Source organism: Lissotriton vulgaris, chromosome 5, assembly GCF_964263255.1.
Source record: "Lissotriton vulgaris chromosome 5, aLisVul1.2, whole genome shotgun sequence".
Taxonomy (NCBI): Eukaryota; Metazoa; Chordata; class Amphibia; order Caudata; family Salamandridae; genus Lissotriton; species Lissotriton vulgaris.
This window is the reverse complement of record NC_141693.1, coordinates 1,681,657,630-1,681,801,808: the sequence shown is the minus strand read 5'-3', so window position 1 is coordinate 1,681,801,808 and position 144,179 is coordinate 1,681,657,630.

Genomic DNA, 144,179 nt, shown 5'->3' with positions numbered 1-144,179 from the left:
TTTTGCACTCCACACCACCCTGGGTTAGACACTGGCTATATGCAATTCAGCTCTGACCCTGTGCCTCATGGGAACAGTCCAGTCCGAACTACCAAGCCATGTCTTTCCCAGACCGGAATCAAGCACCCAAGGACCGGTTTCTGGCTATGAGCCTTCATCAGCCTGGATAGCTTGACTCCAGTGGTGTGGAGAGCCTGGGACTCACGTCTGAGAATAACCAGCACACTCGGGGTGAAAATTGCAAAAAACACAGTTGATGGACAGAATGTAGAACAATGTCATACATTCACCCCAGTACAGTGATCTGGGCCTAAATCCGTCGTTTTTTTGCACTCCACACCACCCTGGGTTAGACACTGGCTATATGCAAATCAGCTCTGACCCTGTGCCTCATGGGAACAGTCCAGTCCGAACTACCAAGCCATGTCTTTCCCAGACCGGAATCAAGCATCCAAGGACCGGTTTCTGGCTATCAGCCTTCATCAGCCTGGATAGCTTGACTCCAGTGGTGTGGAGAGCCTGGGACTCACGTCTGAGTATACCCAGCACACTCGGGGTGAAAATTGCAAAAAACAGTTGATGGACAGAATGTAGAACAATGTCATACATTCACCCAGTACAATGATCTGGGCCTAAATCCATCGTTTTTTTGCACTTCACACCACCCTGGGTTAGACACTGGCTATATGCAAATCAGCTCTGACCCTGTGCCTCATGGGAACAGTCCAGTCCGAACTACCAAGCCATATCTTTCCCAGACCGGAATCAAGCACCCAAGGACCGGTTTCTGGCTATCAGCCTTCATCAGCCTGGATAGCTTGACTCCAGTGGTGTGGAGAGCCTGGGACTCACGTCTGAGTATAACCAGCACACTCGGGGTGAAAATTGCAAAAAACGCAGTTGATGGACAGAATGTAGAACAATGTCATACATTCACCCCAGTACAATGATCTGGGCCTAAATCCATCGTATTTTTGCACTCAACACCACCCTGGGTTAGACACTGGCTCTATGCAAATCAGCTCTGACCCTGTGCCTCATGGGAACAGTCCAGTCCGAACTACCAAGCCATGTCTTTCCCAGACCGAAATCAAGCATCCAAGGACCGGTTTCTGGCTATCAGCCTTCATCAGCCTGGATAGCTTGACTCCAGTGGTGTGGAGAGCCTGGGACTCACATCTGAGTATACCCAGCACACTCGGGGTGAAAATTGCAAAAAACACAGTTGATGGACAGAATGTACAACAATGTCATACATTCACCCCAGTACAATGATCTGGGCCTAAATCCATCGTTTTTTTGCACTCCACACCACCCTGGGTTAGACACTGGCTATATGCAAATCAGCTCTGACCCTGTGCCTCATGGGAACAGTCCAGTCCGAACTACCAAGCCATGTCTTTCCCAGACCGGAATCAAGCATCCAAGGACCGGTTTCCCGCTATCAGCCTTCATCAGCCTGGATAGCTTGACTCCAGTGGTGTGGAGAGCCTGGGACTCACGTCTGAGAATACCCAGCACACTCGGGGTGAAAATTGCAAAAAACACAGTTGATGGACAGAATGTAGAACAATGTCATACATTCACCCCAGTAAAATGATCGTGGCCTAAATCCATCGTTTTTTTGCACTCCACACCACCCTGGGTTAGACACTGGCTATATGCAAATCAGCACTGACCCTGTGCCTCATGGGAACAGTCCAGTCCGAAGTACCAAGCCATATCTTTCCCAGACCGGAATCAAGCATCCAAGGACCGGTTTCTGGCTATCAGCCTTCATCAGCCTGGATATCTTGACTCCAGTGGTGTGGAGAGCCTGGGACTCACGTCTGAGTATACCCAGCACACTCGGGGTGAAAATTGCAAAAAACACAGTTGATGGACAGAATGTAGAACAATGTCATACATTCACCCCAGTACAATGATCTGGGCCTAAATCCATCGTTTTTTTTGCACTCCACACCACCCTGGGTTAGACACTGGCTATATGCAAATCAGCTCTGACCCTGTGCCTCATGGGAACAGTCCAGTCCGAACTACCAAGCCATGTCTTTCCCAGACCGGAATCAAGCATCCAAGGACCGGTTTCTGGCTATCAGCCTTCATCAGCCTGGATAACTTGACTCCAGTGGTGTGGACAGCCTGGGACTCATGTCTGAGTATACCCAGCACACTCGGGGTGAAAATTGCAAAAAACACAGTTGATGGACAGAATGTAGATCACTGTCATACATTCACCCCAGTACAATGATCTGGGCCTAAATCCATCGTTTCTTTGCACTCCACACCACCCTGAGTTAGACACTGGCTATATGCAAATCAGCTCTGACCCTGTGCCTCATGGGAACAGTCCAGTCCGAACTACCAAGCCATGTCTTTCCCAGACCGGAATCAAGCATCCAAGGACGGTTTCTGGCTATCAGCCTTCATCAGCCTGGATAGCTAGACTCCAGTGGTGTGGAGAGCCTGGGACTCACGTCTGAGTATACCCAGCACACTCGGGGTGAAAATTGCAAAAAACAGTTGATGGACAGAATGTAGAACAATGTCATACATTCACCCCAGTACAATGATCTGGGCCTAAATCCATCGTTTTTTTGCACTCCACACCACCCTGGGTTAGACACTGGCTATATGCAATTCAGCTCTGACCCTGTGCCTCATGGGAACAGTCCAGTCCGAACTACCAAGCCATGTCTTTCCCAGACCGGAATCAAGCACCCAAGGACCGGTTTCTGGCTATGAGCCTTCATCAGCCTGGATAGCTTGACTCCAGTGGTGTGGAGAGCCTGGGACTCACGTCTGAGAATAACCAGCACACTCGGGGTGAAAATTGCAAAAAACACAGTTGATGGACAGAATGTAGAACAATGTCATACATTCACCCCAGTACAGTGATCTGGGCCTAAATCCGTCGTTTTTTTGCACTCCACACCACCCTGGGTTAGACACTGGCTATATGCAAATCAGCTCTGACCCTGTGCCTCATGGGAACAGTCCAGTCCGAACTACCAAGCCATGTCTTTCCCAGACCGGAATCAAGCATCCAAGGACCGGTTTCTGGCTATCAGCCTTCATCAGCCTGGATAGCTTGACTCCAGTGGTGTGGAGAGCCTGGGACTCACGTCTGAGTATACCCAGCACACTCGGGGTGAAAATTGCAAAAAACAGTTGATGGACAGAATGTAGAACAATGTCATACATTCACCCAGTACAATGATCTGGGCCTAAATCCATCGTTTTTTTGCACTTCACACCACCCTGGGTTAGACACTGGCTATATGCAAATCAGCTCTGACCCTGTGCCTCATGGGAACAGTCCAGTCCGAACTACCAAGCCATATCTTTCCCAGACCGGAATCAAGCACCCAAGGACCGGTTTCTGGCTATCAGCCTTCATCAGCCTGGATAGCTTGACTCCAGTGGTGTGGAGAGCCTGGGACTCACGTCTGAGTATAACCAGCACACTCGGGGTGAAAATTGCAAAAAACGCAGTTGATGGACAGAATGTAGAACAATGTCATACATTCACCCCAGTACAATGATCTGGGCCTAAATCCATCGTATTTTTGCACTCAACACCACCCTGGGTTAGACACTGGCTCTATGCAAATCAGCTCTGACCCTGTGCCTCATGGGAACAGTCCAGTCCGAACTACCAAGCCATGTCTTTCCCAGACCGAAATCAAGCATCCAAGGACCGGTTTCTGGCTATCAGCCTTCATCAGCCTGGATAGCTTGACTCCAGTGGTGTGGAGAGCCTGGGACTCACATCTGAGTATACCCAGCACACTCGGGGTGAAAATTGCAAAAAACACAGTTGATGGACAGAATGTACAACAATGTCATACATTCACCCCAGTACAATGATCTGGGCCTAAATCCATCGTTTTTTTGCACTCCACACCACCCTGGGTTAGACACTGGCTATATGCAAATCAGCTCTGACCCTGTGCCTCATGGGAACAGTCCAGTCCGAACTACCAAGCCATGTCTTTCCCAGACCGGAATCAAGCATCCAAGGACCGGTTTCCCGCTATCAGCCTTCATCAGCCTGGATAGCTTGACTCCAGTGGTGTGGAGAGCCTGGGACTCACGTCTGAGAATACCCAGCACACTCGGGGTGAAAATTGCAAAAAACACAGTTGATGGACAGAATGTAGAACAATGTCATACATTCACCCCAGTAAAATGATCGTGGCCTAAATCCATCGTTTTTTTGCACTCCACACCACCCTGGGTTAGACACTGGCTATATGCAAATCAGCACTGACCCTGTGCCTCATGGGAACAGTCCAGTCCGAAGTACCAAGCCATATCTTTCCCAGACCGGAATCAAGCATCCAAGGACCGGTTTCTGGCTATCAGCCTTCATCAGCCTGGATATCTTGACTCCAGTGGTGTGGAGAGCCTGGGACTCACGTCTGAGTATACCCAGCACACTCGGGGTGAAAATTGCAAAAAACACAGTTGATGGACAGAATGTAGAACAATGTCATACATTCACCCCAGTACAATGATCTGGGCCTAAATCCATCGTTTTTTTTGCACTCCACACCACCCTGGGTTAGACACTGGCTATATGCAAATCAGCTCTGACCCTGTGCCTCATGGGAACAGTCCAGTCCGAACTACCAAGCCATGTCTTTCCCAGACCGGAATCAAGCATCCAAGGACCGGTTTCTGGCTATCAGCCTTCATCAGCTTGGATAGCTTGACTCCAGTGGTGTGGAGAGCCTGGGACTCACGTCTGAGTATACCCAGCACACTCGGGGTGAAAATTGCAAAAAACACAGTTGATGGACAGAATGTAGAACAATGTCATACATTCACCCCAGTACAATGATCTGGGCCTAAATCCATCGTCTTTTTGCACTCCACACCACCCTGGGTTAGACACTGGCTATATGCAAATCAGCTCTGACCCTGTGCCTCATGGGAACAGTCCAGTCCGAACTACCAAGCCATGTCTTTCCCAGACCGGAATCAAGCATCCAAGGACCGGTTTCTGGCTATCAGCCTTCATCAGCCTGGATAACTTGACTCCAGTGGTGTGGACAGCCTGGGACTCATGTCTGAGTATACCCAGCACACTCGGGGTGAAAATTGCAAAAAACACAGTTGATGGACAGAATGTAGATCAATGTCATACATTCACCCCAGTACAATGATCTGGGCCTAAATCCATCGTTTTTTTGCACTCCACACCACCCTGGGTTAGACACTGGCTATATGCAAATCAGCTCTTACCCTGTGCCTCATGGGAACAGTCCAGTCCGAACTACCAAGCCATGTCTTTCCCAGACCGGAATCAAGCATCCAAGGACGGCTTCTGGCTATCAGCCTTCATCAGCCTGGATAGCTAGACTACAGTGGTGTGGAGAGCCTGGGACTCACGTCTGAGTATACCCAGCACACTCGGGGTGAAAATTGCAAAAAACAGTTGATGGACAGAATGTAGAACAATGTCATACATTCACCCCAGTACAATGATCTGGGCCTAAATCCATTGTTTTTTTGCACTCCACACCACCCTGGGTTAGACACTGTCTATATGCAAATCAGCTCTGACCCTGTGCCTCATGGGAACAGTCCAGTCCGAACTACCAAGCCATGTCTTTCCCAGACCGGAATCAAGCATCCAAGGACCGGTTTCTGGCTATCAGCCTTCATCAGCCTGGATAGCTTGACTCCAGTGGTGTGGAGAGCCTGGGACTCACGTCTGAGTATACCCAGCACACTCGGGGTGAAAATTGCAAAAAACACAGTTGATGGACAGAATGTAGAACAATGTCATACATTCACCCCAGTAAAATGATCTGGGCCTAAATCCATCGTTTTTTTGCACTCCACACCACCCTGGGTTAGACACTGGCTATATGCAAATCAGCACTGACCCTGTGCCTCATGGGAACAGTCCAGTCCGAAGTACCAAGCCATATCTTTCCCAGGACCGGAATCAAGCATCCAAGGACCGGTTTCTGGCTATCAGCCTTCATCAGCCTGGATATCTTGACTCCAGTGGTGTGGAGAGCCTGGGACTCACGTCTGAGTATACCCAGCACACTCGGGGTGAAAATTGCAAAAAACACAGTTGATGGACAGAATGTAGAACAATGTCATACATTCACCCCAGTACAATGATCTGGGCATAAATCCATCGTTTTTTTGCACTCCACACCACCCTGGGTTAGACACTGGCTATATGTAAATCAGCTCTGACCCTGTGCCTCATGGGAACAGTCCAGTCCGAACTACCAAGCCATGTCTTTCCCAGACCGGAATCAAGCATCCAAGGACCGGTTTCTGGCTATCAGCCTTCATCAGCCTGGATAGCTTGACTCCAGTGATGTGGAGAGCCTGGGACTCACGTCTGAGTATACCCAGCACACTCGGGGTGAAAATTGCAAAAAACACAGTTGATGGACAGAATGTAGAACAATGTCATACATTCGCCCCAGTACAATGATCTGGGCCTAAATCCATCGTTTTTTTTGCACTCCACACCACCCTGGGTTAGACACTGGCTATATGCAAATCAGCTCTGACCCTGTGCCTCATGGGAACAGTCCAGTCCGAACTACCAAGCCATGTCTTTCCCAGACCGGAATCAAGCATCCAAGGACCGGTTTCTGGCTATCAGCCTTCATCAGCTTGGATAGCTTGACTCCAGTGGTGTGGAGAGCCTGGGACTCACGTCTGAGTATACCCAGCACACTCGGGGTGAAAATTGCAAAAAACACAGTTGATGGACAGAATGTAGAACAATGTCATACATTCACCCCAGTACAATGATCTGGGCCTAAATCCATCGTCTTTTTGCACTCCACACCACCCTGGGTTAGACACTGGCTATATGCAAATCAGCTCTGACCCTGTGCCTCATGGGAACAGTCCAGTCCGAACTACCAAGCCATGTCTTTCCCAGACCGGAATCAAGCATCCAAGGACCAGTTTCTGGCTATCAGCCTTCATCAGCCTGGATAGCTTGACTCCAGTGGTGTGGACAGCCTGGGACCCATGTCTGAGTATACCCAGCACACTCGGGGTGAAAATTGCAAAAAACACAGTTGATGGACAGAATGTAGAACAATGTCATACATTCACCCCAGTACAATGATCTGGGCCTAAATCCATCATTTTTTTGCACTCCACACCACCCTGGGTTAGACACTGGCTATATGCAAATCAGCTCTGACCCTGTGCCTCATGGGAACAGTCCAGTCCGAACTACCAAGCCATGTCTTTCCCAGACCGGAATCAAGCATCCAAGGACCGGTTTCTGGCTATCAGCCTTCATCAGCCTGGATAGCTAGACTCCAGTGGTGTGGAGAGCCTGGGACTCACGTCTGAGTATACCCAGCACACTCGGGGTGAAAATTGCAAAAAACACAGTTGATGGACAGAATGTAGAACAATGTCATACATTCACCCCAGTACAATGATCTGGGCCTAAATCCATTGTTTTTTTGCATTCCACACCACCCTGGGTTAGACACTGGCTATATGCAAATCAGCTCTGACCCTGTGCCTCATGGGAACAGTCCAGTCCAAACTACCAAGCCATGTCTTTCCCAGACCGGAATCAAGCATCCAAGGACCGGTTTCTGGCTATCAGCCTTCATCAGCCTGGATAACTTGACTCCAGTGGTGTGGACAGCCTGGGACTCATGTCTGAGTATACCCAGCACACTCGGGGTGAAAATTGCAAAAAACACAGTTGATGGACAGAATGTAGATCAATGTCATACATTCACCCCAGTACAATGATCTGGGCCTAAATCCATCGTTTTTTTGCACTCCACACCACCCTGGGTTAGACACTGGCTATATGCAAATCAGCTCTTACCCTGTGCCTCATGGGAACAGTCCAGTCCGAACTACCAAGCCATGTCTTTCCCAGACCGGAATCAAGCATCCAAGGACGGCTTCTGGCTATCAGCCTTCATCAGCCTGGATAGCTAGACTACAGTGGTGTGGAGAGCCTGGGACTCACGTCTGAGTATACCCAGCACACTCGGGGTGAAAATTGCAAAAAACAGTTGATGGACAGAATGTAGAACAATGTCATACATTCACCCCAGTACAATGATCTGGGCCTAAATCCATTGTTTTTTTGCACTCCACACCACCCTGGGTTAGACACTGTCTATATGCAAATCAGCTCTGACCCTGTGCCTCATGGGAACAGTCCAGTCCGAACTACCAAGCCATGTCTTTCCCAGACCGGAATCAAGCATCCAAGGACCGGTTTCTGGCTATCAGCCTTCATCAGCCTGGATAGCTTGACTCCAGTGGTGTGGAGAGCCTGGGACTCACGTCTGAGTATACCCAGCACACTCGGGGTGAAAATTGCAAAAAACACAGTTGATGGACAGAATGTAGAACAATGTCATACATTCACCCCAGTAAAATGATCTGGGCCTAAATCCATCGTTTTTTTGCACTCCACACCACCCTGGGTTAGACACTGGCTATATGCAAATCAGCACTGACCCTGTGCCTCATGGGAACAGTCCAGTCCGAAGTACCAAGCCATATCTTTCCCAGGACCGGAATCAAGCATCCAAGGACCGGTTTCTGGCTATCAGCCTTCATCAGCCTGGATATCTTGACTCCAGTGGTGTGGAGAGCCTGGGACTCACGTCTGAGTATACCCAGCACACTCGGGGTGAAAATTGCAAAAAACACAGTTGATGGACAGAATGTAGAACAATGTCATACATTCACCCCAGTACAATGATCTGGGCATAAATCCATCGTTTTTTTGCACTCCACACCACCCTGGGTTAGACACTGGCTATATGTAAATCAGCTCTGACCCTGTGCCTCATGGGAACAGTCCAGTCCGAACTACCAAGCCATGTCTTTCCCAGACCGGAATCAAGCATCCAAGGACCGGTTTCTGGCTATCAGCCTTCATCAGCCTGGATAGCTTGACTCCAGTGATGTGGAGAGCCTGGGACTCACGTCTGAGTATACCCAGCACACTCGGGGTGAAAATTGCAAAAAACACAGTTGATGGACAGAATGTAGAACAATGTCATACATTCGCCCCAGTACAATGATCTGGGCCTAAATCCATCGTTTTTTTGCACTCCACACCACCCTGGGTTAGACACTGGCTATATGCAAATCAGCTCTGACCCTGTGCCTCATGGGAACAGTCCAGTCCGAACTACCAAGCCATGTCTTTCCCAGACCGGAATCAAGCATCCAAGGACCGGTTTCTGGCTATCAGCCTTCATCAGCTTGGATAGCTTGACTCCAGTGGTGTGGAGAGCCTGGGACTCACGTCTGAGTATACCCAGCACACTCGGGGTGAAAATTGCAAAAAACACAGTTGATGGACAGAATGTAGAACAATGTCATACATTCACCCCAGTACAATGATCTGGGCCTAAATCCATCATTTTTTTTGCACTCCACACCACCCTGGGTTAGACACTGGCTATATGCAAATCAGCTCTGACCCTGTGCCTCATGGGAACAGTCCAGTCCGAACTACCAAGCCATGTCTTTCCCAGACCGGAATCAAGCATCCAAGGACCAGTTTCTGGCTATCAGCCTTCATCAGCCTGGATAGCTAGACTCCAGTGGTGTGGAGAGCCTGGGACTCACGTCTGAGTATACCCAGCACACTCGGGGTGAAAATTGCAAAAAACACAGTTGATGGACAGAATGTAGAACAATGTCATACATTCACCCCAGTACAATGATCTGGGCCTAAATCCATTGTTTCTTTGCATTCCACACCACCCTGGGTTAGACACTGGCTATATGCAAATCAGCTCTGACCCTGTGCCTCATGGGAACAGTCCAGTCCAAACTACCAAGCCATGTCTTTCCCAGACCGGAATCAAGCATCCAAGGACCGGTTTCTGGCTATCAGCCTTCATCAGCTTGGATAGCTTGACTCCAGTGGTGTGGAGAGCCTGGGACTCACGTCTGAGTATACCCAGCACACTCGGGGTGAAAATTGCAAAAAACACAGTTGATGGACAGAATGTAGAACAATGTCATACATTCACCCCAGTACAATGATCTGGGCCTAAATCCATCATTTTTTTTGCACTCCACACCACCCTGGGTTAGACACTGGCTATATGCAAATCAGCTCTGACCCTGTGCCTCATGGGAACAGTCCAGTCCGAACTACCAAGCCATGTCTTTCCCAGACCGGAATCAAGCATCCAAGGACCGGTTTCTGGCTATCAGCCTTCATCAGCCTGGATAACTTGACTCCAGTGGTGTGGACAGCCTGGGACTCATGTCTGAGTATACCCAGCACACTCGGGGTGAAAATTGCAAAAAACACAGTTGATGGACAGAATGTAGATCACTGTCATACATTCACCCCAGTACAATGATCTGGGCCTAAATCCATCGTTTCTTTGCACTCCACACCACCCTGAGTTAGACACTGGCTATATGCAAATCAGCTCTGACCCTGTGCCTCATGGGAACAGTCCAGTCCGAACTACCAAGCCATGTCTTTCCCAGACCGGAATCAAGCATCCAAGGACGGTTTCTGGCTATCAGCCTTCATCAGCCTGGATAGCTAGACTCCAGTGGTGTGGAGAGCCTGGGACTCACGTCTGAGTATACCCAGCACACTCGGGGTGAAAATTGCAAAAAACAGTTGATGGACAGAATGTAGAACAATGTCATACATTCACCCCAGTACAATGATCTGGGCCTAAATCCATCGTTTTTTTGCACTCCACACCACCCTGGGTTAGACACTGGCTATATGCAATTCAGCTCTGACCCTGTGCCTCATGGGAACAGTCCAGTCCGAACTACCAAGCCATGTCTTTCCCAGACCGGAATCAAGCACCCAAGGACCGGTTTCTGGCTATCAGCCTTCATCAGCCTGGATAGCTTGACTCCAGTGGTGTGGAGAGCCTGGGACTCACGTCTGAGAATAACCAGCACACTCGGGGTGAAAATTGCAAAAAACACAGTTGATGGACAGAATGTAGAACAATGTCATACATTCACCCCAGTACAATGATCTGGGCCTAAATCCGTCGTTTTTTTGCACTCCACACCACCCTGGGTTAGACACTGGCTATATGCAAATCAGCTCTGACCCTGTGCCTCATGGGAACAGTCCAGTCCGAACTACCAAGCCATGTCTTTCCCAGACCGGAATCAAGCATCCAAGGACCGGTTTCTGGCTATCAGCCTTCATCAGCCTGGATAGCTTGACTCCAGTGGTGTGGAGAGCCTGGGACTCACGTCTGAGTATACCCAGCACACTCGGGGTGAAAATTGCAAAAAACAGTTGATGGACAGAATGTAGAACAATGTCATACATTCACCCAGTACAATGATCTGGGCCTAAATCCATCGTTTTTTTGCACTTCACACCACCCTGGGTTAGACACTGGCTATATGCAAATCAGCTCTGACCCTGTGCCTCATGGGAACAGTCCAGTCCGAACTACCAAGCCATATCTTTCCCAGACCGGAATCAAGCACCCAAGGACCGGTTTCTGGCTATCAGCCTTCATCAGCCTGGATAGCTTGACTCCAGTGGTGTGGAGAGCCTGGGACTCACGTCTGAGTATAACCAGCACACTCGGGGTGAAAATTGCAAAAAACACAGTTGATGGACAGAATGTAGAACAATGTCATACATTCACCCCAGTACAATGATCTGGGCCTAAATCCATCGTATTTTTGCACTCAACACCACCCTGGGTTAGACACTGGCTCTATGCAAATCAGCTCTGACCCTGTGCCTCATGGGAACAGTCCAGTCCGAACTACCAAGCCATGTCTTTCCCAGACCGAAATCAAGCATCCAAGGACCGGTTTCTGGCTATCAGCCTTCATCAGCCTGGATAGCTTGACTCCAGTGGTGTGGAGAGCCTGGGACTCACATCTGAGTATACCCAGCACACTCGGGGTGAAAATTGCAAAAAACACAGTTGATGGACAGAATGTAGAACAATGTCATACATTCACCCCAGTACAATGATCTGGGCCTAAATCCATCGTTTTTTTGCACTCCACACCACCCTGTGTTAGACACTGGCTATATGCAAATCAGCTCTGACCCTGTGCCTCATGGGAACAGTCCAGTCCGAACTACCAAGCCATGTCTTTCCCAGACCGGAATCAAGCATCCAAGGACCGGTTTCCCGCTATCAGCCTTCATCAGCCTGGATAGCTTGACTCCAGTGGTGTGGAGAGCCTGGGACTCACGTCTGAGAATACCCAGCACACTCGGGGTGAAAATTGCAAAAAACACAGTTGATGGACAGAATGTAGAACAATGTCATACATTCACCCCAGTAAAATGATCGTGGCCTAAATCCATCGTTTTTTTGCACTCCACACCACCCTGGGTTAGACACTGGCTATATGCAAATCAGCTCTGACCCTGTGCCTCATGGGAACAGTCCAGTCCGAACTACCAAGCCATGTCTTTCCCAGACCGGAATCAAGCATCCAAGGACCGGTTTCTGGCTATCAGCCTTCTTCAGCCTGGATATCTTGACTCCAGTGGTGTGGAGAGCCTGGGTCTCACGTCTGAGTATACCCAGCACACTCGGGGTGAAAATTGCAAAAAACACAGTTGATGGACAGAATGTAGAACAATGTCATACATTCACCCCAGTACAATGATCTGGGCCTAAATCCATCGTTTTTTTGCACTCCACACCACCCTGGGTTAGACACTGGCTATATGAAAATCAGCTCTGACCCTGTGCCTCATGGGAACAGTCCAGTCCGAACTACCAAGCCATGTCTTTCCCAGACCGGAATCAAGCATCCAAGGACCGGTTTCTGGCTATCAGCCTTCATCAGCCTGGATAGCTTGACTCCAGCGGTGTGGAGAGCCTGGGACTCACGTCTGAGTATACCCAGCACCCTCGGGGTGAAAGTTGCAAAAACACAGTTGATGGACAGAATGTAGAACAATGTCATACATTCACCCCAGTACAATGATCTGGGCCTAAATCCATCGTTTTTTTGCACTCCACACCACCCTGGGTTAGACACTGGCTATATGAAAATCAGCTCTGACCCTGTGCCTCATGGGAACAGTCCAGTCCGAACTACCAAGCCATGTCTTTCCCAGACCGGAATCAAGCATCCAAGGACCGGTTTCTGGCTATCAGCCTTCATCAGCCTGGATAGCTTGACTCCAGCGGTGTGGAGAGCCTGGGACTCACGTCTGAGTATACCCAGCACCCTCGGGGTGAAAGTTGCAAAAAACACAGTTGATGGACAGAATGTAGAACAATGTCATACATTCACCCCAGTACAATGATCTGGGCCTAAATCCATCGTTTTTTTGCACTCCACACCACCCTGGGTTAGACACTGGCTATATGCAAATCAGCTCTGACCCTGTGCCTCATGGGAACAGTCCAGTCCGAACTACCAAGCCATGTCTTTCCCAGACCGGATTCAAGCATCCAAGGACCGGTTTCTGGCTATCAGCCTTCATCAGCCTGGATAGCTTGACTCCAGTGATGTGGAGAGCCTGGGACTCACGTCTGAGTATACCCAGCACACTCGGGGTGAAAATTGCAAAAAACACAGTTGATGGACAGAATGTAGAACAATGTCATATATTCGCCCCAGTACAATGATCTGGGCCTAAATCCATCGTTTTTTTGCACTCCACACCACCCTGGGTTAGACACTGGCTATATGCAAATCAGCTCTGACCCTGTGCCTCATGGGAACAGTCCAGTCCGACCTACCAAGCCATGTCTTTCCCAGACCGGAATCAAGCATCAAAGGACCGGTTTCTGGCTATCAGCCTTCATCAGCCTGGATAACTTGACTCCAGTGGTGTGGACAGCCTGGGACTCATGTCTGAGTATACCCAGCACACTCGGGGTGAAAATTGCAAAAAACACAGTTGATGGACAGAATGTAGATCAATGTCATACATTCACCCCAGTACAATGATCTGGGCCTAAATCCATCGTTTTTTTGCACTCCATACCACCCTGGGTTAGACACTGGCAATATGCAAATCAGCTCTGACCCTGTGCCTCATGGGAACAGTCCAGTCCGAACTACCAAGCCATGTCTTTCCCAGACCGGAATCAAGCATCCAAGGACGGTTTCTGGCTATCAGCCTTCACCAGCCTGGATAGCTAGACTCCAGTGGTGTGGAGAGCCTGGGACTCACGTCTGAGTATACCCAGCACATTCGGGGTGAAAATTGCAAAAAACAGTTGATGGACAGAATGTAGAACAATGTCATACATTCACCCCAGTACAATGATCTGGGCCTAAATCCATTGTTTTTTTGCACTCCACACCACCCTGGGTTAGACACTGGCTATATGCAAATCAGCTCTGACCCTGTGCCTCATGGGAACAGTCCAGTCCGAACTACCAAGCCATGTCTTTCCCAGACCGGAATCAAGCATCCAAGGACCGGTTTCTGGCTATCAGCCTTCATCAGCCTGGATAGCTTGACTCCAGTGGTGTGGAGAGCCTGGGACTCACGTCTGAGTATACCCAGCACACTCGGGGTGAAAATTGCAAAAAACACAGTTGATGGACAGAATGTAGAACAATGTCATACATTCACCCCAGTACAATGATCTGGGCCTAAATCCATCGTTTTTTTGCACTCCACACCACCCTGGGTTAGACACTGGCTATATGCAATTCAGCTCTGACCCTGTGCCTCATGGGAACAGTCCAGTCCGAACTACCAAGCCATGTCTTTCCCAGACCGGAATCAAGCACCCAAGGACCGTTTTCTGGCTATCAGCCTTCATCAGCCTGGATAGCTTGACTCCAGTGGTGTGGAGAGCCTGGGACTCACGTCTGAGTATAACCAGCACACTCGGGGTGAAAATTGCAAAAAACACAGTTGATGGACAGAATGTAGAACAATGTCATACATTCACCCCAGAACAATGATCTGGGCCTAAATCCATTGTTTTTTTGCACTCCACACCACCCTGGGTTAGACACTGGCTATATGCAAATCAGCTCTGACCCTGTGCCTCATGGGAACAGTCCAGCCCGAACTACCAAGCCATGTCTTTCCCAGACCGGAATCAAGCATCCAAGGACCGGTTTCTGGCTATCAGCCTTCATCAGCCTGGATAGCTTGACTCCAGTGGTGTGGAGAGCCTGTGACTCACGTCTGAGTATACCCAGCACACTCGGGGTGAAAATTGCAAAAAACACAGTTGATGGACAGAATGTAGAACAATGTCATACATTCACCCCAGTACAATGATCTGGGCCTAAATCCATCGTTTTTTTGCACTCCACACCACCCTGGGTTAGACACTGGCTATATGCAAATCAGCTCTGACCCTGTGCCTCATGCGAACAGTCCAGTCCGAACTACCAAGCCATGTCTTTCCCAGACCGGAATCAAGCATCCAAGGACCGGTTTCTGGCTATCAGCCTTCATCAGCCTGGATAGCTTGACTCCAGTGATGTGGAGAGCCTGGGACTCACGTCTGAGTATACCCAGCACACTCGGGGTGAAAATTGCAAAAAACACAGTTGATGGACAGAATGTAGAACAATGTCATATATTCGCCCCAGTACAATGATGTGGGCCTAAATCCATCGTTTTTTTGCACTCCACACCACCCTGGGTTAGACACTGGCTATATGCAAATCAGCTCTGACCCTGTGCCTCATGGGAACAGTCCAGTCCGACCTACCAAGCCATGTCTTTCCCAGACCGGAATCCAGCATCCAAGGACCGGTTTCTGGCTATCAGCCTTCATCAGCCTGGATAACTTGACTCCAGTGGTGTGGACAGCCTGGGACTCATGTCTGAGTATACCCAGCACACTCGGGGTGAAAATTGCAAAAAACACAGTTGATGGACAGAATGTAGATCAATGTTATACATTCACCCCAGTACAATGATCTGGGCCTAAATCCATCGTTTTTTTGCACTCCACACCACCCTGGGTTAGACACTGGCTATATGCAAATCAGCTCTTACCCTGTGCCTCATGGGAACAGTCCAGTCCGAACTACCAAGCCATGTCTTTCCCAGACCGGAATCAAGCATCCAAGGACGGTTTCTGGCTATCAGCCTTCATCAGCCTGGATAGCTAGACTACAGTGGTGTGGAGAGCCTGGGACTCACGTCTGAGTATACCCAGCACACTCGGGGTGAAAATTGCAAAAAACAGTTGATGGACAGAATGTAGAACAATGTCATACATTCACCCCAGTACAATGATCTGGGCCTAAATCCATTGTTTTTTTGCACTCCACACCACCCTGGGTTAGACACTGTCTATATGCAAATCAGCTCTGACCCTGTGCCTCATGGGAACAGTCCAGTCCGAGCTACCAAGCCATGTCTTTCCCAGACCGGAATCAAGCATCCAAGGACCGGTTTCTGGCTATCAGCCTTCATCAGCCTGGATAGCTTGACTCCAGTGGTGTGGAGAGCCTGGGACTCACGTCTGAGTATACCCAGCACACTCAGGGTGAAAATTGCAAAAAACACAGTTGATGGACAGAATGTAGAACAATGTCATACATTCACCCCAGTAAAATGATCTGGGCCTAAATCCATCGTTTTTTTGCACTCCACACCACCCTGGGTTAGACACTGGCTATATGCAAATCAGCACTGACCCTGTGCCTCATGGGAACAGTCCAGTCCGAAGTACCAAGCCATATCTTTCCCAGACCGGAATCAAGCATCCAAGGACCGGTTTCTGGCTATCAGCCTTCATCAGCCTGGATATCTTGACTCCAGTGGTGTGGAGAGCCTGGGACTCACGTCTGAGTATACCCAGCACACTCGGGGTGAAAATTGCAAAAAACACAGTTGATGGACAGAATGTAGAACAATGTCATACATTCACCCCAGTACAATGATCTGGGCATAAATCCATCTTTTTTTGCACTCCACACCACCCTGGGTTAGACACTGGCTATATGTAAATCAGCTCTGACCCTGTGCCTCATGGGAACAGTCCAGTCCGAACTACCAAGCCATGTCTTTCCCAGACCGGAATCAAGCATCCAAGGACCGGTTTCTGGCTATCAGCCTTCATCAGCCTGGATAGCTTGACTCCAGTGATGTGGAGAGCCTGGGACTCACGTCTGAGTATACCCAGCACACTCGGGGTGAAAATTGCAAAAAACACAGTTGATGGACAGAATGTAGAACAATGTCATACATTCGCCCCAGTACAATGATCTGGGCCTAAATCCATCGGTTTTTTTGCACTCCACACCACCCTGGGTTAGACACTGGCTATATGCAAATCAGCTCTGACCCTGTGCCTCATGGGAACAGTCCAGTCCGAACTACCAAGCCATGTCTTTCCCAGACCGGAATCAAGCACCCAAGGACCGTTTTCTGGCTATCAGCCTTCATCAGCTTGGATAGCTTGACTCCAGTGGTGTGGAGAGCCTGGGACTCACGTCTGAGTATACCCAGCACACTCGGGGTGAAAATTGCAAAAAACACAGTTGATGGACAGAATGTAGAACAATGTCATACATTCACCCCAGTACAATGATCTGGGCCTAAATCCATCGTTTTTTTGCACTCCACACCACCCTGGGTTAGACACTGGCTATATGCAAATCAGCTCTGACCCTGTGCCTCATGGGAACAGTCCAGTCCGAACTACCAAGCCATGTCTTTCCCAGACCGGAATCAAGCATCCAAGGACCGGTTTCTGGCTATCAGCCTTCATCAGCCTGGATAGCTAGACTCCAGTGGTGTGGAGAGCCTGGGACTCACGTCTGAGTATACCCAGCACACTCGGGGTGAAAATTGCAAAAAACACAGTTGATGGACAGAATGTAGAACAATGTCATACATTCACCCCAGTACAATGATCTGGGCCTAAATCCATTGTTTTTTTGCATTCCACACCACCCTGGGTTAGACACTGGCTATATGCAAATCAGCTCTGACCCTGTGCCTCATGGGAACAGTCCAGTCCAAACTACCAAGCCATGTCTTTCCCAGACCGGAATCAAGCATCCAAGGACCGGTTTCTGGCTATCAGCCTTCATCAGCCTGGATAACTTGACTCCAGTGGTGTGGACAGCCTGGGACTCATGTCTGAGTATACCCAGCACACTCGGGGTGAAAATTGCAAAAAACACAGTTGATGGACAGAATGTAGATCAATGTCATATATTCACCCCAGTACAATGATCTGGGCCTAAATCCATCGTTTCTTTGCACTCCACACCACCCTGAGTTAGACACTGGCTATATGCAAATCAGCTCTGACCCTGTGCCTCATGGGAACAGTCCAGTCCGAACTACCAAGCCATGTCTTTCCCAGACCGGAATCAAGCATCCAAGGACGGTTTCTGGCTATCAGCCTTCATCAGCCTGGATAGCTAGACTCCAGTGGTGTGGAGAGCCTGGGACTCACATCTGAGTATACCCAGCACACTCGGGGTGAAAATTGCAAAAAACAGTTGATGGACAGAATGTAGAACAATGTCATACATTCACCCCAGTACAATGATCTGGGCCTAAATCCATCGTTTTTTTGCACTCCACACCACCCTGGGTTAGACACTGGCTATATGTAAATCAGCTCTGACCCTGTGCCTCATGGGAACAGTCCAGTCCGAACTACCAAGCCATGTCTTTCCCAGACCGGAATCAAGCATCCAAGGACCGGTTTCTGGCTATCAGCCTTCATCAGCCTGGATAGCTTGACTCCAGTGATGTGGAGAGCCTGGGACTCACGTCTGAGTATACCCAGCACACTCGGGGTGAAAATTGCAAAAAACACAGTTGATGGACAGAATGTAGAACAATGTCATACATTCGCCCCAGTACAATGATCTGGGCCTAAATCCATCGTTTTTTTTGCACTCCACACCACCCTGGGTTAGACACTGGCTATATGCAAATCAGCTCTGACCCTGTGCCTCATGGGAACAGTCCAGCCCGAACTACCAAGCCATGTCTTTCCCAGACCGGAATCAAGCATCCAAGGACCGGTTTCTGGCTATCAGCCTTCATCAGCCTGGATAGCTTGACTCCAGTGGTGTAGAGAGCCTGTGACTCACGTCTGAGTATACCCAGCACACTCGGGGTCAAAATTGCAAAAAACACAGTTGATGGACAGAATGTAGAACAATGTCATACATTCACCCCAGTACAATGATCTGGGCCTAAATCCATCGTTTTTTTGCACTCCACACCACCCTGGGTTAGACACTGGCTATATGCAAATCAGCTCTGACCCTGTGCCTCATGCGAACAGTCCAGTCCGAACTACCAAGCCATGTCTTTCCCAGACCGGAATCAAGCATCCAAGGACCGGTTTCTGGCTATCAGCCTTCATCAGCCTGGATAGCTTGACTCCAGTGATGTGGAGAGCCTGGGACTCACGTCTGAGTATACCCAGCACACTCGGGGTGAAAATTGCAAAAAACACAGTTGATGGACAGAATGTAGAACAATGTCATATATTCGCCCCAGTACAATGATCTGGGCCTAAATCCATCGTTTTTTTGCACTCCACACCACCCTGGGTTAGACACTGGCTATATGCAAATCAGCTCTGACCCTGTGCCTCATGGGAACAGTCCAGTCCGACCTACCAAGCCATGTCTTTCCCAGACCGGAATCCAGCATCCAAGGACCGGTTTCTGGCTATCAGCCTTCATCAGCCTGGATAACTTGACTCCAGTGGTGTGGACAGCCTGGGACTCATGTCTGAGTATACCCAGCACACTCGGGGTGAAAATTGCAAAAAACACAGTTGATGGACAGAATGTAGATCAATGTTATACATTCACCCCAGTACAATGATCTGGGCCTAAATCCATCGTTTTTTTGCACTCCACACCACCCTGGGTTAGACACTGGCTATATGCAAATCAGCTCTTACCCTGTGCCTCATGGGAACAGTCCAGTCCGAACTACCAAGCCATGTCTTTCCCAGACCGGAATCAAGCATCCAAGGACGGTTTCTGGCTATCAGCCTTCATCAGCCTGGATAGCTAGACTACAGTGGTGTGGAGAGCCTGGGACTCACGTCTGAGTATACCCAGCACACTCGGGGTGAAAATTGCAAAAAACAGTTGATGGACAGAATGTAGAACAATGTCATACATTCACCCCAGTACAATGATCTGGGCCTAAATCCATTGTTTTTTTGCACTCCACACCACCCTGGGTTAGACACTGTCTATATGCAAATCAGCTCTGACCCTGTGCCTCATGGGAACAGTCCAGTCCGAGCTACCAAGCCATGTCTTTCCCAGACCGGAATCAAGCATCCAAGGACCGGTTTCTGGCTATCAGCCTTCATCAGCCTGGATATCTTGACTCCAGTGGTGTGGAGAGCCTGGGACTCACGTCTGAGTATACCCAGCACACTCGGGGTGAAAATTGCAAAAAACACAGTTGATGGACAGAATGTAGAACAATGTCATACATTCACCCCAGTACAATGATCTGGGCATAAATCCATCTTTTTTTGCACTCCACACCACCCTGGGTTAGACACTGGCTATATGTAAATCAGCTCTGACCCTGTGCCTCATGGGAACAGTCCAGTCCGAACTACCAAGCCATGTCTTTCCCAGACCGGAATCAAGCATCCAAGGACCGGTTTCTGGCTATCAGCCTTCATCAGCCTGGATAGCTTGACTCCAGTGATGTGGAGAGCCTGGGACTCACGTCTGAGTATACCCAGCACACTCGGGGTGAAAATTGCAAAAAACACAGTTGATGGACAGAATGTAGAACAATGTCATACATTCGCCCCAGTACAATGATCTGGGCCTAAATCCATCGTTTTTTTTGCACTCCACACCACCCTGGGTTAGACACTGGCTATATGCAAATCAGCTCTGACCCTGTGCCTCATGGGAACAGTCCAGTCCGAACTACCAAGCCATGTCTTTCCCAGACCGGAATCAAGCACCCAAGGACCGTTTTCTGGCTATCAGCCTTCATCAGCTTGGATAGCTTGACTCCAGTGGTGTGGAGAGCCTGGGACTCACGTCTGAGTATACCCAGCACACTCGGGGTGAAAATTGCAAAAAACACAGTTGATGGACAGAATGTAGAACAATGTCATACATTCACCCCAGTACTATGATCTGGGCCTAAATCCATCGTCTTTTTGCACTCCACACCACCCTGGGTTAGACACTGGCTATATGCAAATCAGCTCTGACCCTGTGCCTCATGGGAACAGTCCAGTCCGAACTACCAAGCCATGTCTTTCCCAGACCGGAATCAAGCATCCAAGGACCGGTTTCTGGCTATCAGCCTTCATCAGCCTGGATAGCTAGACTCCAGTGGTGTGGAGAGCCTGGGACTCACGTCTGAGTATACCCAGCACACTCGGGGTGAAAATTGCAAAAAACACAGTTGATGGACAGAATGTAGAACAATGTCATACATTCACCCCAGTACAATGATCTGGGCCTAAATCCATTGTTTTTTTGCATTCCACACCACCCTGGGTTAGACACTGGCTATATGCAAATCAGCTCTGACCCTGTGCCTCATGGGAACAGTCCAGTCCAAACTACCAAGCCATGTCTTTCCCAGACCGGAATCAAGCATCCAAGGACCGGTTTCTGGCTATCAGCCTTCATCAGCCTGGATAACTTGACTCCAGTGGTGTGGACAGCCTGGGACTCATGTCTGAGTATACCCAGCACACTCGGGGTGAAAATTGCAAAAAACACAGTTGATGGACAGAATGTAGATCAATGTCATATATTCACCCCAGTACAATTATCTGGGCCTAAATCCATCGTTTCTTTGCACTCCACACCACCCTGAGTTAGACACTGGCTATATGCAAATCAGCTCTGACCCTGTGCCTCATGGGAACAGTCCAGTCCGAACTACCAAGCCATGTCTTTCCCAGACCGGAATCAAGCATCCAAGGACGGTTTCTGGCTATCAGCCTTCATCAGCCTGGATAGCTAGACTCCAGTGGTGTGGAGAGCCTGGGACTCACATCTGAGTATACCCAGCACACTCGGGGTGAAAATTGCAAAAAACAGTTGATGGACAGAATGTAGAACAATGTCATACATTCACCCCAGTACAATGATCTGGGCCTAAATCCATCCTTTTTTTGCACTCCACACCACCCTGGGTTAGACACTGGCTATATGCAAATCAGCTCTGACCCTGTGCCTCATGGGAACAGTCCAGTCCGAACTACCAAGCCATGTCTTTCCCAGACTGGAATCAAGCATCCAAGGACCGGTTTCTGGCTATCAGCCTTCATCAGCCTGGATAGCTTGACTCCAGTGGTGTGGAGAGCCTGGGACTCAAGTCTGAGTATACCCAGCACACTCGGGGTGAAAATTGCAAAAAACACAGTTGCTGGACAGAATGTAGAACAATGTCATACATTCACCCCAGTACAATGATCTGGGCCTAAATCCATAGTTTTTTTGCACTCCACACCACCCTGGGTTAGACACTGGCTATATGCAATTCAGCTCTGACCCTGTGCCTCATGGGAACAGTCCAGTCCGAACTACCAAGCCATGTCTTTCCCAGACCGGAATCAAGCACCCAAGGACCGGTTTCTGGCTATCAGCCTTCATCAGCCTGGATAGCTTGACTCCAGTGGTGTGGAGAGCCTGGGACTCACGTCTGAGAATAACCAGCACACTCGGGGTGAAAATTGCAAAAAACACAGTTGATGGACAGAATGTAGAACAATGTCATACATTCACCCCAGTACATTGATCTGGGCCTAAATCCATCGTTTTTTTGCACTCCACACCACCCTGGGTTAGACACTGGCTATATGCAAATCAGCTCTGACCCTGTGCCTCATGGGAACAGTCCAGTCCGAACTACTAAGCCATGTATTTCCCAGACCGGAATCAAGCATCCAAGGACCGGTTTCTGGCTATCAGCCTTCATCAGCCTGGATAGCTTGACTCCAGTGGTGTGGAGAGCCTGGGAATCACGTCTGAGTATACCCAGCACACTCGGGGTGAAAATTGCAAAAAACACAGTTGATGGACAGAATGTAGAACAATGTCATACATTCACCCCAGTACAATGATCTGGGCCTAAATCCGTCGTTTTTTTGCACTCCACACCACCCTGGGTTAGACACTGGCTATATGCAAATCAGCTCTGACCCTGTGCCTCATGGGAACAGTCCAGTCCGAACTACCAAGCCATGTCTTTCCCAGACCGGAATCAAGCATCCAAGGACCGGTTTCTGGCTATCAGCCTTCATCAGCCTGGATAGCTTGACTCCAGTGGTGTGGAGAGCCTGGGACTCACGTCTGAGTATACCCAGCACACTCGGGGTGAAAATTGCAAAAAACAGTTGATGGACAGAATGTAGAACAATGTCATACATTCACCCAGTACAATGATCTGGGCCTAAATCCATCGTTTTTTTGCACTTCACACCACCCTGGGTTAGACACTGGCTATATGCAAATCAGCTCTGACCCTGTGCCTCATGGGAACAGTCCAGCCCGAACTACCAAGCCATGTCTTTCCCAGACCGGAATCAAGCATCCAAGGACCGGTTTCTGGCTATCAGCCTTCATCAGCCTGGATAGCTTGACTCCAGTGGTGTGGAGAGCCTGTGACTCACGTCTGAGTATACCCAGCACACTCGGGGTGAAAATTGCAAAAAACACAGTTCATGGACAGAATGTAGAACAATGTCATACATTCACCCCAGTACAATGATCTGGGCCTAAATCCATCGTTTTTTTGCACTCCACACCACCCTGGGTTAGACACTGGCTATATGCAAATCAGCTCTGACCCTGTGCCTCATGGGAACAGTCCAGTCCGAACTACCAAGCCATGTCTTTCCCAGACCGGAATCAAGCATCCAAGGACCGGTTTCTGGCTATCAGCCTTCATCAGCCTGGATAGCTTGACTCCAGCGGTGTGGAGAGCCTGGGACTCACGTCTGAGTATACCCAGCACCCTCGGGGTGAAAGTTGCAAAAAACACAGTTGATGGACAGAATGTAGAACAATGTCATACATGCACCCCAGTACAATGATCTGGGCCTAAATCCATCGTTTTTTTGCACTCCACACCACCCTGGGTTAGACACTGGCTATATGCAAATCAGCTCTGACCCTGTGCCTCATGCGAACAGTCCAGTCCGAACTACCAAGCCATGTCTTTCCCAGACCGGAATCAAGCATCCAAGGACCGGTTTCTGGCTATCAGCCTTCATCAGCCTGGATAGCTTGACCCCAGTGATGTGGAGAGCCTGGGACTCACGTCTGAGTATACCCAGCACACTCGGGGTGAAAATTGCAAAAAACACAGTTGATGGACAGAATGTAGAACAATGTCATATATTCGCCCCAGTACAATGATCTGGGCCTAAATCCATCGTTTTTTTGCACTCCACACCACCCTGGGTTAGACACTGGCTATATGCAAATCAGCTCTGACCCTGTGCCTCATGGGAACAGTCCAGTCCGACCTACCAAGCCATGTCTTTCCCAGACCGGAATCCAGCATCCAAGGACCGGTTTCTGGCTATCAGCCTTCATCAGCCTGGATAACTTGACTCCAGTGGTGTGGACAGCCTGGGACTCATGTCTGAGTATACCCAGCACACTCGGGGTGAAAATTGCAAAAAACACAGTTGATGGACAGAATGTAGATCAATGTCATACATTCACCCCAGTACAATGATCTGGGCCTAAATCCATCGTTTTTTTGCACTCCACACCACCCTGGGTTAGACACTGGCTATATGCAAATCAGCTCTTACCCTGTGCCTCATGGGAACAGTCCAGTCCGAACTACCAAGCCATGTCTTTCCCAGACCGGAATCAAGCATCCAAGGACGGTTTCTGGCTATCAGCCTTCATCAGCCTGGATAGCTAGACTACAGTGGTGTGGAGAGCCTGGGACTCACGTCTGAGTATACCCAGCACACTCAGGGGTGAAAATTGCAAAAAACAGTTGATGGACAGAATGTAGAACAATGTCATACATTCACCCCAGTACAATGATCTGGGCCTAAATCCATTGTTTTTTTGCACTCCACACCACCCTGGGTTAGACACTGTCTATATGCAAATCAGCTCTGACCCTGTGCCTCATGGGAACAGTCCAGTCCGAACTACCAAGCCATGTCTTTCCCAGACCGGAATCAAGCATCCAAGGACCGGTTTCTGGCTATCAGCCTTCATCAGCCTGGATAGCTTGACTCCAGTGGTGTGGAGAGCCTGGGACTCACGTCTGAGTATACCCAGCACACTCGGGGTGAAAATTGCAAAAAACACAGTTGATGGACAGAATGTAGAACAATGTCATACATTCACCCCAGTACAATGATCTGGGCATAAATCCATCATTTTTTTGCACTCCACACCACCCTGGGTTAGACACTGGCTATATGTAAATCAGCTCTGACCCTGTGCCTCATGGGAACAGTCCAGTCCGAACTACCAAGCCATGTCTTTCCCAGACCGGAATCAAGCACCCAAGGACCGTTTTCTGGCTATCAGCCTTCATCAGCTTGGATAACTTGACTCCAGTGGTGTGGACAGCCTGGGACTCATGTCTGAGTATACCCAGCACACTCGGGGTGAAAATTGCAAAAAACACAGTTGATGGACAGAATGTAGATCACTGTCATACATTCACCCCAGTACAATGATCTGGGCCTAAATCCATCGTTTCTTTGCACTCCACACCACCCTGAGTTAGACACTGGCTATATGCAAATCAGCTCTGACCCTGTGCCTCATGGGAACAGTCCAGTCCGAACTACCAAGCCATGTCTTTCCCAGACCGGAATCAAGCATCCAAGGACGGTTTCTGGCTATCAGCCTTCATCAGCCTGGATAGCTAGACTCCAGTGGTGTGGAGAGCCTGGGACTCACGTCTGAGTATACCCAGCACACTCGGGGTGAAAATTGCAAAAAACAGTTGATGGACAGAATGTAGAACAATGTCATACATTCACCCCAGTACAATGATCTGGGCCTAAATCCTTCTTTTTTTTGCACTCCACACCACCCTGGGTTAGACACTGGCTATATGCAAATCAGCTCTGACCCTGTGCCTCATGGGAACAGTCCAGTCCGAACTACCAAGCCATGTCTTTCCCAGACTGGAATCAAGCATCCAAGGACCGGTTTCTGGCTATCAGCCTTCATCAGCCTGGATAGCTTGACTCCAGTGGTGTGGAGAGCCTGGGACTCAAGTCTGAGTATACCCAGCACACTCGGGGTGAAAATTGCAAAAAACACAGTTGATGGACAGAATGTAGAACAATGTCATACATTCACCCCAGTACAATGATCTGGGCCTAAATCCATCGTTTTTTTGCACTCCACACCACCCTGGGTTAGACACTGGCTATATGCAATTCAGCTCTGACCCTGTGCCTCATGGGAACAGTCCAGTCCGAACTACCAAGCCATGTCTTTCCCAGACCGGAATCAAGCACCCAAGGACCGGTTTCTGGCTATCAGCCTTCATCAGCCTGGATAGCTTGACTCCAGTGGTGTGGAGAGCCTGGGACTCACGTCTGAGAATAACCAGCACACTCGGGGTGAAAATTGCAAAAAACACAGTTGATGGACAGAATGTAGAACAATGTCATACATTCACCCCAGTACAATGATCTGGGCCTAAATCCGTCGTTTTTTTGCACTCCACACCACCCTGGGTTAGACACTGGCTATATGCAAATCAGCTCTGACCCTGTGCCTCATGGGAACAGTCCAGTCCGAACTACCAAGCCATGTCTTTCCCAGACCGGAATCAAGCATCCAAGGACCGGTTTCTGGCTATCAGCCTTCATCAGCCTGGATAGCTTGACTCCAGTGGTGTGGAGAGCCTGGGACTCACGTCTGAGTATACCCAGCACACTCGGGGTGAAAATTGCAAAAAACAGTTGATGGACAGAATGTAGAACAATGTCATACATTCACCCAGTACAATGATCTGGGCCTAAATCCATCGTTTTTTTGCACTTCACACCACCCTGGGTTAGACACTGGCTATATGCAAATCAGCTCTGACCCTGTGCCTCATGGGAACAGTCCAGTCCGAACTACCAAGCCATATCTTTCCCAGACCGGAATCAAGCACCCAAGGACCGGTTTCTGGCTATCAGCCTTCATCAGCCTGGATAGCTTGACTCCAGTGGTGTGGAGAGCCTGGGACTCACGTCTGAGTATAACCAGCACACTCGGGGTGAAAATTGCAAAAAACACAGTTGATGGACAGAATGTAGAACAATGTCATACATTCACCCCAGTACAATGATCTGGGCCTAAATCCATCGTATTTTTGCACTCAACACCACCCTGGGTTAGACACTGGCTCTATGCAAATCAGCTCTGACCCTGTGCCTCATGGGAACAGTCCAGTCCGAACTACCAAGCCATGTCTTTCCCAGACCGAAATCAAGCATCCAAGGACCGGTTTCTGGCTATCAGCCTTCATCAGCCTGGATAGCTTGACTCCAGTGGTGTGGAGAGCCTGGGACTCACATCTGAGTATACCCAGCACACTCGGGGTGAAAATTGCAAAAAACACAGTTGATGGACAGAATGTAGAACAATGTCATACATTCACCCCAGTACAATGATCTGGGCCTAAATCCATCGTTTTTTTGCACTCCACACCACCCTGGGTTAGACACTGGCTATATGCAAATCAGCTCTGACCCTGTGCCTCATGGGAACAGTCCAGTCCGAACTACCAAGCCATGTCTTTCCCAGACCGGAATCAAGCATCCAAGGACCGGTTTCCCGCTATAAGCCTTCATCAGCCTGGATAGCTTGACTCCAGTGGTGTGGAGAGCCTGGGACTCACGTCTGAGAATACCCAGCACACTCGGGGTGAAAATTGCAAAAAACACAGTTGATGGACAGAATGTAGAACAATGTCATACATTCACCCCAGTAAAATGATCGTGGCCTAAATCCATCGTTTTTTTGCACTCCACACCACCCTGGGTTAGACACTGGCTATATGCAAATCAGCTCTGACCCTGTGCCTCATGGGAACAGTCCAGTCCGAACTACCAAGCCATATCTTTCCCAGACCGGAATCAAGCACCCAAGGACCGGTTTCTGGCTATCAGCCTTCATCAGCCTGGCTAGCTTGACTCCAGTGGTGTGGAGAGCCTGGGACTCACGTCTGAGTATAACCAGCACACTCGGGGTGAAAATTGCAAAAAACACAGTTGATGGACAGAATGTAGAACAATGTCATACATTCACCCCAGTACAATGATCTGGGCCTAAATCCATCGTATTTTTGCACTCAACACCACCCTGGGTTAGACACTGGCTCTATGCAAATCAGCTCTGACCCTGTGCCTCATGGGAACAGTCCAGTCCGAACTACCAAGCCATGTCTTTCCCAGACCGAAATCAAGCATCCAAGGACCGGTTTCTGGCTATCAGCCTTCATCAGCCTGGATAGCTTGACTCCAGTGGTGTGGAGAGCCTGGGACTCACATCTGAGTATACCCAGCACACTCGGGGTGAAAATTGCAAAAAACACAGTTGATGGACAGAATGTAGAACAATGTCATACATTCACCCCAGTACAATGATCTGGGCCTAAATCCATCGTTTTTTTGCACTCCACACCACCCTGGGTTAGACACTGGCTATATGCAAATCAGCTCTGACCCTGTGCCTCATGGGAACAGTCCAGTCCGAACTACCAAGCCATGTCTTTCCCAGACCGGAATCAAGCATCCAAGGACCGGTTTCCCGCTATCAGCCTTCATCAGCCTGGATAGCTTGACTCCAGTGGTGTGGAGAGCCTGGGACTCACGTCTGAGAATACCCAGCACACTCGGGGTGAAAATTGCAAAAAACACAGTTGATGGACAGAATGTAGAACAATGTCATACATTCACCCCAGTAAAATGATCGTGGCCTAAATCCATCGTTTTTTTGCACTCCACACCACCCTGGGTTAGACACTGGCTATATGCAAATCAGCTCTGACCCTGTGCCTCATGGGAACAGTCCAGTCCGAACTACCAAGCCATGTCTTTCCCAGACCGGAATCAAGCATCCAAGGACCGGTTTCTGGCTATCAGCCTTCTTCAGCCTGGATATCTTGACTCCAGTGGTGTGGAGAGCCTGGGTCTCACGTCTGAGTATACCCAGCACACTCGGGGTGAAAATTGCAAAAAACACAGTTGATGGACAGAATGTAGAACAATGTCATACATTCACCCCAGTACAATGATCTGGGCCTAAATCCATCGTTTTTTTGCACTCCACACCACCCTGGGTTAGACACTGGCTATATGAAAATCAGCTCTGACCCTGTGCCTCATGGGAACAGTCCAGTCCGAACTACCAAGCCATGTCTTTCCCAGACCGGAATCAAGCATCCAAGGACCGGTTTCTGGCTATCAGCCTTCATCAGCCTGGATAGCTTGACTCCAGCGGTGTGGAGAGCCTGGGACTCACGTCTGAGTATACCCAGCACCCTCGGGGTGAAAGTTGCAAAAAACACAGTTGATGGACAGAATGTAGAACAATGTCATACATTCACCCCAGTACAATGATCTGGGCCTAAATCCATCGTTTTTTTGCACTCCACACCACCCTGGGTTAGACACTGGCTATATGCAAATCAGCTCTGACCCTGTGCCTCATGGGAACAGTCCAGTCCGAACTACCAAGCCATGTCTTTCCCAGACCGGATTCAAGCATCCAAGGACCGGTTTCTGGCTATCAGCCTTCATCAGCCTGGATAGCTTGACTCCAGTGATGTGGAGAGCCTGGGACTCACGTCTGAGTATACCCAGCACACTCGGGGTGAAAATTGCAAAAAACACAGTTGATGGACAGAATGTAGAACAATGTCATACATTCACCCCAGTACAATGATCTGGGCCTAAATCCATCGTTTTTTTGCACTCCACACCACCCTGGGTTAGACACTGGCTATATGCAAATCAGCTCTGACCCTGTGCCTCATGGGAACAGTCCAGTCCGAACTACCAAGCCATGTCTTTCCCAGACCGGAATCAAGCATCCAAGGACCAGTTTCTGGCTATCAGCCTTCATCAGCCTGGATAGCTTGACTCCAGTGGTGTGGACAGCCTGGGACTCATGTCTGAGTATACCCAGCACACTCGGGGTGAAAATTGCAAAAAACACAGTTGATGGACAGAATGTAGAACAATGTCATACATTCACCCCAGTACAATGATCTGGGCCTAAATCCATCATTTTTTTGCACTCCACACCACCCTGGGTTAGACACTGGCTATATGCAATTCAGCTCTGACCCTGTGCCTCATGGGAACAGTCCAGTCCGAACTACCAAGCCATGTCTTTCCCAGACCGGAATCAAGCACCCAAGGACCGGTTTCTGGCTATCAGCCTTCATCAGCCTGGATAGCTTGACTCCAGTGGTGTGGAGAGCCTGGGACTCACGTCTGAGAATAACCAGCACACTCGGGGTGAAAATTGCAAAAAACACAGTTGATGGACAGAATGTAGAACAATGTCATACATTCACCCCAGTACATTGATCTGGGCCTAAATCCATCGTTTTTTTGCACTCCACACCACCCTGGGTTAGACACTGGCTATATGCAAATCAGCTCTGACCCTGTGCCTCATGGGAACAGTCCAGTCCGAACTACTAAGCCATGTATTTCCCAGACCGGAATCAAGCATCCAAGGACCGGTTTCTGGCTATCAGCCTTCATCAGCCTGGATAGCTTGACTCCAGTGGTGTGGAGAGCCTGGGAATCACGTCTGAGTATACCCAGCACACTCGGGGTGAAAATTGCAAAAAACACAGTTGATGGACAGAATGTAGAACAATGTCATACATTCACCCCAGTACAATGATCTGGGCCTAAATCCGTCGTTTTTTTGCACTCCACACCACCCTGGGTTAGACACTGGCTATATGCAAATCAGCTCTGACCCTGTGCCTCATGGGAACAGTCCAGTCCGAACTACCAAGCCATGTCTTTCCCAGACCGGAATCAAGCATCCAAGGACCGGTTTCTGGCTATCAGCCTTCATCAGCCTGGATAGCTTGACTCCAGTGGTGTGGAGAGCCTGGGACTCACGTCTGAGTATACCCAGCACACTCGGAATGAAAGTTGCAAAAAACAGTTGATGGACAGAATGTAGAACAATGTCATACATTCACCCAGTACAATGATCTGGGCCTAAATCCATCGTTTTTTTGCACTTCACACCACCCTGGGTTAGACACTGGCTATATGCAAATCAGCTCTGACCCTGTGCCTCATGGGAACAGTCCAGCCCGAACTACCAAGCCATGTCTTTCCCAGACCGGAATCAAGCATCCAAGGACCGGTTTCTGGCTATCAGCCTTCATCAGCCTGGATAGCTTGACTCCAGTGGTGTGGAGAGCCTGTGACTCACGTCTGAGTATACCCAGCACACTCGGGGTGAAAATTGCAAAAAACACAGTTGATGGACAGAATGTAGAACAATGTCATACATTCACCCCAGTACAATGATCTGGGCCTAAATCCATCGTTTTTTTGCACTCCACACCACCCTGGGTTAGACACTGGCTATATGCAAATCAGCTCTGACCCTGTGCCTCATGGGAACAGTCCAGTCCGAACTACCAAGCCATGTCTTTCCCAGACCGGAATCAAGCATCCAAGGACCGGTTTCTGGCTATCAGCCTTCATCAGCCTGGATAGCTTGACTCCAGCGGTGTGGAGAGCCTGGGACTCACGTCTGAGTATACCCAGCACCCTCGGGGTGAAAGTTGCAAAAAACACAGTTGATGGACAGAATGTAGAACAATGTCATACATGCACCCCAGTACAATGATCTGGGCCTAAATCCATCGTTTTTTTGCACTCCACACCACCCTGGGTTAGACACTGGCTATATGCAAATCAGCTCTGACCCTGTGCCTCATGGGAACAGTCCAGTCCGAACTACCAAGCCATGTCTTTCCCAGACCGGAATCAAGCATCCAAGGACCGGTTTCTGGCTATCAGCCTTCATCAGCCTGGATAGCTTGACTCCAGTGGTGTGGAGAGCCTGGGACTCACGTCTGAGTATACCCAGCACACTCGGGGTGAAAATTGCAAAAAACACAGTTGATGGACAGAATGTAGAACAATGTCATACATTCACCCCAGTACAATGATCTGGGCATAAATCCATCAGTTTTTTGCACTCCACACCACCCTGGGTTAGACACTGGCTATATGTAAATCAGCTCTGACCCTGTGCCTCATGGGAACAGTCCAGTCCGAACTACCAAGCCATGTCTTTCCCAGACCGGAATCAAGCATCCAAGGACTGGTTTCTGGCTATCAGCCTTCATCAGCCTGGATAGCTTGACTCCAGTGATGTGGAGAGCCTGGGACTCACGTCTGAGTATACCCAGCACACTCGGGGTGAAAATTGCAAAAAACACAGTTGATGGACAGAATGTAGAACAATGTCATACATTCGCCCCAGTACAATGATCTGGGCCTAAATCCATCGTTTTTTTTGCACTCCACACCACCCTGGGTTAGACACTGGCTATATGCAAATCAGCTCTGACCCTGTGCCTCATGGGAACAGTCCAGTCCGAACTACCAAGCCATGTCTTTCCCAGACCGGAATCAAGCACCCAAGGACCGTTTTCTGGCTATCAGCCTTCATCAGCTTGGATAACTTGACTCCAGTGGTGTGGACAGCCTGGGACTCATGTCTGAGTATACCCAGCACACTCGGGGTGAAAATTGCAAAAAACACAGTTGATGGACAGAATGTAGATCACTGTCATACATTCACCCCAGTACAATGATCTGGGCCTAAATCCATCGTTTCTTTGCACTCCACACCACCCTGAGTTAGACACTGGCTATATGCAAATCAGCTCTGACCCTGTGCCTCATGGGAACAGTCCAGTCCGAACTACCAAGCCATGTCTTTCCCAGACCGGAATCAAGCATCCAAGGATGGTTTCTGGCTATCAGCCTTCATCAGCCTGGATAGCTAGACTCCAGTGGTGTGGAGAGCCTGGGACTCACGTCTGAGTATACCCAGCACACTCGGGGTGAAAATTGCAAAAAACAGTTGATGGACAGAATGTAGAACAATGTCATACATTCACCCCAGTACAATGATCTGGGCCTAAATCCTTCGTTTTTTTGCACTCCACACCACCCTGGGTTAGACACTGGCTATATGCAAATCAGCTCTGACCCTGTGCCTCATGGGAACAGTCCAGTCCGAACTACCAAGCCATGTCTTTCCCAGACTGGAATCAAGCATCCAAGGACCGGTTTCTGGCTATCAGCCTTCATCAGCCTGGATAGCTTGACTCCAGTGGTGTGGAGAGCCTGGGACTCAAGTCTGAGTATACCCAGCACACTCGGGGTGAAAATTGCAAAAAACACAGTTGATGGACAGAATGTAGAACAATGTCATACATTCACCCCAGTACAATGATCTGGGCCTAAATCCATCGTTTTTTTGCACTCCACACCACCCTGGGTTAGACACTGGCTATATGCAATTCAGCTCTGACCCTGTGCCTCATGGGAACAGTCCAGTCCGAACTACCAAGCCATGTCTTTCCCAGACCGGAATCAAGCACCCAAGGACCGGTTTCTGGCTATCAGCCTTCATCAGCCTGGATAGCTTGACTCCAGTGGTGTGGAGAGCCTGGGACTCACGTCTGAGTATACCCAGCACACTCGGGGTGAAAATTGCAAAAAACATTTGATGGACAGAATGTAGAACAATGTCATACATTCACCCAGTACAATGATCTGGGCCTAAATCCATCGTTTTTTTGCACTTCACACCACCCTGGGTTAGACACTGGCTATATGCAAATCAGCTCTGACCCTGTGCCTCATGGGAACAGTCCAGTCCGAACTACCAAGCCATATCTTTCCCAGACCGGAATCAAGCACCCAAGGACCGGTTTCTGGCTATCAGCCTTCATCAGCCTGGATAGCTTGACTCCAGTGGTGTGGAGAGCCTGGGACTCACGTCTGAGTATAACCAGCACACTCGGGGTGAAAATTGCAAAAAACACAGTTGATGGACAGAATGTAGAACAATGTCATACATTCACCCCAGTACAATGATCTGGGCCTAAATCCATCGTATTTTTGCACTCAACACCACCCTGGGTTAGACACTGGCTCTATGCAAATCAGCTCTGACCCTGTGCCTCATGGGAACAGTCCAGTCCGAACTACCAAGCCATGTCTTTCCCAGACCGAAATCAAGCATCCAAGGACCGGTTTCTGGCTATCAGCCTTCATCAGCCTGGATAGCTTGACTCCAGTGGTGTGGAGAGCCTGGGACTCACATCTGAGTATACCCAGCACACTCGGGGTGAAAATTGCAAAAAACACAGTTGATGGACAGAATGTAGAACAATGTCATACATTCACCCCAGTACAATGATCTGGGCCTAAATCCATCGTTTTTTTGCACTCCACACCACCCTGGGTTAGACACTGGCTATATGCAAATCAGCTCTGACCCTGTGCCTCATGGGAACAGTCCAGTCCGAACTACCAAGCCATGCCTTTTCCAGACCGGAATCAAGCATCCAAGGACCGGTTTCCCGCTATCAGCCTTCATCAGCCTGGATAGCTTGACTCCAGTGGTGTGGAGAGCCTGGGACTCACGTCTGAGAATACCCAGCACACTCGGGGTGAAAATTGCAAAAAACACAGTTGATGGACAGAATGTAGAACAATGTCATACATTCACCCCAGTAAAATGATCGTGGCCTAAATCCATCGTTTTTTTGCACTCCACACCACCCTGGGTTAGACACTGGCTATATGCAAATCAGCTCTGACCCTGTGCCTCATGGGAACAGTCCAGTCCGAACTACCAAGCCATGTCTTTCCCAGACCGGAATCAAGCATCCAAGGACCGGTTTCTGGCTATCAGCCTTCTTCAGCCTGGATATCTTGACTCCAGTGGTGTGGAGAGCCTGGGTCTCACGTCTGAGTATACCCAGCACACTCGGGGTGAAAATTGCAAAAAACACAGTTGATGGACAGAATGTAGAACAATGTCATACATTCACCCCAGTACAATGATCTGGGCCTAAATCCATCGTTTTTTTGCACTCCACACCACCCTGGGTTAGACACTGGCTATATGAAAATCAGCTCTGACCCTGTGCCTCATGGGAACAGTCCAGTCCGAACTACCAAGCCATGTCTTTCCCAGACCGGAATCAAGCATCCAAGGACCGGTTTCTGGCTATCAGCCTTCATCAGCCTGGATAGCTTGACTCCAGCGGTGTGGAGAGCCTGGGACTCACGTCTGAGTATACCCAGCACCCTCGGGGTGAAAGTTGCAAAAAACACAGTTGATGGACAGAATGTAGAACAATGTCATACATTCACCCCAGTACAATGATCTGGGCCTAAATCCATCGTTTTTTTGCACTCCACACCACCCTGGGTTAGACACTGGCTATATGCAAATCAGCTCTGACCCTGTGCCTCATGGGAACAGTCCAGTCCGAACTACCAAGCCATGTCTTTCCCAGACCGGATTCAAGCATCCAAGGACCGGTTTCTGGCTATCAGCCTTCATCAGCCTGGATAGCTTGACTCCAGTGATGTGGAGAGCCTGGGACTCACGTCTGAGTATACCCAGCACACTCGGGGTGAAAATTGCAAAAAACACAGTTGATGGACAGAATGTAGAACAATGTCATATATTCGCCCCAGTACAATGATCTGGGCCTAAATCCATCGTTTTTTTGCACTCCACACCACCCTGGGTTAGACACTGGCTATATGCAAATCAGCTCTGACCCTGTGCCTCATGGGAACAGTCCAGTCCGAACTACCAAGCCATATCTTTCCCAGACCGGAATCAAGCACCCAAGGACCGGTTTCTGGCTATCAGCCTTCATCAGCCTGGATAGCTTGACTCCAGTGGTGTGGAGAGCCTGGGACTCACGTCTGAGTATAACCAGCACACTCGGGGTGAAAATTGCAAAAAACACAGTTGATGGACAGAATGTAGAACAATGTCATACATTCACCCCAGTACAATGATCTGGGCCTAAATCCATCGAATTTTTGCACTCAACACCACCCTGGGTTAGACACTGGCTCTATGCAAATCAGCTCTGACCCTGTGCCTCATGGGAACAGTCCAGTCCGAACTACCAAGCCATGTCTTTCCCAGACCGAAATCAAGCATCCAAGGACCGGTTTCTGGCTATCAGCCTTCATCAGCCTGGATAGCTTGACTCCAGTGGTGTGGAGAGCCTGGGACTCACATCTGAGTATACCCAGCACACTCGGGGTGAAAATTGCAAAAAACACAGTTGATGGACAGAATGTAGAACAATGTCATACATTCACCCCAGTACAATGATCTGGGCCTAAATCCATCGTTTTTTTGCACTCCACACCACCCTGGGTTAGACACTGGCTATATGCAAATCAGCTCTGACCCTGTGCCTCATGGGAACAGTCCAGTCCGAACTACCAAGCCATGTCTTTCCCAGACCGGAATCAAGCATCCAAGGACCGGTTTCTGGCTATCAGCCTTCTTCAGCCTGGATATCTTGACTCCAGTGGTGTGGAGAGCCTGGGTCTCACGTCTGAGTATACCCAGCACACTCGGGGTGAAAATTGCAAAAAACACAGTTGATGGACAGAATGTAGAACAATGTCATACATTCACCCCAGTACAATGATCTGGGCCTAAATCCATCGTTTTTTTGCACTCCACACCACCCTGGGTTAGACACTGGCTATATGAAAATCAGCTCTGACCCTGTGCCTCATGGGAACAGTCCAGTCCGAACTACCAAGCCATGTCTTTCCCAGACCGGAATCAAGCATCCAAGGACCGGTTTCTGGCTATCAGCCTTCATCAGCCTGGATAGCTTGACTCCAGCGGTGTGGAGAGCCTGGGACTCACGTCTGAGTATACCCAGCACCCTCGGGGTGAAAGTTGCAAAAAACACAGTTGATGGACAGAATGTAGAACAATGTCATACATTCACCCCAGTACAATGATCTGGGCCTAAATCCATCGTTTTTTTGCACTCCACACCACCCTGGGTTAGACACTGGCTATATGCAAATCAGCTCTGACCCTGTGCCTCATGGGAACAGTCCAGTCCGAACTACCAAGCCATGTCTTTCCCAGACCGGATTCAAGCATCCAAGGACCGGTTTCTGGCTATCAGCCTTCATCAGCCTGGATAGCTTGACTCCAGTGATGTGGAGAGCCTGGGACTCACGTCTGAGTATACCCAGCACACTCGGGGTGAAAATTGCAAAAAACACAGTTGATGGACAGAATGTAGAACAATGTCATATATTCGCCCCAGTACAATGATCTGGGCCTAAATCCATCGTTTTTTTGCACTCCACACCACCCTGGGTTAGACACTGGCTATATGCAAATCAGCTCTGACCCTGTGCCTCATGGGAACAGTCCAGTCCGACCTACCAAGCCATGTCTTTCCCAGACCGGAATCAAGCATCAAAGGACCGGTTTCTGGCTATCAGCCTTCATCAGCCTGGATAACTTGACTCCAGTGGTGTGGACAGCCTGGGACTCATGTCTGAGTATACCCAGCACACTCGGGGTGAAAATTGCAAAAAACACAGTTGATGGACAGAATGTAGATCAATGTCATACATTCACCCCAGTACAATGATCTGGGCCTAAATCCATCGTTTTTTTGCACTCCACACCACCCTGGGTTAGACACTGGCTATATGCAAATCAGCTCTGACCCTGTGCCTCAAGGGAACAGTCCAGTCCGAACTACCAAGCCATGTCTTTCCCAGACCGGAATCAAGCATCCAAGGACGGTTTCTGGCTATCAGCCTTCACCAGCCTGGATAGCTAGACTCCAGTGGTGTGGAGAGCCTGGGACTCACGTCTGAGTATACCCAGCACATTCGGGGTGAAAATTGCAAAAAACAGTTGATGGACAGAATGTAGAACAATGTCATACATTCACCCCAGTACAATGATCTGGGCCTAAATCCATTGTTTTTTTGCACTCCACACCACCCTGGGTTAGACACTGGCTATATGCAAATCAGCTCTGACCCTGTGCCTCATGGGAACAGTCCAGTCCGAACTACCAAGCCATGTCTTTCCCAGACCGGAATCAAGCATCCAAGGACCGGTTTCTGGCTATCAGCCTTCATCAGCCTGGATAGCTTGACTCCAGTGGTGTGGAGAGCCTGGGACTCACGTCTGAGTATACCCAGCACACTCGGGGTGAAAATTGCAAAAAACACAGTTGATGGACAGAATGTAGAACAATGTCATACATTCACCCCAGTACAATGATCTGGGCCTAAATCCATCGTTTTTTTGCACTCCACACCACCCTGGGTTAGACACTGGCTATATGCAATTCAGCTCTGACCCTGTGCCTCATGGGAACAGTCCAGTCCGAACTACCAAGCCATGTCTTTCCCAGACCGGAATGAAGCACCCAAGGACCGTTTTCTGGCTATCAGCCTTCATCAGCCTGGATAGCTTGACTCCAGTGGTGTGGAGAGCCTGGGACTCAAGTCTGAGTATAACCAGCACACTCGGGGTGAAAATTGCAAAAAACACAGTTGATGGACAGAATGTAGAACAATGTCATACATTCACCCCAGAACAATGATCTGGGCCTAAATCCATTGTTTTTTTGCACTCCACACCACCCTGGGTTAGACACTGGCTATATGCAAATCAGCTCTGACCCTGTGCCTCATGGGAACAGTCCAGCCCGAACTACCAAGCCATGTCTTTCCCAGACCGGAATCAAGCATCCAAGGACCGGTTTCTGGCTATCAGCCTTCATCAGCCTGGATAGCTTGACTCCAGTGGTGTGGAGAGCCTGTGACTCACGTCTGAGTATACCCAGCACACTCGGGGTGAAAATTGCAAAAAACACAGTTGATGGACAGAATGTAGAACAATGTCATACATTCACCCCAGTACAATGATCTGGGCCTAAATCCATCGTTTTTTTGCACTCCACACCACCCTGGGTTAGACACTGGCTATATGCAAATCAGCTCTGACCCTGTGCCTCATGCGAACAGTCCAGTCCGAACTACCAAGCCATGTCTTTCCCAGACCGGAATCAAGCATCCAAGGACCGGTTTCTGGCTATCAGCCTTCATCAGCCTGGATAGCTTGACTCCAGTGATGTGGAGAGCCTGGGACTCACGTCTGAGTATACCCAGCACACTCGGGGTGAAAATTGCAAAAAACACAGTTGATGGACAGAATGTAGAACAATGTCATATATTCGCCCCAGTACAATGATCTGGGCCTAAATCCATCGTTTTTTTGCACTCCACACCACCCTGGGTTAGACACTGGCTATATGCAAATCAGCTCTGACCCTGTGCCTCATGGGAACAGTCCAGTCCGACCTACCAAGCCATGTCTTTCCCAGACCGGAATCCAGCATCCAAGGACCGGTTTCTGGCTATCAGCCTTCATCAGCCTGGATAACTTGACTCCAGTGGTGTGGACAGCCTGGGACTCATGTCTGAGTATACCCAGCACACTCGGGGTGAAAATTGCAAAAAACACAGTTGATGGACAGAATGTAGATCAATGTCATACATTCACCCCAGTACAATGATCTGGGCCTAAATCCATCGTTTTTTTGCACTCCACACCACCCTGGGTTAGACACTGGCTATATGCAAATCAGCTCTTACCCTGTGCCTCATGGGAACAGTCCAGTCCGAACTACCAAGCCATGTCTTTCCCAGACCGGAATCAAGCATCCAAGGACGGTTTCTGGCTATCAGCCTTCATCAGCCTGGATAGCTAGACTACAGTGGTGTGGAGAGCCTGGGACTCACGTCTGAGTATACCCAGCACACTCGGGGTGAAAATTGCAAAAAACAGTTGATGGACAGAATGTAGAACAATGTCATACATTCACCCCAGTACAATGATCTGGGCCTAAATCCATTGTTTTTTTGCACTCCACACCACCCTGGGTTAGACACTGTCTATATGCAAATCAGCTCTGACCCTGTGCCTCATGGGAACAGTCCAGTCCGAACTACCAAGCCATGTCTTTCCCAGACCGGAATCAAGCATCCAAGGACCGGTTTCTGGCTATCAGCCTTCATCAGCCTGGATAGCTTGACTCCAGTGGTGTGGAGAGCCTGGGACTCACGTCTGAGTATACCCAGCACACTCGGGGTGAAAATTGCAAAAAACACAGTTGATGGACAGAATGTAGAACAATGTCATACATTCACCCCAGTAAAATGATCTGGGCCTAAATCCATCGTTTTTTTGCACTCCACACCACCCTGGGTTAGACACTGGCTATATGCAAATCAGCACTGACCCTGTGCCTCATGGGAACAGTCCAGTCCGAAGTACCAAGCCATATCTTTCCCAGACCGGAATCAAGCATCCAAGGACCGGTTTCTGGCTATCAGCCTTCATCAGCCTGGATATCTTGACTCCAGTGGTGTGGAGAGCCTGGGACTCACGTCTGAGTATACCCAGCACACTCGGGGTGAAAATTGCAAAAAACACAGTTGATGGACAGAATGTAGAACAATGTCATACATTCACCCCAGTACAATGATCTGGGCATAAATCCATCTTTTTTTGCACTCCACACCACCCTGGGTTAGACACTGGCTATATGTAAATCAGCTCTGACCCTGTGCCTCATGGGAACAGTCCAGTCCGAACTACCAAGCCATGTCTTTCCCAGACCGGAATCAAGCATCCAAGGACCGGTTTCTGGCTATCAGCCTTCATCAGCCTGGATAGCTTGACTCCAGTGATGTGGAGAGCCTGGGACTCACGTCTGAGTATACCCAATACACTCGGGGTGAAAATTGCAAAAAACACAGTTGATGGACAGAATGTAGAACAATGTCATACATTCGCCCCAGTACAATGATCTGGGCCTAAATCCATCGTTTTTTTTGCACTCCACACCACCCTGGGTTAGACACTGGCTATATGCAAATCAGCTCTGACCCTGTGCCTCATGGGAACAGTCCAGTCCGAACTACCAAGCCATGTCTTTCCCAGACCGGAATCAAGCATCCAAGGACCGGTTTCTGGCTATCAGCCTTCATCAGCTTGGATAGCTTGACTCCAGTGGTGTGGAGAGCCTGGGACTCACGTCTGAGTATACCCAGCACACTCGGGGTGAAAATTGCAAAAAACACAGTTGATGGACAGAATGTAGAACAATGTCATACATTCACCCCAGTACAATGATCTGGGCCTAAATCCATCGTCTTTTTGCACTCCACACCACCCTGGGTTAGACACTGGCTATATGCAAATCAGCTCTGACCCTGTGCCTCATGGGAACAGTCCAGTCCGAACTACCAAGCCATGTCTTTCCCAGACCGGAATCAAGCATCCAAGGACCAGTTTCTGGCTATCAGCCTTCATCAGCCTGGATAGCTTGACTCCAGTGGTCTGGACAGCCTGGGACTCATGTCTGAGTATACCCAGCACACTCGGGGTGAAAATTGCAAAAAACACAGTTGATGGACAGAATGTAGAACAATGTCATACATTCACCCCAGTACAATGATCTGGGCCTAAATCCATCATTTTTTTGCACTCCACACCACCCTGGGTTAGACACTGGCTATATGCAAATGAGCTCTGACCCTGTGCCTCATGGGAACAGTCCAGTCCGAACTACCAAGCCATGTCTTTCCCAGACCGGAATCAAGCATCCAAGGACCGGTTTCTGGCTATCAGCCTTCATCAGCCTGGATAGCTAGACTCCAGTGGTGTGGAGAGCCTGGGACTCACGTCTGAGTATACCCAGCACACTCGGGGTGAAAATTGCAAAAAACACAGTTGATGGACAGAATGTAGAACAATGTCATACATTCACCCCAGTACAATGATCTGGGCCTAAATCCATTGTTTTTTTGCATTCCACACCACCCTGGGTTAGACACTGGCTATATGCAAATCAGCTCTGACCCTGTGCCTCATGGGAACAGTCCAGTCCAAACTACCAAGCCATGTCTTTCCCAGACCGGAATCAAGCATCCAAGGACCGGTTTCTGGCTATCAGCCTTCATCAGCCTGGATAACTTGACTCCAGTGGTGTGGACAGCCTGGGACTCATGTCTGAGTATACCCAGCACACTCGGGGTGAAAATTGCAAAAAACACAGTTGATGGACAGAATGTAGATCAATGTCATATATTCACCCCAGTACAATGATCTGGGCCTAAATCCATCGTTTCTTTGCACTCCACACCACCCTGAGTTAGACACTGGCTATATGCAAATCAGCTCTGACCCTGTGCCTCATGGGAACAGTCCAGTCCGAACTACCAAGCCATGTCTTTCCCAGACCGGAATCAAGCATCCAAGGACGGTTTCTGGCTATCAGCCTTCATCAGCCTGGATAGCTAGACTCCAGTGGTGTGGAGAGCCTGGGACTCACATCTGAGTATACCCAGCACACTCGGGGTGAAAATTGCAAAAAACAGTTGATGGACAGAATGTAGAACAATGTCATACATTCACCCCAGTACAATGATCTGGGCCTAAATCCATCGTTTTTTTGCACTCCACACCACCCTGGGTTAGACACTGGCTATATGCAAATCAGCTCTGACCCTGTGCCTCATGGGAACAGTCCAGTCCGAACTACCAAGCCATGTCTTTCCCAGACTGGAATCAAGCATCCAAGGACCGGTTTCTGGCTATCAGCCTTCATCAGCTTGGATAGCTTGACTCCAGTGGTGTGGAGAGCCTGGGACTCAAGTCTGAGTATACCCAGCACACTCGGGGTGAAAATTGCAAAAAACACAGTTGCTGGACAGAATGTAGAACAATGTCATACATTCACCCCAGTACAATGATCTGGGCCTAAATCCATAGTTTTTTTGCACTCCACACCACCCTGGGTTAGACACTGGCTATATGCAATTCAGCTCTGACCCTGTGCCTCATGGGAACAGTCCAGTCCGAACTACCAAGCCATGTCTTTCCCAGACCGGAATCAAGCACCCAAGGACCGGTTTCTGGCTATCAGCCTTCATCAGCCTGGATAGCTTGACTCCAGTGGTGTGGAGAGCCTGGGAATCACGTCTGAGTATACCCAGCACACTCGGGGTGAAAATTGCAAAAAACACAGTTGATGGACAGAATGTAGAACAATGTCATACATTCACCCCAGTACAATGATCTGGGCCTAAATCCGTCGTTTTTTTGCACTCCACACCACCCTGGGTTAGACACTGGCTATATGCAAATCAGCTCTGACCCTGTGCCTCATGGGAACAGTCCAGTCCGAACTACCAAGCCATGTCTTTCCCAGACCGGAATCAAGCATCCAAGGACCGGTTTCTGGCTATCAGCCTTCATCAGCCTGGATAGCTTGACTCCAGTGGTGTGGAGAGCCTGGGACTCACGTCTGAGTATACCCAGCACACTCGGGGTGAAAATTGCAAAAAACAGTTGATGGACAGAATGTAGAACAATGTCATACATTCACCCAGTACAATGATCTGGGCCTAAATCCATCGTTTTTTTGCACTTCACACCACCCTGGGTTAGACACTGGCTATATGCAAATCAGCTCTGACCCTGTGCCTCATGGGAACAGTCCAGCCCGAACTACCAAGCCATGTCTTTCCCAGACCGGAATCAAGCATCCAAGGACCGGTTTCTGGCTATCAGCCTTCATCAGCCTGGATAGCTTGACTCCAGTGGTGTGGAGAGCCTGTGACTCACGTCTGAGTATACCCAGCACACTCGGGGTGAAAATTGCAAAAAACACAGTTGATGGACAGAATGTAGAACAATGTCATACATTCACCCCAGTACAATGATCTGGGCCTAAATCCATCGTTTTTTTGCACTCCACACCACCCTGGGTTAGACACTGGCTATATGCAAATCAGCTCTGACCCTGTGCCTCATGGGAACAGTCCAGTCCGAACTACCAAGCCATGTCTTTCCCAGACCGGAATCAAGCATCCAAGGACCGGTTTCTGGCTATCAGCCTTCATCAGCCTGGATAGCTTGACTCCAGCGGTGTGGAGAGCCTGGGACTCACGTCTGAGTATACCCAGCACCCTCGGGGTGAAAGTTGCAAAAAACACAGTTGATGGACAGAATGTAGAACAATGTCATACATGCACCCCAGTAGAATGATCTGGGCCTAAATCCATCGTTTTTTTGCACTCCACACCACCCTGGGTTAGACACTGGCTATATGCAAATCAGCTCTGACCCTGTGCCTCATGCGAACAGTCCAGTCCGAACTACCAAGCCATGTCTTTCCCAGACCGGAATCAAGCATCCAAGGACCGGTTTCTGGCTATCAGCCTTCATCAGCCTGGATAGCTTGACTCCAGTGATGTGGAGAGCCTGGGACTCACGTCTGAGTATACCCAGCACACTCGGGGTGAAAATTGCAAAAAACACAGTTGATGGACAGAATGTAGAACAATGTCATATATTCGCCCCAGTACAATGATCTGGGCCTAAATCCATCGTTTTTTTGCACTCCACACCACCCTGGGTTAGACACTGGCTATATGCAAATCAGCTCTGACCCTGTGCCTCATGGGAACAGTCCAGTCCGTCCTACCAAGCCATGTCTTTCCCAGACCGGAATCCAGCATCCAAGGACCGGTTTCTGGCTATCAGCCTTCATCAGCCTGGATAACTTGACTCCAGTGGTGTGGACAGCCTGGGACTCATGTCTGAGTATACCCAGCACACTCGGGGTGAAAATTGCAAAAAACACAGTTGATGGACAGAATGTAGATCAATGTCATACATTCACCCCAGTACAATGATCTGGGCCTAAATCCATCGTTTTTTTGCACTCCACACCACCCTGGGTTAGACACTGGCTATATGCAAATCAGCTCTTACCCTGTGCCTCATGGGAACAGTCCAGTCCGAACTACCAAGCCATGTCTTTCCCAGACCGGAATCAAGCATCCAAGGACGGTTTCTGGCTATCAGCCTTCATCAGCCTGGATAGCTAGACTACAGTGGTGTGGAGAGCCTGGGACTCACGTCTGAGTATACCCAGCACACTCGGGGTGAAAATTGCAAAAAACAGTTGATGGACAGAATGTAGAACAATGTCATACATTCACCCAGTACAATGATCTGGGCCTAAATCCATCGTTTTTTTGCACTTCACACCACCCTGGGTTAGACACTGGCTATATGCAAATCAGCTCTGACCCTGTGCCTCATGGGAACAGTCCAGCCCGAACTACCAAGCCATGTCTTTCCCAGACCGGAATCAAGCATCCAAGGACCGGTTTCTGGCTATCAGCCTTCATCAGCCTGGATAGCTTGACTCCAGTGGTGTGGAGAGCCTGTGACTCACGTCTGAGTATACCCAGCACACTCGGGGTGAAAATTGCAAAAAACACAGTTGATGGACAGAATGTAGAACAATGTCATACATTCACCCCAGTACAATGATCTGGGCCTAAATCCATCTTTTTTTTGCACTCCACACCACCCTGGGTTAGACACTGGCTATATGCAAATCAGCTCTGACCCTGTGCCTCATGGGAACAGTCCAGTCCGAACTACCAAGCCATGTCTTTCCCAGACCGGAATCAAGCATCCAAGGACCGGTTTCTGGCTATCAGCCTTCATCAGCCTGGATAGCTTGACTCCAGCGGTGTGGAGAGCCTGGGACTCACGTCTGAGTATACCCAGCACCCTCGGGGTGAAAGTTGCAAAAAACACAGTTGATGGACAGAATGTAGAACAATGTCATACATGCACCCCAGTAGAATGATCTGGGCCTAAATCCATCGTTTTTTTGCACTCCACACCACCCTGGGTTAGACACTGGCTATATGCAAATCAGCTCTGACCCTGTGCCTCATGCGAACAGTCCAGTCCGAACTACCAAGCCATGTCTTTCCCAGACCGGAATCAAGCATCCAAGGACCGGTTTCTGGCTATCAGCCTTCATCAGCCTGGATAGCTTGACTCCAGTGATGTGGAGAGCCTGGGACTCACGTCTGAGTATACCCAGCACACTCGGGGTGAAAATTGCAAAAAACACAGTTGATGGACAGAATGTAGAACAATGTCATATATTCGCCCCAGTACAATGATCTGGGCCTAAATCCATCGTTTTTTTGCACTCCACACCACCCTGGGTTAGACACTGGCTATATGCAAATCAGCTCTGACCCTGTGCCTCATGGGAACAGTCCAGTCCGTCCTACCAAGCCATGTCTTTCCCAGACCGGAATCCAGCATCCAAGGACCGGTTTCTGGCTATCAGCCTTCATCAGCCTGGATAACTTGACTCCAGTGGTGTGGACAGCCTGGGACTCATGTCTGAGTATACCCAGCACACTCGGGGTGAAAATTGCAAAAAACACAGTTGATGGACAGAATGTAGATCAATGTCATACATTCACCCCAGTACAATGATCTGGGCCTAAATCCATCGTTTTTTTGCACTCCACACCACCCTGGGTTAGACACTGGCTATATGCAAATCAGCTCTTACCCTGTGCCTCATGGGAACAGTCCAGTCCGAACTACCAAGCCATGTCTTTCCCAGACCGGAATCAAGCATCCAAGGACGGTTTCTGGCTATCAGCCTTCATCAGCCTGGATAGCTAGACTACAGTGGTGTGGAGAGCCTGGGACTCACGTCTGAGTATACCCAGCACACTCAGGGGTGAAAATTGCAAAAAACAGTTGATGGACAGAATGTAGAACAATGTCATACATTCACCCCAGTACAATGATCTGGGCCTAAATCCATTGTTTTTTTGCACTCCACACCACCCTGGGTTAGACACTGTCTATATGCAAATCAGCTCTGACCCTGTGCCTCATGGGAACAGTCCAGTCCGAACTACCAAGCCATGTCTTTCCCAGACCGGAATCAAGCATCCAAGGACCGGTTTCTGGCTATCAGCCTTCATCAGCCTGGATAGCTTGACTCCAGTGATGTGGAGAGCCTGGGACTCACGTCTGAGTATACCCAGCACACTCGGGGTGAAAATTGCAAAAAACACAGTTGATGGACAGAATGTAGAACAATGTCATATATTCGACCCAGAACAATGATCTGGGCCTAAATCCATCGTTTTTTTGCACTCCACACCACCCTGGGTTAGACACTGGCTATATGTAAATCAGCTCTGACCCTGTGCCTCATGGGAACAGTCCAGTCCGAACTACCAAGCCATGTCTTTCCCAGACCGGAATCAAGCATCCAAGGACCGGTTTCTGGCTATCAGCCTTCATCAGCCTGGATAGCTTGACTCCAGTGATGTGGAGAGCCTGGGACTCACGTCTGAGTATACCCAGCACACTCGGGGTGAAAATTGCAAAAAACACAGTTGATGGACAGAATGTAGAACAATGTCATACATTCGCCCCAGTACAATGATCTGGGCCTAAATCCATCGTTTTTTTTGCACTCCACACCACCCTGGGTTAGACACTGGCTATATGCAAATCAGCTCTGACCCTGTGCCTCATGGGAACAGTCCAGTCCGAACTACCAAGCCATGTCTTTCCCAGACCGGAATCAAGCATCCAAGGACCGGTTTCTGGCTATCAGCCTTCATCAGCTTGGATAGCTTGACTCCAGTGGTGTGGAGAGCCTGGGACTCACGTCTGAGTATACCCAGCACACTCGGGGTGAAAATTGCAAAAAACACAGTTGATGGACAGAATGTAGAACAATGTCATACATTCACCCCAGTACAATGATCTGGGCCTAAATCCATCGTCTTTTTGCACTCCACACCACCCTGGGTTAGACACTGGCTATATGCAAATCAGCTCTGACCCTGTGCCTCATGCGAACAGTCCAGTCCGAACTACCAAGCCATATCTTTCCCAGACCGGAATCAAGCATCCAAGGACCGGTTTCTGGCTATCAGCCTTCATCAGCCTGGATAGCTTGACTCCAGTGATGTGGAGAGCCTGGGACTCACGTCTGAGTATACCCAGCACACTCGGGGTGAAAATTGCAAAAAACACAGTTGATGGACAGAATGTAGAACAATGTCATATATTCGCCCCAGTACAATGATCTGGGCCTAAATCCATCGTTTTTTTGCACTCCACACCACCCTGGGTTAGACACTGGCTATATGCAAATCAGCTCTGACCCTGTGCCTCATGGGAACAGTCCAGTCCGACCTACCAAGCCATGTCTTTCCCAGACCGGAATCAAGCATCCAAGGACGGTTTCTGGCTATCAGCCTTCATCAGCCTGGATAGCTAGACTACAGTGGTGTGGAGAGCCTGGGACTCACGTCTGAGTATACCCAGCACACTCGGGGTGAAAATTGCAAAAAACAGTTGATGGACAGAATGTAGAACAATGTCATACATTCACCCCAGTACAATGATCTGGGCCTAAATCCATTGTTTTTTTGCACTCCACACCACCCTGGGTTAGACACTGTCTATATGCAAATCAGCTCTGACCCTGTGCCTCATGGGAACAGTCCAGTCCGAACTACCAAGCCATGTCTTTCCCAGACCGGAATCAAGCATCCAAGGACCGGTTTCTGGCTATCAGCCTTCTTCAGCCTGGATAGCTTGACTCCAGTGGTGTGGAGAGCCTGGGACTCACGTCTGAGTATACCCAGCACACTCGGGGTGAAAATTGCAAAAAACACAGTTGATGGACAGAATGTAGAACAATGTCATACATTCACCCCAGTAAAATGATCTGGGCCTAAATCCATCGTTTTTTTGCACTCCACACCACCCTGGGTTAGACACTGGCTATATGCAAATCAGCACTGACCCTGTGCCTCATGGGAACAGTCCAGTCCGAAGTACCAAGCCATATCTTTCCCAGACCGGAATCAAGCATCCAAGGACCGGTTTCTGGCTATCAGCCTTCATCAGCCTGGATATCTTGACTCCAGTGGTGTGGAGAGCCTGGGACTCACGTCTGAGTATACCCAGCACACTCGGGGTGAAAATTGCAAAAAACACAGTTGATGGACAGAATGTAGAACAATGTCATACATTCACCCCAGTACAATGATCTGGGCCTAAATCCGTCGTTTTTTTGCACTCCACACCACCCTGGGTTAGACACTGGCTATATGCAAATCAGCTCTGACCCTGTGCCTCATGGGAACAGTCCAGTCCGAACTACCAAGCCATGTCTTTCCCAGACCGGAATCAAGCATCCAAGGACCGGTTTCTGGCTATCAGCCTTCATCAGCCTGGATAGCTTGACTCCAGTGGTGTGGAGAGCCTGGGACTCACGTCTGAGTATACCCAGCACACTCGGGGTGAAAATTGCAAAAAACAGTTGATGGACAGAATGTAGAACAATGTCATACATTCACCCAGTACAATGATCTGGGCCTAAATCCATCGTTTTTTTGCACTTCACACCACCCTGGGTTAGACACTGGCTATATGCAAATCAGCTCTGACCCTGTGCCTCATGGGAACAGTCCAGCCCGAACTACCAAGCCATGTCTTTCCCAGACCGGAATCAAGCATCCAAGGACCGGTTTCTGGCTATCAGCCTTCATCAGCCTGGATAGCTTGACTCCAGTGGTGTGGAGAGCCTGTGACTCACGTCTGAGTATACCCAGCACACTCGGGGTGAAAATTGCAAAAAACACAGTTGATGGACAGAATGTAGAACAATGTCATACATTCACCCCAGTACAATGATCTGGGCCTAAATCCATCGTTTTTTTGCACTCCACACCACCCTGGGTTAGACACTGGCTATATGCAAATCAGCTCTGACCCTGTGCCTCATGGGAACAGTCCAGTCCGAACTACCAAGCCATGTCTTTCCCAGACCGGAATCAAGCATCCAAGGACCGGTTTCTGGCTATCAGCCTTCATCAGCCTGGATAGCTTGACTCCAGCGGTGTGGAGAGCCTGGGACTCACGTCTGAGTATACCCAGCACCCTCGGGGTGAAAGTTGCAAAAAACACAGTTGATGGACAGAATGTAGAACAATGTCATACATGCACCCCAGTACAATGATCTGGGCCTAAATCCATCGTTTTTTTGCACTCCACACCACCCTGGGTTAGACACTGGCTATATGCAAATCAGCTCTGACCCTGTGCCTCATGCGAACAGTCCAGTCCGAACTACCAAGCCATGTCTTTCCCAGACCGGAATCAAGCATCCAAGGACCGGTTTCTGGCTATCAGCCTTCATCAGCCTGGATAGCTTGACTCCAGTGATGTGGAGAGCCTGGGACTCACGTCTGAGTATACCCAGCACACTCGGGGTGAAAATTGCAAAAAACACAGTTGATGGACAGAATGTAGAACAATGTCATATATTCGCCCCAGTACAATGATCTGGGCCTAAATCCATCGTTTTTTTGCACTCCACACCACCCTGGGTTAGACACTGGCTATATGCAAATCAGCTCTGACCCTGTGCCTCATGGGAACAGTCCAGTCCGTCCTACCAAGCCATGTCTTTCCCAGACCGGAATCCAGCATCCAAGGACCGGTTTCTGGCTATCAGCCTTCATCAGCCTGGATAACTTGACTCCAGTGGTGTGGACAGCCTGGGACTCATGTCTGAGTATACCCAGCACACTCGGGGTGAAAATTGCAAAAAACACAGTTGATGGACAGAATGTAGATCAATGTCATACATTCACCCCAGTACAATGATCTGGGCCTAAATCCATCGTTTTTTTGCACTCCACACCACCCTGGGTTAGACACTGGCTATATGCAAATCAGCTCTTACCCTGTGCCTCATGGGAACAGTCCAGTCCGAACTACCAAGCCATGTCTTTCCCAGACCGGAATCAAGCATCCAAGGACGGTTTCTGGCTATCAGCCTTCATCAGCCTGGATAGCTAGACTACAGTGGTGTGGAGAGCCTGGGACTCACGTCTGAGTATACCCAGCACACTCAGGGGTGAAAATTGCAAAAAACAGTTGATGGACAGAATGTAGAACAATGTCATACATTCACCCCAGTACAATGATCTGGGCCTAAATCCATTGTTTTTTTGCACTCCACACCACCCTGGGTTAGACACTGTCTATATGCAAATCAGCTCTGACCCTGTGCCTCATGGGAACAGTCCAGTCCGAACTACCAAGCCATGTCTTTCCCAGACCGGAATCAAGCATCCAAGGACCGGTTTCTGGCTATCAGCCTTCATCAGCCTGGATAGCTTGACTCCAGTGATGTGGAGAGCCTGGGACTCACGTCTGAGTATACCCAGCACACTCGGGGTGAAAATTGCAAAAAACACAGTTGATGGACAGAATGTAGAACAATGTCATATATTCGACCCAGAACAATGATCTGGGCCTAAATCCATCGTTTTTTTGCACTCCACACCACCCTGGGTTAGACACTGGCTATATGTAAATCAGCTCTGACCCTGTGCCTCATGGGAACAGTCCAGTCCGAACTACCAAGCCATGTCTTTCCCAGACCGGAATCAAGCATCCAAGGACCGGTTTCTGGCTATCAGCCTTCATCAGCCTGGATAGCTTGACTCCAGTGATGTGGAGAGCCTGGGACTCACGTCTGAGTATACCCAGCACACTCGGGGTGAAAATTGCAAAAAACACAGTTGATGGACAGAATGTAGAACAATGTCATACATTCGCCCCAGTACAATGATCTGGGCCTAAATCCATCGTTTTTTTTGCACTCCACACCACCCTGGGTTAGACACTGGCTATATGCAAATCAGCTCTGACCCTGTGCCTCATGGGAACAGTCCAGTCCGAACTACCAAGCCATGTCTTTCCCAGACCGGAATCAAGCATCCAAGGACCGGTTTCTGGCTATCAGCCTTCATCAGCTTGGATAGCTTGACTCCAGTGGTGTGGAGAGCCTGGGACTCACGTCTGAGTATACCCAGCACACTCGGGGTGAAAATTGCAAAAAACACAGTTGATGGACAGAATGTAGAACAATGTCATACATTCACCCCAGTACAATGATCTGGGCCTAAATCCATCGTCTTTTTGCACTCCACACCACCCTGGGTTAGACACTGGCTATATGCAAATCAGCTCTGACCCTGTGCCTCATGCGAACAGTCCAGTCCGAACTACCAAGCCATGTCTTTCCCAGACCGGAATCAAGCATCCAAGGACCGGTTTCTGGCTATCAGCCTTCATCAGCCTGGATAGCTTGACTCCAGTGATGTGGAGAGCCTGGGACTCACGTCTGAGTATACCCAGCACACTCGGGGTGAAAATTGCAAAAAACACAGTTGATGGACAGAATGTAGAACAATGTCATATATTCGCCCCAGTACAATGATCTGGGCCTAAATCCATCGTTTTTTTGCACTCCACACCACCCTGGGTTAGACACTGGCTATATGCAAATCAGCTCTGACCCTGTGCCTCATGGGAACAGTCCAGTCCGACCTACCAAGCCATGTCTTTCCCAGACCGGAATCAAGCATCCAAGGACGGTTTCTGGCTATCAGCCTTCATCAGCCTGGATAGCTAGACTACAGTGGTGTGGAGAGCCTGGGACTCACGTCTGAGTATACCCAGCACACTCGGGGTGAAAATTGCAAAAAACAGTTGATGGACAGAATGTAGAACAATGTCATACATTCACCCCAGTACAATGATCTGGGCCTAAATCCATTGTTTTTTTGCACTCCACACCACCCTGGGTTAGACACTGTCTATATGCAAATCAGCTCTGACCCTGTGCCTCATGGGAACAGTCCAGTCCGAACTACCAAGCCATGTCTTTCCCAGACCGGAATCAAGCATCCAAGGACCGGTTTCTGGCTATCAGCCTTCTTCAGCCTGGATAGCTTGACTCCAGTGGTGTGGAGAGCCTGGGACTCACGTCTGAGTATACCCAGCACACTCGGGGTGAAAATTGCAAAAAACACAGTTGATGGACAGAATGTAGAACAATGTCATACATTCACCCCAGTAAAATGATCTGGGCCTAAATCCATCGTTTTTTTGCACTCCACACCACCCTGGGTTAGACACTGGCTATATGCAAATCAGCACTGACCCTGTGCCTCATGGGAACAGTCCAGTCCGAAGTACCAAGCCATATCTTTCCCAGACCGGAATCAAGCATCCAAGGACCGGTTTCTGGCTATCAGCCTTCATCAGCCTGGATATCTTGACTCCAGTGGTGTGGAGAGCCTGGGACTCACGTCTGAGTATACCCAGCACACTCGGGGTGAAAATTGCAAAAAACACAGTTGATGGACAGAATGTAGAACAATGTCATACATTCACCCCAGTACAATGATCTGGGCATAAATCCATCTTTTTTTGCACTCCACACCACCCTGGGTTAGACACTGGCTATATGTAAATCAGCTCTGACCCTGTGCCTCATGGGAACAGTCCAGTCCGAACTACCAAGCCATGTCTTTCCCAGACCGGAATCAAGCATCCAAGGACCGGTTTCTGGCTATCAGCCTTCATCAGCCTGGATAGCTTGACTCCAGTGATGTGGAGAGCCTGGGACTCACGTCTGAGTATACCCAGCACACTCGGGGTGAAAATTGCAAAAAACACAGTTGATGGACAGAATGTAGAACAATGTCATACATTCGCCCCAGTACAATGATCTGGGCCTAAATCCATCGTTTTTTTTGCACTCCACACCACCCTGGGTTAGACACTGGCTATATGCAAATCAGCTCTGACCCTGTGCCTCATGGGAACAGTCCAGTCCGAACTACCAAGCCATGTCTTTCCCAGACCGGAATCAAGCATCCAAGGACCGGTTTCTGGCTATCAGCCTTCATCAGCTTGGATAGCTTGACTCCAGTGGTGTGGAGAGCCTGGGACTCACGTCTGAGTATACCCAGCACACTCGGGGTGAAAATTGCAAAAAACACAGTTGATGGACAGAATGTAGAACAATGTCATACATTCACCCCAGTACAATGATCTGGGCCTAAATCCATCGTCTTTTTGCACTCCACACCACCCTGGGTTAGACACTGGCTATATGCAAATCAGCTCTGACCCTGTGCCTCATGGGAACAGTCCAGTCCGAACTACCAAGCCATGTCTTTCCCAGACCGGAATCAAGCATCCAAGGACCAGTTTCTGGCTATCAGCCTTCATCAGCCTGGATAGCTTGACTCCAGTGGTGTGGACAGCCTGGGACTCATGTCTGAGTATACCCAGCACACTCGGGGTGAAAATTGCAAAAAACACAGTTGATGGACAGAATGTAGAACAATGTCATACATTCACCCCAGTACAATGATCTGGGCCTAAATCCATCATTTTTTTGCACTCCACACCACCCTGGGTTAGACACTGGCTATATGCAAATCAGCTCTGACCCTGTGCCTCATGGGAACAGTCCAGTCCGAACTACCAAGCCATGTCTTTCCCAGACCGGAATCAAGCATCCAAGGACCGGTTTCTGGCTATCAGCCTTCATCAGCCTGGATAGCTAGACTCCAGTGGTGTGGAGAGCCTGGGACTCACGTCTGAGTATACCCAGCACACTCGGGGTGAAAATTGCAAAAAACACAGTTGATGGACAGAATGTAGAACAATGTCATATATTCACCCCAGTACAATGATCTGGGCCTAAATCCATTGTTTTTTTGCATTCCACACCACCCTGGGTTAGACACTGGCTATATGCAAATCAGCTCTGACCCTGTGCCTCATGGGAACAGTCCAGTCCAAACTACCAAGCCATGTCTTTCCCAGACCGGAATCAAGCATCCAAGGACGGCTTCTGGCTATCAGCCTTCATCAGCCTGGATAGCTAGACTACAGTGGTGTGGAGAGCCTGGGACTCACGTCTGAGTATACCCAGCACACTCGGGGTGAAAATTGCAAAAAACAGTTGATGGACAGAATGTAGAACAATGTCATACATTCACCCCAGTACAATGATCTGGGCCTAAATCCATTGTTTTTTTGCACTCCACACCACCCTGGGTTAGACACTGTCTATATGCAAATCAGCTCTGACCCTGTGCCTCATGGGAACAGTCCAGTCCGAACTACCAAGCCATGTCTTTCCCAGACCGGAATCAAGCATCCAAGGACCGGTTTCTGGCTATCAGCCTTCATCAGCCTGGATAGCTTGACTCCAGTGGTGTGGAGAGCCTGGGACTCACGTCTGAGTATAGCCAGCACACTCGGGGTGAAAATTGCAAAAAACACAGTTGATGGACAGAATGTAGAACAATGTCATACATTCACCCCAGTAAAATGATCTGGGCCTAAATCCATCGTTTTTTTGCACTCCACACCACCCTGGGTTAGACACTGGCTATATGCAAATCAGCACTGACCCTGTGCCTCATGGGAACAGTCCAGTCCGAAGTACCAAGCCATATCTTTCCCAGGACCGGAATCAAGCATCCAAGGACCGGTTTCTGGCTATCAGCCTTCATCAGCCTGGATATCTTGACTCCAGTGGTGTGGAGAGCCTGGGACTCACGTCTGAGTATACCCAGCACACTCGGGGTGAAAATTGCAAAAAACACAGTTGATGGACAGAATGTAGAACAATGTCATACATTCACCCCAGTACAATGATCTGGGCATAAATCCATCGTTTTTTTGCACTCCACACCACCCTGGGTTAGACACTGGCTATATGTAAATCAGCTCTGACCCTGTGCCTCATGGGAACAGTCCAGTCCGAACTACCAAGCCATGTCTTTCCCAGACCGGAATCAAGCATCCAAGGACCGGTTTCTGGCTATCAGCCTTCATCAGCCTGGATAGCTTGACTCCAGTGATGTGGAGAGCCTGGGACTCACGTCTGAGTATACCCAGCACACTCGGGGTGAAAATTGCAAAAAACACAGTTGATGGACAGAATGTAGAACAATGTCATACATTCGCCCCAGTACAATGATCTGGGCCTAAATCCATCGTTTTTTTTGCACTCCACACCACCCTGGGTTAGACACTGGCTATATGCAAATCAGCTCTGACCCTGTGCCTCATGGGAACAGTCCAGTCCGAACTACCAAGCCATGTCTTTCCCCGACCGGAATCAAGCATCCAAGGACCGGTTTCTGGCTATCAGCCTTCATCAGCTTGGATAGCTTGACTCCAGTGGTGTGGAGAGCCTGGGACTCACGTCTGAGTATACCCAGCACACTCGGGGTGAAAATTGCAAAAAACACAGTTGATGGACAGAATGTAGAACAATGTCATACATTCACCCCAGTACAATGATCTGGGCCTAAATCCATCATTTTTTTTGCACTCCACACCACCCTGGGTTAGACACTGGCTATATGCAAATCAGCTCTGACCCTGTGCCTCATGGGAACAGTCCAGTCCGAACTACCAAGCCATGTCTTTCCCAGACCGGAATCAAGCATCCAAGGACCGGTTTCTGGCTATCAGCCTTCATCAGCCTGGATAGCTAGACTCCAGTGGTGTGGAGAGCCTGGGACTCACGTCTGAGTATACCCAGCACACTCGGGGTGAAAATTGCAAAAAACACAGTTGATGGACAGAATGTAGAACAATGTCATACATTCACCCCAGTACAATGATCTGGGCCTAAATCCATTGTTTCTTTGCATTCCACACCACCCTGGGTTAGACACTGGCTATATGCAAATCAGCTCTGACCCTGTGCCTCATGGGAACAGTCCAGTCCAAACTACCAAGCCATGTCTTTCCCAGACCGGAATCAAGCATCCAAGGACCGGTTTCTGGCTATCAGCCTTCATCAGCCTGGATAACTTGACTCCAGTGGTGTGGACAGCCTGGGACTCATGTCTGAGTATACCCAGCACACTCGGGGTGAAAATTGCAAAAAACACAGTTGATGGACAGAATGTAGATCACTGTCATACATTCACCCCAGTACAATGATCTGGGCCTAAATCCATCGTTTCTTTGCACTCCACACCACCCTGAGTTAGACACTGGCTATATGCAAATCAGCTCTGACCCTGTGCCTCATGGGAACAGTCCAGTCCGAACTACCAAGCCATGTCTTTCCCAGACCGGAATCAAGCATCCAAGGACGGTTTCTGGCTATCAGCCTTCATCAGCCTGGATAGCTAGACTCCAGTGGTGTGGAGAGCCTGGGACTCACGTCTGAGTATACCCAGCACACTCGGGGTGAAAATTGCAAAAAACAGTTGATGGACAGAATGTAGAACAATGTCATACATTCACCCCAGTACAATGATCTGGGCCTAAATCCTTCGTTTTTTTGCACTCCACACCACCCTGGGTTAGACACTGGCTATATGCAAATCAGCTCTGACCCTGTGCCTCATGGGAACAGTCCAGTCCGAACTACCAAGCCATGTCTTTCCCAGACTGGAATCAAGCATCCAAGGACCGGTTTCTGGCTATCAGCCTTCATCAGCCTGGATAGCTTGACTCCAGTGGTGTGGAGAGCCTGGGACTCACGTCTGAGAATAACCAGCACACTCGGGGTGAAAATTGCAAAAAACACAGTTGATGGACAGAATGTAGAACAATGTCATACATTCACCCCAGTACATTGATATGGGCCTAAATCCATCGTTTTTTTGCACTCCACACCACCCTGGGTTAGACACTGGCTATATGCAAATCAGCTCTGACCCTGTGCCTCATGGGAACAGTCCAGTCCGAACTACTAAGCCATGTATTTCCCAGACCGGAATCAAGCATCCAAGGACCGGTTTCTGGCTATCAGCCTTCATCAGCCTGGATAGCTTGACTCCAGTGGTGTGGAGAGCCTGGGAATCACGTCTGAGTATACCCAGCACACTCGGGGTGAAAATTGCAAAAAACACAGTTGATGGACAGAATGTAGAACAATGTCATACATTCACCCCAGTACAATGATCTGGGCCTAAATCCGTCGTTTTTTTGCACTCTACACCACCCTGGGTTAGACACTGGCTATATGCAAATCAGCTCTGACCCTGTGCCTCATGGGAACAGTCCAGTCCGAACTACCAAGCCATGTCTTTCCCAGACCGGAATCAAGCATCCAAGGACCGGTTTCTGGCTATCAGCCTTCATCAGCCTGGATAGCTTGACTCCAGTGGTGTGGAGAGCCTGGGACTCACGTCTGAGTATACCCAGCACACTCGGGGTGAAAATTGCAAAAAACAGTTGATGGACAGAATGTAGAACAATGTCATACATTCACCCAGTACAATGATCTGGGCCTAAATCCATCGTTTTTTTGCACTTCACACCACCCTGGGTTAGACACTGGCTATATGCAAATCAGCTCTGACCCTGTGCCTCATGGGAACAGTCCAGTCCGAACTACCAAGCCATATCTTTCCCAGACCGGAATCAAGCACCCAAGGACCGGTTTCTGGCTATCAGCCTTCATCAGCCTGGATAGCTTGACTCCAGTGGTGTGGAGAGCCTGGGACTCACGTCTGAGTATAACCAGCACACTCGGGGTGAAAATTGCAAAAAACACAGTTGATGGACAGAATGTAGAACAATGTCATACATTCACCCCAGTACAATGATCTGGGCCTAAATCCATCGTATTTTTGCACTCAACACCACCCTGGGTTAGACACTGGCTCTATGCAAATCAGCTCTGACCCTGTGCCTCATGGGAACAGTCCAGTCCGAACTACCAAGCCATGTCTTTCCCAGACCGAAATCAAGCATCCAAGGACCGGTTTCTGGCTATCAGCCTTCATCAGCCTGGATAGCTTGACTCCAGTGGTGTGGAGAGCCTGGGACTCACATCTGAGTATACCCAGCACACTCGGGGTGAAAATTGCAAAAAACACAGTTGATGGACAGAATGTAGAACAATGTCATACATTCACCCCAGTACAATGATCTGGGCCTAAATCCATCGTTTTTTTGCACTCCACACCACCCTGGGTTAGACACTGGCTATATGCAAATCAGCTCTGACCCTGTGCCTCATGGGAACAGTCCAGTCCGAACTACCAAGCCATGTCTTTCCCAGACCGGAATCAAGCATCCAAGGACCGGTTTCCCGCTATCAGCCTTCATCAGCCTGGATAGCTTGACTCCAGTGGTGTGGAGAGCCTGGGACTCACGTCTGAGAATACCCAGCACACTCGGGGTGAAAATTGCAAAAAACACAGTTGATGGACAGAATGTAGAACAATGTCATACATTCACCCCAGTAAAATGATCGTGGCCTAAATCCATCGTTTTTTTGCACTCCACACCACCCTGGGTTAGACACTGGCTATATGCAAATCAGCTCTGACCCTGTGCCTCATGGGAACAGTCCAGTCCGAACTACCAAGCCATGTCTTTCCCAGACCGGAATCAAGCATCCAAGGACCGGTTTCTGGCTATCAGCCTTCTTCAGCCTGGATATCTTGACTCCAGTGGTGTGGAGAGCCTGGGTCTCACGTCTGAGTATACCCAGCACACTCGGGGTGAAAATTGCAAAAAACACAGTTGATGGACAGAATGTAGAACAATGTCATACATTCACCCCAGTACAATGATCTGGGCCTAAATCCATCGTTTTTTTGCACTCCACACCACCCTGGGTTAGACACTGGCTATATGAAAATCAGCTCTGACCCTGTGCCTCATGGGAACAGTCCAGTCCGAACTACCAAGCCATGTCTTTCCCAGACCGGAATCAAGCATCCAAGGACCGGTTTCTGGCTATCAGCCTTCATCAGCCTGGATAGCTTGACTCCAGCGGTGTGGAGAGCCTGGGACTCACGTCTGAGTATACCCAGCACCCTCGGGGTGAAAGTTGCAAAAAACACAGTTGATGGACAGAATGTAGAACAATGTCATACATTCACCCCAGTACAATGATCTGGGCCTAAATCCATCGTTTTTTTGCACTCCACACCACCCTGGGTTAGACACTGGCTATATGCAAATCAGCTCTGACCCTGTGCCTCATGGGAACAGTCCAGTCCGAACTACCAAGCCATGTCTTTCCCAGACCGGATTCAAGCATCCAAGGACCGGTTTCTGGCTATCAGCCTTCATCAGCCTGGATAGCTTGACTCCAGTGATGTGGAGAGCCTGGGACTCACGTCTGAGTATACCCAGCACACTCGGGGTGAAAATTGCAAAAAACACAGTTGATGGACAGAATGTAGAACAATGTCATATATTCGCCCCAGTACAATGATCTGGGCCTAAATCCATCGTTTTTTTGCACTCCACACCACCCTGGGTTAGACACTGGCTATATGCAAATCAGCTCTGACCCTGTGCCTCATGGGAACAGTCCAGTCCGACCTACCAAGCCATGTCTTTCCCAGACCGGAATCAAGCATCAAAGGACCGGTTTCTGGCTATCAGCCTTCATCAGCCTGGATAACTTGACTCCAGTGGTGTGGACAGCCTGGGACTCATGTCTGAGTATACCCAGCACACTCGGGGTGAAAATTGCAAAAAACACAGTTGATGGACAGAATGTAGATCAATGTCATACATTCACCCCAGTACAATGATCTGGGCCTAAATCCATCGTTTTTTTTGCACTCCACACCACCCTGGGTTAGACACTGGCTATATGCAAATCAGCTCTGACCCTGTGCCTCATGGGAACAGTCCAGTCCGAACTACCAAGCCATGTCTTTGCCAGACCGGAATCAAGCATCCAAGGACGGTTTCTGGCTATCAGCCTTCACCAGCCTGGATAGCTAGACTCCAGTGGTGTGGAGAGCCTGGGACTCACGTCTGAGTATACCCAGCACATTCGGGGTGAAAATTGCAAAAAACAGTTGATGGACAGAATGTAGAACAATGTCATACATTCACCCCAGTACAATGATCTGGGCCTAAATCCATTGTTTTTTTGCACTCCACACCACCCTGGGTTAGACACTGGCTATATGCAAATCAGCTCTGACCCTGTGCCTCATGGGAACAGTCCAGTCCGAACTACCAAGCCATGTCTTTCCCAGACCGGAATCAAGCATCCAAGGACCGGTTTCTGGCTATCAGCCTTCATCAGCCTGGATAGCTTGACTCCAGTGGTGTGGAGAGCCTGGGACTCACGTCTGAGTATACCCAGCACACTCGGGGTGAAAATTGCAAAAAACACAGTTGATGGACAGAATGTAGAACAATGTCATACATTCACCCCAGTACAATGATCTGGGCCTAAATCCATCGTTTTTTTGCACTCCACACCACCCTGGGTTAGACACTGGCTATATGCAATTCAGCTCTGACCCTGTGCCTCATGGGAACAGTCCAGTCCGAACTACCAAGCCATGTCTTTCCCAGACCGGAATCAAGCACCCAAGGACCGTTTTCTGGCTATCAGCCTTCATCAGCCTGGATAGCTTGACTCCAGTGGTGTGGAGAGCCTGGGACTCACGTCTGAGTATAACCAGCACACTCGGGGTGAAAATTGCAAAAAACACAGTTGATGGACAGAATGTAGAACAATGTCATACATTCACCCCAGAACAATGATCTGGGCCTAAATCCATTGTTTTTTTGCACTCCACACCACCCTGGGTTAGACACTGGCTATATGCAAATCAGCTCTGACCCTGTGCCTCATGGGAACAGTCCAGCCCGAACTACCAAGCCATGTCTTTCCCAGACCGGAATCAAGCATCCAAGGACCGGTTTCTGGCTATCAGCCTTCATCAGCCTGGATAGCTTGACTCCAGTGGTGTGGAGAGCCTGTGACTCACGTCTGAGTATACCCAGCACACTCGGGGTGAAAATTGCAAAAAACACAGTTGATGGACAGAATGTAGAACAATGTCATACATTCACCCCAGTACAATGATCTGGGCCTAAATCCATCGTTTTTTTGCACTCCACACCACCCTGGTTTAGACACTGGCTATATGCAAATCAGCTCTGACCCTGTGCCTCATGCGAACAGTCCAGTCCGAACTACCAAGCCATGTCTTTCCCAGACCGGAATCAAGCATCCAAGGACCGGTTTCTGGCTATCAGCCTTCATCAGCCTGGATAGCTTGACTCCAGTGATGTGGAGAGCCTGGGACTCACGTCTGAGTATACCCAGCACACTCGGGGTGAAAATTGCAAAAAACACAGTTGATGGACAGAATGTAGAACAATGTCATATATTCGCCCCAGTACAATGATCTGGGCCTAAATCCATCGTTTTTTTGCACTCCACACCACCCTGGGTTAGACACTGGCTATATGCAAATCATCTCTGACCCTGTGCCTCATGGGAACAGTCCAGTCCGACCTACCAAGCCATGTCTTTCCCAGACCGGAATCCAGCATCCAAGGACCGGTTTCTGGCTATCAGCCTTCATCAGCCTGGATAACTTGACTCCAGTGGTGTGGACAGCCTGGGACTCATGTCTGAGTATACCCAGCACACTCGGGGTGAAAATTGCAAAAAACACAGTTGATGGACAGAATGTAGATCAATGTCATACATTCACCCCAGTACAATGATCTGGGCCTAAATCCATCGTTTTTTTGCACTCCACACCACCCTGGGTTAGACACTGGCTATATGCAAATCAGCTCTTACCCTGTGCCTCATGGGAACAGTCCAGTCCGAACTACCAAGCCATGTCTTTCCCAGACCGGAATCAAGCATCCAAGGACGGTTTCTGGCTATCAGCCTTCATCAGCCTGGATAGCTAGACTACAGTGGTGTGGAGAGCCTGGGACTCACGTCTGAGTATACCCAGCACACTCGGGGTGAAAATTGCAAAAAACAGTTGATGGACAGAATGTAGAACAATGTCATACATTCACCCCAGTACAATGATCTGGGCCTAAATCCATTGTTTTTTTGCACTCCACACCACCCTGGGTTAGACACTGTCTATATGCAAATCAGCTCTGACCCTGTGCCTCATGGGAACAGTCCAGTCCGAACTACCAAGCCATGTCTTTCCCAGACCGGAATCAAGCATCCAAGGACCGGTTTCTGGCTATCAGCCTTCATCAGCCTGGATAGCTTGACTCCAGTGGTGTGGAGAGCCTGGGACTCACGTCTGAGTATACCCAGCACACTCGGGGTGAAAATTGCAAAAAACACAGTTGATGGACAGAATGTAGAACAATGTCATACATTCACCCCAGTACAATGATCTGGGCATAAATCCATCTTTTTTTGCACTCCACACCACCCTGGGTTAGACACTGGCTATATGTAAATCAGCTCTGACCCTGTGCCTCATGGGAACAGTCCAGTCCGAACTACCAAGCCATGTCTTTCCCAGACCGGAATCAAGCATCCAAGGACCGGTTTCTGGCTATCAGCCTTCATCAGCCTGGATAGCTTGACTCCAGTGATGTGGAGAGCCTGGGACTCACGTCTGAGTATACCCAGCACACTCGGGGTGAAAATTGCAAAAAACACAGTTGATGGACAGAATGTAGAACAATGTCATACATTTGCCCCAGTACAATGATCTGGGCCTAAATCCATCGTTTTTTTGCACTCCACACCACCCTGGGTTAGACACTGGCTATATGCAAATCAGCTCTGACCCTGTGCCTCATGGGAACAGTCCAGTCCGAACTACCAAGCCATGTCTTTCCCAGACCGGAATCAAGCATCCAAGGACCGGTTTCTGGCTATCAGCCTTCATCAGCTTGGATAGCTTGACTCCAGTGGTGTGGAGAGCCTGGGACTCACGTCTGAGTATACCCAGCACACTCGGGGTGAAAATTGCAAAAAACACAGTTGATGGACAGAATGTAGAACAATGTCATACATTCACCCCATTACAATGATCTGGGCCTAAATCCATCGTCTTTTTGCACTCCACACCACCCTGGGTTAGACACTGGCTATATGCAAATCAGCTCTGACCCTGTGCCTCATGGGAACAGTCTAGTCCGAACTACCAAGCCATGTCTTTCCCAGACCGGAATCAAGCATCCAAGGACCAGTTTCTGGCTATCAGCCTTCATCAGCCTGGATAGCTTGACTCCAGTGGTGTGGACAGCCTGGGACTCATGTCTGAGTATACCCAGCACACTCGGGGTGAAAATTGCAAAAAACACAGTTGATGGACAGAATTTAGAACAATGTCATACATTCACCCCAGTACAATGATCTGGGCCTAAATCCATCATTTTTTTGCACTCCACACCACCCTGGGTTAGACACTGGCTATATGCAAATGAGCTCTGACCCTGTGCCTCATGGGAACAGTCCAGTCCGAACTACCAAGCCATGTCTTTCCCAGACCGGAATCAAGCATCCAAGGACCGGTTTCTGGCTATCAGCCTTCATCAGCCTGGATAGCTAGACTCCAGTGGTGTGGAGAGCCTGGGACTCACGTCTGAGTATACCCAGCACACTCGGGGTGAAAATTGCAAAAAACACAGTTGATGGACAGAATGTAGAACAATGTCATACATTCACCCCAGTACAATGATCTGGGCCTAAATCCATTGTTTTTTTGCATTCCACACCACCCTGGGTTAGACACTGGCTATATGCAAATCAGCTCTGACCCTGTGCCTCATGGGAACAGTCCAGTCCAAACTACCTAGCCATGTCTTTCCCAGACCGGAATCAAGCATCGAAGGACCGGTTTCTGGCTATCAGCCTTCATCAGCCTGGATAACTTGACTCCAGTGGTGTGGACAGCCTGGGACTCATGTCTGAGTATACCCAGCACACTCGGGGTGAAAATTGCAAAAAACACAGTTGATGGACAGAATGTAGATCAATGTCATATATTCACCCCAGTACAATGATCTGGGCCTAAATCCATCGTTTCTTTGCACTCCACACCACCCTGAGTTAGACACTGGCTATATGCAAATCAGCTCTGACCCTGTGCCTCATGGGAACAGTCCAGTCCGAACTACCAAGCCATGTCTTTCCCAGACCGGAATCAAGCATCCAAGGACGGTTTCTGGCTATCAGCCTTCATCAGCCTGGATAGCTTGACTCCAGTGGTGTGGAGAGCCTGGGACTCAAGTCTGAGTATACCCAGCACACTCGGGGTGAAAATTGCAAAAAACACAGTTGCTGGACAGAATGTAGAACAATGTCATACATTCACCCCAGTACAATGATCTGGGCCTAAATCCATAGTTTTTTTGCACTCCACACCACCCTGGGTTAGACACTGGCTATATGCAATTCAGCTCTGACCCTGTGCCTCATGGGAACAGTCCAGTCCGAACTACCAAGCCATGTCTTTCCCAGACCGGAATCAAGCACCCATGGACCGGTTTCTGGCTATCAGCCTTCATCAGCCTGGATAGCTTGACTCCAGTGGTGTGGAGAGCCTGTGACTCACGTCTGAGTATACCCAGCACACTCGGGGTGAAAATTGCAAAAAACACAGTTGATGGACAGAATGTAGAACAATGTCATATATTCGCCCCAGTACAATGATCTGGGCCTAAATCCATCGTTTTTTTGCACTCCACACCACCCTGGGTTAGACACTGGCTATATGCAAATCAGCTCTGACCCTGTGCCTCATGGGAACAGTCCAGTCCGACCTACCAAGCCATGTCTTTCCCAGACCGGAATCCAGCATCCAAGGACCGGTTTCTGGCTATCAGCCTTCATCAGCCTGGATAACTTGACTCCAGTGGTGTGGACAGCCTGGGACTCATGTCTGAGTATACCAAGCACACTCGGGGTGAAAATTGCAAAAAAAACAGTTGATGGACAGAATGTAGATCAATGTCATACATTCACCCCAGTACAATGATCTGGGCCTAAATCCATCGTTTTTTTGCACTCCACACCACCCTGGGTTAGACACTGGCTATATTCAAATCAGCTCTTACCCTGTGCCTCATGGGAACAGTCCAGTCCGAACTACCAAGCCATGTCTTTCCCAGACCGGAATCAAGCATCCAAGGACGGTTTCTGGCTATCAGCCTTCATCAGCCTGGATAGCTAGACTACAGTGGTGTGGAGAGCCTGGGACTCACGTCTGAGTATACCCAGCACACTCGGGGTGAAAATTGCAAAAAACAGTTGATGGACAGAATGTAGAACAATGTCATACATTCACCCCAGTACAATGATCTGGGCCTAAATCCATTGTTTTTTTTGCACGCCACACCACCCTGGGTTAGACACTGTCTATATGCAAATCAGCTCTGACCCTGTGCCTCATGGGAACAGTCCAGTCCGAACTACCAAGCCATGTCTTTCCCAGACCGGAATCAAGCATCCAAGGACCGGTTTCTGGCTATCAGCCTTCATCAGCCTGGATAGCTTGACTCCAGTGGTGTGGAGAGCCTGGGACTCACGTCTGAGTATACCCAGCACACTCGGGGTGAAAATTGCAAAAAACACAGTTGATGGACAGAATGTAGAACAATGTCATACATTCACCCCAGTACAATGATCTGGGCATAAATCCATCGTTTTTTTGCACTCCACACCACCCTGGGTTAGACACTGGCTATATGTAAATCAGCTCTGACCCTGTGCCTCATGGGAACAGTCCAGTCCGAACTACCAAGCCATGTCTTTCCCAGACCGGAATCAAGCATCCAAGGACCGGTTTCTGGCTATCAGCCTTCATCAGCCTGGATATCTTGACTCCAGTGGTGTGGAGAGCCTGGGACTCACGTCTGAGTATACCCAGCACACTCGGGGTGAAAATTGCAAAAAACACAGTTGATGGACAGAATGTAGAACAATGTCATACATTCACCCCAGTACAATGATCTGGGCATAAATCCATCTTTTTTTGCACTCCACACCACCCTGGGTTAGACACTGGCTATATGTAAATCAGCTCTGACCCTGTGCCTCATGGGAACAGTCCAGTCCGAACTACCAAGCCATGTCTTTCCCAGACCGGAATCAAGCATCCAAGGACCGGTTTCTGGCTATCAGCCTTCATCAGCCTGGATAGCTTGACTCCAGTGATGTGGAGAGCCTGGGACTCACGTCTGAGTATACCCAGCACACTCGGGGTGAAAATTGCAAAAAACACAGTTGATGGACAGAATGTAGAACAATGTCATACATTCGCCCCAGTACAATGATCTGGGCCTAAATCCATCGTTTTTTTGCACTCCACACCACCCTGGGTTAGACACTGGCTATATGCAAATCAGCTCTGACCCTGTGCCTCATGGGAACAGTCCAGTCCGAACTACCAAGCCATGTCTTTCCCAGACCGGAATCAAGCATCCAAGGACCGGTTTCTGGCTATCAGCCTTCATCAGCTTGGATAGCTTGACTCCAGTGGTGTGGAGAGCCTGGGACTCACGTCTGAGTATACCCAGCACACTCGGGGTGAAAATTGCAAAAAACACAGTTGATGGACAGAATGTAGAACAATGTCATACATTCACCCCAGTACAATGATCTGGGCGTAAATCCATCGTCTTTTTGCACTCCACACCACCCTGGGTTAGACACTGGCTATATGCAAATCAGCTCTGACCCTGTGCCTCATGGGAACAGTCCAGTCCGAACTACCAAGCCATGTCTTTCCCAGACCGGAATCAAGCATCCAAGGACCAGTTTCTGGCTATCAGCCTTCATCAGCCTGGATAGCTTGACTCCAGTGGTGTGGACAGCCTGGGACTCATGTCTGAGTATACCCAGCACACTCGGGGTGAAAATTGCAAAAAACACAGTTGATGGACAGAATGTAGAACAATGTCATACATTCACCCCAGTACAATGATCTGGGCCTAAATCCATCATTTTTTTGCACTCCACACCACCCTGGGTTAGACACTGGCTATATGCAAATGAGCTCTGACCCTGTGCCTCATGGGAACAGTCCAGTCCGAACTACCAAGCCATGTCTTTCCCAGACCGGAATCAAGCATCCAAGGACCGGTTTCTGGCTATCAGCCTTCATCAGCCTGGATAGCTAGACTCCAGTGGTGTGGAGAGCCTGGGACTCACGTCTGAGTATACCCAGCACACTCGGGGTGAAAATTGCAAAAAACACAGTTGATGGACAGAATGTAGAACAATGTCATACATTCACCCCAGTACAATGATCTGGGCCTAAATCCATTGTTTTTTTGCATTCCACACCACCCTGGGTTAGACACTGGCTATATGCAAATCAGCTCTGACCCTGTGCCTCATGGGAACAGTCCAGTCCAAACTACCAAGCCATGTCTTTCCCAGACCGGAATCAAGCATCCAAGGACCGGTTTCTGGCTATCAGCCTTCATCAGCCTGGATAACTTGACTCCAGTGGTGTGGACAGCCTGGGACTCATGTCTGAGTATACCCAGCACACTCGGGGTGAAAATTGCAAAAAACACAGTTGATGGACAGAATGTAGATCAATGTCATATATTCACCCCAGTACAATGATCTGGGCCTAAATCCATCGTTTCTTTGCACTCCACCATACCCTGAGTTAGACACTGACTATATGCAAATCAGCTCTGACCCTGTGCCTCATGGGAACAGTCCAGTCCGAACTACCAAGCCATGTCTTTCCCAGACCGGAATCAAGCATCCAAGGACGGTTTCTGGCTATCAGCCTTCATCAGCCTGGATAGCTAGACTCCAGTGGTGTGGAGAGCCTGGGACTCACATCTGAGTATACCCAGCACACTCGGGGTGAAAATTGCAAAAAACAGTTGATGGACAGAATGTAGAACAATGTCATACATTCACCCCAGTACAATGATCTGGGCCTAAATCCATCGTTTTTTTGCACTCCACACCACCCTGGGTTAGACACTGGCTATATGCAAATCAGCTCTGACCCTGTGCCTCATGGGAACAGTCCAGTCCGAACTACCAAGCCATGTGTTTCCCAGACTGGAATCAAGCATCCAAGGACCGGTTTCTGGCTATCAGCCTTCATCAGCCTGGATAGCTTGACTCCAGTGGTGTGGAGAGCCTGGGACTCAAGTCTGAGTATACCCAGCACACTCGGGGTGAAAATTGCAAAAAACACAGTTGCTGGACAGAATGTAGAACAATGTCATACATTCACCCCAGTACAATGATCTGGGCCTAAATCCATAGTTTTTTTGCACTCCACACCACCCTGGGTTAGACACTGGCTATATGCAATTCAGCTCTGACCCTGTGCCTCATGGGAACAGTCCAGTCCGAACTACCAAGCCATGTCTTTCCCAGACCGGAATCAAGCACCCAAGGACCGGTTTCTGGCTATCAGCCTTCATCAGCCTGGATAGCTTGACTCCAGTGGTGTGGAGAGCCTGGGACTCACGTCTGAGAATAACCAGCACACTCGGGGTGAAAATTGCAAAAAACACAGTTGATGGACAGAATGTAGAACAATGTCATACATTCACCCCAGTACATTGATCTGGGCCTAAATCCATCGTTTTTTTGCACTCCACACCACCCTGGGTTAGACACTGGCTATATGCAAATCAGCTCTGACCCTGTGCCTCATGGGAACAGTCCAGTCCGAACTACTAAGCCATGTATTTCCCAGACCGGAATCAAGCATCCAAGGACCGGTTTCTGGCTATCAGCCTTCATCAGCCTGGATAGCTTGACTCCAGTGGTGTGGAGAGCCTGGGAATCACGTCTGAGTATACCCAGCACACTCGGGGTGAAAATTGCAAAAAACACAGTTGATGGACAGAATGTAGAACAATGTCATACATTCACCCCAGTACAATGATCTGGGCCTAAATCCGTCGTTTTTTTGCACTCCACACCACCCTGGGTTAGACACTGGCTATATGCAAATCAGCTCTGACCCTGTGCCTCATGGGAACAGTCCAGTCCGAACTACCAAGCCATGTCTTTCCCAGACCGGAATCAAGCATCCAAGGACCGGTTTCTGGCTATCAGCCTTCATCAGCCTGGATAGCTTGACTCCAGTGGTGTGGAGAGCCTGGGACTCACGTCTGAGTATACCCAGCACACTCGGGGTGAAAATTGCAAAAAACAGTTGATGGACAGAATGTAGAACAATGTCATACATTCACCCAGTACAATGATCTGGGTCTAAATCCATCGTTTTTTTGCACTTCACACCACCCTGGGTTAGACACTGGCTATATGCAAATCAGCTCTGACCCTGTGCCTCATGGGAACAGTCCAGCCCGAACTACCAAGCCATGTCTTTCCCAGACCGGAATCAAGCATCCAAGGACCGGTTTCTGGCTATCAGCCTTCATCAGCCTGGATAGCTTGACTCCAGTGGTGTGGAGAGCCTGTGACTCACCTCTGAGTATACCCAGCACACTCGGGGTGAAAATTGCAAAAAACACAGTTGATGGACAGAATGTAGAACAATGTCATACATTCACCCCAGTACAATGATCTGGGCCTAAATCCATCGTTTTTTTGCACTCCACACCACCCTGGGTTAGACACTGGCTATATGCAAATCAGCTCTGACCCTGTGCCTCATGGGAACAGTCCAGTCCGAACTACCAAGCCATGTCTTTCCCAGACCGGAATCAAGCATCCAAGGACCGGTTTCTGGCTATCAGCCTTCATCAGCCTGGATAGCTTGACTCCAGCGGTGTGGAGAGCCTGGGACTCACGTCTGAGTATACCCAGCACCCTCGGGGTGAAAGTTGCAAAAAACACAGTTGATGGACAGAATGTAGAACAATGTCATACATGCACCCCAGTACAATGATCTGGGCCTAAATCCATCGTTTTTTTGCACTCCACACCACCCTGGGTTAGACACTGGCTATATGCAAATCAGCTCTGACCCTGTGCCTCATGCGAACAGTCCAGTCCGAACTACCAAGCCATGTCTTTCCCAGACCGGAATCAAGCATCCAAGGACCGGTTTCTGGCTATCAGCCTTCATCAGCCTGGATAGCTTGACTCCAGTGATGTGGAGAGCCTGGGACTCACGTCTGAGTATACCCAGCACACTCGGGGTGAAAATTGCAAAAAACACAGTTGATGGACAGAATGTAGAACAATGTCATATATTCGCCCCAGTACAATGATCTGGGCCTAAATCCATCGTTTTTTTGCACTCCACACCACCCTGGGTTAGACACTGGCTATATGCAAATCAGCTCTGACCCTGTGCCTCATGGGAACAGTCCAGTCCGACCTACCAAGCCATGTCTTTCCCAGACCGGAATCCAGCATCCAAGGACCGGTTTCTGGCTATCAGCCTTCATCAGCCTGGATAACTTGACTCCAGTGGTGTGGACAGCCTGGGACTCATGTCTGAGTATACCCAGCACACTCGGGGTGAAAATTGCAAAAAACACAGTTGATGGACAGAATGTAGATCAATGTCATACATTCACCCCAGTACAATGATCTGGGCCTAAATCCATCGTTTTTTTGCACTCCACACCACCCTGGGTTAGACACTGGCTATATTCAAATCAGCTCTTACCCTGTGCCTCATGGGAACAGTCCAGTCCGAACTACCAAGCCATGTCTTTCCCAGACCGGAATCAAGCATCCAAGGACGGTTTCTGGCTATCAGCCTTCATCAGCCTGGATAGCTAGACTACAGTGGTGTGGAGAGCCTGGGACTCACGTCTGAGTATACCCAGCACACTCAGGGGTGAAAATTGCAAAAAACAGTTGATGGACAGAATGTAGAACAATGTCATACATTCACCCCAGTACAATGATCTGGGCCTAAATCCATTGTTTTTTTGCACTCCACACCACCCTGGGTTAGACACTGTCTATATGCAAATCAGCTCTGACCCTGTGCCTCATGGGAACAGTCCAGTCCGAACTACCAAGCCATGTCTTTCCCAGACCGGAATCAAGCATCCAAGGACCGGTTTCTGGCTATCAGCCTTCATCAGCCTGGATAGCTTGACTCCAGTGGTGTGGAGAGCCTGGGACTCACGTCTGAGTATACCCAGCACACTCGGGGTGAAAATTGCAAAAAACACAGTTGATGGACAGAATGTAGAACAATGTCATACATTCACCCCAGTACAATGATCTGGGCATAAATCCATCGTTTTTTTGCACTCCACACCACCCTGGGTTAGACACTGGCTATATGTAAATCAGCTCTGACCCTGTGCCTCATGGGAACAGTCCAGTCCGAACTACCAAGCCACGTCTTTCCCAGACCGGAATCAAGCATCCAAGGACCGGTTTCTGGCTATCAGCCTTCATCAGCCTGGATAGCTTGACTCCAGTGGTGTGGAGAGCCTGGGACTCACGTCTGAGTATACCCAGCACACTCGGGGTGAAAATTGCAAAAAACAGTTGATGGACAGAATGTAGAACAATGTCATACATTCACCCAGTACAATGATCTGGGCCTAAATCCATCGTTTTTTTGCACTTCACACCACCCTGGGTTAGACACTGGCTATATGCAAATCAGCTCTGACCCTGTGCCTCATGGGAACAGTCCAGCCCGAACTACCAAGCCATGTCTTTCCCAGACCGGAATCAAGCATCCAAGGACCGGTTTCTGGCTATCAGCCTTCATCAGCCTGGATAGCTTGACTCCAGTGGTGTGGAGAGCCTGTGACTCACGTCTGAGTATACCCAGCACACTCGGGGTGAAAATTGCAAAAAACACAGTTGATGGACAGAATGTAGAACAATGTCATACATTCACCCCAGTACAATGATCTGGGCCTAAATCCATCGTTTTTTTGCACTCCACACCACCCTGGGTTAGACACTGGCTATATGCAAATCAGCTCTGACCCTGTGCCTCATGGGAACAGTCCAGTCCGAACTACCAAGCCATGTCTTTCCCAGACCGGAATCAAGCATCCAAGGACCGGTTTCTGGCTATCAGCCTTCATCAGCCTGGATAGCTTGACTCCAGTGGTGTGGAGAGCCTGTGACTCACGTCTGAGTATACCCAGCACACTCGGGGTGAAAATTGCAAAAAACACAGTTGATGGACAGAATGTAGAACAATGTCATATATTCGCCCCAGTACAATGATCTGGGCCTAAATCCATCGTTTTTTTGCACTCCACACCACCCTGGGTTAGACACTGGCTATATGCAAATCAGCTCTGACCCTGTGCCTCATGGGAACAGTCCAGTCCGACCTACCAAGCCATGTCTTTCCCAGACCGGAATCCAGCATCCAAGGACCGGTTTCTGGCTATCAGCCTTCATCAGCCTGGATAGCTTGACTCCAGTGGTGTGGACAGCCTGGGACTCATGTCTGAGTATACCCAGCACACTCGGGGTGAAAATTGCAAAAAACACAGTTGATGGACAGAATGTAGATCAATGTCATACATTCACCCCAGTACAATGATCTGGGCCTAAATCCATCGTCTTTTTGCACTCCACACCACCCTGGGTTAGACACTGGCTATATGCAAATCAGCTCTTACCCTGTGCCTCATGGGAACAGTCCAGTCCGAACTACCAAGCCATGTCTTTCCCAGACCGGAATCAAGCATCCAAGGACCGGTTTCTGGCTATCAGCCTTCATCAGCCTGGATAGCTAGACTACAGTGGTGTGGAGAGCCTGGGACTCACGTCTGAGTATACCCAGCACACTCGGGGTGAAAATTGCAAAAAACAGTTGATGGACAGAATGTAGAACAATGTCATACATTCACCCCAGTACAATGATCTGGGCCTAAATCCATTGTTTTTTTGCACTCCACACCACCCTGGGTTAGACACTGTCTATATGCAAATCAGCTCTGACCCTGTGCCTCATGGGAACAGTCCAGTCCGAACTACCAAGCCATGTCTTTCCCAGACCGGAATCAAGCATCCAAGGACCGGTTTCTGGCTATCAGCCTTCATCAGCCTGGATAGCTTGACTTCAGTGGTGTGGAGAGCCTGGGACTCACGTCTGAGTATACCCAGCACACTCGGGGTGAAAATTGCAAAAAACACAGTTGATGGACAGAATGTAGAACAATGTCATACATTCACCCCAGTAAAATGATCTGGGCCTAAATCCATCGTTTTTTTGCACTCCACACCACCCTGGGTTAGACACTGGCTATATGCAAATCAGCACTGACCCTGTGCCTCATGGGAACAGTCCAGTCCGAAGTACCAAGCCATATCTTTCCCAGACCGGAATCAAGCATCCAAGGACCGGTTTCTGGCTATCAGCCTTCATCAGCCTGGATATCTTGACTCCAGTGGTGTGGAGAGCCTGGGACTCACGTCTGAGTATACCCAGCACACTCGGGGTGAAAATTGCAAAAAACACAGTTGATGGACAGAATGTAGAACAATGTCATACATTCACCCCAGTACAATGATCTGGGCATAAATCCATCGTTTTTTTGCACTCCACACCACCTTGGGTTAGACACTGGCTATATGTAAATCAGCTCTGACCCTGTGCCTCATGGGAACAGTCCAGTCCGAACTACCAAGCCATGTCTTTCCCAGACCGGAATCAAGCATCCAAGGACCGGTTTCTGGCTATCAGCCTTCATCAGCCTGGATAGCTTGACTCCAGTGATGTGGAGAGCCTGGGACTCACGTCTGAGTATACCCAGCACACTCGGGGTGAAAATTGCAAAAAACACAGTTGATGGACAGAATGTAGAACAATGTCATACATTCGCCCCAGTACAATGATCTGGGCCTAAATCCATCGTTTTTTTTGCACTCCACACCACCCTGGGTTAGACACTGGCTATATGCAAATCAGCTCTGACCCTGTGCCTCATGGGAACAGTCCAGTCCGAACTACCAAGCCATGTCTTTCCCAGACCGGAATCAAGCATCCAAGGACCGGTTTCTGGCTATCAGCCTTCATCAGCTTGGATAGCTTGACTCCAGTGGTGTGGAGAGCCTGGGACTCACGTCTGAGTATACCCAGCACACTCGGGGTGAAAATTGCAAAAAACACAGTTGATGGACAGAATGTAGAACAATGTCATACATTCACCCCAGTACAATGATCTGGGCCTAAATCCATCGTCTTTTTGCACTCCACACCACCCTGGGTTAGACACTGGCTATATGCAAATCAGCTCTTACCCTGTGCCTCATGGGAACAGTCCAGTCCGAACTACCAAGCCATGTCTTTCCCAGACCGGAATCAAGCATCCAAGGACCAGTTTCTGGCTATCAGCCTTCATCAGCCTGGATAGCTTGACTCCAGTGGTGTGGACAGCCTGGGACTCATGTCTGAGTATACCCAGCACACTCGGGGTGAAAATTGCAAAAAACACAGTTGATGGACAGAATGTAGAACAATGTCATACATTCACCCCAGTACAATGATCTGGGCCTAAATCCATCATTTTTTTTGCACTCCACACCACCCTGGGTTAGACACTGGCTATATGCAAATCAGCTCTGACCCTGTGCCTCATGGGAACAGTCCAGTCCGAACTACCAAGCCATGTCTTTCCCAGACCGGAATCAAGCATCCAAGGACCGGTTTCTGGCTATCAGCCTTCATCAGCCTGGATAGCTAGACTCCAGTGGTGTGGAGAGCCTGGGACTCACGTCTGAGTATACCCAGCACACTTGGGGTGAAAATTGCAAAAAACACAGTTGATGGACAGAATGTAGAACAATGTCATACATTCACCCCAGTACAATGATCTGGGCCTAAATCCATTGTTTCTTTGCATTCCACACCACCCTGGGTTAGACACTGGCTATATGCAAATCAGCTCTGACCCTGTGCCTCATGGGAACAGTCCAGTCCAAACTACCAAGCCATGTCTTTCCCAGACCGGAATCAAGCATCCAAGGACCGGTTTCTGGCTATCAGCCTTCATCAGCCTGGATAACTTGACTCCAGTGGTGTGGACAGCCTGGGACTCATGTCTGAGTATACCCAGCACACTCGGGGTGAAAATTGCAAAAAACACAGTTGATGGACAGAATGTAGATCAATGTCATACATTCACCCCAGTACAATGATCTGGGCCTAAATCCATCGTTTCTTTGCACTCCACACCACCCTGAGTTAGACACTGGCTATATGCAAATCAGCTCTGACCCTGTGCCTCATGGGAACAGTCCAGTCCGAACTACCAAGCCATGTCTTTCCCAGACCGGAATCAAGCATCCAAGGACGGTTTCTGGCTATCAGCCTTCATCAGCCTGGATAGCTAGACTCCAGTGGTGTGGAGAGCCTGGGACTCACGTCTGAGTATACCCAGCACACTCGGGGTGAAAATTGCAAAAAACAGTTGATGGACAGAATGTAGAACAATGTCATACATTCACCCCAGTACAATGATCTGGGCCTAAATCCATCGTTTTTTTGCACTCCACACCACCCTGGGTTAGACACTGGCTATATGCAAATCAGCTCTGACCCTGTGCCTCATGGGAACAGTCCAGTCCGAACTACCAAGCCATGTCTTTCCCAGACTGGAATCAAGCATCCAAGGACCGGTTTCTGGCTATCAGCCTTCATCAGCCTGGATAGCTTGACTCCAGTGGTGTGGAGAGCCTGGGACTCAAGTCTGAGTATACCCAGCACACTCGGGGTGAAAATTGCAAAAAACACAGTTGATGGACAGAATGTAGAACAATGTCATTCATTCACCCCAGTACAATGATCTGGGCCTAAATCCATCGTTTTTTTGCACTCCACACCACCCTGGGTTAGACACTGGCTATATGCAATTCAGCTCTGACCCTGTGCCTCATGGGAACAGTCCAGTCCGAACTACCAAGCCATGTCTTTCCCAGACCGGAATCAAGCACCCAAGGACCGGTTTCTGGCTATCAGCCTTCATCAGCCTGGATAGCTTGACTCCAGTGGTGTGGAGAGCCTGGGACTCACGTCTGAGAATAACCAGCACACTCGGGGTGAAAATTGCAAAAAACACAGTTGATGGACAGAATGTAGAACAATGTCATACATTCACCCCAGTACATTGATATGGGCCTAAATCCATCGTTTTTTTGCACTCCACACCACCCTGGGTTAGACACTGGCTATATGCAAATCAGCTCTGACCCTGTGCCTCATGGGAACAGTCCAGTCCGAACTACTAAGCCATGTATTTCCCAGACCGGAATCAAGCATCCAAGGACCGGTTTCTGGCTATCAGCCTTCATCAGCCTGGATAGCTTGACTCCAGTGGTGTGGAGAGCCTGGGAATTACGTCTGAGTATACCCAGCACACTCGGGGTGAAAATTGCAAAAAACACAGTTGATGGACAGAATGTAGAACAATGTCATACATTCACCCCAGTACAATGATCTGGGCCTAAATCCGTCGTTTTTTTGCACTCCACACCACCCTGGGTTAGACACTCGCTATATGCAAATCAGCTCTGACCCTGTGCCTCATGGGAACAGTCCAGTCCGAACTACCAAGCCATGTCTTTCCCAGACCGGAATCAAGCATCCAAGGACCGGTTTCTGGCTATCAGCCTTCATCAGCCTGGATAGCTTGACTCCAGTGGTGTGGAGAGCCTGGGACTCACGTCTGAGTATACCCAGCACACTCGGGGTGAAAATTGCAAAAAACAGTTGATGGACAGAATGTAGAACAATGTCATACATTCACCCAGTACAATGATCTGGGCCTAAATCCATCGTTTTTTTGCACTTCACACCACCCTGGGTTAGACACTGGCTCTATGCAAATCAGCTCTGACCCTGTGCCTCATGGGAACAGTCCAGTCCGAACTACCAAGCCATGTCTTTCCCAGACCGAAATCAAGCATCCAAGGACCGGTTTCTGGCTATCAGCCTTCATCAGCCTGGATAGCTTGACTCCAGTGGTGTGGAGAGCCTGGGACTCACATCTGAGTATACCCAGCACACTCGGGGTGAAAATTGCAAAAAACACAGTTGATGGACAGAATGTAGAACAATGTCATACATTCACCCCAGTACAATGATCTGGGCCTAAATCCATCGTTTTTTTGCACTCCACACCACCCTGGGTTAGACACTGGCTATATGCAAATCAGCTCTGACCCTGTGCCTCATGGGAACAGTCCAGTCCGAACTACCAAGCCATGTCTTTCCCAGACCGGAATCAAGCATCCAAGGACCGGTTTCCCGCTATCAGCCTTCATCAGCCTGGATAGCTTGACTCCAGTGGTGTGGAGAGCCTGGGACTCACGTCTGAGAATACCCAGCACACTCGGGGTGAAAATTGCAAAAAACACAGTTGATGGACAGAATGTAGAACAATGTCATACATTCACCCCAGTAAAATGATCGTGGCCTAAATCCATCGTATTTTTGCACTCCACACCACCCTGGGTTAGACACTGGCTATATGCAAATCAGCTCTGACCCTGTGCCTCATGGGAACAGTCCAGTCCGAACTACCAAGCCATGTCTTTCCCAGACCGGAATCAAGCATCCAAGGACCGGTTTCTGGCTATCAGCCTTCTTCAGCCTGGATATCTTGACTCCAGTGGTGTGGAGAGCCTGGGTCTCACGTCTGAGTATACCCAGCACACTCTGGGTGAAAATTGCAAAAAACACAGTTGATGGACAGAATGTAGAACAATGTCATACATTCACCCCAGTACAATGATCTGGGCCTAAATCCATCGTTTTTTTGCACTCCACACCACCCTGGGTTAGACACTGGCTATATGCAAATCAGCTCTGACCCTGTGCCTCATGGGAACAGTCCAGTCCGAACTACCAAGCCATGTCTTTCCCAGACCGGAATCAAGCATCCAAGGACCGGTTTCTGGCTATCAGCCTTCATCAGCCTGGATAGCTTGACTCCAGTGGTGTGGAGAGCCTGGGACTCACGTCTGAGTATACCCAGCACACTCGGGGTGAAAATTGCAAAAAACAGTTGATGGACAGAATGTAGAACAATGTCATACATTCACCCAGTACAATGATCTGGGCCTAAATCCATCGTTTTTTTGCACTTCACACCACCCTGGGTTAGACACTGGCTATATGCAAATCAGCTCTGACCCTGTGCCTCATGGGAACAGTCCAGTCCGAACTACCAAGCCATGTCTTTCCCAGACCGGAATCAAGCACCCAAGGACCGGTTTCTGGCTATCAGCCTTCATCAGCCTGGATAGCTTGACTCCAGTGGTGTGGAGAGCCTGGGACTCACGTCTGAGTATAACCAGCACACTCGGGGTGAAAATTGCAAAAAACACAGTTGATGGACAGAATGTAGAACAATGTCATACATTCACCCCAGTACAATGATCTGGGCCTAAATCCATCGTATTTTTGCACTCAACACCACCCTGGGTTAGACACTGGCTCTATGCAAATCAGCTCTGACCCTGTGCCTCATGGGAACAGTCCAGTCCGAACTACCAAGCCATGTCTTTCCCAGACCGAAATCAAGCATCCAAGGACCGGTTTCTGGCTATCAGCCTTCATCAGCCTGGATAGCTTGACTCCAGTGGTGTGGAGAGCCTGGGACTCACATCTGAGTATACCCAGCACACTCGGGGTGAAAATTGCAAAAAACACAGTTGATGGACAGAATGTAGAACAATGTCATACATTCACCCCAGTACAATGATCTGGGCCTAAATCCATCGTTTTTTTGCACTCCACACCACCCTGGGTTAGACACTGGCTATATGCAAATCAGCTCTGACCCTGTGCCTCATGGGAACAGTCCAGTCCGAACTACCAAGCCATGTCTTTCCCAGACCGGAATCAAGCATCCAAGGACCGGTTTCCCGCTATCAGCCTTCATCAGCCTGGATAGCTTGACTCCAGTGGTGTGGAGAGCCTGGGACTCACGTCTGAGAATACCCAGCACACTCGGGGTGAAAATTGCAAAAAACACAGTTGATGGACAGAATGTAGAACAATGTCATACATTCACCCCAGTAAAATGATCGTGGCCTAAATCCATCGTATTTTTGCACTCCACACCACCCTGGGTTAGACACTGGCTATATGCAAATCAGCTCTGACCCTGTGCCTCATGGGAACAGTCCAGTCCGAACTACCAAGCCATGTCTTTCCCAGACCGGAATCAAGCATCCAAGGACCGGTTTCTGGCTATCAGCCTTCTTCAGCCTGGATATCTTGACTCCAGTGGTGTGGAGAGCCTGGGTCTCACGTCTGAGTATACCCAGCACACTCTGGGTGAAAATTGCAAAAAACACAGTTGATGGACAGAATGTAGAACAATGTCATACATTCACCCCAGTACAATGATCTGGGCCTAAATCCATCGTTTTTTTGCACTCCACACCACCCTGGGTTAGACACTGGCTATATGAAAATCAGCTCTGACCCTGTGCCTCATGGGAACAGTCCAGTCCGAACTACCAAGCCATGTCTTTCCCAGACCGGAATCAAGCATCCAAGGACCGGTTTCTGGCTATCAGCCTTCATCAGCCTGGATAGCTTGACTCCAGCGGTGTGGAGAGCCTGGGACTCACGTCTGAGTATACCCAGCACCCTCGGGGTGAAAGTTGCAAAAAACACAGTTGATGGACAGAATGTAGAACAATGTCATACATTCACCCCAGTACAATGATCTGGGCCTAAATCCATCGTTTTTTTGCACTCCACGCCACCCTGGGTTAGACACTGGCTATATGCAAATCAGCTCTGACCCTGTGCCTCATGGGAACAGTCCAGTCCGAACTACCAAGCCATGTCTTTCCCAGACCGGAATCAAGCATCCAAGGACCGGTTTCTGGCTATCAGCCTTCATCAGCCTGGATAGCTTGACTCCAGTGATGTGGAGAGCCTGGGACTCACGTCTGAGTATACCCAGCACACTCGGGGTGAAAATTGCAAAAAACACAGTTGATGGACAGAATGTAGAACAATGTCATATATTCGCCCCATTACAATGATCTGGGCCTAAATCCATCGTTTTTTTGCACTCCACACCACCCTGGGTTAGACACTGGCTATATGCAAATCAGCTCTGACCCTGTGCCTCATGGGAACAGTCCAGTCCGAACTACCAAGCCATGTCTTTCCCAGACCGGAATCAAGCATCCAAGGACCGGTTTCTGGCTATCAGCCTTCATCAGCCTGGATAGCTTGACTCCAGTGGTGTGGAGAGCCTGGGACTCACGTCTGAGTATACCCAGCACATTCGGGGTGAAAATTGCAAAAAACACAGTTGATGAACAGAATGTAGAACAATGTCATACATTCACCCCAGTACAATGATCTGGGCCTAAATCCATAGTTTTTTTGCACTCCACACCACCCTGGGTTAGACACTGGCTATATGCAAATCAGCTCTGACCCTGTGCCTCATGGTAACAGTCCAGTCCGAACTACCAAGCCATGTCTTTCCCAGACCGGAATCAAGCATCCAAGGACGGTTTCTGGCTATCAGCCTTCATCAGCCTGGATAGCTAGACTCCAGTGGTGTGGAGAGCCTGGGACTCACGTCTGAGTATACCCAGCACACTCGGGGTGAAAATTGCAAAAAACAGTTGATGGACAGAATGTAGAACAATGTCATACATTCACCCCAGTACAATGATCTGGGCCTAAATCCATCGTTTTTTTGCACTCCACACCACCCTGGGTTAGACACTGGCTATATGCAAATCAGCTCTGACCCTGTGCCTCATGGGAACAGTCCAGTCCGAACTACCAAGCCATGTCTTTCCCAGACTGGAATCAAGCATCCAAGGACCGGTTTCTGGCTATCAGCCTTCATCAGCCTGGATAGCTTGACTCCAGTGGTGTGGAGAGCCTGGGACTCACGTCTGAGTATACCCAGCACACTCGGGGTGAAAATTGCAAAAAACACAGTTGATGGACAGAATGTAGAACAATGTCATACATTCACCCCAGTACAATGATCTGGGCCTAAATCCATCGTTTTTTTGCACTCCACACCACCCTGGGTTAGACACTGGCTATATGCAATTCAGCTCTGACCCTGTGCCTCATGGGAACAGTCCAGTCCGAACTACTAAGCCATGTCTTTCCCAGACCGGAATCAAGCACCCAAGGACCGTTTTCTGGCTATCAGCCTTCATCAGCCTGGATAGCTTGACTCCAGTGGTGTGGAGAGCCTGGGACTCACGTCTGAGTATAACCAGCACACTCGGGGTGAAAATTGCAAAAAACACAGTTGATGGACAGAATGTAGAACAATGTCATACATTCACCCCAGTACAATGATCTGGGCCTAAATCCATTGTTTTTTTGCACTCCACACCACCCTGGGTTAGACACTGGCTATATGCAAATCAGCTCTGACCCTGTGCCTCATGGGAACAGTCCAGCCCGAACTACCAAGCCATGTCTTTCCCAGACCGGAATCAAGCATCCAAGGACCGGTTTCTGGCTATCAGCCTTCATCAGCCTGGATAGCTTGACTCCAGCGGTGTGGAGAGCCTGGGACTCACGTCTGAGTATACCCAGCACCCTCGGGGTGAAAGTTGCAAAAAACACAGTTGATGAACAGAATGTAGAACAATGTCATACATTCACCCCAGTACAATGATCTGGGCCTAAATCCATCGTTTTTTTGCACTCCACACCACCCTGGGTTAGACACTGGCTATATGCAAATCAGCTCTGACCCTGTGCCTCATGGGAACAGTCCAGTCCGAACTACCAAGCCATGTCTTTCCCAGACCGGAATCAAGCATCCAAGGACCGGTTTCTGGCTATCAGCCTTCATCAGCCTGGATAGCTTGACTCCAGTGATGTGGAGAGCCTGGGACTCACGTCTGAGTATACCCAGCACACTCGGGGTGAAAATTGCAAAAAGCACAGTTGATGGACAGAATGTAGAACAATGTCATATATTCGCCCCAGTACAATGATCTGGGCCTAAATCCATCGTTTTTTTGCACTCCACACCACCCTGGGTTAGACACTGGCTATATGCAAATCAGCTCTGACCCTGTGCCTCATGGGAACAGTCCAGTCCGAACTACCAAGCCATGTCTTTCCCAGACCGGAATCAAGCATCCAAGGACCGGTTTCTGGCTATCAGGCTTCATCAGCCTGGATAGCTTGACTCCAGTGGTGTGGAGAGCCTGGGACTCACGTCTGAGTATACCCAGCACATTCGGGGTGAAAATTGCAAAAAACACAGTTGATGAACAGAATGTAGAACAATGTCATACATTCACCCCAGTACAATGATCTGGGCCTAAATCCATCGTTTTTTTGCACTCCACACCACCCTGGGTTAGACACTGGCTATATGCAAATCAGCTCTGACCCTGTGCCTCATGGGAACAGTCCAGTCCGACCTACCAAGCCATGTCTTTCCCAGACCGGAATCAAGCATCCAAGGACCGGTTTCTGGCTATCAGCCTTCATCAGCCTGGATAACTTGACTCCAGTGGTGTGGACAGCCTGGGACTCATGTCTGAGTATACCCAGCACACTCGGGGTGAAAATTGCAAAAAACACAGTTGATGGACAGAATGTAGATCAATGTCATACATTCACCCCAGTACAATGATCTGGGCCTAAATCCATCGTTTTTTTGCACTCCACACCACCCTGGGTTAGACACTGGCTATATGCAAATCAGCTCTGACCCTGTGCCTCATGGGAACAGTCCAGTCCGAACTACCAAGCCATGTCTTTCCCAGACCGGAATCAAGCATCCAAGGACCGGTTTCTGGCTATCAGCCTTCATCAGCCTGGATAGCTAGACTCCAGTGGTGTGGAGAGCCTGGGACTCACGTCTGAGTATACCCAGCACACTCGGGGTGAAAATTGCAAAAAACAGTTGATGGACAGAATGTAGAACAATGTCATACATTCACCCCAGTACAATGATCTGGGCCTAAATCCATCGTTTTTTGCACTCCACACCACCCTGGGTTAGACACTGGCTATATGCAAATCAGCTCTGACCCTGTGCCTCATGGGAACAGTCCAGTCCGAACTACCTAGCCATGTCTTTCCCAGACTGGAATCAAGCATCCAAGGACCGGTTTCTGGCTATCAGCCTTCATCAGCCTGGATAGCTTGACTCCAGTGGTGTGGACAGCCTGGGACTCACGTCTGAGTATACCTAGCACACTCGGGGTGAAAATTGCAAAAAACACAGTTGATGGACAGAATGTAGAACAATGTCATACATTCACCCCAGTACAATGATCTGGGCCTAAATCCATCGTTTTTTTGCACTCCACACCACCCTGGGTTAGACACTGGCTACATGCAATTCAGCTCTGACCCTGTGCCTCATGGGAACAGTCCAGTCCGAACTACCAAGCCATGTCTTTCCCAGACCGGAATCAAGCACCCAAGGACCGGTTTCTGGCTATCAGCCTTCATCAGCCTGGATAGCTTGACTCCAGTGGTGTGGAGAGCCTGGGACTCACGTCTGAGTATAACCAGCACACTCGGGGTGAAAATTGCAAAAACCACAGTTGATGGACAGAATGTAGAACAATGTCATACATTCACCCCAGTACATTGATCTGGGCCTAAATCCATCGTTTTTTTGCACTCCACACCACCCTGGGTTAGACACTGGCTATATGCAATTCAGCTCTGACCCTGTGCCTCATGGGAACAGTCCAGTCCGAACTACCAAGCCATGTCTTTCCCAGACTGGAATCAAGCATCCAAGGACCGGTTTCTGGCTATCAGCCTTCATCAGCCTGGATAGCTTGACTCCAGTGGTGTGGAGAGCCTGGGACTCACGTCTGAGTATACCCAGCACACTCGGGGTGAAAATTGCAAAAAACAGTTGATGGACAGAATGTAGAACAATGTCATACATTCACCCAGTACAATGCTCTGGGCTAAAATCCATCGTTTTTTTGCACTTCACACCACCCTGGGTTAGACACTGGCTATATGCAAATCAGCTCTGACCCTGTGCCTCATGGGAACAGTCCAGTCCGAACTACCAAGCCATGTCTTTCCCAGACTGGAATCAAGCATCCAAGGACCGGTTTCTGGCTATCAGCCTTGATCAGCCTGGATAGCTTGACTCCAGTGGTGTGGAGAGCCTGGGACTCACGTCTGAGTATACCCAGCACACTCGGGGTGAAAATTGCAAAAAACACAGTTGATGGGCAGAATGTAGAACAATGTCATACATTCACCCCAGTAAAATGATCTGGGCCTAAATCCATTGTTTTTTTGCACTCCACACCACCCTGGGTTAGAGACTGGCTATATGCAATTCAGCTCTGACCCTGTGCCTCATGGGAACAGTCCAGTCCGAACTACTAAGCCATGTCTTTCCCAGACCGGAATCAAGCACCCAAGGACCGTTTTCTGGCTATCAGCCTTCATCAGCCTGGATAGCTTGACTCCAGTGGTGTGGAGAGCCTGGGACTCACGTCTGAGTATAACCAGCACACTCGGGGTGAAAATTGCAAAAAACACAGTTGATGGACAGAATGTAGAACAATGTCATACATTCACCCCAGTACAATGATCTGGGCCTAAATCCATTGTTTTTTTGCACTCCACACCACCCTGGGTTAGACACTGGCTATATGCAAATCAGCTCTGACCCTGTGCCTCATGGGAACAGTCCAGCCCGAACTACCAAGCCATGTCTTTCCCAGACCGGAATCAAGCATCCAAGGACCGGTTTCCAGCTATCAGCCTTCATCAGCCTGGATAGCTTGACTCCAGTGGTGTGGAGAGCCTGTGACTCACGTCTGAGTATTCCCAGCACACTCGGGGTGAAAATTGCAAAAAACACAGTTGATGGACAGAATGTAGAACAATGTCATACATTCACCCCAGTACAATGATCTGGGCCTAAATCCATCGTTTTTTTGCACTCCACACCACCCTGGGTTAGACACTGGCTATATGCAAATCAGCTCTGACCCTGTGCCTCATGGGAACAGTCCAGTCCGAACTACCAAGCCATGTCTTTCCCAGACCGGAATCAAGCATCCAAGGACCGGTTTCTGGCTATCAGCCTTCATCAGCCTGGATAGCTTGACTCCAGCGGTGTGGAGAGCCTGGGATTCACGTCTGAGTATACCGAGCACCCTCGGGGTGAAAGTTGCAAAAAACACAGTTGATGGACAGAATGTAGAACAATGTCATACATTCACCCCAGTACAATGATCTGGGCCTAAATCCATCGTTTTTTTGCACTCCACACCACCCTGGGTTAGACACTGGCTAAATGCAAATCAGCTCTGACCCTGTGCCTCATGGGAACAGTCCAGTCCGAACTACCAAGCCATGTCTTTCCCAGACCGGAATCAAGCATCCAAGGACCGGTTTCCCGCTATCAGCCTTCATCAGCCTGGATAGCTTGACTCCAGTGGTGTGGAGAGCCTGGGACTCACGTCTGAGTATACCCAGCACACTCGGGGTGAAAATTGCAAAAAGCACAGTTGATGGACAGAATGTAGAACAATGTCATACATTCACCCCAGTAAAATGATCTCGGCCTAAATCCATCGTTTTTTTGCACTCCACACCACCCTGGGTTAGACACTGGCTATATGCAAATCAGCTCTGACCCTGTGCCTCATGGGAACAGTCCAGTCCGAACTACCAAGCCATGTCTTTCCCAGACCGGAATCAAGCATCCAAGGACCGGTTTCTGGCTATCAGCCTTCATCAGCCTGGATATCTTGACTCCAGTGGTGTGGAGAGCCTGGGACTCACGTCTGAGTATACCCAGCACACTCGGGGTGAAAATTGCAAAAAACACAGTTGATGGACAGAATGTAGAACAATGTCATACATTCACCCCAGTACAATGATCTGGGCCTAAATCCATCGTTTTTTTGCACTCCACACCACCCTGGGTTAGACACTGGCTATATGCAAATCAGCTCTGACCCTGTGCCTCATGGGAACAGTCCAGTCCGAACTACCAAGCCATGTCTTTCCCAGACCGGAATCAAGCATCCAAGGACCGGTTTCTGGCTATCAGCCTTCATCAGCCTGGATAGCTTGACTCCAGCGGTGTGGAGAGCCTGGGACTCACGTCTGAGTATACCCAGCACCCTCGGGGTGAAAGTTGCAAAAAACACAGTTGATGAACAGAATGTAGAACAATGTCATACATTCACCCCAGTACAATGATCTGGGCCTAAATCCATCGTTTTTTTGCACTCCACACCACCCTGGGTTAGACACTGGCTATATGCAAATCAGCTCTGACCCTGTGCCTCATGGGAACAGTCCAGTCCGAACTACCAAGCCATGTCTTTCCCAGACCGGAATCAAGCATCCAAGGACCGGTTTCTGGCTATCAGCCTTCATCAGCCTGGATAGCTTGACTCCAGTGATGTGGAGAGCCTGGGACTCACGTCTGAGTATACCCAGCACACTCGGGGTGAAAATTGCAAAAAGCACAGTTGATGGACAGAATGTAGAACAATGTCATATATTCGCCCCAGTACAATGATCTGGGCCTAAATCCATCGTTTTTTTGCACTCCACACCACCCTGGGTTAGACACTGGCTATATGCAAATCAGCTCTGACCCTGTGCCTCATGGGAACAGTCCAGTCCGAACTACCAAGCCATGTCTTTCCCAGACCGGAATCAAGCATCCAAGGACCGGTTTCTGGCTATCAGGCTTCATCAGCCTGGATAGCTTGACTCCAGTGGTGTGGAGAGCCTGGGACTCACGTCTGAGTATACCCAGCACATTCGGGGTGAAAATTGCAAAAAACACAGTTGATGAACAGAATGTAGAACAATGTCATACATTCACCCCAGTACAATGATCTGGGCCTAAATCCATCGTTTTTTTGCACTCCACACCACCCTGGGTTAGACACTGGCTATATGCAAATCAGCTCTGACCCTGTGCCTCATGGGAACAGTCCAGTCCGACCTACCAAGCCATGTCTTTCCCAGACCGGAATCAAGCATCCAAGGACCGGTTTCTGGCTATCAGCCTTCATCAGCCTGGATAACTTGACTCCAGTGGTGTGGACAGCCTGGGACTCATGTCTGAGTATACCCAGCACACTCGGGGTGAAAATTGCAAAAAACACAGTTGATGGACAGAATGTAGATCAATGTCATACATTCACCCCAGTACAATGATCTGGGCCTAAATCCATCGTTTTTTTGCACTCCACACCACCCTGGGTTAGACACTGGCTATATGCAAATCAGCTCTGACCCTGTGCCTCATGGGAACAGTCCAGTCCGAACTACCAAGCCATGTCTTTCCCAGACCGGAATCAAGCATCCAAGGACCGGTTTCTGGCTATCAGCCTTCATCAGCCTGGATAGCTAGACTCCAGTGGTGTGGAGAGCCTGGGACTCACGTCTGAGTATACCCAGCACACTCGGGGTGAAAATTGCAAAAAACAGTTGATGGACAGAATGTAGAACAATGTCATACATTCACCCCAGTACAATGATCTGGGCCTAAATCCATCGTTTTTTGCACTCCACACCACCCTGGGTTAGACACTGGCTATATGCAAATCAGCTCTGACCCTGTGCCTCATGGGAACAGTCCAGTCCGAACTACCTAGCCATGTCTTTCCCAGACTGGAATCAAGCATCCAAGGACCGGTTTCTGGCTATCAGCCTTCATCAGCCTGGATAGCTTGACTCCAGTGGTGTGGACAGCCTGGGACTCACGTCTGAGTATACCTAGCACACTCGGGGTGAAAATTGCAAAAAACACAGTTGATGGACAGAATGTAGAACAATGTCATACATTCACCCCAGTACAATGATCTGGGCCTAAATCCATCGTTTTTTTGCACTCCACACCACCCTGGGTTAGACACTGGCTATATGCAATTCAGCTCTGACCCTGTGCCTCATGGGAACAGTCCAGTCCGAACTACCAAGCCATGTCTTTCCCAGACCGGAATCAAGCACCCAAGGACCGGTTTCTGGCTATCAGCCTTCATCAGCCTGGATAGCTTGACTCCAGTGGTGTGGAGAGCCTGGGACTCACGTCTGAGTATAACCAGCACACTCGGGGTGAAAATTGCAAAAACCACAGTTGATGGACAGAATGTAGAACAATGTCATACATTCACCCCAGTACATTGATCTGGGCCTAAATCCATCGTTTTTTTGCACTCCACACCACCCTGGGTTAGACACTGGCTATATGCAATTCAGCTCTGACCCTGTGCCTCATGGGAACAGTCCAGTCCGAACTACCAAGCCATGTCTTTCCCAGACTGGAATCAAGCATCCAAGGACCGGTTTCTGGCTATCAGCCTTCATCAGCCTGGATAGCTTGACTCCAGTGGTGTGGAGAGCCTGGGACTCACGTCTGAGTATACCCAGCACACTCGGGGTGAAAATTGCAAAAAACAGTTGATGGACAGAATGTAGAACAATGTCATACATTCACCCAGTACAATGCTCTGGGCTAAAATCCATCGTTTTTTTGCACTTCACACCACCCTGGGTTAGACACTGGCTATATGCAAATCAGCTCTGACCCTGTGCCTCATGGGAACAGTCCAGTCCGAACTACCAAGCCATGTCTTTCCCAGACTGGAATCAAGCATCCAAGGACCGGTTTCTGGCTATCAGCCTTGATCAGCCTGGATAGCTTGACTCCAGTGGTGTGGAGAGCCTGGGACTCACGTCTGAGTATACCCAGCACACTCGGGGTGAAAATTGCAAAAAACACAGTTGATGGGCAGAATGTAGAACAATGTCATACATTCACCCCAGTAAAATGATCTGGGCCTAAATCCATTGTTTTTTTGCACTCCACACCACCCTGGGTTAGAGACTGGCTATATGCAATTCAGCTCTGACCCTGTGCCTCATGGGAACAGTCCAGTCCAAACTACCAAGCCATGTCTTTCCCAGACCGGAATCAAGCACCCAAGGACCGGTTTCTGGCTATCAGCCTTCATCAGCCTGGATAGCTTGACTCCAGTGGTGTGGAGAGCCTGGGACTCACGTCTGAGTATAACCAGCACACTCGGGGTGAAAATTGCAAAAAACACAGTTGATGGACAGAATGTAGAACAATGTCATACATTCACCCCAGTACAATGATCTGGGCCTAAATCCATCGTTTTTTTGCACTCCACACCACCCTGGGTTAGACACTGGCTCTATGCAAATCAGCTCTGACCCTGTGCCTCATGGGAACAGTCCAGTCCGAACTACCAAGCCATGTCTTTCCCAGACCGAAATCAAGCATCCAAGGACCGGTTTCTGGCTATCAGCCTTCATCAGCCTGGATAGCTTGACTCCAGTGGTGTGGAGAGCCTGGGACTCACGTCTGAGTATACCCAGCACACTCGGGGTGAAAATTGCAAAAAACACAGTTGATGGACAGAATGTAGAACAATGTCATACATTCACCCCAGTACAATGATCTGGGCCTAAATCCATCGTTTTTTTGCACTCCACACCACCCTGGGTTAGACACTGGCTATATGCAAATCAGCTCTGACCCTGTGCCTCATGGGAACAGTCCAGTCCGAACTACCAAGCCATGTCTTTCCCAGACCGGAATCAAGCATCCAAGGACTAGCTTGACTCCAGTGGTGTGGACAGCCTGAGACTCCGGTCTGGGAAAGACATGGCTTTGTAGTTCGGACTGGACTGTTCCCATGAGGCACAGGGTCAGAGCTGATTTGCATGTAGCCAGTCTCTAACCCAGGGTGGTGTGGAGTGCAAAAAAACGATGGATTTAGGCCCAGATCCTTGTATTGGGGTGAATGTATGACATTGTTCTACATTCTGTCCATCAATGTGTTTTTTGCAATTTTCACCCCGAGTGTGCTGGGTATACTCAGACGTGAGTCCCAGGCTCTCCACACCACTGGAGTCAAGCTATCCAGGCTGATGAAGGCTGATAGCCAGAAACCGGTCCTTGGATGCTTGACTCCGATCTGGGAAAGACATGACTTTGTAGTTCGGACTGGACTGTTCCCATGAGGCACAGGGTCAGAGCTGATTTGCATATAGCCAGTGTCTAACCCAGGGTGGTGTGGAGTGCAAAAAAACGATGAATTTAGGCCCAGATCCTTGTACTGGGGTGAATGTATGACATTGTTCTACATTCTGCCCATCAACTGTGTTTTTTGCAATTTTCACCCCGAGTGTGCTGGGTATACTCAGAGGTGAGACCCAGGCTCTCCACACCACTGGAGTCAAGCTATCCAGGCTGATGAAGGCTGATAGCCAGAAACCGGTCCTTGGATGCTTGATTCCGGTCTGGGAAAGACATGGCTTGGTAGTTTGGACTGGACTGTTCCCATGAGGCACAGGGTCAGAGCTGATTTGCATATAGCCAGTGTCTAACCCAGGGTGGTGTGGAGTGCAAAAAAACGATGACTTTAGGCCCAGATCCTTGTACTGGGGTGAATGTATGACATTGTTCTACATTCTGTCCATCAACTGTGTTTTTTGCAATTTTCACCCCGAGTGTGCTGGGTATACTCAGACGTGAGTCCCAGGCTCTCCACACCACTGGAGTCAAGCTATCCAGGCTGATGAAGGCTGATAGCCAGAAACTGGTCCTTGGATGCTTGACTCCGGTCTGGGAAAGACATGGCTTTGTAGTTCGGACTGGACTGTTCCCATGAGGCACAGGGTCAGAGCTGATTTGCATATAGCCAGTGTCTAACCCAGGGTGGTGTGGAGTGCAAAAAAACGATGGATTTAGGCCCAGATCCTTGTTTTGGGGTGAATGTATGACATTGTTCTACATTCTGTCCATCAACTGTGTTTTTTGCAATTTTCACCCCGAGTGTGCTGGGTATACTCAGACGTGAGTCCCAGGCTCTCCACACCACTGGAGTCAAGCTATCCAGGCTGATGAAGGCTGATAGCCAGAAACCGGTCCTTGGATGTTTGACTCCGGTCTGGGAAAGACATGGCTTTGTAGTTCGGGCTGGACTGTTCCCATGAGGCACATGGTCAGAGCTGATTTGCATATAGCCTGTGTCTAACCCAGGGTGGTGTGGAGTGCAAACCAATGATGGATTTAGGGCCAGATCATTGTACTGGGGTGAATGTATGACATTGTTCTACATTCTGTCCATCAACTGTATTTTTTGCAATTTTTCACCCCGAGTGTGCTGGGTATACTAAGACGTGAGTCCCAGGCTCTCCACACCACTGGAGTCAAGCTATCCAGGCTGATGAAGGCTGATAGCCAGAAACCGGTCCTTGGATGCTTGACTCCGGTCTGGGAAAGACATGGCTTTGTAGTTCGGACTGGACTGTTCCCATGAGGCACAGGGTCAGAGCTGATTTGCATATAGCCAGTGTCTAACCCAGGGTGGTGTGGAGAGTAAAAAAACGATGGATTTAGGCCCAGATCCTTGTACTGGGTGAATGTATGACATTGTTCTACATTCTGTCCATCAACTGTGTTTTTTGCAATTTTCACCCCGAGTGTGCTGGGTATACTCAGACATGAGGCCCAGGCTATCCACACCACTGGAGTCAAGCTATCCAGGCTGATGAAGGCTGATAGCCTGAAACCGGTCCTTGGATGCTTGACTCCGGTCTGCGAAAGACATGGCTTTGTAGTTCGGACTGGACTGTTCCAATGAGGCACAGGGTCAGAGCTGATTTGCATATAGCCAGTGTCTAACCCAGGGTGGTGTGGAGTGCAAAAAAACGATGGATTTAGGCCCAGATCCTTGTACTGGGGTGAATGTATGACATTGTTCTACATTCTGTCCATCAACTGTGTTTTTTGCAATTTTCACCCCGAGTGTGCTGGGTATACTCAGACGTGAGTCCCAGGCTCTCCACACCACTGGAGTCAAGCTATCCAGGCTGATGAAGGCTGATAGCCAGAAACCGGTTCTTGGATGCTTGACTCCGGTCTGGGAAAGACATGGCTTTTTAGTTCGGACTGGACTGTTCCCATGAGGCACAGGGTCAGAGCTGATTTGCATATAGCCAGTGTCTAACCCAGGGTGGTGTGGAGTGCAAATAAACGATGGATTTAGGCCCAGATCCTTGTACTGGGGTGAATGTTTGACATGGTTCTACATTCTGTCCATCAACTGTGTTTTTTGCAATTTTCACCCCGAGTGTGCTGGGTATACTCAGACGTGAGTCCCAGGCTCTCCACACCACTGGAGTCAAGCTATCCAGGCTGATGAAGGCTGATAGCCAGAAACCGGTCCTTTGATGCTTGACTCCGGTCTGGGAAAGACATGGCTTTGTAGTTCGGACTGGACTGTTCCCATGAGGCACAGGGTCAGAGCTGATTTGCATATAGCCAGTCTCTAACCCAGGGTGGTGTGGAGTGCAAAAAAACGATGGATTTAGGCCCAGATCCTTGTATTGGGGTGAATGTATGACATTGTTCTACATTCTGTCCATCAATGTGTTTTTTGCAATTTTCACCCCGAGTGTGCTGGGTATACTCAGACGTGAGTCCCAGGCTCTCCACACCACTGGAGTCAAGCTATCCAGGCTGATGAAGGCTGATAGCCAGAAACCGGTCCTTGGATGCTTGACTCCGGTCTGGGAAAGACATGACTTTGTAGTTCGGACTGGACTGTTCCCATGAGGCACAGGGTCAGAGCTGATTTGCATATAGCCAGTGTCTAACCCAGGGTGGTGTGGAGTGCAAAAAAACGATGGATTTAGGCCCAGATCCTTGTACTGGGGTGAATGTATGACATTGTTCTACATTCTGTCCATCAACTGTGTTTTTTGCAATTTTCACCCCGAGTGTGCTGGGTATACTCAGACGTGAGTCCCAGGCTCTCCACACCACTGGAGTCAAGCTATCCAGGCTGATGAAGGCTGATAGCCAGAAACCGGTCCTTGGATGCTTGACTCCGGTCTGGGAAAGACATGGCTTTGTAGTTCGGACTGGACTGTTCCCATGAGGCACAGGGTCAGAGCTGATTTGCATATAGCCAGTGTCTAACCCAGGGTGGTGTGGAGTGCAAAAAAACGATGGATCTAGGCCCAGATCCTTGTACTGGGGTGAATGTATGACATTGTTCTACATTCTGTCCATCAACTGTGTTTTTTGCAATTTTCACCCCGAGTGTGCTGGGTATACTCAGACGTGAGTCCCAGGCTCTCCACACCACTGGAGTCAAGCTATCCAGGCTGATGAAGGCTGATAGCCAGAAACCGGTCCTTGGATGCTTGACTCCGGTCTGCGAAAGACATGGCTTTGTAGTTCGGACTGGACTGTTCCCATGAGGCACAGGGTCAGAGCTGATTTGCATATAGCCAGTGTCTAACCCAGGGTGGTGTGGAGTGCAAAAAAACGATGGATTTAGGCCCAGATCCTTGTACTGGGGTGAATGTATGACATTGTTCTACATTCTGTCCATCAACTGTGCTTTTTGCAATTTTCACCCGGAGTGTGCTGGGTATACTCAGACGTGAGTCCCAGGCTCTCCACACCACTGGAGTCAAGCTATCCAGGCTGATGAAGGCTGATAGCCAGAAACCGGTTCTTGGATGCTTGACTCCGGTCTGGGAAAGACATGGCTTTGTAGTTCGGACTGGACTGTTCCCATGAGGCACAGGGTTAGAGCTGATTTGCATATAGCCAGTCTCTAACCCAGGGTGGTGTGGAGTGCAAAAAAACGATGGATTTAGGCCCAGATCCTTGTATTGGGGTGAATCTATGACATTGTTCTACATTCTGTCCATCAATGTGTTTTTTGCAATTTATACCCCGAGTGTGCTGGGTATACTCAGACGTGAGTCCCAGGCTCTCCACACCACTGGAGTCAAGCTATCCAGGCTGATAGCCAGAAACCGGTCCTTGGATGCTTGACTCCGGTCTGGGAAAGACATGGCTTTGTAGTTCGGACTGGACTGTTCCCATGAGGCACAGGGTCAGAGCTGATTTGCATATAGCCAGTGTCTAACCCAGGGTGGTGTGGAGTTAAAAAAACTGATGGATTTAGGCCCAGATCCTTGTACTGGGGTGAATGTATGACATTGTTCTACATTCTGTCCATCAACTGTGTTTTTTGCAATTTTCACCCCGAGTGTGCTGGGTATACTCAGACGTGAGTCCCAGGCTCTCCACACCACTGGAGTCAAGCTATCCAGGCTGATGAAAGCTGATAGCCAGAAACCGGTCCTTGGATGCTTGACTCCGGTCTGGGAAAGACATGGCTTTGTAGTTCGGACTGGACTGTTCCCATGAGGCACAGGGTCAGAGCTGATTTGCATATAGCCAGTGTCTAACCCAGGGTGGTGTGGAGTGCAAAAAAACGATGGATTTAGGCCCAGATCCGTGTACTGGGGTGAATGTATGACATTGTTCTACATTCTGTCCATCAACTGTGTTTTTTGCAATTTTCACCCCGAGTGTGCTGGGTATACTCAGACGTGAGTCCCAGGCTCTCCACACCACTGGAGTCAAGCTATCCAGGCTGATGAAGGCTGATAGCCAGAAACTGGTTCTTGGATGCTTGACTCAGGTCTGGGAAAGACATGGCTTTCTCTTTCGGACTGAACTGTTCCCATGAGGAACAGGGTCAGAGCTGATTTGCATATAGCCAGTGTCTAACCCAGGGTGGTGTGGAGTGCAAAAAAACGATGGATTTAGGCCCAGATCCTTGTATTGGGGTGAATGTATGACATTGTTCTACATTCTGTCCATCAATGTGTTTTTTGCAATTTATACCCCGAGTGTGCTGGGTATACTCAGACGTGAGTCCCAGGCTCTCCACACCACTGGAGTCAAGCTATCCAGGCTGATAGCCAGAAACCGGTCCTTGGATGCTTGACTCCGGTCTGGGAAAGACATGGCTTTGTAGTTCGGACTGGACTGTTCCCATGAGGCACAGGGTTAGAGCTGATTTGCATATAGCCAGTCTCTAACCCAGGGTGGTGTGGAGTGCAAAAAAACGATGGATTTAGGCCCACATCCTTGTATTGGGGTGAATGTATGACATTGTTCTACATTCTGTCCATCAATGTGTTTTTTGCAATTTATACCCCGAGTGTGCTGGGTATACTCAGACGTGAGTCCCAGGCTCTCCACACCACTGGAGTCAAGCTATCCAGGCTGATAGCCAGAAACCGGTCCTTGGATGCTTGACTCCGGTCTGGGAAAGACATGGCTTTGTAGTTCGGACTGGACTGTTCCCATGAGGCACAGGGTCAGAGCTGATTTGCATATAGCCAGTGTCTAACCCAGGGTGGTGTGGAGTTCAAAAAACTGATGGATTTAGGCCCAGATCCTTGTACTGGGGTGAATGTATGACATTGTTCTACATTCTGTCCATCAACTGTGTTTTTTGCAATTTTCACCCCGAGTGTGCTGGGTATACTCAGACGTGAGTCCCAGGCTCTCCACACCACTGGAGTCAAGCTATCCAGGCTGATGAAAGCTGATAGCCAGAAACCGGTCCTTGGATGCTTGACTCCGGTCTGGGAAAGACATGGCTTTGTAGTTCGGACTGGACTGTTCCCATGAGGCACAGGGTCAGAGCTGATTTGCATATAGCCAGTGTCTAACCCAGGGTGGTGTGGAGTGCAAAAAAACGATGGATTTAGGCCCAGATCCGTGTACTGGGGTGAATGTATGACATTGTTCTACATTCTGTCCATCAACTGTGTTTTTTGCAATTTTCACCCCGAGTGTGCTGGGTATACTCAGACGTGAGTCCCAGGCTCTCCACACCACTGGAGTCAAGCTATCCAGGCTGATGAAGGCTGATAGCCAGAAACTGGTTCTTGGATGCTTGACTCCGGTCTGGGAAAGACATGGCTTTCTCTTTCGGACTGAACTGTTCCCATGAGGAACAGGGTCAGAGCTGATTTGCATATAGCCAGTGTCTAACCCAGGGTGGTGTGGAGTGCAAAAAAACGATGGATTTAGGCCCAGATCCTTGTACTGGTGTGAATGTATGCCATTGTTCTACATTCTGTCCATCAACTGTGTGTTTTGCAATTTTCACCCCGAGTGTGCTGGGTATACTCAGACGTGGGTCCCAGGCTCTCCACACCACTGGAGTCAAGCTATCCAGGCTGATGAAGGCTGATAGCCAGAAACCGGTCCTTGGATGCTTGACTCCGTCTGGGAAAGACATGGCTTTGTAGTTCGGACTGGACTGTTACCATGAGGCACAGGGTCAGAGCTGATTTGCATATAGCCAGTGTCTAACCCAGGGTGGTGTGGAGTGCAAAAAAACGATGGATTTAGGCCCAGATCCTTGTACTGGTGTGAATGTATGACATTGTTCTACATTCTGTCCATCAACTGTGTTTTTTGCAATTTTCACCCTGAGTGTGCTGGGTATACTCAGACGTGAGTCCCAGGCTCTCCACACCACTGGAGTCAAGCTATCCAGGCTGATGAAGGCTGATAGCCAGAAACCGGTCCTTGGATGCTTGATTTTGGTCTGGGAAAGACATGGCTTTGTAGTTCGGACTGGACTGTTCCCATGAGGCACAGGGTCAGAGCTGATTTGCATATAGCCAGTGTCTAACCCAGGGTGGTGTGGAGTGCAAAAAAACGATGGATTTAGGCCCAGATCCTTGTACTGGGGTGAATGTATGACATTGTTCTACATTCTGTCCATCAACTGTGTTTTTTGCAATTTTCACCCCGAGTGTGCTAGGTATACTCAGACGTGAGTCCCAGGCTCTCCACACCACTGGAGTCCAGCTATCTAGGCTGATGAAGGCTGATAGCCAGAAACCGGTCCTTGGATGCTTGACTCCGGTCTGGGACAGACATGGCTTTGTAGTTCGGACTGGACTGTTCCCATGAGGCACAGGGTCAGAGCTGATTTGCATATAGCCAGTGTCTAACCCAGGGTGGTGTGGAGTGCAAATAAATGATGGATTTAGGCCCAGATCATTGTACTGGGGTGAATGTATGACATTGTTCAACATTCTGTCCATCAACTGTGTTTTTTGTCCTTAATATGAGTAGGCACGGAGATTTGTTGGACAAGATCAAGGCTAGTTAAAGCTTCAAATAATTCCGTGGTGTGAGAACCAGCTTTCTCATCATTGAACCAGTAATTGAAGTCGCCAAAAAGAGCAATTCTGGCGTGATGTGTCATTAAATTAGCTATCTGTTCAGCCAGGGAAATAGGGAACGAGGGCATGGGATGGGGGGCCGATACAGAAGTATGATTGTAAAGGCACCAACCTCTGTTTCTAGACTGATGACAAGATTGTCCACCTCTGGGAGAACTAGAGAAGCAGAGGAAATAAATCTAAATTGTTTCAATATAATGGCTGCCACCCCGCCCCCAATACGGCCTGAAGGGCCTCACCCCACATCTGTTTGCCAATTCAGTTAGCTTCTGATGTGCCGACCTTGCTTTGCGAGTAACATCCTTTGCCACAAACAGCAATTCATCTGGGTCGTAAAGTTCCACTTTCTCCAGTGGTGATCTCATCCACCTCTGCTTTTAACAGCATTACATCTAACCTCTTTGCCTTTATTGCTGCTTTCAGTGTACCTCGACTGGATGTGCCACTCGACTCCCTACAGTTGTTATCCTGTTCTGGGCACCTATTTGCTTCAGATGTATCTCTAAAACTCATCCTGTTCTCAGCATTCCCTTGGTCACAATCCTCCCTTGTCCTGGCACTCTGATTCCCTTCGGGTGAATCCCACATCCTCAGGTTTGATCTTAACTCAGCAAAGTATTTCGGTCTTGGCCCTCTCCGATCAATTGGTCCCCTCGACGAGTCTGCCTTAGCTGGCAATGGCGTACTTGATTCCACCAGTCTCGGTATATGAGCCAATCCGTTCACCCCTCCATTTCCTCCTATGCTAGATCTCCCTTCGGCTCCTGTCTGGGGTGTATTTCCACTCCTCACCTGATCTGAATCATACATGGACACTATGGTAACCTATGGGACCAATGGTAACCAGCACCATATGGGCATCTGGTAACCTCCTAGAATCTGTGTTCTCTGGATTCTACATTCCCATCCCTCCTATCAAGAGTTTCCCCACTACCCCCGCACTCGGCGGAGCCTGCGATTCTCTGGCTTCCTCCAGTGGGGCTGATTTTTCCACCTCTGACTCTGACTTGTAGGGGGTGGTCTCTCAGAAAGCAGCCTTTCTATCAAGCTTTCATCTGTATCACTGTCACCTTCCTCTACAACCTCCTTCTGGGTGTTCCCTTCCTTGACTATCAGTGGGAACAACTTATCCCACTCGATTGTCTGTACTCTCCATCTTTTCTCCAAGGCATCCCACCTTGCGTCTTAAAATGCCCTGACCGACCTTTTCACCCTTTTTTGTCTCATGCCCCTGTTTCTTTTGTGTGCCACCTTAATCCATGCATGCAGTGCCTCAAACTGTGTGGGTCTAGGTAAAGGTCACAAAGAAGCCATAATCGTTTTCAACTGATATAACACTTCCACTCTAAAGGTTCCATACCAGGGAAAGGCCAACTCCTCATTTCCCTCTGTCATTTTACACCAATTTTCAATCCAAAGTATAGTATGTAAACCCACATTCATGGCCATGTAATGAGCTGGGATGTCCTTGGGCGGAGCCTCTTCTCCTCCCCGAGTAGCCACCTTCTTTTCTCAGATTCACAGATCACGCAAAAATTTAAAACATTTCATGATGAAACCAGCGTTTCTCCTTTTGCAGTGCTCTTTTCACTTCCTGATGACAATTCACCAATCCCATCGCGGCTTCACACCAACCGCCCTATCGCAGCGCGGCACCTTTTGACGTCACTTTCCTCTGCTCGCAGCAGTTCCACTCCTTTACAATTCGTCTCTCACTCACTCCCACGTCCCATTTATACGCTGAAATTACTGTCTGTCCACGAAACGACCAGACAAGTTACTTCTCTGACTGTACATCCACAGTCTCGTGTAATTGTCTACCTCAACTGGCAACTGGTCCACGAAACGACCAGACAATCACCTCAACTGATAGGTTACAAACGCTCAATGTTCCACATACAGCAACCCACGACCAGCATCAGTTACTCACACACTCACACATTCGCTCCCCCTATCTCGGTCCAGGCAGTCGATGGTACCTCACGACCCCCTTCACAATGGTCGACAATTACTCTGGGTGTCTGCTACACCACAACCACTTAAGCTACTCGTCGAGCCTAAGATTTTCCTGGGCTGCGCCTGCACACAGCCTGATCTCGCAATCAGACAACAGTCACTCCAACTCCGCAAGACATCAGAACATTAAACACCGCAATCTAACAACACATAACCCTATTCATACTCACTCTCCCACGAACTGCTTCTTTCAACGTTTCATCACTCTCTATTTTCCATGAAATGCCGTCTTCCGCTGACAATCCGCTGGACAATCATCACCTGAATTCTATGGGGCTCGGGAAACTCTTATCCTAATCTAGGACTAACCTGGTAGATCTCCCCTTACTCTAGAAACTAACCATCCTCTGCTGCTACAAATTGTTGCAGCCAGATTCTTATCCAGATTTTCCTCTTACCAGTCTTAAGAAATCTTGGTCGGCTGTACTGTCTTGTCTGCTAAGAAGTGTGAAGGGAAGAACAACAGTTTCATAATGACTTTAGAAACAACCAAATTAATCCAACTCAAGAACCACTGACTACAGGATAAAATTTTAGGGGTTTATCACAAAGCCAAAAATAACTGGACATACAGGCACCTCAGCAAGAGGTTGAGAAAATAAACGGGCACTAATACAAACATTATCCTATGCATGCGTCTCAGACAACTTAAGATAATGACTAAAGTTATCTCTAAAAGCATCAGGCAAATGATGACAGTCCCTGCTTGAAGCTTTGACTGCATTCGTTCAAAGGAAAGAAAAGAAAGTTAGTCTGTCCCTACACTAACACTAAAGTGGCATCCCTACTTATCCTCCCTCCCAGGCAAGAGAAAAAGGTGTCAGCAGTGAAGACTTCCTCAAAGGTACACTCACTTTCCTTAGGTTAAGTAGCCTAAGCTACTGAGCTCATTCTAAGATGCTCCTTCTATTCTCCTGCCCTTCTCCTGCTCTGCTCCTGCTAAATCTGCACACTTCCCTCGGGGCACTGTCCCTAATACAAAATCCCCAAAACGCTAAACACGCCCTAAACACACCCCTTCGGGAGGTCGGCAGGCTTGTAATTTTCCAATGAAACTTCAACTTCACCCAGAAACCGTTGGTGTGTCCTTGGGTCCCAGGCACCTTCTCCCCGAAAAGTATCTTCTGCAAATTCCAATACCCTCCTTCATCGCTCGCCTCTGCCATCCTAGCTCCTAAAATAAAGAGTTATTCTGCCTAACTAACGTGTGTCCTTGCACGTGCGACAGAAAGCCTGTGAACAAATTGGCCTTGTACACACACAGATCTGCAATGCAAAATTCGACTAGGAAAAGAAGCCTTAACAAGGAAAAATACATTTTCAGACCTACAGTCTCACGACAATCTAAGAAACCACCGTTAGGCCTCTTATTACAGCTTTCATACAATCAGGCCTTTACACGTTTTAAACACATTTCTAAACTCCATTATAAACGTTAGATCCAAAATCATGTTAATGCATTACAATTCACTCATGCATAAGCAGACCTACATGTGCAACTTTTAACATGGTGCACGTTTAAACCTAATGCAACATCTTATACGTGAAGCAATAATTTCTACATTACTTAAGGCACTTTCTCTTGTTAACACTACATTAGTTTCCAAACGATATGAATACTCCTAAACATTCGAACATAATTTGATTAATTACTACGTTTCTAATGATCACACTTTAGTACAGTCCTCTAAATGTGCAGGTGCTGACTACCCATGATTATGATGCACCCCTACAATTTTCAGAATAACATGGCGCTCTATCACTAGAAAGGGATGACACTTTTCCCAGCCTGCATCTTCACCAAGAAGTGCTTGAAAGCTATTGTTTGTATTGAAGAGGCAGGGTTTAAGATGGGGCACTTACACGAGGCTGTGTGCAACAAGCCCTCACGAGAGGCTGTATTTAATTGGTGCTTGAATTCTTCCTGGAACTCGGCTTATGTGCTTGAACGCTGTCGATTGAAGAGAGGCACTCCAGTGACACAACCTTGAAATATTAGATATAGGATGATGAACAGTGAATGAAAAGAAGCCCATTACCTGAGAATAAAGGGATAATATGACAGTCAAGGACCATGTTAAGAGAAAGAGCAGAGATGTGCGGTGCGGAGAATGGCGATAGGGGAGACAAAAGCAACAGACACAAGTGAGATCTAAGTGCGGCAATAGAATAAATACATACAAAGTGAAGAAGAGAGTGCTGCTGAGAGTAAGGAGACAATTGTAGAGATAGACACATGCATCAAGAAACGCAGATGATAATCAGAAATAGCAGTGAGAATTGTGGAATGGGCATAGGCCCTGGGAGCAAGGGCGATTTACAAAAGGGGGGTGGTGATGAACAGAGTGTCTGAATTGAGCAGACCACTCTTACACTCCCTTTGCTCTCTTCAGGTTCCTGATCCAGTCGTTGCTTCCCAGGAGCTATGTGATGATATATCGAACTTTTTCTATAATAAGATAGACGATATCTACATAGCCCTAAAGGCGCAGAGGAACTTACTCAGCTTGGAGGATTCCGTGCAAATCACACGATTGGAAGCTTGGAATGTAGACTCCCCTCCATCCCTTGAACACTTCCCGGCTCTTACGCTAGAAGATCTCAGTAGCTTACTGGATAAAACTAAATCTTCATCCCCTCTTGACCCTCTGCCCCTCAAGGTACTTAAAAACTGCAGAGAGATAATTCTTCCCTCTATGCTTGAGGTAATGAATGGAGCGTTGGAACAGGGCACTTTTCCATCACTCTGGAAGAGAGCCATTGTAAAGCCGCTTCTGAAAAAGACCACTTTAGACCCTGGAGTGCTGAAAAATTTTAGACCCATCTCTCTGCTGCCAGCCCCTGCTAAGATGTTGGAGACCCACTTGAATCTCCATCTTTCGAACTTCCTCGACGCCTCTGGCTTCCTGGATGGGTCCCAACATGGCTTTAGAAAGCTACATAGCACGGAGTCTGCCTTGACAAAAGTCATGGACAACATCCGCAGAAAAGTAGATTTGGGTCTTACCACCGTACTGGTGCTGCTTGATCTTTCAGCAGCTTTCGACACCCTGTCTCCCTTGACTTTAACATCTAGGTTAAGGGAGGCAGGGGTAGTCGGACCAGCGCTCAGTCTCCTGAGCTCCTTTCTACAACATCGAGAGCAGCGTGTCATGCTAGGTGAATACCTCTCCCCTGCCAAGTCTTTGCAGTGTGGGGTGCCACAGGGGTCGGCATTGAGTCCGACCCTGTTCAACATCTATGTGGCCCCCCTTGCAAGACTTGTAAGATCTCAGGGGATGGAGGTAGTGTCGTATGCTGACGACACGCAGATTATGGTATCCCTGACCCACTCTGTCAGTGAAACTGCTTCTAACTTCAGGGCCTGCATGCAACTTGTTGCAGAGTGGATGGTCTCCAACTCCCTGAAGCTGAACGGGGACAAGACAGAGGTCCTGGTCTTTGGCAAGGACCAGGACATATGGTCAGATGACTGGTGGCCTCCTTCTCTAGGTAGCTGCCCTATACCTACCAAATCTGCTAGAAACCTAGGGGTCATCTTTGACACCCAGCTCTCCATGGAGCTACAGGTGAATAGAACGGTGGCGACCTGTTGGGGTGTCATCAAGACCCTGAAAAGGATTGTACACTATCTGTCCCCACAGGCGCGGAAACAGGTGGTGATTGCCCTTGTTGGCTCAAGGCTCGACTACTGTAACGCAGTGTACGCCGGGGCCAACAAGGGCTTGCTCCAGCGTCTACAGGTCATACAGAACGCGGCAGCGCGGTTTGCTCTCGCTTTGCCCTGGTTATCTTCTATGACCCTAGCGAGGAAGAACCTCCACTGGCTCCCCATCCCGTCAAGGATCATTTTCAAACTCCTTTGCCTTACCTATAAGGCTCTAACTGCAGGCTCGGCTGATGCCCTTGGTTCATTACTTATCAGATATGTTCCGAGTAGATGTTTACGTTCCAGCGAGCAACACCAACTGGTAATCCCCAGAGCCAAGAAGGCCAGATGGGGGTCCAAAGCTTTTTCCATATTGGCACCTCTTACTTGGAACTCACTCCCCCTCGAAATCAAACGACTTCCTTCCCTTGACCTCTTTAGGAAGTCATTGAAAACCTGGCTCTTTATTAAGGCATACCAGTAGGTTCTGTTTCTGTCTGCTATCAGCTTTATATTTTGGTTTAGGCGCCTTGACGCCCACTGGGCATAGCTGCGCGTTACAAATAATATTTCATTCATTCATTACCCAGTCCAAAGATCAGGGCTTGATCCATCACCGTTATTTATCTCACTGCCCCATCCCAGCTCAGAACATGGCTATATGCAAATCAGTCTGTCCCTGGCCCAGTGCATCATGGGAACAGGGCAGACTAAACTACCAAGCCAATTCTTTACCAGAAAGGAGACAAGCTACCGGGGACCGGTTTCGGGCATTTCAGCCTCTTCGGCCCGGCTTGCTTGAATCCTGATGGAGCAGTGAGAAAGGGACTCATGTCTGAGAGCAAGGGCAGCATAAACGCGTGTTGACCAGGGCAGATGTAGAGTAGGGCTCAAGGACCAGCAGTCGGAAATGTAGAGTTGGGATAGGGCACAACAGTACGGAATATGAAGTTACACCAGCCGCGGCCGGCAGTTGGAGTAAATGCAGGGCGGTGATGTGGTGAGGGTGAGGGGCATGGTGGGGGGTAGTAAAGTATGGATTATGGAGTTTTACAGGTAAGTAAACATTTAAATAAATAAAACGAATTTCGTTGAGTACACTGCATCCTAAAATGCGATGCGAGCAACAAAATTCGTTTTATTTATTTAAATGTTTACTTGCCAGTAAAACTCCGTAATCCATATATTACAACCCCCCACCCTGCCCCTCCCCACGTCACTGCCCTGCATTTACTCCCACTGCCGGCCGCGGCTGAGTTACACTAGAAATAGGAGATTTAGAGCAGGGCTCAGAGGGCAGTAATAAGAAATGTAGAGTGGGGACCAGTCCCAGGAGTAGGAGATTCAAAGTTAGATCCACATGAAGAGATGTAGAGAAGAACTCAGCGGCCAATAATAAGAAATGTAGAGTTGGGATTGTGCACCGCAGAAAGAGATGTGAAATTAGATCTGCATTATGAGATGTAGAGTAGGACGTAGAGACCTCTAACAAGAAATGTAGGGTTTGGATCAGGCCCAACTTTCAGAGATGTAAATTTAGATCCACATTATGAGTAGTAGAGAAGTGCTCAGGGGGCAATAATGGTAAATGTAGAGTGGGGTCCAGTCCCATCAATAAGAGATTCAAAGTTAGATTCACATGAAGAGATGTAGAGAAGGACTCAGGGGGCAGTAATATGAAACGCAGAGTTGGTTTTCGGGCCCAGGAGTATGCAGCATTCGACACGGTGAGTCATGACATCCTGCTGACAAGACTGAAAAGCATTGGAGTTGGGGGAGTGGCGCTCAACTGGTTTCACTCCTATTTGGCAGTGGCAATCCCTCCGTACCAGTCTGAGTTTGTCACAGTTCCATATGGGGTCCCACAGGGGTCGGCAATCAGCCTGATACTCTTTAATATATATATGCAACCCCTGATGGGCATTATCAAGGCTCATGGCATCAGCGTGATCAACTATGCGGACGACACGCAACTGATGATTTCCCTTGACGGGGCCCATGCAGACTCACTAGAGACCTTTCACACCTGTATGCTAGAAATGTCATCCTGGTTAAATCAGAACTCACTACAATTCAATAGTGACAAAACCGAAATACTACATTGTAAAGTAGGCAAAATCACTAGAAGTCTACCCACGAACTTCTGGCCTCTGGAACCAGGGGAGTCACTGACCCCAGTGAAATCAGTGAGGAACCTTGGAGTCAGCTTCAATGACAGCCTGAGCCTAAAGACCAATGTTAATAAGCAGGTAAGTAGCTGCTTCGCCTTAATGCGAGGACTTCGAAAGCTACTACCCCTCTTGCCAACACAGGTCAGAGCTACCATAGTTAGGAGCTCCATTCTCAGTCGCCTGGATTACTGTAACGCCCTGTTACTGGAATCCCCTGCATATCTGATCTCCAGACTTCGGAGCACCAGGCGGCTGCAGCAAAATTGGCACTCTCCCGACAGCGAAGATCCTCCACCACCCGTGCTCTGGCCGATCTACACTGGCTACCTGTACATCAGAGGATGCTTTTTAAATCCCTAGGCATTGCATGGGATGGGCCCCCGACCACTCCAGAACAAATTTAAGTGGTACGAACCTACTCGGTCCCTTCATTCCTCCTCATCTAACCTCATCAGCATACCCAGGATTAGGAAAACCACCTGCGGCGGCAGAGCCTTCAGCATAGCGGCAGCTCATCTGTGGAATAGATTACCTATTGATATCAGGAAAACAGATGATCTGATGGCCTTCCGAAAAAAGGTGAAAACGTGGCTCTTCCCTAAAATCTAACCCCAACTCATGAGATTTCCTCTGCCCATGATGCACAGCGTTTATTAGATATATGTATCACAGCGCCAGGATGCCCGTAGGGTTGCAGAGCGCTCTATAAATACTATAAATAAAATAAAATAAGATGTACAGTTAGATCCACATTAGAAGATGTAGAGTAGGGCTTAGATGCCAGCAATAAAAATGTAGAGATGGGATCAGGCCCAACAGTGAGACGTGTAAAGTTACATCTGCATTAAGAGACATTATCTAGGGCTTAGGGGCAGAAATGTAGAGTTTAAATCGAGTCTAGCAGTACAAAATGTACTGTCATATCCGCATTATGAGATGTAGAGCAGGGCTCAGGGGAAATTAATAATAAATGTAGAGTCAGTATCAGGCCCAGCAGTAACAGATTCAAAGTTAGATCCACATGAAGAGATGTAGAGAAGGACTCAGCGGCCAGTAATAAGAAACGTAGAGTTGGGATAGGGTCCGTAATAAGAAATGTAAAGTTAGAGATGTAGAGTAGGACTCAGGGACCAGTATTAAGAATTGTGACCATTAGTAAGAGGTTTGGAGTACACAAAGGGAACCAGCAGTTAAGAGACGCGTCATCCAGCAGTAAGACATGTAGTATAGGGATGAGCACTACAAGTAAGGAACATCGAATAGGCATTCAAGTTCAAGTTCATTAATTTGTATAGCGCACTACTCACCCAGAGGGTCTCAAGGCGCTTGAGTGAGGGTGGGTGCATCATTTATCGAATAGCCAGGTTTTTAGCTGCTTTCTGAGGGAGAGGTGGTTCTGTGCGAGGCGGAGGTGAGTGGGGAAAGAATTCCAGGTTTTGGCCGCTAAGTAGGAGAAAGATCTTCCTCCCATGGTGGATCTATTGATGCGCGGAATTGTGGCGAGGGCTTGATTGGATGAACGTAGTTGGCGGGTGGGTGTGTAGAAGGATAGTCGTTTGTTGAGGCATTCGGGTCCTAGGACGTAGAGGGCCTTGTGTGCGTGGGTGAGGAGACGGAACATTATTCTTTTGTTGACAGGAAGCCAGTGGAGATCTTTCAGATGACCGGAAATGTGAGCTTGACGGGGGATGTCCAGTATGAGTCTGGCTGAGGCATTTTGGATGCATTGGAGTTTATTCTGTAGTTTGGCTGTGGTTGCGGCGTAGAGGGTGTTTCCATAATCTAGTCGGCTAGTGACTAGTGCGTGGGTGACTGTCTTTCTTGTTTCGGTGGGAATCCAGCGGAAGATTTTTTTGAGCATGCGTAGGATGTTGAAGCATGATGATGAGACGGCATTGACATGTCTGCTCATCGATAGGGAGGAGTCTAGGATGAAGCCCAGGTTACGTGCATGATCTGTAGGTGTGGGTGCTGTGCCCAGAGCCGGTGGCCACCATGAGTCGTCCCATGCAGAGGGGGATGATCCTAAGATGAGGACTTCCGTTTTGTCCGAGTTTAGTTTTAAACGACTGTTCTTCCTCCATTCGGCTACTTCTTTCTTTCCTTCGTGTAGATTGGTTTTGGCGGTGTTAGGATCTTTGGTGAGGGAGAGGATCAGCTGGGTGTCGTCAGCGTAGGAGATGATGTTCAGGTTGTGATGTCGCGAGATGGATGTGAGAGGACTCATGTACACATTGAAGAGGGTGGGACTGAGTGATGATCCTTGTGGTACGCCGCAGATGACTTCGGTGGCCTCTGATTTGAATGGGGGGAGGCGGACTCTCTGGGTTCTTCCGGCGAGGAACGAGATGATCCAGTCCAACGCTTTTCCTTGTATTCTGATGTTGCTGAGGCGTTGTATGAGGGTGTTATGACAGACTGTGTCGAAGGAGGCGGAGAAGTCAAGTAGGATGAGGGCAACTGTTTCTCCGTTGTCCAGTAGCGTTCGGATGTCGTCTGTAGCAGCGATGAGGGCGGTTTCGGTGCTGTGTTTGGCTCGGAAGCCGGACTGTGAGGGTCAAGTGAATTGTTGGATTCAAGGAAGGCGGCGAGCTGACTATTGACGGCTTTCTCAATGACTTTGGCCAGGAAGGGGAGGAGTGAGATGGAGCGGTAGTTCTTAAGTTCAGAGGCGTCCGCTGTGGGTTTCTTCAGAAGGGCGCTGAGTTCGGCATGTTTCCAGCTTTCTGGGAAGGTAGAGGAGTTGAAGGAGCAGTTGATGACATCGCAAAGATGGGGTGCGATGATGGAGTCTGCTTTGTTGAAAATGTGGTGGGGACATGGGTCGGTTGGCGATCCTGAGTGGATGGAGTTCATCAGGCGGATGGTGTCTTCAGTCGGGATTGGGTTCCAGGCGCAAAGGTTGTGAGAGTGCTGTTTTGGTTTGGAGGTGGATGGAGTGGGTTGTTCTTCGGACAGGTTTCCAAAGCTGTTGTGAATGTCGGCGATTTTGTTGTGGAAGAAAGAGGATAGGGAGTCTCAGAGGTCTTGGGAGGGAGTGATGTCGTTGGTGCCGGCGGTGGGGTTGGTAAATTCTCTGACGATGTTGAATAATTCTTTGCTGTTGTGGGTGTTGTTGTCGAGTCGATCCTTGTATGCTGATTTTTTGGTGGATCGGATCAGTTGGTGGTGTTTGCGGGTGGCATCCTTGAAGGTGGTCAGGTTGTTAGTGGTTTGGTTTTTTCTCCAGGTTTTCTCGAGGGTACGACATAGCTTCTTGGATTTCTTAAGTTCATCGTTGAACCAAGGGGCCTTTTTGCTACCTTGTTTGATCTGGTGGTTTTTCAAGGGTGCTAATTCGTCAGCGCTGTGGGTGATCCATTGTGTGAGTTTGGTGGCAGCTTGGTTTGGGTCCGATGATATGGCGGGGGGGTTTTGGTTAAGCGATGTGAAGAGTTGGTCGGTGGTGATTTTGTTCCAGTTTCTTCGAGGAATAGGTTGTGGTGGGATGTGGGTCGTGGTATTTTTGTAGCTGAAGTGAAGGCAGCTGTGGTCCTCCCAATGGAGAGCCGTGGTGTGATCGAAGGAGATGTGTTTGCTGGAGGTGAAGATAGGGTCGAGCGTGTGTCCGGCAAGGTGGGTGGGGGTGTCAACAAGTTATTTGAGTCCGAGATTGGCCAGGGTGTCCAGAAGGGTGGTGGTGTTGTTGTCGTTATTCTTTTCCAGGTGGAAGTTGAGGTCTCCCAGTAAAATGTAGTTCTCGGAGGTGAGGGCATGTGGGCTGATGAAGTCAGTGATGTCTTCATGAAATTGTGTGCGGGTTCCTGGTGGTCTGTAGATGAGGGTGCCTCTAAGTGTGGTCCTGGGGTCGGTGTGGATCTGGAAGTGAAGGTGTTCGGCATTCGCGAGGTTATCGTCGGAGCTGGTCGTGAGTGGGATGGTGTTCTTATGGGCGATGGCGATGCCTCTTCCTGTTTGGTTGGTGCGGTCTTTTCGGATGATCTTGTAAGCGTCCGGGATGGCTATGGCGATGTCGGGCGCTGATGATGCATTCATCCAGGTTTCTGTAAGGAAGGCGACGTCCGGTGATGTGGTGTCGAGTAGGTCCCAGAGTTCAGTGGCGTATTTGTGGACCGAGCGGGTGTTCAGCAGGATGCACTTCAGGTGGTTAGGGTCGGAGCTGTGTTTGGAGGAGGAGGATTTGGTGTGGGTCCTGATGCAGGCGACCTTGCATGAGTGGCATGCGAATGGTCCATGGGTGTGTCCTGGGGCAGCTACGCAGCATTGTGGGGTGTGGCCGGGGTTAAGGGCGAGGAGAGTAGCGGCGTCATACGTTAAGTGAGTGGCGTGGATATTGCGAGGACCAGGGGGTCTGGCGCTGGGTGCGGTCCAGGCGCGGACGGGCGTAGACGGGCTTACCTTTGGCGCACCTTCGGCGCGCATGGGGCGCGACCGCTGCGCGTGAACGCTGCGCGCAAAAGCATCAGTCACATGTGGATAGTGGGAGGGGGAGGGGCGAGGGAGCATTAGGAACCAACAATAATAAAATATACTATAGGGGTAGAGGGCAACAATAATGCAACAGTAAAGGATCAGGGACCAACAGTATGAGATGTAGAGTAGACATAAGTGACAGTAGTAAGAGATTTAGTGTAGGCATCAGATATAGCAGTAGGAGATGTTGAGTAGGCGTTGTGAACGGAAGTAAGAGAGAGTAAGTATTAGGGACCATTGGTAAGAGATACAGCATGGGGGTATGGAATCAGCTGCGGGAGATGTAGGCAACAGGAACCAAAGTACGAGATGTAGTGTAGGGATCAAGGACTAGCAGTAAGAGATGCAGAGGAAGGGTCAAGTACTAGCAGTAGGAGATATATCGTATCAATCAGGGACCATTAGGGTGAGATGTAGTGTAGGCCCTGGGGAACAGCAGTAAAGATGCAGGAGAGGGATTATGGACAAAAGTACGAGATGTAGAGTAGGCAGCATGGATGGCAGTAAGCGATGGAGAATAGCCATCCGGGACCAGCAGTAAGAGATTTACTGGGGACAAGCATTAAGAAATGTTGTATAGGAATAGTGGCCAGCAAATAGAGGCATATCATGCACACCATGTACTAGCAGCAAGAGATGTGGAGTAGGCATAGGGGACCAGCAATGAAAGCTGTAAAATAGGCACAGTCCACAAGCAGTAAGAGATAGAGTAGATACCGGAGACCAGTAATCAGAGGCATAGAGTAGGCACCAGATCCTGCAGTAACCAATGTAGGAGCAAGTAATAAACAAGCATTGGCATAGGTAATAGGTCTCGCCTTTGGGACCTTATAAGTGTTTAGCCATGCAACAGTTGATGTTGCTGCACCAAGGATATTGTGCTGCATAGCTAAATACTTATAAGGTCCCAAAGGCGAGACCTATTGGCTATGCCAATGCTTGTTGCTTTTACACAGGTGTGCCCTGAGGCAACAGCAAGATTTAACAACTGTGTTAAATATAGATTCAGGACGTGCACAATCCACCTCCAGACTTGTCTTAGATCAATCCTAAAACAAAAGTTGGAGGCATTAGTGTTGGTCCACAAGATGAAACAAAACCTCTGCATTATGTTCTCCAATGTGACTCTTACTTCACTTTATAAGTGTGTGTGTGTGTGTGAGAAATTGTGTGTGTGTGAGTGCGTGAGAGAGTGTAAAAAATGTGTGTGTGAGTGTGAGAAAGTGTGTGTGTGAGAATGAGTGTGTGAGAGAGTGTGAAAAAGTGTGTGTGTATGTGAGAGAGTCTGAAAAAGTGTGTGTGTATGTGTGTCTGTGTGAGAGAGTGTGAACGAGTGTGTGTGTGAGAGTGTGAAAAGGTGCGTGTTTGAGAGAGAGTGTGAAAAAGTATGCATGCGAGAGAGTGTGTGTGAGAGTGTGAAAAAGTATGTCTGCAAGAAAGTGTGCGTGGCGTGTGTGCAAGAAAGTGTACGTGTGCGAGAAAGTGGACGTGTGCAAGAAAGTGTGTGTGAGAAAGCGTGCGAGAGAGTGCGTGTGAGAGTGCGTGAGAGAGTGTGTGAGAGAGACAGTGTGTGAGAGAGACAGAGTGTGTGAGAAAGCATGTGTGTGAGAGCATGTGTGAGAGCCTGTGAGAGAGAGCGTGTGAGAGAGTGTGTGATAGTGTGAGAGAGAGTGTGAGAGTGTGAGTGTGAGAGAGTGAGTATGAGAGAGTGAGTCTGAGAGTGTGAGAGAGTGAGTGTGAGAGTGTGTGTGTGAGTGTGTGTGTGAGTGTGAGTGTGAGAGTGAGTGTGAGAGTGAGTGTGCCCCCAATATCATGTTTCAATATAGGATACAGGAAGAAAAGAACATTTTAGATCTACAATGGATAAAAAGTGAAAGCATGCGAGCTTCAATGGCAGAAGATACATTCAGTTCCTAGGAAACCTCAGAAGGCTGCTTTCCACTGGAAGCAGACCTGTCCCAGTGCAAAGAATCGCGCTCCGAGCCTATCACTTACAGCGCTGAGTAACAGGGTGCTGTGAAGGAAACGTTCAAGGCTAGCCGGTGTCATGGGCGTAGGAAGTGTGGGGGACGCGGGGGACATATCCCCCCCAGATTTTCTAGTGGGCGGGACACGGGGGACAAGGGAGGTGGGTACGAGGGGACGAAATAACTTGCCCTCTCTCTCCTATTAGTTGCTGGGCCATTGACACGTAAAAATCACTAGTGCTTTGACGTGCCAATGGCCCTGTACTTAACCTGTGTGACTTAACCTTTTGTGTGCTGCAAAGCTCCAGGAATCATTTCACACCGCGTTCTCGCTACCCCGGCTGCCTGCAGTCTGCACTTCAGGACAAAGGGAGAGAAGTCGTTTGTTTATTGCTGTCTGCATCCTGCCCTTCCCCAGCACCGACCTGACCTTATTCACACTACCTGCGCAATTCAGTCACTCAAAGGCTACTGTTCTGCTTAAATGTTTATTTTAAGCAGTTGAAACTCACCCTGGAACATTAAAACAAATTAGCATTAGTCGTAGTCTAAGCACGCATCTGGGTTACGTTGTGACAGATGTGTTAGTCTGTCCTAATACTTACACAAATAATTTAAATACCACTATTTTGTCTTATTTTTTTTATAGCGCTACTCAACCCCATCCCGGGTGTTGGAGCGCTGTACATCACTCATACACATTATACTTTAACAATAAAACATATGTGTAAATCCTTTTACAGGATGTGTTCCATAAGATAGTGAGCGTTGAAAGGTGTAGGAGTCACATGTGCTTTAATTAATAGGTTACGGTGCAATATTCGAAAGATTACAATGTATGAAACGCAAGCACTTAAAGGATCTCTTTGTTAAATGCAGGTCCCCACTTACCCAGCGACATTAAAAAAAATCTATCATCTGTGTGTCACATGATGTGCTCTGTGGGAGACATATTAACCCTCTATGCCACTCTGATTAAAAACTGGAACTAGACAAAACCCTTGTCTCTCCAGCAAGTGCATTAACCTCCAGAATTATCTCACCATTATTTCCTCAGATTTACTGGATACATATTGATCTCAGCAGCAGGTCCCTTAGCCCCATGAGATATTTTAAAATGCAAACTTAGTAACCAATTAAGCAGAACAGATTTACTGCCACATTTCTCCTTGTTGTCGATTTTTTTCTGGTAGAGTTTGAATTAATAAATGTCTAAGTGGAGGCCAAGATCTTGCGCCGGTGTTGCATCACTTTTTTTGACCCAGCTCCAACGCAAAATCTTATTTGTTAAATATTGTAATGCGCTCACATGTACTCATGATAGAACCACTTAACGTATGAGAGGTCATAGAATCTGATGTCATTTTTAGTGATATCACTTCTTGCGAGGTCATGTGCGATGTCACACACTGTGATGTCACTTACAATGACACATAAAAATCCTTCAAAATAATCAGGTAAGTAGCACAAATATACACTGGTTTCCATGGGGAGACCAAACCATAAACTAAGAAAGTGGAATGCGAACTACAAAGGACAACAGAACTTGAATCAGAAGACTCAGAGTTGCTAGGAAGACAGGGAACTACCCAAGGTAAGTACCCAGGAACACCACAGAGGTTGTGGGCAAAGTGGAAACACAGCTGCATGCCCAATGGAAGTCAATGGAGAAGTCGCAGTTGCAATTTTAAAGAAGGACCCTTCCCAGACGACCCCGGAGAGACCCTTTGTAAGACTGGAGATTGGAGATGCCCTGGGAACCAGGTTACTTGCACCAGAAATAGGGGTGATGTGACGTTGGAACCTGCCTTAGACAAAAATGGAAGACTCCGAAGATGATACCTCTGGGGAGGCCTGTGAAGGAGTCCAGTGGAATCCAAGAGTGGATTTTTGAGGAAGAGAACCTGCAACTAGAGGTGAGAGTCTATGCCACTCAGAAGCGACCAGGAGTCACGGAAGCACAAGGCCCACCGATGACGGGAGGTTGGAGAGTGAAGACTGTGACATTGTTGCTGCAGCTATGAGAACCAGGCAGCATTGAGGAAGACCAGGAGCCAAGCACGAGCTGTCCCATATCAGGTTTTGGTGTTCAGGTGGTCGGAGTCCAGTGGGAGCAGCAAAAAGCCTTAGTAGCCGCAACTAGCGTGGTGAGCAAAAAGATGCAAACATTGGGACCAGCAAGGTCCAAGGGACTCAACTAATGTAGGAGCGTCAGAGCAGGCCAGTGCAATCAGGGGAGCCCACTGAAGGAAAGGAATATCCTCAAGAGGACCCACAGGCCAAAGGCACAGAAGTTGCAAGAGGACCTCAGGCAGCTCACCAAAGATGGAGATCCACGGTGTAGAGGATGCAGTGAGGATGCTGATTTTTAAGGGATGAGGTGCTAGAAGCTGGTGCCTCTTATAGCCTGAAGATTTCTAGAGTGCAGAGCCAACAATCCTTGGCAATGGAAAGTCAACATGGTGCACAGGGGTCTGGTCCCAGCAGCTTTAACAAGGGATAATGTCCTCACAATTTCAGAGAAGACAGGTCAGACCTCTAGGGAGCTGCAGAACCACCACCTGTGTTGCAGGACCTTGGGAAGTTTGCAGCATGACCGGTCAGCTTCGTTGCGGTGCCTGCAGATGTTGGGAAGTGACTTCTTCACTCCATGGGAGATCTCTTTGGATGTCCTTGATGCCCACATGCCTTCTGGAGAACCTGGATGAAGCACAGAGACAGAAGACGCAGAAGGCTTGAAGAACCGGGAAACCAGGAGCCGCAAGAGTCTTCCTAGATGCACTCTAAGTTCCAGTCAAAGTCCGAAAAAGTCCAAGCGTCCAGATGTTCGAAGAATGTTTTGGTTTCAGAAGTGAGTCTTGTTCCATGACGAATCTGAGGACCCACCCACAGGGGAGCCCCTAGGGAAAGAGTTGGTACAACTTTGTGGTTCCTCCCAGAAGAGGGGCTGGACAGAGGGGAGGATACTCCCCTGTCCTTTTTCGAGTTTCGCACCAGAGCGAGAACCAAAGGTTCCTGGTCTGGCTCAAACTGGAGTATGCATGGAAGGCATCAAATCTGCCCTTCAAAGCAGTCTGTTGGCCCTGGAGGGCACACCCATCCCTACCCAATACACTAAGTTCTGTCTAGGAGGTGGTCATACCGCCCAGTGACAGAAAACCTATTGTTCGACCTTTCCCTGCTCAAGCTAAGCTCAGCAGCAGGAGGTCAAAATCATGTCTGTGGTCGACAGAAGCACAAGCTTGCTGGCAGACCCTGAAATGCTATTATCAGGAGTCTGTCCCTTAAGGAGTCCCCCAGTACATGGGATCATACTTCCAGCACTGGAATCGGTTGCTGGGGTATGATTCCATGATGTTTGATTACTCTAGGTAATAGCTTTTTAGAGGAACAGCATCCACATTTGCTTGATTGATCTGACTGGGCACTGCTGTTGGACCTCTTCAAAAAGTCCTCTAGTCCCCTCCTTTGATAAACTGATACCAAATATGACCAGGTTCAGTGCAGCAGTATATAGTTAGATATCTTGTAATAACTGATGTCCACTATATACCTTAAAATGGCTGACCACACTTACAAAGCCTGCAAAATCGTCTGTGGGATTTGTATTGGTGTCCTGCTCATCCTCAAATTTTAACCAAGCACCCTGCCTTCCATAGGGGTGACTTAAGTGCAGTGACCTCAGATATAGAGAAACTTATATCTGTCATGAGAGGTGCAAGCAACATCTCACAAAGGCTGCAATGGCAGGCATGTAGCTGTAGTTTAAGTGGCCTCTCATAGGTGGCACATGCTGCAGCCCACGAGAGCACCCTAGTGTACCCATGCCCTGGGTACCTTAGTACCATACACTAGCAACCTACCAGGGTACACGAGTAGCCAATTGTGAATTTACCAAAGTACTTACCAGAGCCAATTTTGGGGAGAGAGCACAGTTGCTGGGGTCCTGATTAGCAGGATCCCAGCAGACTACAGTCAAAACACGCTTACACCAGGCAAAAATTGGGGTTAACGATGGAAGCAGATCCTACTTACCTACAAAACCCCCCACCAAATGTAAGGACATGACATAGCCTTGCTCAGTTGAGCCTTCTTTTTCTAAGTAGAAATATCTGGAAAGTCCATCGGCATTGGCATGGTTACTCCAAGGTCTATGTTCCACTGTATAGTCAATCCCTTGTAGAGAAATAGACCACCTCAAAAGTTTAGGGTTTTCATCCTTCATCTGTTTAAGCCATAAGAAGGGATTGTGGTCTGTCCGAACAATGAAGTGAGTGCCAAAGAGGTATGGTCTCAACTTCTTCAAGGTCCAGACCATAGCAAAGGCCTCCTGCTCAAGAGCTGACCAACGCTGGTCCCGGGGAGACAACCTTCTGCTTATAAACGCTACTGGTTGATCATAGCCCTCTGCATTAAGCTATGACAACACTGCACCTACCCATATATCAGAAGCATCTGTATGGACAATGAATGGTTTGGAGTGGGACCTACTAACATTCCCTTCTTCCTCAGCAGCAGCTTGCTGTCTGAGTTGTTAAAAAAGGGGCAGACCTTCTGCTCCAGACTCAAGGCCTCCCGGGAAGGAACCTTGCCCCAGTAGCTCTGCCTTATCAGGGCTAAGCTCCTCTGGGACAAGGTTCTGAGATCCAGCCCCCTCATGAGGCTGACTCTCACTGGGAGACTTAGAGGAGGATAAATATTTACCCTTCCTGCTCCTTCTTTTGGGAGCAAGCTTGTCCGTTATTCTCAAGATCCAGGGCTCCCCTAGTGTCTAAGGTCTTGGACTGAGCTCAACTGACAGCAAACACACAGACTGAATTTCTCATAAATTCTGCATGAGTCAATTACTCCACGTCAGACCAAGCTGACATTTCCCAATCTTTGCCCAGTAGGCAATCCACAGGTAGGTCTGAGGATACCACAACTCTCTTTGGACCAGTTATCCTTCTCCAGATGAGATTAACAACTGCCATGGAATGATCTGTCCTGCCCATTGATGAGAGGCTGTTGTCTGCACTTGCCCAAGTTAGTGGGACTTACAATAAGGTTGGCAAGCTCAGTGCCACCATCACAGACTAAATCAGTCTGAGTGGCTGTTCTGACTAGGCCAGAACCCACTTCAGTACCCAAGGTTAACTCAGCTAAATGTTTGGGGGCACTACCACTACCAGTGGTATTACTAGGGGCACTAGAAGGTTGAGGGGTAGTAGTAGCTGTTTTGGTGCTAGACTTAGAGCAATTGGCATCACTTGCCCTGTGGCCTTTTTCCTTACACAAATAGCACCAAGGTTTTGTGTTAGAGGAGGAAGAGGAATGGGTACTACCCCCAGAGGAAGATTTTTGGGGACCTTCAGAAGACTCTTTTTTTTTTTTAGATTTCTCCCCACCTTTCGCCTGGGCCTTAGAAGCACCTTGCCTCTTCTGACCACGACCACCATGAGACTTTTGTTTCACCCTGGTACAGACCCACATGTCTGCCATCTTGGTACTCGGTGTCACACATCCAGCCAGTAAAGGTATTTAAACCCCCTTAGTAGTTGTCGAGCAAGGAAGGAACAAACTGCCTTCGTAAACCCCCAGGACACTCCAGTACAAAAGCTTCAGTGTGCAAGACCCGAAGGCTCCCAGAGGCCTCAGTGCAATTGAAGTGCCGCTAAGTGAATAACTGGCGACGGAAGACGGCTCCCCAGTGCTCCAGAGAAGCATGGCTGGTTATGCACGCTTCAGATTTTTGACAAATTCTCAAACAAGAGCGATGAAAAACATCTGCAGAAAGCACTGCTGGGTTAGGCTGTTCCAATCCTACATCGTAAGCTCCTTTCTGTCAATTCTGACGCAGGAGAAAAAACTGAAAACAAGACGTGTGGCCGCAAGAAGCGCTCTGTGGTGGGGGAGGAGCATTGAAGCGTGAGCAAGCAAGACGGAAAGGCGGAGTGAGGCGCTCGCGTTTGTGCGTGTAACCGCACGCTCTATGCCTCACAAAAAGCTGTGGTTAGCTTTTTTGAAGCCCACTAACTAAAAGTCTTGCCAGAGCATCGCATGCGTTGGCTCAGACGAGACCTAAAAATATAGTACAGTGGTCAAGAAACTAGAAGTAGGTAATGTAGGGAAGCAGTAGAGGCATCAAGCACAATAGAGAAGGGTGTGGCGGGATCAGCAGCTCGATATACAGAGTGAGAATAGGCAACAGGAAATGTAGAACATTGTAACAAGTGGCACTTGGCTCTCCTTTTCACTACGCAAAACATTCACTTCTTTTATACTTATTTTCCCATCTCTTTTTGTTGTTTTCATCAACACAAGACTTCCTGTGACTAATGCCAAATTGGGGTGCAAGAAAACTTGGTAACGTGTGTGAAGAAAAGGAGAATGAGATATGTAAAAAGAGAGGAAATATGAGGTAGTTCAAAATACAGTTTTAGGGAAAGGAAAAGATAGCAATACAGAAATGGGGCCTAATATCCTTGCCTGCACTAGGGTTCATGGCACCCTTTCTACCCCACCGATAAGAGGTGCTATTTCAGTCCATTCTTGAACGGTGTGAGGGTGCTGTTGTTTCTTGTGATATGTAGAGGAGGCAGAACTCGCAGAGTTTCACTCCATGAAGTTACATAAAAACTCCATGAGATTCTGCAGAGTTCTGCCAACGGGCGGAAAATATGCAGCTCACGCTGCAATTTAGCGCCAGCAGAGCTGAAAAATCTGTGCAAGTCCCACAATGCGTTGCACAAGAACATGCGGCCATTCAAACTCATTTTGCTGCCGCTCATGTAGAAAATATACTCGAGCGGCAGCAAATCTACTCAAGCGGCAGCCCTTTGACAGCTCAAATTAGAAATTCACGCTAGGGACGCTAAATCTCGTTTGCATTTTCTGGAGCCTTCCAAAAGAAAAATTACCTCACAAGGCGATTCGTGGAATTTGGCTGGAACTATATGTTACAGAGTAGGGTGGAGTGACCAAAATTCTGCCAATTCAATGGGCGGAATAAAACATTCCCCATACCCTGAGTTAAACCGGGCAAGCTTGTGAGTTTTGGCTTCAACTTCAATAGCAGACTTCAGAAGAATGGAACAACACTGTTAAGATGACAATCTTGTTCATCGGGCGTGCTGCCGCTGCTGCAACTATGTGTAACTGTACAACAGCACATTCATAAACACCTGATGCTGCATTAACTTCACACACATCTACCAGTAGGCCTCCCTGAAATAATTACTGCTTTCTTTCTTTTGTAGGCAATTTTATATACAACACAGTGACCCTCAGGGACAACTATGGAAAGAAACATTTCATTTCAAATTAGTGCCATTTATTTATTTATTTGTTTGTTTGTATAGCGCTAGACTCGACTCCCGAAGGAGTATCTCTGCGCTTTGCTCAGCCAGCAGGTAACAGAAATGTTGCTCAACAGATCAGAGGCGGAAAGGGTAATCAAAACAGAAAAGTCTTCAACATTTTCCTGAAAGCTAAATGATTAGCACACAGCCTAAGAGTAAGGGGCAGCTTATTCCATAGGGTGGGACCCAAAAAGGAAAGGGCCCTTCCACCTAGTCTCGACCTCCTTACCATAGAAGCCTCGAGCAGAGACTGATTGCTAGACCTAAGGGTGCGCATAGGGGCGTAAGGGACAAATTTCTCAGCCAGGTATGCAGGGCAGGAGCCATAGATACTTTTATGGATTATGCAACAGGTTTTAAACTTTACTCGTTCACGAACTGGTAGCCAGTGCAACTTCTCCAAGAGAGGACGGGAAGGAGTTCTCGGGGGAGCATTAAGAACTCGCCTTGCAGCAGTGTTTTGAACCACTTGAAGCCTATTTAGGGTGTTTTCAGTATCTGATAACAGTAGCCCGTTGCAGTAGTCCAGGCGACTAAGCACTAGGGCCTGGACAAGGGTCTTCCTAGCTGTGTCCGGCAGTAAAGGAAACACTCGCCTCAAGAGTCCAATTACATGCAGGCATGAACCAGCCACTTGATTGACATGGTCCTTCAGTGAGAGGCCTTGGTCCAATCGAACACCCAGATTTTGTACACTCAGTTTGGGGGTGGGGACGGGGCCAAGATCTAATGGCCACCAGTCCGGTGACCAGAGCAATGGCGCCTCTCCAAATAGCATGACCTCAGTCTTACCCACATTGCACTGTAGGAAGTTAGCGGCCATCCATTTGGACACAGCCCTCATCCCCTCAGACAATGAGTATTTAACTGCAGGTGTCAAGGTTTTAAAGGGGAAGAGCAGCTGGGTATCGCCTGCGTACGACACAGGAATAAATCCATAAGTTTTTATCAAATCCGCTAAGGGGGCCACGTACACATAAGAGTGTAGGGCTTAGACATGAGCCCTGTGGTACCCCCTTAGTGATCTCTGTCGGTGTCGAACGGAAGGAACCCAGACTGACGCTCTGTGAACGGCCTGAAAAAAAGCTCTTTAACCAGGACAGAGCCAGATCCCTCACCCCTATCTCCTGCAATCGACTGAGAAGGATTTCATGCGACACCGTGTCAAAAGCCGCGGATAGGTCCAACAGCACTAGAATCCCCCTCATCCTGTGTCATCTTGATGGTATCAGTCACAGAGAGGAGTGCTGATTCTGTGCTGTAATTGGGCCTAAATCCGGACTGGGAATGATCTAAGCCTCCAGTCAGCTCAATGAAATTTGACAGGTGGCTGTTAATATGCTTCTCTGTTATCTTACCCAGATAAGGAAGAAGAGATACGGGGCGGAGATTAGATAAGTCCGTCCAGGGAAGCTCAGAGTTCTTCCTAATTGGATTTACAAGGGCCATTTTCCATTCCTGTGGGACCTGACCGTCCCTAATAGAACGGTTCACCAAGGCCTGAATTAAGGGACACAGAGAATTGCCCAGAGTGGACATTATTCTGGCTGGGACAGGATCCAACGGGGACCCTGTCTTGATGTTGCCCATAAGTTTCTCAATATCACTTAGACTAGCCATTGGAAAAACAGTCAATGTCTCCATGTCACTGACTTGGGGATGAAAAGGAACTATAGGAGGGGGGTCCATAGGATTATTTGACTTGGTAATTGTATCATATATCAGCTCTATCTTATCTTTAAAAAAGAGAGAGATGAGGGGGCGTGGCCAAGATGGCGTCGGAGTAGGACACTTCTTCGAGCCTCTCTGGCGCCGATCCAGCATAGCGTCGAATAGCACGGTCCAGGGCGTGCTGACCGGCTCCAAAAGGGTGGCGGAGGTCGCCGACACCAAGGGGAGCGGTCCGGTGCTGTCGGTGGAGCGGAGCGGCACTTGCAACGGCCGCAGGCGCAGAAGCGATTTGAGGCCTGTAAGCACCGGCCTCACGTGGAAGAGAGGCCGGCTCCGGAAACTCGGCGGCACCTGGAGTTGCAAGGGAAAGGCCCGCATTGGACTCGTTGCTCCCGGTCTCCCCTGCACCTGACAAGGAACGCGAATTGCCTGTGGCAGTGGCAGCTCTGGACACTGGTACACACCGGGGAAAGAAGACGTGGGTGTCTGGCCTGGAGTGAGGACGGAGACCCGGAGGCGACGGAGCCAAGAGCCGCCGGAGGTGACCACCTGAGGGGGGGACCGGAGGCGCCTGGGCGATCATCGGGGGCTACGCCCGCCCTCAGGCTGCCGGGGTGAGTCGGAGCGGCTGGAGGGAGCACTGCGGTTGATGCAGGAGGGAGCGAGGAGAGCCGGTATTGAGGGAGAGGGCCCGGCAGGAGGGCTGTGCCGGGCACTGACTTTAACCACACCGCGGACTCAGCCGGAGTGAAGCTGCGGTGGCCTTGACCGTCCGACCTAAGTATTTAAGGTCAAACGTTGGTGGTGCTGGAGCTGATAACTGGGGAGCACAGAGTCTCGGGCGGCAGGGTTCCTACACCGCCATGAGGGCTACTTGAGCGAGCCGGAAACACTACTGTTGGTGACGAACTGTGGCTTGAGAAGAGCGGCGGGGGGCACTGCGGACACGGTACCCCGGCACCGGCGGAGCGCTGTGGCTCCGGGCCCGGCGAGGGGTGAGCTGCTGCCGCAGGGACGTTGCACTGATCACTGGCTGAGCACATCCTGGCGGGAAAAATCGCGGCGCCATTTTGATTAGACTTCCCTGGTGGGATTTGGTGCCTGCTACCTCCTGGTATCACTCGCCTGAGCCTGGGCTGAAGGAGGGGGAGGCCATGCATTGACTTTACACGCTCTACTTTCCTGGGCATTGGTACCGTGTTCCCTGCTCCCTCCTGGTGCGGAATATCTTCTGAAAGACTATCACACGGATATATCGACAGGCGGTGGGGCCTCTGAGGGTCTCTTGGACTGAGGGGAGGAGATCGCTCCCCTGTCTGGGCTGGACGGTTGGGGACATCGCCCCATCTACGGACCCGGAGATCTCATAGTGACCTGTCATCTTGAACTTCCGGGGAGTGAGGGTCGCCCCAGACGAGTGCTACGCCCGGTCCACCACGATGTCCAACACGCTGCGCAAGGGGCGTCCGGGTAAGGATGGAACCTCTAAATCCTCGCAGCAGCCGGCATCTCCGGGAGCCAGTGGCTCGTCGAGGCAATCGGACGACGAGGCGCCTGCAACTAAGGCCTTTATGTCTGAGCTCTTTGCCTCCATTAAGGAGGATATTTCTGAACTCCGCGCACAATTGGCGTCGGACCTCGGGGAGGTGCGGAGAGATGTTTATGGAATTGGCGAGAGGGTGGCAACCCTAGAGGATCATGATCTGAGTGTGGCGAACGATGTGCACCAGCTGCAGCAAGATATCATCCGTCTCACAGAACAGAACTTGGATTTGCAGACCCACGCGGAGGACTTGGAAAACCGTTCCCGAAGGAACAACATCCGCATCCGCGCAGTGCCATGGGACGGTGAGGCGGGGGACCTGCGTGGCTATGTCCAGGCTTTGTTTTTGCAGATTCTGGACGAGGAGGATGTGCAGGAAATTAAGATGGACAGAGTGCATAGAGTGGGGTTGCCCAGGCGAGGAGGGGGGCCCCCTCCTGACATCCTCGTTTGTGTACACGATTTCCAAGTGAAAGAACGCATCCTGCGTAAAGCCAGAGCTATCACATCAATACAATTCAGGGACCATCGTCCGCAGCTCTACCAGGACCTAGCAGCTTCGACGCTGCAGAAGAGAAGGGAGTTCCGCCCGGTGACCTCCTTCCTGCGAGAACGCAACATCTCCTACTCCTGGGGACACCCCTTCAGGATCATCTTCCGATGGCAGAATAGGCTGGCACAGATTCGCTCTCTCCAAGTGGCGAAGGACCTACTGGGTCTGAACGACGTCGTGCCCTCTCAGGGGGCGAGCACTTCTCCATCGCGGAGGCGTCATCGCTCTTCTTCTTGGCACAGAGTAGGCGCATCTCCGGACCGGCGGCGGCCGGACCGCACCGCCAGCCTGCAGGAAAGGGGAGACGCGGTGGCTTCGGTGGCCTCGGCGACTCTGGCAGACTCCCAGCAAAGCTCTGGAGCGGCATGATTCCTGACCTAATGGCGGATTGGCGCCGGAGGGGCACCGGCCCTTAGGTCCCGGGGGTATGGTTGTACTTTTGGAGGAGACACCCCGGACCGTGGCCTTGGGGGTCACCGAGTTGGTACCCCTGCCCCGATTCCAGTCCGGAGGGATCCTTACGAACTATGGTCTACCGGAACTGATGAGTACCATTTTCAAATTTAGTGTTTTGGGTTTTTTCTTCTTTTGTTCTTTTCTTTGCAGGGGGCGTGGGGGATGGGTGGTCTGGGGTGAAGGGTGCGGGGGGTTCCATGGTGGTGACGGGAGGGTTCTGTTGAATGGCTGGCTGGTGCTGTGTGTGAGTGTGCCGGGCGGGCGCGGTCTGGGAGGGGTTGTTGCCAAGGCTGCTACAAGCTGGATGTGGGCTGGGTGGTGCCTGGGGGAAGCCCTGGATTGCCCATTGACATTGCCTTTGACTGGAGGGCTCCTGAGTACGGGAGAGGGGAATCAAGAGATGGCTGTAGAGAGTTCCGTTTTTTTTACTGCACTATGCCAGTTAGCATAGGGACTTGGAATGTCAAGGGTATGAACTCACCGCAGAAGAGGCAGAAGGTATGGAAGTATGTGACTGACCATCAGCTGGATATTGTGGGACTACAAGAAACTCATTTAGCGCGGAAGGATGAGTTACGCCTTCGGCATAGGGCATATCCCATTATATATAGATCTTCTGCCACCACGAAACATAGAGGGGTAGCCCTCATCTTCCGCGCTGCACTGCATTTCCAACCTGTAGAGGTACGCAATGATAAGGATGGCCGATGGCTGATGGTAAAGGGGCTTGTTCAGGGGTGGCTGTGCACCTTTGTGGTAGTGTATCTCCCCAACTCTGGTCAAAATAAATTTCTACAAAGCCTGTTGCAAAAAGTTGGGGACTTTGCAGAAGGGCACCTGTTCCTTTTGGGGGACTTTAATTTGGTGTGGGATAAGGTGGTGGATAGCTCTGGGGGTCACAGGGCTGGCACGGGGGTGTTTTCTACATCATCACAGCAGGTGGTGGGGGAGCTGTGGTTGATTGATGGGTGGCGGTTTTTTCATCCTACCTCAGGGGACTACACATTTTTCTCCCATGTACACCACTCCTACTCCCGACTGGATCACATCTTCCTCGGCCAATCTCTTCGAGGAGATGTCCTTGATGCCACCATTCTTTCAATATCAGTCTCGGATCACAGTTTGCTGGTGCTTAACCTCCGTTGGTCGTCATCTGGTGCAGGTCAGCGGAAGTGGTACTTCCTGGCCTCGGTGGTCAGGGACGATATTTCCAGTAAGGGGCTGCGAACTGCCATTAAGGAATTCTTTGAGCTTAATCCCCCGTCTGATACATCGGTCTCTAACACTTGGGATGCCTTTAAGGCATCAATCAGGGGCATGTGTCTGGGCCTCAATGCGCAACTCAACAGACTGCGACGGAAGGACCGAGAAGCCTTGGAGGCTGAGGTGCCAAACCTCAAGCAGGCCCACAAGCTTAACCCCTCGAGAGTGACCCTCCGACCATTGACGGCGGTGAGGGGGAAGTTGAGGGCTCACTACAACAACAGGGCTGAACTCACGCTCTTGAGATTGGGGCGACAGTCTTACTCCTGTGGGAACAAGGTGGGTAGGCATCTGGCGCGTCAATTGCGCGATAGGAGGGAACGCGAATATATAGGAGGAATTAGAGATGCAAAGGGTGTATTGCAGCATCGAGATGAAACGAAGGCGGACATTTTTGGCCGCTACTATGCGGACCTCTACACGGGGGACAGTCTTGGAGCGGAAGCCCAAAGGGAGTACTTGCGGCGCCTGCCCCTACCCCAGATATCTAAAGAGTGGAATGAGTTGTTGGAGGCGCCGATCACTAGGGAGGAGGTCCTTGAAGCCATTAAAAATTTAAAACTACACAAGGCACCGGGGCCGGATGGCTATACCGCTGTCTTTTACAAATCGTACGCTACCGAGTTATGTGATTTCCTAGTGTCCCTTTTTAACGACATGGCTGTGTTGGGTCCTCTACGGGTTTCTTGGCGGAGGCGGTGATCACGGTCCTACCAAAGCCTGGGAAAGACCCCGCGCACTGTGCCTCGTTCCGCCCCATAGCGTTACTCAACATTGACGCTAAACTATACTCAGCGATCTTGGCGCCTAGGATACAAGATCTGATGCCTGCGATCATTCACCCTGATCAATCCGGATTCATCAAAGGGCGCCAGACCCACGACAACACCCGCAGGGTGGTTCATTTAATTGAAAAGGCGGACAGGTTCCGCATCCCGGCAGTTCTTGTGGGTCTGGACGCGGAAAAGGCTTTCGACCGGGTGGATTGGGGCTTCCTGTTCAACACGCTGACGGCCTTTGGGTTTTCGGAAAAATTTATCACCATGGTGAGGGCAAATTTTTGTAGCCCCAGGTCACGAGTGGCGGTGAATGGCCATATGTCGGCGTTCTTCCCGCACTCTAGGGGCACCAGGCAGGGCTGCCCCCTCTCCCCCCTACTGTTCGCGCTAAGCATTGAACCTTTGGCGATGGCGGTGAGAGAACATGAGGGGGTTCGGGGCTTACCGTTCACAGGAGAGCAACATAAGATCACACTTTTCGCGGACAACGTCCTATTTTCTGTGGCGGATCCGGAGCATTCGCTGCCCTGCATTAGGGAACTCTTGCTAGAATATGAGGAGGTGGCTGGCTTCAAGGTCAACTACAGCAAATCATATATTTTGAATCTGACTCTCTCGCAGGCGGAGGAGGACCGTGTGCGGCCACTGACGCCTTTAGCCTGGGCCGCTGGTTCAATTGTCTATCTGGGGGTCCACTTGACCCCAACGGTGGGCAAACTGTTCTCGGCTAACTTCCCGCCCCTCCTGGCGAAGACCCGGGCTGAATTGGATAGATGGAAACCCACATTTTTGTCATGGTTGGGCAGAATTCATGCAATTAAGATGGTTCTTCTTCCTAAATATTTGTACTTATTTCAGGCTCTGCCTATTCCGCTAGACAGCGATTACTTTCGGCAGCTCAAGACACAGATACTGCGGTTTGTTTGGCAAGGGGGCCGGGCACGTCTATCCTTTGCGGTTCTGCGCCGGCCTAGATCGGAGGGCGGGGTGGGGCTTCCAGACCTGCAGCTTTACTACAAGGTAGCCCAATTGAGGGTTCTCGTGGAGTGGTCGCAGCAACTGTCAGAAAAACATTGGCTGCACATGGACCGGAGCGTGGCTGGCAGGTCGATATGGGATCTGGCATGGAAGCCGAAGAAGGACCGTCCCTTGAATGCTTATATCAGTACCCCCACGGGTACCACGCTGAAGGTCTGGGATACCTTGGCCACGGATGAGCGTTGAACAACGTTCCCCTCGCCGTTTACTCCCTTACACTTCAACCCGGCTTTTCCGCCGGCGCTGAGAGAGGGGGCTTTTGATGTGTGGAGGGAAGGTGGCTGTAGGGCCTTGACCCACCTGTTTCATGGAACGGACCCCCTTACCTTTGCTAACTGTATGCGGGACTATCGGGTCCCCCAATCAGACCGATATCGTCATGTACAGTTGTTGCATTGGGCCACATCGCCGGGAATACTGGAGGCAGCCACGAGACCTCCAACGCCATTCGAAGCTTTTTTGCTGCGGACGTCTACCATGAGGGGCGTTATCTCCTTCCTATATCAGCTTTTGCTTAAATCGGCAATGACGCCTAGGCCACGCTATATGGAACAGTGGGAGGAGATGGTGGGGAGAGATATCACCGATAATGAATGGTCGGCGCTTTGGCGGGATCTGACCAAGTTTAATCACTCGCTACATCTGAGGGAAGCTCATCTCAAGACCCTCACGCAATGGTACCTATGCCCAACCAGGCTCCACCGCATTTACCCAGCTACTTCCGATAAATGCTGGCGGGGATGTGGGCTTCTAGGGGACTTTCGCCATATCTGGTGGGACTGCCCAGTGATTCGGCCATATTGGGAGGAAATTCTCTCGCATGTCAGGGACATTCTTCAATATCCTATAGAGGACTCTATAGCCTCTGTCCTGTTGGGCCTTCGTGACCCCGGCCTTGAACATCAGACTCAGGCTGACAAAAAGATTTTGTGGCTTTGCCTGGGGGCGGCCAAACTCACGTTGGCCGCTGCCTGGAAACGGAAGGAGGCGCCAGCTATCTCTTTGTGGCACGCACGACTGTGGAAGCTTCTAAGCTTGGAAAGAATGGCGGACATCTTCCTCAGTAATTTCAAGAACTTCAAGCTCATATGGGGACCCTTGGTTACCTTCCTCTCTAAGGGGTTACCATCAGCTGTATGTCCAGCATCCCTGCGCGATCTCTACATCTCTTTCAAGTCTAGTATGGTCCTATGAATGAGTGTGGGTATGTGTGTGTCACCACCATGGGGGGGTAGAGGGGGAGGGGGAAGGGGAGTTAAACTTTTCTGGTTTTTGGGTCCCTGAGGTGCACGCTATTGGTTGATGGCACACCCGACTTGGATATATAGGCCCGTGGGCCTGATAGCGCTGGTACTTATTCGTTTGCATTGTACGACACCGGGGGTAGGTTGCCTGGAGCTCGTGATTTACGAACCTTTGATCATAATCAGTGCTATCGGACTAGACATGACTATGCTCTGTGAGATTGCCAACCTCTGAATTTCGAATTATGCCCCCTCCTTGGGGAAATGTGCGGCACCTCAGTGCTCTTCCCTATGTTTCTTTTTGTTCTATGCAAAATAAAAATTTTACAAAAAAAAAAAAAGAGAGAGATGTCATCACAGAGAGATTGAGAGGAGACCTCCAGACTTTCACAGGCAATAGGCTTAGTGAAGGCCTGTAGAATCTGATATAGGACTTTTGAAGAGTTGCCCGCCTCCAATAGTTGCAGCGCAATATAGTTTTTCCAAGCTGATTTAATATTCTTATGGTATACGGCCAAGGCAGTATAGTAACCCTTTTTATCTTGTTCACAATGGGTTTTTCTCCAAACTTTTTCTAGTTTCCTACAGGCCTGCTTCTCAGACCGCAATTGGACATTATACCATGGCTCTTGGCGAGAGGTGGGACGCTGTTGACATAGTTTCAAAGGGGCCAGGGAATTAATTCCAGTCAGGATGCCTGAATTGAATTTACGTAAGGCTGATTCGAGGTAGTGATCAAGAATCAGTTATTACTTTCTGAAAGTCCTCTGGTGTCACTTTATGCCATTGTCTACGCCAGTATGACTGGCGAGAAGATTTTTTCCCGGGCTTATCTACCTCAAGTAAAGTAAAGTCAATGATAAAGTGGTCTGACCAGTTCACCTGAGTGGGAGGGCGACATACAATTTTGGAAGAATTACAGAAAATCATGTCAAGTGTGTGGCCTGCGGAATGAGTAGGGCCCTTATTATGCTGGGCGAGCCTAATAGAGAAAGGTCAGCCAAAAAGGACGCTGTCTCGAAGTTTTCTAGGAGCTCCCCATGCACATTAAAATCCCCTAAGAGAAAAAATCACAGCCGATTTTAAAATATGGGGCCAATACCTCCCCAAGGGACAGGGCAAAGTTAGCACTTGGTCCTGGTGGACGGTAGACCAACGCTCCGCTCCAGTAATTATTTGAATCAATGATAATCTGGAAGATCATTATTTCCATTAGAGGAGTACTTTTTTGTTCGATTATTGAGACGTCAATCCACTCTCTATAAATAATGGCAATACCGCCACCAATTTTGGCGGGGCGGTCCAACCTTAGCATTTTATAACCCACCGGAATACCCTCGGTGATACAAGGTAATGTATGGGGTTTCAGCCAGGTCTCAGTGAGGAAGCATATTTCCGGCTGCGCTGTGGATATTAAGTCCCAGATTTCCATATGGTGTTTGGGTAAAGAACGGACATTACATAAGAAGCTCTTCCAACCCTTCTCCTGATGGGTTCCCCCCCCCGGTAATGCCCTATCGAAGTGGCCAGATGGGAGGCCTGAAAACAGCAGAATCTACATGAGAAGGGACCCTCTAAGCTTGGCCAGGAGTCATACACACACCCTAATGAAGGGACTGACTGCAGAGTCACTAATTCTTGAGCAGAGTACGTAATGCGCCTTTCAGAGACAGAGTCTGGACTAACCTGGGCAGAGTCCATAGCCCCTAGTCCCATCCTGTCGCGGACGGGCGCAGACGGGCTACTCTTTGGCGTATCTTTAGCACTTCCCTGCGCGCAACCGCTGCGCACTCAAGGGAAGGCAAGGGCTAAATAGCCCTCAAGAACCAACAGCTAGAGCGCTAACTGCTCGAGTGGGAGTGCCTGGCTCTCCCTGACCCAGTACCGCGTCGGACCGGGGCGGGCAGGCGTGAAGACAGAGCCCAGGCTTCCCAACAATGACTGATGAGTACTGAGCCCCCCTTGATGTTTTCAATGGCCCAGGTAGCACTGCAAAATAACCAGCTTGCAGGCACTAGCACACAATTTAAAATGAACAATTTAAATTTTTCAATTTTTAAAACGAGTTTCAGTTTTTAAAATTAAAAAAAAAGTTCTGTGATAAGGAACTTGAAATTCTCGTGAAAGAGTGTGCGGCCGGGAATGAGAAGCTATTTGGGAAGGCTCGCTGACTGTATCAGAAGCCATGAACAGGGGTGTAACAAACGCCCCCGCAGCCCCCGCAGTGTGGGGGTGCCCCTCTCTCTTCAGTAAATGAAGGCGGGGCCCTCAGCTCTTCAGTGAGAGCTGTGAGAGAAGCTTGCGCTAAAGCAAGCCTCTCTCCCTCTAAAGCAGGTGCAGGCTGTCTGCTCTGAGCCCCTCTGCTGACTGAAGAGAAACAATGTAACAACTTACATTGTTTCTCTTCAGTCAGAGCCCACCTAGAAAAAGGATGGGGGACCAGAGACAGCATTCCCCACAGGGCTCTGCTCCTCTGAGAAGAGACAAGGACAAGAATGAGATGGGGCCCCAGAGACATAATTCTCGAGGGCAATGCTCACATTAGAAGGGATGAGGCCGCAAAATGGTGCCCTCAGGTAAGCACTCTTGTTAGAACGCACCATGGGCGTCCGCAAAGGAGGGCACTTGCCCACCCCTGGATAGCCAGTGCACCTGGAGTGGGCCCAGTCAGGGCCGGCCCTAGTCCATCATGCTTTTGAAATGGTGCCATTGTTCCAGGTGGCAGCCCCCTCCATTGGGTGGGATGGGTGCGAGGAGGTGGCCGAGAAGGGAGCAAGGTAGAGGGGAGAAGGGTGCAAGATAGAGAGGAGAAGGGTGCAAGGCGGAGGGGAGAAGGGTGAAAGGCAGAGGGGAGAAAGGTGCAAGGCAGAGGGGAGAAGGGTGCAAGGTAGAGAAGGGTGCAAGGCGGAGGGGGGAAGGGTTCAAGGCAGAGGGGAGACAGGTGCAAGGCAGAGGGGAGAAGGGTGCAAGGCAGAGAGGAGAAGGGTACAGGGCAGAGAGGAGAAAGGTGCAAGGTAGAGAAGGGTGCAAGGCAGAGGGGAGAAAGGTGCAAGGCAGAGGGGAGAAGGGTGCAACAGGGAGAGGGGGAAGGGTGCAAGGCAGAGGGGAGAAGGGTGCAAGGCAGAGGGGAGAAAGGTGCAAGTCAGAGGGGAGAATGGAGCAAGGCAGAGGGGAGATGGGTGCAAGGCAGAGAGGAGAAGGGTGCAAGGCAGAGGGAAGAAGGGTGCAAGACAGAGAGGAGAAGGGTACAAGCCAGAGGGGAGATGGGTGCAAGGCAGAGGGGAGAAGGGTGCAAGGCAGTGGGGGAATGGTGCAAGGTAGAAAAGGGTGCAAGGGGGAGGTGGAGTAGGGTGTAAGGCAGAGGGGAGAAGGGTGCAAGGCAGAGGGGAGAAGGGTGCAAGTTAGAGAGGAGAAGGGTACAAGGCAGAGAGGAGAGGGGTGCAAGGTGGAGGGGAGAAGGGTGCAAGGCAGAGGAGAGAAGGGTAAAAGGCAGAGGGGAGAAGGGTGCAAGGTAGAGAGGAGAAGGGTGCAAGGCAGAGAAGAGAAGGATGCAAGGTGGAGAGTAGAAGGGTGCAAGGCAAAGGGGAGAAGGGTGCAAGGTAGAGAAGGGTGCAAGGCGGAGGGGGAGAAGGGTGCAAGGTGGAGGGAAAGAAGGGTGCAAGGCAGAGGGGAGATGGGTGCAAGGCAGAGAGGAGAAGGGTGCAAGGCAGAGGGAAGAAGGGTGCAAGACAGAGAGGAGAAGGGTACAAGGCAGAGGGGAGAAGGGTGCAAGGCAGAGGGGAGAAGGGTGCAAGGCAGAGGGGAGAAGGGCGCAAGGCAGAGAGGAGAAGGGTGCAAGGCAGAGGGGAGAAGGGTGCAAGGCAGAGGGGAGAAGGGTGCAACGGGGAGGGGGAAAAGGGTGCATGGCAGAGGGGAGAAGGGTGCAAGGCAGAGGGGAGAAGGGTGCAAAGCAGAGGGGAGAAGGGTGCAAGGCAGAGAGAAGGGTGCAAGGTAGAGAAGGGTGCAACGGGGAGGGGGAGAAGGGTGCAAGGCAGCGGGGAGAAGGGTGCAAGGCAGAGGGGAGAAGGGTTCAAGGCAGAGGGAAAAAGGGAGCAAGGCAGAGGGCAGAAGGGTGCAAGGCAGAGAGGAGAAGGGTGCAAGGCAGATGGGAGAAGGGTGCAAGCCAGAGGGGAGAAGGGTGCAAAGCAGAGGGGAGAATGGTGAAAGGCAGAGGGGGAATGGTGCAAGGTAGAAAAGGGTACAAGGCGGAGATGGAGTAGGGTGCAAGGCAGAGGGTAGAAGGGTGCAAGGCAGAGGGAAGACGGGTGCAAGGCAGAGGGGAGAAGGGTACAAGGCAGAGGGAAGAAGGGTGCAAGGCAGAGAGGAGGAGGGTGCAAGGCAGAGGGGAAAAGGGTGCATGGTAGAGAAGGGTGCAAGGCAGAGGGGAGAAGGGTGCAAGGCAGAAAGGGGAAGGGTGCAAAGCAGAGGGGAGAAGGGTGCAAGGAAGAGGGGAGAAGGGTGCAAGGTAGAGAGGAGACTGGTGCAAGGCAGAGGGGAGAAGGGTGCAAGGCAGGGAGGAGAAGGGTGCAAGGCAGAGGGGAGAAGGGTGCAGGCAGGGGAGAATGGTGCAACGGGGAGGGGGAGAAGGGTGCAAGGCGGAGGGGAGAAGGTTGCAAGGCAGAGGGAAGAAGGGTGCAAGGCAGGGGAGAATGTTGCAACGGTTAGGCGGAGAAGGGTGCAAGGCAGGGGAGAATGGTGTAACTGGGAGGGGGAGAAGGGTGCAAGGCAGAGAGGAGAAGGCGGCAAGGCAGAGGGGAGAAGGGTGCAAGGTAGACAGAAGACGGGTGCAAGGCAGAGGGGAGAATGGTGCAAGTCATAGGGGAGAAGGGTGCAAGGCAGAGGGGAGAAGGTTGCAAGGCAGAGAGGAGAAGGGCACAAGGCAGAGAGGAGAAGGGTGCAGGTAGAGAAGGGTGCAAAGCAGAGGGGAGAAGGGTGCAACAGGGAGGGGGGAAGGGTGCAAGGCAGAGGGGAGAAGGGTGTAAGGCAGAGGGGAGAAGGGTGCAAGGCAGAGGGGAGAAGGGTACAAGGCAGAGGGGAGAAGGGTGCATGGTAGAGAAGGGTGCAAGGCAGAGGGGAGAAGGGTGCAAGGCAGAGAGGGGAAGGGTGCAAAGCAGAGGGGAGAAGGGTGCAAGGCAGAAGGGAGAAGGGTGCAAGGTAGAGAGGAGACTGGTGCAAGGCAGAGGGGAGAAGGGTGCAAGGCAGGGAGGAGAAGGGTGCAAGGCAGAGGGGAGAAGGGTGCAAGGCAGGGGAGAATGGTGCAACTGGGAGGGGGAGAAGGGTGCAAGGCGGAGGGGAGAAGGTTGAAAGGCAGAGGGAAGAAAGGTGCAAGGCAGGGGAGAATGGTGCAACGGTTAGGGGGAGAAGGGTGCAAGGCAGGGGAGAATGCTGTAACGGGGAGGGGGAGAAGGGTGCAAGGCAGAGGGGAGAAGGCGGCAAGGCAGAGGGGAGAAGGGTGCAAGGTAGAGAGGAGACGGGTGCAAGGCAGAGGGGAGAAGGGTGCAAGTCATAGGGGAGAAGGGTGCAAGGCAGAGGAGAGAAGGGTGCAAGGCAGAGAGGAGAAGGGCACAAGGCAGAGAGGAGAAGGGTGCAAGGTTGAGAAGGGTGCAAGGCAGAGGGGAGAAGGGTGCAACAGGGAGGGGGGAAGGGTGCAATGCAGAGGGGAGAAGGGTGCAAGGCAGAGGGGAGAAAGGTGCAAGTCAAAGGGGGGAATGGAGCAAGGCAGAGGGGAGAAGGGTGCAAGGCAGAGAGGAGAAGGGTGCAAGGCCAGGCCTGGGCTGGCTGTTGCGGGCACCGGTCAATTCCCCGGTGCGCCGCAAGGGTGGGGGCCGGTTTAGGCCTATGGGGGCCGTTTTTTTGTTAAAGGGCCGTTTTTGCAGCCTCGCTGCAAAAACGGCCCTGTAACATATCGGCTGAAAACCGGCCCTGGCAAAGAGCCAGATCGCACCCCAAACCCCCCCGGGGGATTGGGGGGCTGGCCGAGCACTTTGCCAAGGCCGGTTTTGGTCCCCAGTCTGCCCCTGTGCAAAGCAGAGGGAAGAAGGGTGCAAGGCAGAGAGGAGAAGGGTACAAAGGCAGAGGGGAGAAGGGTGCAAGGCAGAGGGAAGAAGGGTGCAATGCAGAGGGGGGAATGGTGCAAGGTAGAAAAGGGTGCAAGGCGGAGGTGGAGTAGGGTGCAAGGCAGAGGGGAGAAGGGTGCAAGGCAGAGGGGAGAAGGGTGCAAGTTAGAGAGGAGAAGGGTGCAGGGCAGAGAGGAGAAGGGTAAAAGGCAGAGGGGAGAAGGATGCAAGGTGGAGGGGAGAAGGGTGCAAGGCAGAGGGGAGAAGGGTGCAAGGCAGAGGGGAGAAGGGTGCAAGTTAGAGAGGAGAAAGGTGCAAGGCAGAGAAGAGAAGGGTGCAAGGCGGAGGGGAGAAGGGTGCAAGGCAGAGGGGAGAAGGGTAAAAAGCAGAGGGGAGAAGGGTGCAAGGTAGAGAGGAGAGGGGCGCAAGGCAGAGAAGAGAAGGTTGCAAGGTGGAGGGGAGAAGGGTGCAAGGCAGAGGGGAGAAGGGTGCAAGGTAGAGAAAGCTGCAAGGCGGAGGGGGAGAAGGGTGCAATGCGGAGGGATAGAAGGGTGCAAGGCAGAGAGGAGAAGGGTGCAAGGCAGAGGGGAGAAGGGTGCAAGGCAGAGCAGAGGGAAGAAGGGTGCCAGGCAGAGGGGAGAAGGGTTCAAGGCAGAGGGAAAAAGGGAGCAAGGCAGAGGGCAGAAGGGTGCAAGGCAGAGAGGAGAAGGGTGCAAGGCAGATGGGAGAAGGGTGCAAGCCAGAGGGGAGAAGGGTGCAAAGCAGAGGGGAGAATGGTGAAAGGCAGAGGGGGAATGGTGCAAGGTAGAAAAGGGTACAAGGCGGAGATGGAGTAGGGTGCAAGGCAGAGGGTAGAAGGGTGCAAGGCAGAGGGAAGACGGGTGCAAGGCAGAGGGGAGAAGGGTACAAGGCAGAGGGAAGAAGGGTGCAAGGCAGAGAGGAGGAGGGTGCAAGGCAGAGGGGAAAAGGGTGCATGGTAGAGAAGGGTGCAAGGCAGAGGGGAGAAGGGTGCAAGGCAGAAAGGGGAAGGGTGCAAAGCAGAGGGGAGAAGGGTGCAAGGAAGAGGGGAGAAGGGTGCAAGGTAGAGAGGAGACTGGTGCAAGGCAGAGGGGAGAAGGGTGCAAGGCAGGGAGGAGAAGGGTGCAAGGCAGAGGGGAGAAGGGTGCAGGCAGGGGAGAATGGTGCAACGGGGAGGGGGAGAAGGGTGCAAGGCGGAGGGGAGAAGGTTGCAAGGCAGAGGGAAGAAGGGTGCAAGGCAGGGGAGAATGTTGCAACGGTTAGGCGGAGAAGGGTGCAAGGCAGGGGAGAATGGTGTAACTGGGAGGGGGAGAAGGGTGCAAGGCAGAGAGGAGAAGGCGGCAAGGCAGAGGGGAGAAGGGTGCAAGGTAGACAGAAGACGGGTGCAAGGCAGAGGGGAGAATGGTGCAAGTCATAGGGGAGAAGGGTGCAAGGCAGAGGGGAGAAGGTTGCAAGGCAGAGAGGAGAAGGGCACAAGGCAGAGAGGAGAAGGGTGCAGGTAGAGAAGGGTGCAAAGCAGAGGGGAGAAGGGTGCAACAGGGAGGGGGGAAGGGTGCAAGGCAGAGGGGAGAAGGGTGCAAGGCAGAGGGGAGAAGGGTGCAAGGCAGAGGGGAGAAGGGTACAAGGCAGAGGGGAGAAGGGTGCATGGTAGAGAAGGGTGCAAGGCAGAGGGGAGAAGGGTGCAAGGCAGAGAGGGGAAGGGTGCAAAGCAGAGGGGAGAAGGGTGCAAGGCAGAAGGGAGAAGGGTGCAAGGTAGAGAGGAGACTGGTGCAAGGCAGAGGGGAGAAGGGTGCAAGGCAGGGAGGAGAAGGGTGCAAGGCAGAGGGGAGAAGGGTGCAAGGCAGGGGAGAATGGTGCAACTGGGAGGGGGAGAAGGGTGCAAGGCGGAGGGGAGAAGGTTGAAAGGCAGAGGGAAGAAAGGTGCAAGGCAGGGGAGAATGGTGCAACGGTTAGGGGGAGAAGGGTGCAAGGCAGGGGAGAATGCTGTAACGGGGAGGGGGAGAAGGGTGCAAGGCAGAGGGGAGAAGGCGGCAAGGCAGAGGGGAGAAGGGTGCAAGGTAGAGAGGAGACGGGTGCAAGGCAGAGGGGAGAAGGGTGCAAGTCATAGGGGAGAAGGGTGCAAGGCAGAGGAGAGAAGGGTGCAAGGCAGAGAGGAGAAGGGCACAAGGCAGAGAGGAGAAGGGTGCAAGGTTGAGAAGGGTGCAAGGCAGAGGGGAGAAGGGTGCAACAGGGAGGGGGGAAGGGTGCAATGCAGAGGGGAGAAGGGTGCAAGGCAGAGGGGAGAAAGGTGCAAGTCAAAGGGGGGAATGGAGCAAGGCAGAGGGGAGAAGGGTGCAAGGCAGAGAGGAGAAGGGTGCAAGGCCAGGCCTGGGCTGGCTGTTGCGGGCACCGGTCAATTCCCCGGTGCGCCGCAAGGGTGGGGGCCGGTTTAGGCCTATGGGGGCCGTTTTTTTGTTAAAGGGCCGTTTTTGCAGCCTCGCTGCAAAAACGGCCCTGTAACATATCGGCTGAAAACCGGCCCTGGCAAAGAGCCAGATCGCACCCCAAACCCCCCCGGGGGATTGGGGGGCTGGCCGAGCACTTTGCCAAGGCCGGTTTTGGTCCCCAGTCTGCCCCTGTGCAAAGCAGAGGGAAGAAGGGTGCAAGGCAGAGAGGAGAAGGGTACAAAGGCAGAGGGGAGAAGGGTGCAAGGCAGAGGGAAGAAGGGTGCAATGCAGAGGGGGGAATGGTGCAAGGTAGAAAAGGGTGCAAGGCGGAGGTGGAGTAGGGTGCAAGGCAGAGGGGAGAAGGGTGCAAGGCAGAGGGGAGAAGGGTGCAAGTTAGAGAGGAGAAGGGTGCAGGGCAGAGAGGAGAAGGGTAAAAGGCAGAGGGGAGAAGGATGCAAGGTGGAGGGGAGAAGGGTGCAAGGCAGAGGGGAGAAGGGTGCAAGGCAGAGGGGAGAAGGGTGCAAGTTAGAGAGGAGAAAGGTGCAAGGCAGAGAAGAGAAGGGTGCAAGGCGGAGGGGAGAAGGGTGCAAGGCAGAGGGGAGAAGGGTAAAAAGCAGAGGGGAGAAGGGTGCAAGGTAGAGAGGAGAGGGGCGCAAGGCAGAGAAGAGAAGGTTGCAAGGTGGAGGGGAGAAGGGTGCAAGGCAGAGGGGAGAAGGGTGCAAGGTAGAGAAAGCTGCAAGGCGGAGGGGGAGAAGGGTGCAATGCGGAGGGATAGAAGGGTGCAAGGCAGAGAGGAGAAGGGTGCAAGGCAGAGGGGAGAAGGGTGCAAGGCAGAGCAGAGGGAAGAAGGGTGCCAGGCAGGGGAGAATGGTGGAACGGTTAGGGGGAGAAGGGTGCAAGGCAGGGGAGAATGGTGTAACGGGGAGGGGGAGAAGGGTGCAAGGCAGAGGGGAGAAGGCGGAAAGGCAGAGGGGAGAAGGGTGCAAGGTAGAGAGGAGACGGGTGCAAGGCAGAGGGGAGAAGGGTGCAAGGCAGAGAGGAGAAGGGCACAAGGCAGAGAGGAGAAGGGTGCAAGGTAGAGAAGGGTGCAAGGCAGAGGTGAGAAGGGTGCAACAGGGAGGGGGAAGGGTGCAAGGCAGAGGGGAGAAGGGTGCAAGGCAGAGGGGAGAAAGGTGCAAGTCAGAGGGGAGAATGGAGCAAGGCAGAGGGGAGAAGGGTGCAAGGCAGAGAGGAGAAGGGTGCAAGGCCAGGCCCGGACTGGCTGTTGCGGGCACCGGCCAATTCCCTGGAGCGCCACAAGGGTGGGGGCCTGTTTAGGCCTATGGGGACGTTTTTTTGTTAAAGGGCCGTTTTGCAGCCACGCTGCAAAAACGGCCCTGTAACAAAATCGGCTCAAAACCGGCCCAGGCAAACCCCCCCCGACCCCGGGGGATGGGAGGGGCCAGCCGAGCTCTTTGCCAAGGCCGGTTTTGGTTCCCAGTCTGGCCCTGTGCAAGGCAGAGGGAAGAAGGGTGCAAGGCAGAGAGGAGAAGGGTACAAAGGCAGAGGGGAGAAGGGTGCAAGTCAGAGGGAAGAAGGGTGCAAGGCAGAGGGGGGAATGGTGCAAGGTACAAAAGGGTGCAAGGTGGAGGTGGAGTAGGATGCAAGGCAGAAGGGAGAAGGGTGCAAGGCAGAGGGGAGAAGGGTGCAAGTTAGAGAGGAGAAGGGTGCAGGGTGCAGGGCAGAGAGGAGAAGGGTGCAAGGCGGAGGGGAGAAGGGTACAAGGCAGAGGGGAGAAGGGTAAAAGGCAGAGGGGAGAAGGATGCAAGGTGGAGGGGAGAAGGGTGCAAGGCAGAGGGGAAAAGGGTGCAAAGCAGAGGGGAAAAGGGTGCAAGTTAGAGAGGAGAAAGGTGCAAGGCGGAGAGGAGAAGGGTGCAAGGCGGAGGGGAGAAGGGTGCAAGGCAGAGGGGAGAAGGGTAAAAGGCAGAGGGGGGAAGGGTGCAAGGTAGAGAGGAGAAGGGCGCAAGGCAGAGGGGAGAAGGGTGCAAGGTAGAGAAAGGTGCAAGGCGGAGGGGGAGAAGGGTGCAAGGCAGAGGGATAGAAGGGTGCAAGGCAGAGAGGAGAAGGGTGCAAGGCAGAGGGGAGAAGGGCGCAAGGCAGAGAGGAGAAGGGCGCAAGGCAGAGGGGAGAAGGGTGCAAGGTAGAAAAGGGTGCAAGATGGAGGGGAGAAGGGAGCAAGGCAGAGGGGAGAAGGGTGCAACAGGGAAGGGTAGAAGGGTGCATTGTAGAGGGGAGAAGGGTGCAAGGCAGAGGGGAGAAAGGTGCAAGGCAGAGGAGAGAAGGGTGCAAGGCAGAGAGAAGGGTGCAAGGTGGAGAAGGGTGCAAGGCAGAGGGGAGAAGGGTGCAAGGCAAAGGGGAGAAGGGTGAAACTGGAAGGGGGAGAAGGGTGCAAGGCAGAGGGGAGAAGGGTGCAAAGCAGAGGGGAGAATGGTGAAAGGCAGAGGGGGGAATGGTGCAAGGTAGAAAAGGGTACAAGGCGGAGATGAAGTAGGGTGCAAGGCAGAGGGGAGAAGGGTGTAAGGCAGAGGGGAGAAGGGTGCAAGGCAGAGGGGAGAAGGGTGCAAGGCAGAGGGAAGAAGGGTGCAAGGCATAGAGGAGAAGGGTACAAGGCAGAGGGGAGAAGGGTGCATGGTAGAGAAGGGTGCAAGGCAGAGGGGAGAATGGTGCACGGCAGAGAGGAGAAGGGTGCAAAGCAGAGGGGAGAAGGGTGCAAGGCAGAGGGGAGAAGGGTGCAAGGTTGAGAGGAGACCGGTGCAAGGCAGAGGGGAGAAGGGTGCAAGGCAGGGAGGAGAAGGGTACAAGGTAGAGAAGGGTTCAAGGTGGAGGGGAGAAGGGTGCAAGGCAGAGGGGAGAAGGGCGCAAGACAGGGGAGAATGGTGCAACAGGGACGGGGAGAAGGGTGCAAGGCGGAGGGGATAAGGTTGCAAGGCAGAGGGGAGAAGGGTGAAAGGCAGGGGAGAATGGTGCAACGGGGAGGGGGAGAATGGTGCAAGGCAGGGGAGAATGGTGTAACGGGGAGGGTGAGAAGGTGCAAGGCGGAGGGGAGAAGGTTGCAAGGAAGAGGGGAGAAGGTTGCAAGGCAGAGAGGAGAAGGGTGCAACGGGGAGGGGAGAAGGGGGCAAGGCAGAGGGGAAAAGGGTGCAAGGCAGAGGGGAGATGGGTGCAAGGCAGAGAGGAGAAGGGTGCAAAGCGGAGGGGAGAAGGGTGCAAGGCGGAGGGGAGAAGGGTACAAGGCAGCGGTGAGAAGGGTGCAAGGCAGAGGGGAGAAGAGTGCAAGGGAGAGAGGAGAAGGGTGCAAGGCAGAGCGGAGAAGGGTGCAAGGCAGAGGAGAATGGTGCAACGGGGAGGGGGAGAATGGTGCAAGGCAGGGGAGAATGGTGTAACGGGGAGGGTGAAAAGGTGCAAGGCGGAGGGGAGAAGGTTGCAAGGCAGAGGGGAGAAGGTTGCAAGGCAGAGGGGAGAGGGCTGAAAGGCAGGGGAGAATGGTGCAACGGGGAGGGGGAGAATGGTGCAAGGCAGGGGAGAATGGTGTAACGGGGAGGGTGAAAAGGTGCAAGGCGGAGGGGAGAAGGTTGCAAGGCAGAGGGGAGAAGGTTGCAAGGCAGAGAGGAGAAGGGTGCAACGGGGAGGGGAGAAGGGGGCAAGGCAGAGGGGAGAAGGGTGCAAGGCAGAGGGGAGATGGGTGCAAGGCAGAGAGGAGAAGGGTGCAAGGCGGAGGGGAGAAGGGTGCAAGGCGGAGGGGAGAAGGGTACAAGGCAGCGGTGAGAAGGGTGCAAGGCAGAGGGGAGAAGAGTGCAAGGGAGAGAGGAGAAGGGTGCAAGGCAGAGGGGAGAAGGGTGCAAGGCAGAGAGGAGAAGGGTGAAAGGCAGAGTGGAGAAGGGTGCAAGTCAGAGGGGAGAAGGGTGCAAGGCAGAATGGAGAATGGTGCAAGGCAGAGGGGAGAATGGTGCAAGGTAGAAAAGTGTGCAAGGCGGAGGTGGAATAGAGTACAAGGGGGAGCGGGAGAAGGGTGCAAGGGGGATGGTGATGAAGTTAAAAATGTGACACTCCCGGAAACATTTCTGCGGACGCCCATGGCACACACACTACTTGGTGATAGAGAGTGGGGAGAAAGAGGAGAGAGAGAAAGTGGAGAGAGACAATGGAAAGATAGATAGAGAGTGGAGCGAGAGGGTGGAGAGAGACAGAGGAGAGAGAGATAGTGCAGAGAGCGTGGAGAGAGAGTGGAGAGAGAGAGTGGAGGGAGACAGTGGAGAGAGAGTGGAGAGAGAGAGAGTGGGTGGAGAAAGAGTGGAGATAGAGCCAGTGGAGAGAGAGTAGAGAGAGTGGAGGGAGACAGTGGAGACAGAGTGGAGGGAGACAGTGGAGAGAGAGTGGAGAGAGAGTGGAGAGAGAGAGAGAGAGTGAAGAGAGAGAGTGGAAAGAGAGACAGTAGAGAGAGAGAGTAGAGAGAGATAGTGGAGAAAGAGAGTGGAGAGAGAGAGTTGAGAGAGAGTGGAGAGAGTAGAGAGAGAGAGAGGAGCGAGAGTGGAGAGAGAGAGTGGAGAGAGAGTGGAGAGAGAGTGGAGATAGAGAGTGGAGAGAGAGAGAGAGAGAGAGAGAGTGTGGAGAGAGAGTGGAGAGAGACAGTGCAGAGAGAGTAGAGAGAGAGAGTGGAGAAAGAGTAGAGATAGACAGTGGAGAGAGAGAGTAGAGAGCGTGAGGAGACAGTGGAGAGAGTGAAGAGAGAGTGGAGAGAGAGTGGAGATATTGGAGAGAGAGAGAGTGGAGAGTAGAGAGAGAGAGAGGTCAGAGAGAGAGAGTGGAGAGAGAGTGGAGAGAGAGTAGAGAGAGAGTGGAGGGAGGGAGACAGTGGAGGGAGAGAGTGGAGAGAGAGTGGAGAGAGAGAGAGTGGAGAGAGAGACAGTGGAGAGAGGGTGGAGAGAGAGTGGAGAGAGAGGGGAGATAGAGTGAGAGAGTGGAGAGAGAGAGAGAGAGTGGAGGCAGTGGAGAGAGAGAGAGAGAGAGAGTGGAGAGAGAGTAGAGAGACAGAGAGAGAAGGGAGAGAGGGTGGAGAGAGAGAGAGAGAGAGTGGAGAGAGAGGAGAGAGAGAGTGGAGGGAGACAATGAAGAGAGAGTGGAGAGAGAGTGGAGAGAGAGAGAGAGTGAGAGAGTGGATAGAGAGTAGAGAGAGAGACAGTGGAGAGAGAAACAGTGGAGATAGAGTGGACAGAGTCGAGAGAGAGAATGGAGAGAGAGAGAGAGAGAGAGAGAGAGAGAGAGAGAGAGAGAGAGAGTGGAGAGAGAGTAGAGACTGGCTGACTGACTTAGATACTGAGTACTGACTGACAGAGAGAGAGCGAGACTGGCTGACTGACAGAGAGAGAGAGACTGATTGAGAGTGAGACTGACTGACAGAGAGAGAGAGACTGATTGAGATTGAGACTGACTGACAGACAGAGAGAGACAGACTGACTGACTGACAGAGACTGACTGACTGAGGTAGAGAGATACTGACTGACAGAGAGAGAGACTGAGAGAGAGGTAGAGACTGACTAACTGAGAGAGATAGACTGATTGATTGCGAGAGAGACTGGCTGACTGAGAGAGACTGACTGAGAGAGAGACTGACAGAGAGAGAGAGAGAGAGAGAGAGAGAAGAGAGACTGATGCCGCAACACTCCTCGCCCTCAACCCCGGACGCCCACCACAATGCTGCGAAACCATCCCAGGACGTACCCACGGCCCGTTCGCCTGCATCTCCTGCAAGTTCAACTGCATCAGGACCCTCACCAAACCCACTTCCTCCACACACAGCTCCGACTCTAACCACCTGAAGTGCATCCTGCTTAACTCCCGCTCGGTCCACAGACACGCAACTGAACTCTGGGACCTACTCGACACCACGTCACCGGACATCGCCTTCCTCACAGAAACATGGATGAACACATCGTCAGCACCCAACATCGCCATAGCCATACCGGACGCTTACAAGATTATCCGAAAAGACCGCATCAATCAAACAGGAGGAGGCATCGCCATCATCCACAGGAACACCATCAAAATCACGACCAGCTCCGACGATAATCTTGCAACCGCCGAACATCTCCACTTCCAGATCCACACCGACCCCAGGACCACACTTAGAGGCACCCTCATCTACAGGCCTCCAGGTACCCGCACTCAATTCAGCGATGACATCACGGAATTAGTCAGCCCACATGCCCTCGCCTCCGAGAACTACATTCTTCTAGGAGACCTCAACTTCCACCTTGAAAACAAACACGACAACAACACCACCACCCTTCTGGACAACCTGGCCAACCACGGACTCAAACAACTTGTTGACACCCCCACACATGCAGCCGGACACACACTCGACCCTATCTTCACGTCCAGCAAGCATATCTCCTTCGATCGCACCACAGCTCTCCATTGGACGGACCACAGCTGTATTCACTTCAGCTACAAAACCACCCTGAACCACAACCGCCCACAACCCTTTTCCTCGGAGAAACTGGAACAAAATCACTTCCGACCAACTCCTCACATCACTAAACCAAAACCCTCCCTCCCTCTCACTGGACCCAAACCAAGCGGCCACCAATCTCAAGCAATGGATCACCCACAGTGCCGACGAATTAGCACCCCTGAAAAAGCACTAGATCAAATCAGCCAGCAAAAAGGCTCCCTGGTTCAACGATGACCCTAAAAAATCCAAGAAGCTATGCCGTACCCTGGAGAAAACATGGAGAAAAAACCCAACCACCGACAACATTGCCGCCCTCAAGGCAGCCACCCGCAAACACCACCAACTGATTCGATCCGCCAAGAAATCAGCATTCAAGGATCGCCTCGACAACAACTCTCACAACAGCAAGGAACTCTTCAACATCGTAAAAGAATTCACCAACCCCACCGCAGCATCTAACGACATCACTCCCTCCCAAGACCTTTGCGATGCGTTATCCTCCTTCTTCTACAACAAAATTGCCGACATTCACAACAGCTTCGAGAACATTCCCTGCGAACAACCCTCCCCACCCCCCTCAGAACCTACACCGCCAACTAACAACCTCAGCGCCTGGAACCCAATCACCACTGAAGACACCATCCGCCTAATGAACTCAATCCACTCTGGCTCGCCAACTGACCCATGCCCCCACCACATCTTCAGCAAAGCAGACTCCATCATCGCACCCCATCTCTGTGATGTCATCACTGCTCATTCAACTCTGCCATCTTCCTAGAAAGCTGGAAACACGCCGAACTCAGCGCCCTCCTGAAGAAACCCACAGCAGACCCCTCTGAACTTAAAAACTACCGACCCATATCCCTCCTCCCATTCCCTGCCAAAGTCATCGAGAAAGCCGTCAACAGCCAGCTCGCCGCCTTCCTTGAATCCAACAACTCCCTAGATCCCTCTCAGTCCGGATTTCGAGCCAAACACAGCACAGAAACCGCCCTCGTTGCAGCGACAGACAACATCCGAACACTACTGGACAACGGAGAAACAGTGGCCCTCATTCTACTCGACCTCTCTGCCGCTTTCGACACAGTCTGTCACAGCACCCTTGTGGTGCGAAGGAAATGTGCTTGCTGGAGGTGAAGATAGGGTCGAGCGTGTGTCCGGCTACATGGGTGGGGGTGTCAACAAGTTGTTTGAGTCCGAGATTGGCCAGGTTGTCCAGAAGGGTGGTGGTGTTGCTGTCGTATTTGTTATCAAGGTGGAAGTTGAGGTCTCCTAGTAGAATGTAGTTCTCGGAGGCGAGGGCATGTGGGCTGCCGAAGTCAGTTCCTGGAGGCCTCTAGATGAGGGTGCCTCTAAGTGTGGTCCTAGGGTCGGTGTGGATCTGGAAGTGAAGATATTCGGCGGTTGCAAGCTTATCGTCGGAGCTGGTCGTGATTTTGATGGTGTTCCTATGGACGATGGCGATGCCTCCTCCTGTTT